A 114,285-nucleotide genomic window follows, 5' to 3' on the forward strand; every position below is an offset into this window, starting at 1 on the left:
TGACATTTTTTTCATTTAATGTTTTTCTCAGGATGGGCCGACTTCATTTATTTAATGGCTATGTGAGCTTATCGCATTGATATGGATTCTTCCCACGAGATCGAGAGAGCAAGATGTGCCTCCGGATAATGGATCGTGGATACCATCCATCTAAAATTCCCCCCAATTTATTGTTTATTTTTAAAAAATAATTATATACTATATGAGATTTGGGCCCTTACCTTAGCTGGAGCCCAACCTCAAAGTCAATGCCGTGGGGCCCACATACGCTGGTGGCTGTGGGGCCCTGTTCATATCCCGCGGATGATTTTGTATGATATCTTCTTCATCTCGTCTGTCCATGCTCAATAAAACAGATCCTGATCTGCAGTTCATATGGAACTGATGCAGGTTGCATTCATAGTTCCATCGAGCCGTTAGTCTGACACAAGCGAGAAAAATCTCCTCCGTAATAGCTTTCCGAGTGCATCATCGGCAACAGGGGTAAGATCCATCCTTGTTCACTAGATCTTAAATCGGTTCGATACAGAACCGCCGAGGAGAAGCGAATTCATTCACCAAAGCCCATTTTACATATACTGGACATATACATTGACATTCGTTTGGCCCTTCCCTCTTGCTATTTACCTTCCCTTTGATCCTCCTCCTACTAGTGGTAATAACATACTGCCTTGACTCCGCTCTGCTATACTAACTTTACGTATGAGTAAACTCCTGACAAACATCTCCTTTCCAACTACTTTAACTAGATCACCGCAAAATTACAGATAGCATATCATGCCGACTTCGATAGTCGAAGCGTGGGGCACGCTCGAGGCATAAGTGGGAGCCCTGCAGTTCCGCCTAAGAAAATCGTACACGACATTGATCGCAACCCTTTTGATCAATCCCGAACCCTGTTTCGCTTTCACATAGGAGTGGCCCAGAATGTAAGCCATCCCGGCTTCCCGAGCCTCCATTAGCTCCCTCAGCTCCTCCATCGAGTCTTTATCCATCTTCGGGCTCTCCGGGACGACAAACCTCACCCTCTTCTTCTGCTGCTGTGGCATTTCCATCTGTGTTATTTCCTTTCCAACATCATTTTCCTCGCTAATGTGGACGCCCTCCATGTTGGTCGAACAAGTACCGACGACCTTCATATCCCCGTAATCCTTATTGATTGCACTTACAGTCCCCCCGCTCTCAGAGCGTATGAACTCTGCTATGCTGCACACAAGGTCCCTCTCAAACTCCACGTCGTCCCTGTGGAAGTCCCTGTAACCATACCGCACAATGCATCGGTAGATCCTGCATTCCCTGGGCCCAATCCGTCCCACAAGGAACCGTTCCTCAGGTCCCACGTGAGGGACTGGGACAGACTTCACACAGAGGAAGACAAGGACCTGGTGAAATGCGGGGAGGTTGGTCACAAAGTGGGAGAAAATTGCAGGGATCCCCGTCACGAGGTCTGTGTGGATAAGCCCGATTCCACGGACCCGAACAATGCCTAAGCTTGGACTTAGGCTGAGTAGCCAGTTGATGGAGACCTTGTTTTGGATATCATACTCATACTTCTTAAGGGTGCCAAAGTGCCAAACGTACATTACAAGGAGGAAGATGAAGGAGAGGGCAACCGGCACCCAAGCTCCCTCGAGGAACTTGATTAGGGATGCCAAGAAGTAGAGGGCCTCGACTGTCCCGAACAAGAGCACGAAGGCAACTGCAAAGAGGACATTACGGTGCCAGCAGAGGACAATCACAAGGGACATCAAGCAGGTCGTTACCAGCATGACTGTTATAACAGCCAAACCTGCCATTCAAAAGAGAATGTTTATAGCAACAAAAAAAAGGCATCTCCCGAAAAGTAGACACTAAACCAGCAGAGTAATGAACGTAATGGTTGAGAAAAAAAATTCATCAAGGCTACAAGTTTAAGAGATCCATTCAATTAGACTCCAACATATTCTAAGTAGTCGGGGAAAAGATGAAACTCCAAAGTATTCATTTTAGAAAAACCCAGAAGTTCACATCTTCATAAAGTTCCTAGTTACATTTTGATAAAAGAGTCCTCACTGACAATCAGAAGCAAAATACTCACACCCTTTCTATAATCAACCTGACAGAGAATGACAAGATGAATGTCATACCTGCTGCATTTCCCATTCGCTTTGTGTCTCTAAAACCAATTGTGACTGCCAAGCACAAGAGCATCAAGATCCAGTTTATCTCCGGGATGTAAATCTGGCCGTGGAATTTGGATGACGTGTGAACTATTTTCACTCTTGGAAAGCAATCAAGCGCAGAGCACTGCTTAATGATTGAAAATGTCCCAGTAATGATCGCTTGGCTTCCCACAACTGCAGCAAGTATGGCTATTGCCAATACGGGCCATCTTAATTTCTCTGGGATAAAGTCTCACAGTTAGGGAGCTGTAAAAGCAGTCATGTTTTGTAGGTCATAGAGTATCTGTGACAAGGAATAAGGAACTGACCTGGTACAGATACATAAAATCCAATTCGATAATCGTTCTCCACTTCATGATGCATGGAAAGATAGGCTGCCTGGCCCATATATGCAAGAATAAGCGATGGATATACCATAAAGGTGAAAGCAATCTGCAGAAACATAAACATTAGTTAAGTTGATTTTTTAATCACTAAAGAGTATCGTCTCCAAGATAAAGATAAATAAGATCTAGCACAAAGATTAAGAAGCAAAAGAACGCTCTCAGAGAATAGAGATATGAAAGGAAATATCAATATAACATGACAGAGTAGAGACAATAAATTGAAATTTACTAAAAGGAAGAAAATGATCGACCCATGCATTTCTTGTCACCAACAAGAAAGCTTATTAATGCAGTATGCTGGGAGAGAGCACACCACATGTCATTTGAGAGTTTTGTGGCAAGAAATGAGTAGAAATTCATCTGCAACACTTCAAGGTCGCTTTGGATATGGAAGAAACTCTTATCCTTCTAAACGCAGGCCAAGAACAAAAATGTTGCCCTATGCCAAAAACTGTGACCCTGTATTTTTCATTATTATAAAACCAGCTAGCTGTACTCTTGTTTGGAAGCAGCACATATAAAAGGGAATCAACCTTACTTTCTTTTAAAAGATACATAGGGTGCTTTGTTACCTTGATTGAAAGTTGCGAGAAGTGTCCGAGATCAGCAAACATGGCCTCTGAACCTGAAAACAAAAGTTTTACAGGCATATTCAAAATCTCCTCCCATGATTATATAAGGCAACCTCATCATTAGATACCAATACTCACCTGTTATACACAATAAAATCCCACCCAAGGACATCCATCCTCCTCTTTGAGTTTTCTTCAAAAACTTGAACATGTAATAAGGAGATAGTGCTCGGTACACATGAGGATTCCAGTGAATAATGTTGTATAAGCCAATAGAACTGATGCATAACAGCCACGTTGTAACCACAGGTGCGAATAAGAATCCGACCCTGTGGGTGCCATAATGTTGAAGAGCAAACAGGCCAATCAGTATGATGCATGCAACTGGAACTTCTACATCTGCAAATTTTCAAGTTTCAAAATCTAAGCTAAAGACAAGCAACAGAAAACAGAAAATTTGAAAAATAAGAAGGTAAAGTCTACTTGCTACACGAGAAGTTACTGAAAACCATGAAGATACATAGACGGAAGCATTTTAAATTTAGGAACTGACAAATCCCTTACTCAAAATAAAACAGTTATTGCCTTGAAACTTATACAACCCACAATCCGGTCCATTACTTCTGAATATTGAAATGTATTAGATGCAGTTCTCATTAGATTATTAGCTTGGGAAGGTGATCGTGCTCGGACCACTGTTTTCCCTATCAGGGCTCTCTCTTGGGTTAACAGACACATTGATCATTGGGTGGATAATTAATAATCTCTAAGTTTAAACTGTATAATAAAAAGGCTTGTTCCAGGTAGACATCATAACAGAAGGCAAAACTGAGAGGTGCTCCCCGACAATTTTCAGGTAAAGCTTGGACAAATATACATAATCAGCTGAGTTACTGAATACAACAATATACCAAATAGTTAATTCTTCAAGAAATTGCTCAACAATGAAAGACTAATGACAAAAGGCTGGTCAAGACAACAGTTGCTAGTTGTGTGCAGATAAATCTACTGCATGGACAGTCCATAGAGGCTATCAAGCGCCTAAGGAGAATGGACAGAATTTTTTTATTTTTTTTAATTGGAACACTGAAATTGATGTATAAGTCTTAAAATGATACATTTTTCAAAAGACTGGAAATAACTTAAAAAGCTGAAAAGACTTATATGGCTACAGTACACAACAAATACCATCTGATGTCAACAGAGGGCTCCCTAAGAACCCATCTCAGCAGTGGGCCGGTTTCACCAAGCCCCACCCTTACGATATTTAATTAACAGGAAAGTGTGAGGCCTTGTCAAGCCATAATGGTTATCATGAGGAGAATGAGCTTTAGCGTTAGCAGTAAACTCGTGTTGGACAGAATTCAACTCGAAAGTTGAGCAGCCAACTTTGAAAGACTTATTAAAAGGTATGGACTAATGCAACCTTAGAAGCAACAGTGTTGATTTGACTTGCTCAGGAAGCTCCCAAATATTTTTAGTTTGACAAGATCCTGCTCAGATGTTGTCATTGACTCATCTTCAAGTAAAATGCGCTACTCTATTGGCGTCGAATCAATAACCTAAAGAGTGGTGACTTATATGCCAGACTTTGCTAGCTAAAAAAGTTGCACTAAGGACATTACGGAATTTATGTGGACTTGCTGTATTCAACTAAGCAGACCCCACAGCCAATTTACAGAGTACTGTAGCCATATTTATTAAAGAAAGAGAGAGTAAATGAAAACTTTGATATCTTCAGTACCAAACAAACATAAAAATGTCCAAGTTAGCATGCCAACAGAGTCTTTGCAGCCTCAGTTGACAAGTCATATCATGGGCTCCACAAAGGTATACTCTAATCCAAGAGATGGCTAGTGGTGGATGACAACTAGGAAGATATCACTACTGTTTACAACGTTGAACATTTGGTCACTGAAAAAATACTCTTAAAGTTGGACTGTTAGACCATTCTTGTGTACTTTGAAGATATCAGAAAGCAGCTGGTACAATGCTTAAACGTTAAAACAGCTTCCTTAATTCTTTTGACAAGTTAAGCCCCCGTACACAAATGAAAACTTAGCTCTACAAGCTGAGATGTAATTAAACCATTTAATCAATCATTCAGGAAATACCTTCAAGATATGCACAAGAAAAGAAAGCAGAAAGCTCAATTCTTTAAAATACTGAAGAAAGCCACGACAGACCATAATGCACAAGCCAACAGCATATAAAACAAGCTTCATGCGCCAAGAGTAGTAGTTGGAAAAGCTGATGATCTTACATTTGTGATGCTGTCTAGACATTGAGAATTCTAGGCCGGACACCGCAGAAAAAACTGCACCACATAAAAACAATACCATTACCATCACATACCAATTAATCCGCATCTGAGAGATAAACAATTAATTTTGAGTCCAAAGAGAATCATCGATAAAATCCAGCATAGAAACTTATCTTTCTTTTGGCTCTGGTCTGGAGAAATTCCCACATTTCATATCCCACGAGCATATAGTAAAAATTATTTCCATTTTATACATATATCTAGAAAGCGCAAAACACCGGATCAATCATTTAGAAGATCGGAAGATTTAATGATACCCAACAATTGATTCATTCATGTCTTTAGTTTCTGAACATGAATACCATAATTGAAAATGGTAAAGAGGGACACATGTTCGACTGTTTCGCCATCGTTTGCTGTTTCCTCGACATCAATTTCGAAACAGTTCCTCAGGAAACTACAAAAGTTGGAATATTTTCCCCAAATAGGAGAACCCAGTTTTGAACGGACAAGACAACTTGCGAGACCTCCAACTCCAAAACAAATGCAACAGCGGATGAAGATGATGAGATTCCAAAAACAGTACCTGAAATCGCCGGCGTGAGCACACCGTCGCCAATCACCATGCAAGTCCCGATCAAAGCCAGGATCAGCAACAATTTCTGCAGGAACCTGTGCCTCTCTATGCCAGACTTGAGCCTCGTCCCGAAGCTAGTCTTGGGCGACAGGCTCGCGCCCTCCTTCTTGTACTCGGAGAGCTCTTCGTCGGCCACCTGGCAGTTGGGGAGCGAGTTGACCCGGGCGTGTCGGCACAGCAGGGAGTAGAGCGCGAAAGTGCCCCCCTCGCCATTGTCATCCGCCCTGAGCACGATGAACACGTACTTGAGCAGGGGAACCAGAGTGAGGGTCCAGAACACAAACGAGAGCACGCCGTAGATCTCCTCGTTTGTGTCGGAGTGGCGAATGTCCTCCGCGAATGTGCTCTTGTAGACGTACAGCGGCGAGATGCTCAGGTCCCCGTACACCACTCCCAGGCTCTGGTACGCAAGTGTCAGCACAGTCCTCCACGACTCCCTCTGCAACCCAAAAAATAAAATAAAATAAAAAGACCAGTGCAAATCCCGAAACTGAAGCATTTACGCAAATGAACCGGACACGGAACCTAATTTGCGGTTACCTTGGCGTTGTTCCGGCGATTCCCGGTCTCTGGATCCATGGCGGCTCGGCGTCAAGTGCTGGAAGAGACCATACTTGGCGGTAATTGAAGGAGGAATGGGAATCCGCTGCGACTGGTGGCAGTTCGTTGAACAACCATCAATTGGAGAGACGAAACGCCATAGTGGATGGCTTACTTCCTCGCTAACTACGGAAGAGAGAGAAACACGGAGATGGAACGCTTTGCGTGAAGAGAGAGAGAGAGCAGAGGTTCTTCGTCGAAGCTGGGAGCAGAGCTTTTGCTGCTTTTTGAGTCTGCGAGGAAGAAGAAGACTCGAGAGCACTGTGTGATATGCGGACGTGCTTCCATTAGATTTTTCGTATAATATATATAAGTAATTTTCTCTACTTACATGGATGCTCCCGGCGCATGTGATCCCTGAGTTAATTTAATTGTGTTCCAAGGCAAGATCATGTAGATTGATAGCGGGCGGGTGCATGGTCGGATGTCCCCTGATCAGGAGCTGATATTTCATTTCAAAAAGAATATAAATTTACTGTTCGCCCTCAATAAGCAACCGCCCAATTCACTTCAAGCACTTATCATCATTAATTAATCAATGACCGCGTTAATTACGGGAAATTAATTGATTCAGTTTTTTTTTTTATTTTTGATAAGACCACGAATATGAATTGGCATTAATTTACTTGTGGAGACGAACTTTGTTTAAGTTGTACTTTCAGTGAGTTTCAAATTTTTTATAAAGTGGATCATCGGTTTCCCTCCAGTCATGCTTGAGAGGAATCCAAAGACCATCCATGCTTTTTTTTTTGTAGGTTTGTCTATGATGCGCTCCTTTCCTTCGGAACACGGCCTGTAGGAGATACTCGAGTTCTTTTCTATGGAGATTGGGAAGTGAAAGTTCGTCATACGTATCTTAAAGAGAAATCTTGTGCTGATTGTCTAAAGTGTTCATGCTCTAAATAGATGTCCTAACGATTCAGCTAATTTGTTGTTATAAGTTCCATATATACAGTCTTTGCTTGATGTAATTTTATGTAATTTGAATTTAGTTCCGGCTTTATTGATAAGTGAAGTGACGTCCATCCATCTATTCGAGTCATTATTATTCATTAATAAATTTATGGTGATTTTTTTTTTATAAATAAGACTCGTGAATTTAATATAATAAAATAAAAATGATAATAATTAATAAAGTTGCAACATCTTTATTTCCATGAAGTTGCAACTCTTTTTTTTTTTTTTTTTTTTGGGTAGAAGTGTGAGATTCAACTTTGCTTTGTTAGGTAGTAGTTTGAACGTGGGCACTAATCAAAAACACCAACGTAAGGGCTTTGCTAAAAGTCTTGTTTTGGTGCTTTTATCTGCCAGTTTGAAGGGGAAGTACGGCAGAACAAAAACCCGTAGATTGGAATATTCGTGTCGTGGCTATTGATGGTTGTGGCCATACAGAACAATATATAGATGGGGCCCACCTCGATGTAGTGCAAAATACAGTTACATTCGTTAATCCGAGGATGAGCCTCTTGAGGAACTATCTTAGCTTGGTAGACGCTCCATGATCTCGTCAATCGTATTTCTAGTCTTAAGTGTCAAAATTCACATAGATGACATATTGCTTGTGTCAGTTGATAAATCGACTCATCCACGATAGATGTATAATGAATGGCTTTCGATCTAAACAAATTTAAAATAATAATAGAAGTCAAAGACAATATACAGTTTATTTACCATTAGGATGGTTGTCGAACTTCTTGGTCTATTTATACAAAAGCAACTGTATAATTCTTATCTAAATCTAGAAAGAGAAAAAGGTGCCGTGTCGCATAAATTTGTGGAGTTGGATAAGGAATATGCCATCAATTGTCTTACTACATGCTCTTTAACCATAGGAAGAACGAAAGAAAACGTCGACCTTTACTATTTCATACTCGCCCTTCAATCATAATCTTCGACGTTGTCATAAGGATCGCCATCGGGACCAATCGACGCCCTCACGAAGATCAGGAGGAGATGCCGATGATTGCCGAGCATGACTATATCACCACAGAAGAAAGATTAATGTAGCAGTGACTAATCCTGGGTTTTCTATTAATCAATGGCAAAAAGATGGGGGAAAAAGCGGAGGAAAGTAGGTCGGGGGCTTGTCGGTCATAAAGTGTACCACTTTCGCACTAAACTTAATTATAGCCACGCAAATTCTTTTCGACTTAACAAATATTCTCAATTTATCGATTGAAATTAATTTCATTCAAATATTACTTGACCTTACTTATGTGATATTTTCAGCAAGATAATATTAGTTTCGATTAAAGCTTAATTTGTTGTATCCATTAAAAACAAACATAATTTACTGTTAAGTCACGTCCTCGTCGTTACCCCGCACGGTACTCTTTAAGGAAGAAAAAAAACGCGGATCCCATTCGAAGAAGGATTGTCAACAACACAGGGCGGACGAATGGCGTATATTAGTTGACTAAACAAGAGCTACCTTTCCCTAATAACAGGAGTTCCCAAGTTTTGATAGCCTATCAGCATCGCAGTGATGATATGACGACCGAGCATAAGTAAACCTTGGACAACAATTTTTGGAACTGTTCTCATCGGTCCGCTCACGTGTTAGCTTTCTAGATGTTCAAACTTTTAAGACGCTACGTCTGTAAAATCTCATGGCAAGCCCCAAGTACGTACCTGTCTATGTACTTTTGACATCGGCTCGATACCGAAAGTAGAAAATCTATGTAAGCAGTGCTGCGGGGAGTGCGAGTTCTAGCAACAGGGCCATCCCGTCCATCGATCATGTCCGCTTACGCAACCCTCGATTAATACCGCGTGTAATTACTTACAAGATAATCTACTCGTTATGAGTAACTCGTATCAAGTTGTGCCATTTGAGTCCATTACTAGCGTTGGAGCAAACATATAACAAACTTTCAAAATATTAAATATTGAAAATTGGCAAAACGTCCCTTTCTCCTCGATGGCAGATTTGCCTTTTTCTTCCCGATAGACATAGGTACAGATAGATATAGATAAAATAAAATATTAATTCGCCTACCAGTCTTATTTATTTAATCTCAGTAATTTAAAATTTAATTAATCAATGGAAGAAATGGAGAAAAATCGAATTTAATTATATTAGAACAGAAAGAAAGGAAGAAAAACCGGGTGCTTGCTTCGACTTGTACATGGCAGGTGGGCTTCCACGATCTTTAAGAACAAGATGGACCACATATTTTTCTTGACAGTGATACGATAAACTCGATCCGACTCTTGCTGCCTAAGCAACTAATCGATATTGGTTACGACTATGTACAAGTGAAGACCGAAGAGAATCGCGTGTTTTGACGCTGTGAGTGTTATAACAAATGAGGGTTTAACCAATAAGTTTAAATTTATAATTAGGGCGACTAATCACTTCATTGGTATTTTTACGCAATATAAGTCTATCGCTGAAAAAAAATCACTAGGGGCCACGAGCAAAAGGGGCACAGTCCGCTCCAAACCGGCTTCAATAGTAACGAGACAAGGTTCCAAATACGGTCTGTATTTTCAATACGTACGTGAAAGGAAGCAAGATAGCGACTTATGAGAATATATGCACTCGAGCAAGTTGCAAAACTCTCCGGTAAGGACAAGTCGTAAAGTATTGATTCATCTCGTAATGAATGATCGATGGACTCTACGTCGTGCCATTCACGATAGAAGTATCTTGAAGTCATGCAACGTGGAGAGAGTTTCTTGTAATGTTGCACTTAGCATATTCACATGTCAATTTTATAGCGTGGTCGTCCTGCGTCCCTACAACAAGCTGCCACACCTACCAAAACTTTGTTTCGCGCAATTGATCTTCTGAGAAAACAAAAATGCTTACTTCGGAGCCCATGAATCTTTGTGCTGCGAGATTATAGATCGTAACGAGCAATGAGAACCTGAATCTGGCCAAATCGATGTAACAATGCAAGTAGATGATTTATTTTCGGCTTGAATTAATTCGATGGCCAATCGGTTTCCAAAATGCACCCAAATGGCACGGGATTGATACGTTTTTCGCATTTGCAGAGGCCTATTGAAATTAATGGGATCGAACTCAGACCATGTATGTGATCCTGACCTGGAGAATGTTCATGTGAGGCACGCTCATGTTCGCTGGCCCAGCCCTGCAGTTCCGCCGAAGGAATGCGTAGAAGTAGTTTATAACGAGCTTCTTGAAGAACCAGGAGTCCTTCCTCGCCCTCACGTCCCCGTGGGCGAGCAGGTAGGTGAAACCCGAGTCCATTGCTTCTCTCAGGGCAGACAGCTCGTACTCAAGCCCCGGGTCCTCCTCCAAGGATGAGCTCATGATGCTCGGTGGCAGCATGCTGCCCCCTTCTTCAGACACCGAAGTATCTGATTCCTCAAACTGCCTCCCCTGGATGAGCGGGGCCCGGAGGTCGTCAGCCCTGTACCTGGCGGCAGGCCCCAGGTCCATGGATCGCACCGATACACTGTCGAGCTCAAAATCGTGCAGGTCATTCTCAAGGGCGATGTCCTCAGCCTCCATCCTGAGGAATTTCTCAAGGCTCTCAACTAGTAGCTGTTCGAACGCATGGTGGTCCTCCTTCCTCACATCCTTGTACCCATAACGAGCAACACACCGGAACATGTGGTAGTCCTTGGGGCAAGCCCTCCGGAAAAGGAACCGCTCCTCCTGCGGGACCACCGGCACAGGTACGTACTTGATGCAGACAAACACGATTGTGGAGTGGATAGCAGGGAGGCTCAAGAGGAACTGCCCGAAGATCGAGGGAATGCCCTGGACCAGCTCGTTGTAGAGAAGACCAATGCCAGGGACCCTAACTGTCCCAAGGGTGGAGCCCAGCTCAAGCATGAGATCCATGGAGATCTTCTCCCTCACTTCGCTCTGGTACTTGAGCACACTCCCGTAGTTCCAAGTGTACATCACACACAAAAAGGAGAATGCGAACACGAGAGGAAGCCAACCTCCCTGCTTGATTTTTGATAAGATCGCACACAGGTATATGAGCTCCACTGATCCGAATATCAGCGGAAAACATAGTGCTAACGATAAGTTCGTCTGCCATATTAGAAGCATTACGATCGTCACGAGGGCCGTGCTTACTATCATCACCCCAACTTCAGCTATGCCTACAAAAGTGCACAAATAATCGATTTCAGTGGAAAGATGGAAACTGAAGTTCAAATATGGAACGTTATAACCCCAATTTTCAAGTTATTCTAGATATTGAACAGGACCGAGCAAGAGCTTGAGTAGAGTAGATGTTTCTCGAGCTTCACCCGAAGCTGAGCTTGGTCTCATTTGGAAGTCATCAGAGCGAACCAAACCCATTGGATCTGACTTTGAGCAAACTTGAAAGCACGAAATATGATACTTTAAAGAAGCAGAAGGTGAATTATACAACTCGAGTTGAGCTCGAGCCTGCACAACCTCAGCTTAACTCAGGTACACTGCACCTTAGACCAAGCTGAGGAATAAATTTTTAAAAAGAGAGAGAGAGAGAGAGAGGCTAGCTACGGAGAAAAAAGACTAGTAGACGAAGAGAGATGCTTTACCATATGCATTAGCAATATCGGTGGTGCCCTGAAATATGGCAACCACAATCACACACATGACCATCAGGAACCAGTTGATAATGGGAATGTAGATCTGGCCCATAAGCCTCCTTGAGGTGTGAACTATCTTCAGCCTTGGGAAGCACCCAAGAGCCATGGATTGTTTTACGCATGAGAAGGTGGCAGATATCATAGCTTGGCTCGCAATCATGGCTGCGAGTGTGGCTATCACAAAGACAGGCCAGAACAGAGCACCTGCAAATTCTCTTATGTCAATAGAGTTTCAATAATTTTCTGAGGAGCTCAAAAAAGCATACATCCAAAACCAGACTGTTGAAGAAAAAGTGGCCCCTCAATATTGGAATACAGGGGATCCAATCTGGTTTAGAATCGAAAACTTTGCCACTTCTAGACATGAGAGTTGTTGAGTTAAGGAAACTGATTAGGCAGACATCGAAGAATTGAATAAACATATCTTATCAGCTTAACACGTAATGATCGGTTTCTATTTAGAAGCATTACGTGGCACAGAATCGTAGAATATTCTTGGAGCCGATCCTGGGTACTGCATCAGATATGCAGCTTGGCCCATATAAGCCAAGAGGAGGCAGGGGAATACCACACAGCTGAAGGCAACCTATGGAATCACAAAAAGCATATCAGTATGAAGAGTTTTAACATTCATAGGAAAACAACCATATTTCAACTGCATAGATTGCAAAAGAACCTGTATTGCTCGTACAGTAAAATGACCCAAATCAGCAAACATTGCCTCCGCTCCTGAAGTAACATTAGAACATTTGTTATGTTCTTTGATTAAAAATTTTACATCACAAACAGAGATAGAAAATAAGACCAATAGACTGCCAGAAGGAACTCAATCCCATGAGAAACCGAATTACTTGAACAAAATAAATATCTATAAAATTAATTGGTTCCGAACCCATATTACTAGCAACGCTAAATGACCATTGTTTTTGTTTTCATTGTTTCAAGAGGGGAAAAAAAATGGAGATGTTTGTATACCTGTAATGCAGAGAACACAGCCACCGAGGGCAGACCATGCTAAACCACTATTCTTTTTGAAGAAGTAGTATATGTAAGCAGGATTCACTGCCCTTAAGACAGTAATATCGTGCTTAATGAGATTGTACAATCCAATGGATCCGAGGCAAAAGAACCATAGGGCAAGGATCGGGGCAAACAGGAAACCGACTTTCCCAGTCCCGAACCGCTGTATGCTGAATAGGCCAAGGAGGATAACAATTGAGACAATGACCACAGCATCTGTAGACAGATCTTTTTAGAATGTCATGGACAATGTTGTCACTCACCGTTCGAGAAAAGCATTAAAAGAGCAGAGACCTGAAAACACTTAACTTAGAAGTGCATAAAGTAGACAGGAGTTCGTTTCATTTTGGGAAACAGACAAAGGCATGTTGCACTATAAAGCATTTGTGAGGTTCAATAGAATGCCCTTTCTTTTCTTTGTTCATTTCTCAAGACGCAAAAATTGAAAACTCCAGAAATGAGAATATTTAATTATGTAAACAATTAGAAAAAGAAACCCAAGATATTGCAGCAATCATCCTTTTGTCAACAAGATTAACACCCTCATTCATTTTCCACAAAAGTTCAGTGATAAGAAGCCTCTACTGGTATATTAAAACATGAAGATGCAGAAGAGGATACCCACTTGTGCCAAATCCTTCTAATTCACCCTGCAGCCCACTCACAGCTGACATCACTGCAATTCAAAAGAATACAAGTAAAGCTTAACACCGGCTATACCTTTTCTTTTTCCCTCTAGTTTCTTTACAATATGTTTAGACTCAACATGTCAGAGTAATGAGGTCCTCAAAGACTAGTTGCATGTTGCTGGTTCAGTACATAATATGGTAAAGATATCAAGACCACAAAGGCATATAGATATAAACAAGTACGATGATACCTGAAATTGCTGGGGTAAGAATACCGTCTCCTATTATCATTGATGTTCCCATGAGAACCAGCAGCAAGAGGGTAGTCTTCAACGAGGATCTCCTCTCAAGAGTTTCTTTGATATTGAGAGCCCTCTCCAGTTCTGGTGTAGGCAATTTGAGTCTATAACTCGAGATAAGCTCATCAGCAGGCTGACGATTAGGAAGAACACTAATGTCTGCATATCTGCAAATCAACGAGTACAGAGCAAACGTTCCTCCTAGAAGGAAAAACTTGAACTTATCAAATTAAGTGGAATGGCCACGTATTAGCAAATGAATGTCTTCTTTTCTTCTATGGATCCTGATCTCGTTCTTGTCATGATTTTCAACGGAAGTTTTTGGCCATAGGGAACACATAATAGAGTGCTGACTACAGACAACTCATATAGGAACATAAAGAAGGAAATAGAGCTAAATGAAAAGACTGCATAAACTGGACAGAAACTTTATCATGTCCCCAAAAGCAGATGGAAATCCCACTAGTAAATCCCACTACACCAAAAAATTACGGCCCTTATCCAACAAAGTGGAAGATTAACCTTGCAAGATCCATTTCCACCATTAGCTTCTTTGTTCCTCTCCCTCCAAGTTAACCAAAAAATAAGAAAAATTGTATCCAGCAGATTCTAGGATTCTCTGACCGAAGTAATTTTGAAGAAACATTTTCCTTGTGGTATTTGTTGCTTAAAATGGACATCTCAGAGCATGAATCAATATTTCTTCATAAATACTGAAAAGTGAAAGAAAATAGTAGTTTTTGCAACATAGATGGAACCCTGACCAAGTATAATGTTGAAATACTAAGGCAGTTGAACACTCCATACCTTCCCCATTATCGTTGGCTTTCAACACCACGAAGACGTATTTTGCTAGAGGAATAAGGGCAATTGTGTACATGACAAGTGAGAGAGCTCCAAGGACATCTACGTCTGACTCGATTGGGACCCTGCTAAACACATCACTGAATACGTATAAAGGGCTGGTGCCCATGTCACCGTATACTACGCCCAGTGTTTGAAATGCTAAAGCAAGAGTCTGCCATGTTGAAGTGTCCTGATTAAAATGCAATGGAGTTTTAGTAAGAAGTAATCCCTATAAGCTTTGATAGAATGGAAATTGGGTAAGGTAAGAAAAATCTAATTGCCAATTCAAATGTCACAAGAGCTTTTACAACAATTCATTGATGATCACAGTACTTCACCTGTTGATTGACATGGATTTGCATATTACTCCCATGATGAAAATAGTCATCACTAAAACCATATTCCCAACAGATTAAATGAATTCACACAACCTAACTGAGAATCAGCTGGGACAGGGCGATTTTCAAGCTGCAGACCATACAGAGTAAATGAAAGCTTGAATAGATGAACCAAACTACCATTGGTAGAGTCTCGATAGCCTGATAGCATTTTATTACCAACTAAAGCTTCAAACTTCATTCGAGTCTAATATGGTATCCCATGACTTCATACGAAGCACCAACTTAAACCCACCTTCTAAAAGAAATCAAGACTCGAATAGACTCAATCGGGCAGACAAAGTCGCTGAAACTCCGGACAAACACTGCATCCCTGATGAAATGGCAAGTAGGTTTCTCTCAATTGCAGCAAATGTTCAAGCTTTCCTTTCCTTTTTTCCCCCCTCTACTTTTTGGATAAGCAAATATCCAACCTTTACCGGCAAACAAAAATAGAAGCAAGATCTAATGCTGATAAGTCAACTACCTTGGAGCGGTGACGACGAGCGCCTTCAATCTCCATCGCCTCGACGTCAAAGGAGTCAACCCGTCTGGGGTTCTTCACGAGCCTCCTCCTCAGGTAACCGTACCCATCTCCTCTGTCTGCCTCACCGCCGCCCCCTCCACCGTCGATCACCGGCCAGGAAGGAGCCGCTGACTCCGAGGAGTCCTCCACTTCACTCCCATCGACCCACCTCGACTCTCCTCCCCCGCTCAAGCTCACACTCGTGCTGGCCTCCTCAATCCCGTCTCCTCCTCCTCCTTCCTCCATTTCCTTCGAGGAGGTCCCCTCCTCTCTCGCGGTGGTTCAGCTACAGAGGGGTCTGCAGGAGTAACCGGATGCGGAGACAAGACGGGGGAAGGAAAGGATGGTGGGTTATGGAGAAAAAGGGCAAGGCAGCACGGTTCCTGCCTCATGGACGCTCATCTTCAACGCAGCTGACCTCAACGGAGGTTGTCGGAGGGAAGACCGAGCTTTATCGCCCCATCATATGAAATTTACGAGATTATCGAAGGGGAAAAAAAAAAAAGAGCAAAACCAATAAAAGATTAAACAAATGAGTTTTTCCGCGCTATCTTTTGCTTTTTCGGAAGATATGAATTATGGAGAAGAAGATGACATCTCGACTTGGTTTTAGCTCATTGGTTCGCGTGCATAGCCAGTGGACCAGTAATGGAACAGCCGTTCCATACCGTGTATTATTTTCATATAAAAATTTGGAAAACAAAAATATTTTTCTTTTCGGTTTAATAATTAATGAGCTGATTAGAATACCCGACTAATTCTCAAGACGCTCATGGTTCCGAAAGACATGAAAGTCACCTTGATAGCATAACTGTCCCAACGGTAACAATGTACTTGGCAGGGTCTCCGCTGTCCCCAATGGGCTGTCTCTCTTCGAACTTAGGTTGCTCAAACTGATGTTCCGTCATCTTCTGTTGCCGATTTCTATGCGCTATCGCTCCCCACCAGGATTCTTCATGTCATATAAGATGGGCGAACAAATTAGAAATTAGAATCATTTGATCCGTGTTAGGCCAATACTCTTACATAATAGAAGTCAAATCGACCGGTGAAGAACCTTTCTATTGAGCCTTTCACTGCCCTTTCTTTTGAAATCATGATTCTTGCCGAGGACAAGAAGAAATCAGAATTCTCTTCCTACCGTCGATCAAGCGATAGAAAAACACTGTTCATATAAGGAGGCCGTTTCCGCCCTGAGGATTGCCAGGTGAGTGTTTAATGACATAGGAGAAGACCATCCCAGATCGAAACATTGCCAGGTGAGAAATTAGGTATCAGTTTTTCTCGGCCAAGTGCTTTGTAATATTCTTGCCATAAATGTAATTAACCAAGACATCTTGCGATGGCATATATCCCTCAGTTTACTCTTTCTTAAGGAAAATAACATAGACCGAACAAATTTCCTGTCATTTTCATTATTACAAAAAATATCAAGTTATATTTCGTTTGTTTATCATTATTATTAAATTAAGCATAATTGCCCAAAAAAATATGAATATTATTATTTTATTTGATCATGAATTTTTTTATTTGACAAATAATATCAACAACTTTGATTTTCTTCCCACGTTTATTATCAATCATATTTTTTGTTCAAATTTGCTAACGTGACGGAGAAGGGGGTGAAAAGTGCCTGCCGACCACCCACCCCCAATTTGGGGGAACCCAGTCGGCTGGTAGATGGCACATCAGGTAGAAATCAAAGAGGAATCACGGTTGCTCTAACTCAAGCTCCATTTGTATTACATGGCTAATAATATCATCTAGTTGGGTCTTCCAGCAATGCCATCAAAGTCTTTCAGTGTCGAAAGAAAAGGACTCGCGGTCCAACGAAAAGGATAAACTAAGAATGCCCTAACAACTATGAAAAAGCTTATAGAATTATAAAGATCCGAATCTCGCGTAATTCCACGGGATCCCTATGCGACTCGAACCGATGCTTTCCTCAAGGATTGGGCCTTGGAACACCCTCTGAGCTCAAACCCACTCGAGAGATCTCCTCAGACATTCCCTCACTTGGTTTTGGAATCAATCACCTTCTTGGCAAAAGACGGCAAACAGAAAGCCGCAGAATGAATCTAGAAATCATGAAGAAAAGAGAGGACGAGGGTTATGTTAGATGAACAAACTATAGCATGAATGCGCGATCCAATAAGTTATGGATGATGAAATGCAATAACAGACCTCTCTGTTGTAGAACCTCAAAGGACGCTTCGATTTGCTGAGATTCTCATCAGAGTCTATCGGGTTGATTGGGTGCTTGAAATCCACAGCAGGCCCCTCCGTCGAGCAGAGCATGAAGCCAATCACCCCACTGGGGACAGTAAAACGAGAATTGATGAATTTGCCAAGCAACACAAATAGTTTTCATTTAAATGCACATAATATTCAGGAGGTTCCTGCCAAGTACTCCATGAGATTACTTCAGAGCTTATTCACACAATTAATCGTGTGGGGTACCATATAACGAGTGTGAACAATTCAGATCAACTTCAACTAAAATGATTTCCTTTGTACCAGATTTGTGTATCTCTTGGTAATTTAAATAAAAAGAACATTGAAATGACTCCAAAACTACTCCAAGAAGAAGAAATGAATGCCTCGAGTATTGAGAGGAAGATCATGCCTGGGATAAGTAGGAACAGTCGTCCATGCATAATTGACAGAGCCCTTAAAGACCTGGCGGCAATTTGCAACAATATCCTCAATGATGTGCATGTGGAGCCATATACTTTCTGCCTGAGTACACACGACTCCTCCCGGGCGGAGGGCCTTCGCTACAGACCCGAAGAACGGCTTCTCGAACAGCTCCTGTGCTGGACCTGGGCTCGAAACAGAAATGACCTGTCAACTATATAGCTCATCAAATAAGCCCACTATATAATTATAAAATATCAGTACCTATTGGATCGGATGAATCCACTATGATTGCATCATAAGTTCCCTCAGGAACAGCTTTCAAAAATGCAACTCCTGAAAATGAAGTGGGCATATTAAGAAATGGGTCATGGAAAGGATTATCAGGAAAAGATTAGGTAGGAGCAGATTATACCATCACCAATCTTGAGATTCACACGGGGATCCTGAAAACCAACTGCAATCTCGGGGAAGAATTGTTTAGAGACCTAAAATAAGCCAAATTTCCATAGTGAGAGTCTGAGTTGAGAGTAAATGAGGGAGACCTCGCATTCCTAAATAAATTAAAGCAGCACAGAGTCCAACAAAAGTAAAACACTCTGTAATCGACCTTGCACATGCTTCATGAAACTGCTCTTATCGTTAACAACCCACAATTTATGTTCTTACTGGTGGGGAAACGCAAACAAGAATGCTAGTGCTAATGCTTACATCAACCACCATGGCATCAATTTCACAGATATCGATCTGTTCAACTGAAGTATGGCGAGCCACTTCACGAAGTACGCCACCGTCTCCTCCGCCAATAACCAATACCTGGAGAAGCGTACAGATGTTAGATGATTTTAGATGGCCTACTATAAGTATTTACTTGTTCAAAAGTCCAGTGCTAGGAAATTGCGAGAGAAACTCAATTTTGATTATCTTCCCAATCAGTATCGGTTCAAGCTGTTCAAATTTTAAACTTTAATGCCTTCGGCTAAATCTTAGCACAAGCATGTACTTTCTATTTGCCCATTTCTATGTTTTGGGACAGCTCATTCTCCATTCTAAACTACTTTACTGAAACCTGTCATTAAATATCACATTTTAATATGTGATTAAAGAAATGCTTGTGCATGAAAATTTCTTCAGTCCACTCATTGACAGTCTAAATCTACGTTAGCCTATCGAGTTCTCAACGAGGAATAGGCTTTGGAAGGCCCACCCCTCCACATTTTACTTAGAACATGCCATAATAAGGAAAAGAAAAACTTGATCGTCAGAGCACAGATATTGTATACGAAGCATAGAATTAAATTTCTGATAATTTCAACCTAACAACTCCAATGGCGCTAGTCCATAGATGAATCTATCGTCTAATTCTCTTTGCATAGTGATGAAATACCTTCTTCGGACTCGGAATTGAGCAGAGGGGAAGATGAGTGATCATTTCTTGGTATGCACACTCATCTCTCTCAGTGATCTGAATAACCCCATCCAAGACTAGGACTTTGCCATATGTTGACGACTGGAGAAGGACAAAAATCGCACGAGTTAGAGACAAACGATAGGACCCGAGATACTGATATGTGGAAGAAAGCAATGACAAAATGCTTGCCGAGCTCCAAACCTGAAAGACCATGACATCTTGGAAGTCAGATTTCCCCTGGAATAAAATCTTTTCCACCTTTAAGGAATGAGCTTCTCCTGCATATACCAGCACCTTTGTTTTAACAAGTGAAACCAGAGGAAATAAGAAAGAGGACATCACAATCATGAAAGATATTTCACGGACAATATCCATACGACAAGACAAAGGAACCTCTCCCGACAAAATACATAATGTAAACATGTTTCACCAACAAAAACATAATTTTGTTATACTGGATAAGGATATTGCCATTGGAGGGGGAACTGTGCGCCAGATATAAAATAAGGGCAGACTCATTGTGCAACAAAATCTAAGCAAAAACTCGGACTACGGCCCCGTATTTTACCCAGAAGAATCCAAGCAAAACCGAAATAGAAGATGTGAAATCACAAACAGACCAGGAAGAATTCCCAGAAAATCAAATCAGTTCACAAAGCAGATCAAAGGGGTAAGAGATCTGAAATTTCACACAGCGATCACCACAGAACAATCAAAATGACCAAAAAGTCGATGTCTTCTGGCCGCAGGGACATTTAGATAAAACAAAAGTCACACCGCCCATCATTCAAGAAACCATTTTCAGCTGCTGAAAACCCACGACCGAACGAAAATCAGAGTGGCATGATTCTTCAGCTGAGAAACGTTAACACTCGTGATCTAAACTAACGAAAGATATCAAGGAAATTCGAAACCAGGACGAATCAAAACACAATACTTTGTTGCTAAAGAGAGGTCATAACAGCACAGAAAACACCATTCCTGTGACTCTTCAGCCACGTAAATGAAACACCCAGAATCTAAAATCCAACAGCAGATTGAGTCCAGGCGACAAGAAAACTGACCGGGCCACATTGGGCTAATCTCGGAGAACCACCCGGGGATGACAGCCGAAATGCAGTTCGGCTCTTTGCCGGCGCCATCCACTTCCATGGTGGCGGCGGCGCCATCCGCCTCTTCTTCTCTGGGCCTCTTCACGGGCAAATCCGCCGCAACGACGCCGCTCTCCTCCGCCATGGATGTCGAGAAACAGAGCTGTCGCGTGCTGCCAAGAAAACCTAATGATGGGAGCAATGAGAGAGAGGGTCAGGGCCACCGGATAAAAATCCGGGCTTTGGAGGGGTTTATATACATGCACACACGTATTTAACTTTCATTTTAATTTTATTATTGATGATTCTGATGTCCCCGATTTCTCTCTCCCTATCTATGTATACACTATACACACACGTATATGTCCTATGTATATATATATATATATATAGAGAGAGAGAGAGAGAGAAAAAAAAAAAAAAAAGGGACATCTGAATTAATAATAAAATTAAAATAAAGTTGAAAAGTGAAAAAAAAAAAAAAAAAAAGATCTCACATGACAGGAAGGAATCTGCTTAATAAAGACGCGCTTTTGTGTTTGTGGGATGTGTCTTTCTGCTCTTGGAGAAACATTTGAATAAGGTGACGTGAAAAAGAATTAATATCACCACTAAAAATAATAAAAGAACTTATTAAGTCGGAAGCCGATGATGATTTTATATGTTATTAGAATATGTCACATGAGTTAATCATAAATAGAAGTCTTTTGAGATTATTTTTTTGGGTAAATAATGGCTTTCGAGATTTTCTTCATTAGTCATTAAGTGCATTTATGGACCAGTCCAAAATTATTTTTCAAGTTCTTTGCTAGTCATTAATAAGTGCTTTTATGAACAGTCCAAAAAACCCCTAATTAAGTGATATTTTAGGAACTTTTAAATTAGCCATTAGGTGCGCTTGCCAACAGTCTAAATGTATATTCTTTTTTTCGTATAAATTGGTGGAGCTTATAGAATTAAGACGGCAAAATATTATGATGCGTTTGATTAAAGAGTTAAAGTAATTTTGATTTTTATTTTGATTTTGATTGTGAAAAATAACAAATGAGATGAGATTATAAATTTGACTTGGGAAACGTGTGTTTTTATTGTGTAGTGTGTTGAGTTGAAGTTAAAGTTAAAATTTTTTACTTGAGAAATATGTATTTTTGTTGTGTAGTGTGTTTAGTTAAAATTAAAATTTTTTAACTCTCAATCCAAACGGACCTTAATGACTTAAGTCACTGTGTTAGGGGCATGGAGTCGTTGATTTTGTGAAGGAGTTTTCTCATTGGATGCCATAAAAAATGCGATTAATTGCACTATATAACCTATAGATATATTCCAACCTTAATTTTTTTCTTAAGATATCCTAACGTTAATAGTTTGGTTTCAAATATATCCCGTCATAAAACTCCTATCCATTTTTTACGGAATGCTAACGTGACCCGTTACATGGAGAGTGTGTGGGTTTCAAATCTATCCCAACCTTTTAATTTTTTTTCGTTTTTATCCGAACCTTTTTATTTTTTCTCAATCTTTTCATAATTTCTCAAATTTATCCCAATATGTTGGGATAATATTGAGAAAATCGTAAAAGATTGTGATAAAAATTGAAAAAAAAAAACAAAAAAGGTTGGAATAAATGTTAGCAGTTCCGTTAAAAATGGATGGAAGTTTTGTGGTATGATTGATTTGAAATCAAACTATTAACGTTAGAATATTCGGGAAAAAAATTAAGATTGTGATAGATCTAATATTAAGTGTCAATATTAAGCTATATGGTACAATTTTTCCTAAAAAGTATTGGCATATGCGTTGACGGTCGATGTGACAAATGCCTACAGCATGTAATGTTCATGTCAGATTCTCTAAAACTCGTTTTGTAAAAGCTGATTATAATTATATGAAGAAAGCGAAGAAGGCAATTACTAATACTAGGAACATATTTATACATTCTAGTATTTTTGGAATTTTTGAAATATAATATGAACAACAATTTTTCTCTTTTAATTCTTGAAACTTTTTTTCTTTTCTACACGCGCGCTCGGACCGATAGTCAATTGAACTTGGAGAGTAGAAAATGTATGGAAAGAACATATCTGCTCGAGAGATTCCTCGAACAACTTACATATTTAGTATAATTTGACATCTTAAGTTACAAACTCAAACAACTTATATATTAGTGGATGGATTAATTAAAGCAGAGCGGAAAAGATTCCTCGGCTAGTGAGCGCTTAACAATAATAATAAATTTATAAAGTCTAGGGATATGGGATGTTTTTCTCAAACAAAGTACAATTAAAAATAATGGGGCTCTCTTTCCCGTGAAAATGATAGGGTTCTTGATTAGGGTTTGGCATGGGGACACCCTTTTAAATATTCTCTAGGAGCGTTATTTTTTATGGTAAAATATATTTTATTAATCTTTGTCAGAGAAAAGGTCGGAGAAGATATCTGTTTTTGGGAGAAATTACAATGAAAACCCCTGAACCCTAAAATTACCTCCGGGAATTTTTTTTTAAGACAATCATTTCCATACTGAACTTATTATATAAAAGGATAATATTACCACGCTGTCCAATTAATTTCATCCTAATTAACAGATTGGACAAAATGAAAATTACAAATGTACGGAAATTATAGTCGTGTATAGGATTAACCGCATACTTATCCTTGACTACTAACCAATGCAAATTGACTTCATAGTGGAAGAAATTCCGCTTAACTACTATTTGAAAGCTAAATTTAGCGATTATAAGCAAAATATATATGATTTTAGTTAGACCTTTTAGGCCCGGTTTGGATTCAAGAACAAAAAATTTTAACTTTAACTTTAACTTTAACTCAACACACTACATAACAAAAATACACATTTCTCAAGTCAAAAATTTTAACTTTAAGTTTAACTCAACATACTACACAACAAAAACATACGTTTCCCAAGTTAAATTTATAATCACATCTCATTTGTCATTTTCCACAATCAAAATCAAAATCAAAATCAAAGTTACTTTAATTTTGAATCCAAACGCACCCTTAACGTTGTTAGGTCAATGCACGTAAGTTCAAATTGGCCTCTTTACGATGACCGACTGACCATCGGAGCAAATCCAAACTAATCACGTGCGGTAAGAGTTTTTGTATGAATTGTCAATGGTGAGTATAAGAATAGTGCAAATATACGTAATAGGGTTGATCTAGTTGTTAAAGATTGTGAGTTTTTTGTAAAAATTCTACGAGTCACCCCATAAATCATGTAAAAGAATTCTCTATATTGGACCACATGCACAACTTGTCTGACAGAACCACGTGTCCCGTGAGATTGCAGGATGTTCACGAGGATTAAGGACAAAGTCCAAAATCCATTTTTATTAAAAAAATGCAAATACAGAAAAAAAATTAAGCATAATGCAACTTTATAATTTCATACGTGTATATATAAGGCCATTAACCTTGATGGAAATTTGGATGGTATGGTGAACATCGTTCTTAATGAAATCTTAGTGGGTAGATTTTCTCAAAATAAATTTTAGTGGTCAGTTGTCCCGATCCCATGGTTTCGGGGGGTTCATGGAAATTTTGCCTTTTCCATTAATATCTTTGCTGCGGTCTTATGGCCCTTTTTTTTTTTTTTTTGCTTTCCATCACCTTTTTTGTTGTTTTATAGAAGATAAAATATTAATTAACGTCTTTATCCCAAAAAAAAGAAAAGAGTTTTAGGCCCGTTTGGATTTAGAGTTAGCTGATTTTAACTTTAACTCAACACACTACACAACAAAAATATACATTTCCCAATTCAAAAATTTTAACTTTAACTTTAACTCAACACACTACACAACAAAAACACACGTTTCCCAAGTCAAATTTATAATCACATCTCATTTATCCCTTTCCACAATCAAAATCAAAATCAAAATCAAAGTAATTTTAACTCTTAATCCAAACTGCCCCTTAATAGTCGTATACCTGATATAGTTATAGAAAACGGTAGTACATGTCCTTTTTCTCAGTTCAGCTTACTGATTTCTACATGTTGAGAAAGTATTTTTAGTCAAAATCATCTCATCAACGTAGAAAATGTCATTAATATTTTATAACAGAACGCGACTGCTAAAAATTAGTCAAGATCGAACTTCCTTTGGCAACTATGAAGATCTTATGTTCACCAACGCTCTTTATACATTTTCTCTTATGTTTCTTGATAAAGGAGCGATGTAAATTTATCGTAGATTATCAATTTGGATGGATAGATGTGATGAAGTAAAAAATTGTCTGCTCAATTTGGTCCTTGTTGTTCCAGACGATTTGTCATAATTTCGCAGAAGGGTCGGGGCAACTTATGGAAAGACCCCGATGACACTTGTGCCTGTGGCAACCCAACAATGGATAATCTATATCTACATACAATCAGTCATTTGATCCGTATGTAGCGCGGACGGTCACATTTGTGTTTTTAATTAATTGATTTAAATTAAAACATTGAGGATAGTTTCAATACTTAGTAATCTGTCGAGTGCAACTAAAGTATGCAAAATTTATTTATATATATATAGGAGATTATAATAAAATATAGAAATGAGGACATTCCGTTTATTCAAGGGAAATAATAAGAAAAAGAAAAACTGGAGTTAGCCCAACTTGATTGGGTTTTGTGAATAATTAAGCGAAGACATTCGCCCGATAGAATGAAGATGAAAACTTAGCATATTAGCATGCAATCTGCGCATTGCATGGACATTAATATTTTTTTATTTATAATTATTCTTTCGTAAAATGAATTTATAAGTAAAAGAAATAGAGTTCTATAATTCTATTATGATATAACGTGTTACGTAAAATGCGATAGTTCAAGGCCGAAGTCTTTGGTATTTACGTATACCTAGAGATTGCTCATGGAATTAGAGGAAACTAATGCAACTTAGACCTCTTATGTTTCCTTATGTTAGTTGTGAAGTTGGCTCTGGCACAACAGTCTCATTTTGACATGATACTTGGCTTCCAGTCGGTCCTTTAATCAAATTTTGATGCAGAGGACTTCAATGCTTCCCTTCTCTTGGTGAGCATGTAAATGTTAGCGCTGTTCTAACGGAAGGCCATTGGCATTGGCTGAGGAGCTCTGACCCACAAGCTTCTTTGATCCGAGACACGCCCGCTAATCTCGAACCTTCCAACCAGGATAGAGTTTTATGGTCTCTTCACAAATCAGGACAATATTCTCTTGCTAATGCCTGGAAGTGTTTAAGACCAAGCGGTCCAAGAATTGAATGGAGCAATGCAATTTGGTTTGATGGGCACTTTCCTCGTTCTTCTTTTATTAGTTGGCTCTGTATACATAACAGATTAGCGACGGAGGATCGTCTTTTCAAATGGGGGATTCAGCTTGAAGCAACCGAATGTGATTTCTGTCATATGCAGTGGGAGACTCGCGACCACCTCTTTTTTTATTGTTCAGTCACCCAAGGAATTTTGAAAAGTTTGTTGGCTCGAATCGGCCTACACCGAACACAAGTATGCTGGAGTACGGAATTTCTTTGGATATCCTCTCTTCGAGGCAAGAAACTTGATGTGATTTGCCTAAAGTTACTTTGGACACGCTACATTTATAGCATATGGCGAGAGAGGAATGCTAGAATCTATCAAGGACAAACCTCATCTACAGCGGCTATGGTTCGAAAGATCTTTGCAGACGTAAAAGCAAAGTTATGTGCGCTCTCCCGATTCTCTCACAAAATTGTAAATTTTGTCCTAGTCCATCACATGTTTTACCCTCCTGATAGTGTAATAGTTAATCAATTTTCTTTTGGGGTGTAGACTGGGAGTTCTTTGATGTTGTTGATGCTGTACAGGGCAAATGGTCTCTTGATGTAAATCTTTTAATTAATGAAAGTCTCTACCATTTATTCAAAAAAAAATGCGAGAGTTCAATGAAATGACATGAAAGTGTATGAATAAAAAAAATCTATCAATAATTAAAAGTAAGCTTCCACAATGCCATTGACATTGCTAGTTTTATTTGTAATATTAATGATTTTAGTAATTTATTAAAATTAAATATCCACAATTATATATAATTTTTATAATTTAAGTAATTTATTATTTTTAATTAAAAATTATTTTAGTAATTTACTATAAATATTAATATGTCAATTTGTCAAGGGTTTAATTTGTATTTTATTAGTGCGTTGACGTGCAGAGAAAAGGAAAATTTCACAATTATACATAATTTTTCAATAACATTAGTGAATTATTATTTTTATAAAATAATTATTTATAGTTTAGTAATATGTCGATGTGTCGAGAGTTGAATTTGTTTTATTAATAAGTTGATGCGTCAGAAAAGTCTCAAATGCCACACAGTTGACACACGGCGCCCAGAGGTTAATACCCGGCGAAATTTGATGAATCGATATGTCAGCCATATGGGAAACCTCGAGTATCACTTGTCAAGTATATGAGAAGCCTTGAATGGCATGTGACGGAACCCGATGAAGGGTTCCCACCATTCTAAATGCGATAAATGACATGTTCTTATCGGGGTGTATTACCTATGAACTCCACAAGTTTTTCAGTTACAGAAGTCCAAAAGACGTATATGTTTATCTATATCTATACTATTATATAAAATCAAAAGTTGGACTTCGACCTCACTTTCTCCGTCCTAAATTACCCTTATCATTACATCTTCAATCAATACATATCATGAAATTAAGGTTATAATGGTAAATTAATAACAGAAAACAAATCCTATTTTCACTCTCTCCCACTTTTCGAACACCTTGTTTCCCTATTCCTCTTCCCGTCCAGCACCCCCGGGGCCCCAACCCACTGTCACTTTTTTTTTTTTTTGGGTTTCCTTTTCTTCATTATCTTCTCGGAAAAACACTGTATGAATGGAGAACTGCTCGCTTAAAAACTCAAATTCGGCCTAACGGAGAATCGAAATCTTATTTATTTAATTATATGTATTATTACATACATTTGTACTTCAAATAAATAAACTAATCAATATTTTCCACATGAAGCACAAGTCGTGGTCGATATATTTTAATTTTAAAACATCTTTTCTTTTTTTGTTGTTCGCGCGTAACACATATTCATTTGTCTAGTTTCTATCATAAAGGGAGAAGGATCTTTTCATGTAACTTTTGTTTTCCGAAATTGTCTATATAATTTAATTAATAAAAACCATAAACTTGAGGATTAAATGATAAATTTCATAATTTTAATTACTAATAACTCCTAACTCACTTCAATGCAGCTCTTTTTTAATATAATGTATATATATATATATATATATTGCTGTTTGACTATGTAAATGTATCATCCAAAAGAAAAAAAAACCATAAATCTTCCAAACGAGAAATCTCTGTGTTTGGATGCGAATATGCCGATTCGGAAATAGAAGAAAGCCGACATATATGGACTTGTCAACATAGATATTTTAATATTTATTAGTGATATTCGTGATTTACAAGATAATTTTATACCTTGTATTTATACCAGCCATCTCATTTTTGTTTGCCCTCTTGACACTTACCATTCCTTCTACGTACTTCATAGAAAACAACTTCTTTTAAAAAGACAGAAATACTTCTTCCCAGCCTGACTCTAAGTTGCCGCTGGAATCAACTCCGAGAGTTATCACATATTTAGCAATAAGGACAGCGTATTCGCGCTGCGTGCGGAAACAACACCTAAGAAATATTAAAAAGTGAAGTGGGTATATGGACAACTTATCTTAGCATAAGAAAATCCTGCAAAAAAAGAAAAGCAAAAAATAGAAATTATCGAACGTGAAGATCGCAGTTAAAATTGATGAGGGAGAGAAAATGGGGAAGAAAAAATAGGGAAGAGGGAGTGGGTGGCAAAAAATTTATGGGTAGTTATATAGTAAAATTATTATCATGACTCTGATTTAATGGTTCTTTTTTTTTTTGGGGTTACACAATGGTTCTTGTTAATTATACTACGTAAGGGCAATTTTAACAGTGGGAAGTGAAATGAAAGGATTCTTAGTGCTCTATAATAGTAAAGGTAAAAGACTTCTTTTTCTAATACGAACATAAGAAAAATTACTGCGCTTTAGTGTGAATATGACTCTAGTTGAAATCACATATAAATAAAAGAAATATAACTTACTCACGTCAAATAAATTGTGATGATATATATGGGATTAATTCTCTCCTCAAGAAGACATAAACGGCATATTCACTTCATGATCGTGTATATGCGACAATGATATGGTGGTCGATGGAAAAACGAATTTCTAACCCAACCTACTATATATATATATATTTTTTATAAGTACCGCAATATATTCTCGAGCATTGTAATATTGTATATTCCTTAATTCCAATTTTCATTGTTTATCGTGAATTTGTGAAGTGCAAATCATGGAAAAGGCGCGCGGCTTTATACTAAGTATAACGAGATCAGCTCTATAATGTATTCTAGCATATGCGGTTAAATGCAAGATTTTGGATGTACATTACTTGTGAATTTACCGATTGTTATTTAATCAATTAACCAAACAAAACTTTCACCAAAAAAAAAAACCCAACAAACAATTATAAATTAATATAAGGTTTTTATTTTAATTTTGCTAGGTATTGCCCATTACCCCTGCAGGTGACACGGGAACCTAGTGTGCATGCAAAAAAAAAAAAAAGGTATGGATAAGAATCTATACAATGGCCAAAAAGGTAACAACAAAGAGAGAATAAATAAATAAAAAGTTGATGCCTGTAATTGTGCGTTCAAAGTAATAAGGGGGTCCAATATCCCTACATTTACACGTAATATATATATATATATATATAATCGAGATTGTGGCTGAAAATAAAAGCTGTCGATATCTCGATGAGCATCAGATGCCTATGAAATTATCATGGCGATGAAAATATGTATATGTAAGATCACATATCAAATCAAATTATTCATCGCGGAGAAGAAAGAGGAATGAGATCATTCTGTAATTTAATTCTTTTTTCATTAGATGTACTAATTACCTGTCGATTCAATTCAGCTAATTAATCCTTCTTAATCGGAATGATCGTGATCAATTCTTGAATCATAATGGGGTAAGAATCTTTTGAATGTTATGAATTCGCACATCGACGCTGATTGTGATATATCATCTTTAGGTCTGTTTGTTTTGGGAGTTAAAATCACTTTGATTTTAATTTTAACTTTAACTCGACACACTACACAACAAAAATATACATTTCCTAAGTCAAAAATTTTAATTTTAACTTTAACTCAACACACTACATAATTATTTGTCATTTTTCCACAATTAAAATCAAAATTACTTTTAATTCTGAAACCAAACGCACCATTATATTCTAAAGTCAATTTCATAAAATAAAGTTGTATATTATAGTGGGGAAATGTAATCAACTGGTCAAATGTGAACCTAACGTAACAATCCATAATGTTTTCGGCAAGCATGAAAATGAAATAAATATAACGAAACTTTATTATAAAGTCCCTCGTGGGGCGGTTTGTTCTCATCTCTCCTTAGACGAAATCTATGACTTTTGCTATCACTCCTTAGCTTATTTCCACCATCTTGGCACGCACAAAAAGAAAAGATAGGCAACGTAAATCCCTCGGCATTGGGCAATTTTCGCGTCTCGCTTGGGACAATTCAAAGGGAGTCTCCGGATCGATGATGATGAATTGATGGGTCCAACCGAGCCGTCCCAAGGCGGGAATCAAAAACTTTCCTTCAGCGTCCTCCTCTCTGCCCCGCGCCCCTACATGCACGAGCAATGTTTTCTAAAGTCGGAGGTTTCATGTTTTATTGTCCACCACGTCCATAATCATCCATGTTTGTAGGGCCCTGCCTCCAATTGATATATATATAGGATCGATCATTTCCCATTCCTTTTTCTTTTTTTGCTTTTATACTTCCGTGTCGTTCGTTTTCTTGGAGCACAGGAACTTTAACAACAGCATACGTGTCGTTGTGCTGTGGGTGCATGGCTTCCCAACACGTTGACGTTCTAGCTAGTTAAGTTAAAGCTGCATTCAGCCCCCAATCATGCTTTCATGGACTTTTGGAGTATCAAATCATAGCCTGATATTTTAGTGATCAGACGCGGCTCGTTAGGGAAATGGAGCTCGTCCAGTGGCATTACCATCAGTCTGAAATACAGAGATTTTAATTTTGGTTTTCACTATTTTTTTCCGGCTTATACCCGATTACAATAAAATAAAAATCTTAATAACTAATAAAAGAGGACGGGTCATTCACCACGATAATCAAATTTAAAACCTCTTAATAAATCAAACGAGAAAGTGTGCTACTGCAGTACACATTCTTTTTTGAATCTCACAAGCTGCTTTTCGGGAAGACAGAAAATGGGGCAAGGGCCCAAGAAAAGAATATAAATTAAGATACACAACAGCCAAGTATGGAAATCCTAATGATATCGATAAATAATAGTGCTTCTAAACTAGTTAGCGACATTTGATAATAATGAGAATTTAAGGACAATTGCAGAGAACTCCACGTCAATCAATCTGCACACGAATCACCTTCCCCATATGTAAGAGTCACCTTGATTTTTAGTGTCAAGCAGTCGCAATATTCAATATTTCCAAACGAAAATAAAGGAAAACAACCTCTGAAAAATGGAGAAAAGAAAAGATGGGGATGACCTGGTAAAAGGACGACTGGCAAACCGCTAGATAAGGCACAGTTGGCAAGTTGTCAGCGAAGTTTCCTAGATAGTAGGGGTTCGAAATGCACTGGGAGCTTTACATGATCATGGGATCCGATGTTCGAGCGAGAATTATTTTCATCTAATAGGCCGTAGTCACCTCGTGATTTCATCATAAAAACGACGGGCCAGGGTTGCTTTTTCCAAGGAGCTGCAATCTTATTAAGCCCAGTGTCGGCCCATGACGGGATCAATAGTATATGATGTTTTGGGCCTGATTTGGATCAATTCAAGCATTGGAATGGGCGTGTCTTTATTAAAGCCCACATGGCCCAACTCTAAGAGGCTTTCTTTCAGTCGGTTAATGTTCAGGCGGAGCTCCGGCTGTATATTTCTCCTCCATCGACGGCCGACGCCGATCCCCGCCCTATCTGCAATCTTCCCACGCTGCTTCTTCGAAGAACTCTGATTATCCGCCCGATATCTTGCTTGAGTTAGGGTTTCGGAACTCTATCTGTACCTCTCCCAACTGTCCTCCAGAAGGTTTCAGCCCGAGCTCATCTGATAGGCATGGTGAGTTCTTCGGTTTCTTGGCACTTAGAATTTGAGCTGAATATTCCGTTTGCCTGCATGTAGAGAGGTCTTGTCCTGCAATCTTGGTGGAATACATTGTAATTTATTGTTGCTATCCCGGCAGTATCTTTGAGCATAGATTTAGCTCGTGCCATTAACTGATGTTGATAACCCGAAGGGATTCATTAGGGTTTATGTTGAAATCTTGTCTGCCACCTTTAGTAGGATTCAGGGCCTTGTTCATGATGGTCAGGCTTGTAGTAATCTGTATGATTTTTGCCAAAACGATGAACTGTTTCTTGTACAAGAATCACTTAACGATGGATAGTTCTAGAACGGCATCAGTCTTCTCATGGCTACTGCTACTCTTGCTCTGTAGCTGTACTTTTATGCTCATGTTCTCTTCTGTGGTTTTCAGGCGGCTCTCGCTGATTCTTTCCTCGCGGACCTCGATGAGTTGTCTGACAACGAAGCTGATATTATTGTAAGTGTGTTTAAAAACTCTTCTTTAAGTTTCGACAGATCCTTGTTTGAAATGGTTGTGTTGGTCGAGCCACGTGACCTGTCATCTGATATCTGTGGCAATTTTTATCATACCATGGGCATGGCAACTTGTGTTGATTAGCCTCTTTCTCCAACTGAACGTTTAATCTGTTCTCTTATCCCTCCTTTTGCTCCCCAGGAAGAAGAGGGTGGCGATGATGCGCGGATGGAAGAAGATATTGATGGGGACCTTGCGGACATAGAGGCCCTTAATTATGATGACCTGGACAGTGTTTCTAAATTGCAGAAGTCGCAGAGGTATAACGACATAATGCAGGTTCGTCCCTTTCTTATTCACTATTGTTTACTATGGCATGCCTTGGTTTTGTCCTGGCGAAGGTTGCGTGTTAGTTTATCTGCTCTAGTTAGAGATTTATTGGTCATCTTTTCATATTTTGCGCTAGTGGATTCCCCTTTGTTACACCGTGCATGACATGCTGTTAACGTACAACTGCTCATGACAGCTCTTTCTCAATTGTATATTTTGGCAGTTCAAACTTTATGTTCACGGGATGCTTTTATAAATTCAATTGTTTTTAGCTGTCTGAGTACACATCATCTAATGCAGTTGTTGTTTTATGGTTATTGAATTGCAGAAAGTGGAAGATGCACTCCAGAAAGGATCTGATATATCAATGCAAGGGATAGTTCTGGAAGATGATCCAGAATACCAGCTTATTGTGGAATGCAATGCCCTTTCAGTTGATATCGAGAATGAGATTATTATAATTCACAACTTTATCCGTGATAAGTACAGATTGAAGTTCCCAGAGCTTGAGTCACTCGTTCTCCATCCGATAGACTATGCTCGAGTTGTTAAGAGGATAGGAAATGAGATGGACTTGACGCTTGTTGATTTGGAAGGGCTTTTACCCGCAGCTACGATCATGGTTGTCTCTGTCACAGCATCCACCACGAGTGGGAAGCCCCTCCCTGAAGAGGTCCTTAACAAGACAATTGAAGCGTGTGATCGTGCCCTCGTCCTGGACTCAGCAAAAAAGAAAGTCCTGGATTTTGTAGAGAGTAGAATGGGTTATATCGCTCCAAATCTTTCTGCCATTGTTGGGAGTGCTGTTGCTGCAAAACTCATGGGCACAGCTGGTGGCCTCTCTGCCTTGGCTAAGATGCCTGCTTGTAACGTCCAGCTTCTCGGTGCAAAGAAGAAAACTCTAGCAGGTTTTTCTACAGCAACCTCTCAGCTCCGCGTGGGTTATATTGAGCAAACGGAGGTGTTCCAATCCACCCCTCCTCTTTTGAGGATGCGAGCCTGCAGACTCTTGGCCGCAAAATCGACGCTTGCAGCACGTGTAGATTCTACAAGAGGAGATCCATCAGGAAATACTGGAAGAGCATTCAGAGAAGAGATTAGGAAAAAAATTGAGAAGTGGCAGGAACCTCCTCCAGCAAAGCAACCTAAGCCACTTCCAGTTCCCGATTCTGAGCCTAAGAAAAAGAGAGGTGGCCGTCGGCTTAGGAAGATGAAGGAGAGGTGGGTTCCTTCTTTTCCTTGGTTTGGTTCAACCTGCCTTTGTTAATATTTGTAAGTATGTTTTGTAATGTTTGCATTGACATTGCAGGTACGCTGTGACAGATGCGAGGAAGCTGGCCAATAGGATGCAATTTGGCATACCCGAAGAGAGTTCTTTAGGTAAGTGGATTGTGTCCAGAATTTTAAATATAATGAATGCAGATAATTCTCGATATGTGCTCCCATTTGCTTTATCTGCATTTTTAGGCTTTTGGGGATGCAGTGCATTGCTTACTTTGGATTGCATCTTCCTTTGTCCCTAGGGGATGGTCTTGGGGAAGGGTATGGGATGCTTGGTCAGGCTGGAAGTGGGAAGCTGCGGGTATCAATGGCTCAGAGCAAACTCGCCGCAAAAGTTGCTAAGAAGTACGGCTTCTTCCTTCTACTTTATATGTTTCAGCTGGTTATACTTTATTCTTTCTTTCCAAAGGACACTGATCTAAGTCCTAATAGCTCCAATCATTCTGTCCTCCTGTTTCTCACGAGTTACTCAATTAATGATTTCAGGTTTAAGGAAAGAAACTATGGAAGCAGCGGTGCTACCTCTGGGCTGACATCAAGCTTGGCATTTACACCTGTGCAGGTTAATTCTTCTCTTATTTTATATTTATCTTCGCCATCAAAAGCAAGTTTCCCCCTGGTTCACATCTTAACCACTTCTCGCCTCGCGAACGATCTATCTTACTAGGAGCAGTAACCTTGCTTATTGTACAAATGGGCCTTTTTTTTTTCCGATGAGTCAAATAGGCCAATTTAAGTTATGTGGAGAATGAGCTATTCCCCCCCCCCCCCCCCCCCCCCCCCCCCTATAAATCTAATTGTTTTGATCTTGCTGGCCAATAATAAGAAATTGTTTTGATGTCTCCGACTTTCAAGGTGTGTCATGATATCTATGACACTCGTGTGTTTGATTTTACAAATCAAGCTCTTATGCACGACGCTCTCCAGTCTTGTCAACTTGGATGGCTAATTTGTTGCTTCCCTGCAGGGGATTGAGCTTACAAATCCACAGGCACATGCTAACCAGCTAGGGAGTGGAACCCAAAGCACGTACTTTTCGGAAACAGGAACGTTCTCAAAAATCAAGCGCATCTGAGGAGTCTACGCGGACTCTTTACTGTTCACTACAACATTGACTTAAAGAGCCATTAGGGGACTCCTTTGTATATTAGTTGGTATGGTGTTACTGTGCTGATGGAAGTTTTGGCTCAGCCCAGCTTCTTGTCGGAGGGCTGAAATCTCAATATATTTGGTTCAACTGCCAAGTACCCAGCTCATTGTGTTCTCGTGATGCTGTTTTCTTCACGCTGTGGAAAATCGAAGAATTCATTAGTGTGTGCATAGAAGCAAACATAAGGGCATAGGTTTTGATGGGGAACGGGATACCTATTCCATACGTAATAGGTATTCCGATGTTTGGTTCAAGGGAATACAAAATAGCTATTCCGGGTCTTCATAGTTATCCGGATTGCATCCGGAATACGTGTGGCTCCCATGAATGTCCGGAATGGGTATTCTCCATCCGGAAATGATGTGAAAACCCAAAAACACCCTCAACTTTCCTGACTTATTACAATCACATGCCATCTTGCAAAAATCCTCGATTTTCGCCGTCCACACCGTCGCTCGTCCTCGACGAATCTCCCCACGAACTCATGGCTCGCAAGCCAGAGGTCTTGACGAACCTCTGCACGAATCTACGGCTCGCAAGTCAGAGGTCTCGACAAACCTTGGCACTTGCCGTCGCACGATCATTGACCACGAACCCACCGCTCCATCGAACGAACCTCCGCACGAGCTAGAGATCTCGACGAACCCAAGTTTTTTGTCTCTATGAACCCAAGCTCTCGAGCTTGGGTTTGTTGAGATCGAGGGCTCGCGACCCTCGGGCTTGGTTTGCGAGCCTAACGCAAACTCGCCGTGGGGCTCGTGAGCCCTAGATGGCTTGGGGGCCTGGTTCTGGAGCCAGAGCCAGCTCCCCGTAGCTATGGGGATATGGGTACTGTTCATCTTCTTACAGTGATCGGCCTTTTAAAAAAAAATTAATTTAATATATTATTTCATATTTGAGGGGTACATATGTCTTTTTCATTTGTTTATGATATATTCCCGATTTTCGTCATTTTTCTATTCCATCCAACCAAATGAAATGAATTTTATGGGAATTTCTATTATATTCCCTATCTATTCTATTTCTTGTCTATTTCATTCAAACGAACTACACATAGCCTAAGAGTTTTATGGATGGATTAAATTCACTGTGTTGGGTTGCGTAGTAATCAAGGTTCCCTGGTGACGGGGAATGCATACAGAACGAATGGAGCAACATCCAAAATCGATTTCTGCGATGATGTCTCATTCCATTCCTTTTCCATCTCATTGTATCAACAATGGAGTACTGTATGCATAAAATGCGACCATGGATCGATGATTTGTGGATTTGCTCGGCTTTCACGTTTTCCCGCTATTCCTTAGAACTTATTTTCCAAGCAAATTTCTTTGTAACGCAGATTACCTTCGCAAAAACATTACAACTATTCACCAATTGACAAGCAGAAACAACTAATATTCCTTTAATTTGCTGAATATTTAATCCACATTATAGGAACATATAATAATAATAATAATAATATCGGTATTATTATTACCTAGCGAAAATAAAAAAAATACTACAATTATGACAAAATTATGGTCGCACGTTTCAACATTACAGTCGCTGTCGGCGCTGGCGATCTTCAAGCCCACGAGGCTTCCCATACTCCCCGCGCCACGTGTCGCACTCCAGCCGTTTGTCGTACTTTCTTCTGAACTCTCCACGAACCCGCTTCCCTTCCCTGCAAGGGCTGTCGCGCAGCCGCGTGTCCCCTGGAGCTGTAGCTGTCGCAAGATCCAATCCCCAAGTAGCAGTCAAATAGGAGCCCTCCACGTGTCCCATTATCCCTAGTTGTCCCCTAGCCTATCTATCTATCTATATATATGTAGAAGCCCCCCAAGAAACAGCTAAAAAGGGCAAACCACACGAAAAGCCAAACAACAAAAAGTCATCCTTCAGCTTTTGAAACTCCACACACTTCACCACATTTCCTCCGTTCCATGATCCACAAGTTTAGTTCCGGTTCTGGCCGCCGGATCTTAACCTACCCGGCGGTTCACCCCTGCGAGTCCATCTCCCCTCTCGCCCTCCTCGCGTCCCTCATCGAACTCGGGAACTCGATCTGCTCTTACAAGTCCAGGCCCTTCTCCAGCAACCGACGCAACGCACTTGATACGTTGCGCAATGTCGGGAACCTCCTCGTGTTCCTCGAGGAGATTGACCCGTCTGACCTGCCAGATTCGGCCCTCCTTGGGCTATCGGAGCTCCACCTCGCCTTCCAGAAGATTCGCTACCTGGTCGAGGACTGCACCTGGGACGGGTCCCACCTGTGGATGCTGATGAAGGCAGAGCGGGTGGCAAACCAGTTCCGGACGTTGAACCGGTCAATGGCAATTGCCCTTGATGTCCTACCTCTCGAGTTGATCCAAGTGCCTGGAGAGGTCAAGCAGCTTGTGAAATTATTCGCGAGGCAATCCCGAAAGGTACAGTTTGAGGTTGATCGTCGCGATCGAGAGGTAATCTCTGATATGAATTCGATCTTGGGTGAGTTCGATGGCGGGGCGGTCCTCAGAAGGCATGTTCTGATTCGGGTTCTAAAGTATATCGGTGTCACAAGCTGGAGTGAGTGCAATGGCGAGGTTAGATTTTTGGATTCAGAAATTGGGTTTGAAACCTCGAGAGAAGAGAAGAGGGCTAAGGAAATAGTGCTCTTGAGTAGCTTGATCGGGTTTATGAGTTATTGTAGATGTGTTTGCTTCGATCTTGTAGATCATGAAGCAAGTCGACCGTCTGATGCACAATGCTGTAGTGCCACTGGTAAGATTTTTGGTAACATCAGCTCCGATGATTTTCGGTGCCCGATCTCTCTTGAGTTCATGGTGGATCCCGTGACAACTGTGACAGGCCACACCTATGATAGATCATCTATTCTGAAATGGTTCCGTGCTGGAAATCCGATTTGCCCCAAGACTGGCAAGAGGCTCACAAGCAAGGAGCTGATCCCGAATCTCACGATGAGGAGACTTATCGAACAGTATTGTGCCGAGAATGGGATCCCCATTCCCGAATCTGCAGGTTGCAAGAAGAACCGCGATATTACGGGAACAGCCATTCCTGGGAGCCGAGCAGCTGAGGGTGCCATGAAATTGGCTGCTCGATATCTTGCCGGAGAGCTGAAAGGCGGGACTCTCAGTGAGAGGAACAAAGCTGCTTACGAGATTCGGCTTCTTGCAAAATCGAGCATATTCAATCGGTCTTGCTTAACAGAAGCCGGAACTATTCCTCATTTGTTGTGTCTCCTATCTCCTGACGATGCAACAGCCGAAGAAAATGCTATTGCGGCTCTTTTGAACCTCTCGAAGCACTCGAGGAGCAAAGCAATTATAGTCGAGAACGGGGGATTGAAGCCCATCATCGAAGTTTTGAAGAAGGGTCTCAAATTCGAGTCTCGGCAATATGCGGCTGCCACTATTTTTTACCTTGCTTCAGTCGAGGAGTACAGGAAATTGATTGGGGAAATTCCCGGAACCATCCCAATTTTAGTGGAGATGGTGAGAGACGGGACGCATCGAGGCAAGAAGAACGCTTTGGTTGCTATGTTCGGGCTGCTGATGGACAAAACCAACCACAAGAGGGTTCTTTTGGCGGGATTAGTCCCATTGCTAGTCGAGCTCTTGAAGTCATGCGATAGAGAAGATCTATTCGTTGATTCTTTGGCCATTTTATCAAGCCTTGCTGAGAGAAGGGAGGGAGCTGTGGCAATTTTACAAGCTGGGACTACGCATACAGTTATGGAGATACTCAAGACCTGCACTTCGAGGACGGGGAAGGAGTACTGCATTGCCTTGCTGCTCTCTCTCTACATCAATGGAGGGCAAGAAGCTATTGCTGACTTGGTGAGGAGCTCGTCTCTAATGGAGTCTCTGTACTCTCTGCTCAGCGAAGGGACATCCCGTGCGTGCAAGAAGGCCAGTTCTCTTATAAAGCTCCTGCAAGAGTTCTACGAGAAGAGCTCCTGCGGTTCTCTGTCTCCTATACTCTGGCAAGAACAATTCGTCCATGCATGGTAACTAATAACCAAGTTTTTGAAAGGGTATTAGTTCATCCAATGTTTCTTTTCCTTTGCATTATAAATTGTATATAGGACTCTGGTGTTTGTTTTGGTTCGGGTTAGCTTGGTTTTTGAAAGAGCTAATCAGTTGTATCCGTACGGCTTCTATTTTTTGTGCACGAAGCTGTTTGTAAACGTATCTCATTCTTTTGGAAGTGTAAAGAAGAATCAATAAGATTGTATTACAGTTCTCTTAATACATCGAAATAATTCAAATTCCATTTTGTATGGTGTTACGCGTGGTACAAAGCACGGGAAATGTTTGGAAAGGATCCATCGTACTGCATTGGATGGTTTCTCCCTATGCCTGTATCTTTCTTTCTAATGTTAATTCTGTAATGCCTTACCGAACAGTGACCTTGCGTGTAATCACTGACCAGTAAATTAACATAATTTTGTTATATGCATTCCTAAGAATCTGCATCCTGATGTTTCATTTGCCTTCGACTTCTGGTGATTTTACAGCTGAACTAGATATGTTGAGGGCCTTCTCTAGCTCCGAAACTACTCGCTTCATTGAAGGCCTTTGCTGCTTAAGCCCCGTGCAAGAAAGTGCGAGCTTGAGTACGGCCTCAAACGCCTCTTCCAAGTATTCGCCCTTGAGTTTGGGATCGGCAAATTCTGCTATGTTTCCTCCCTTTGTTAGGACCTTTGCCTGAAATATTAGATTTACAGATTGTTATAGTAAATAAATCGCTTCGCCTTGATATGAAATTGAACTTATGTACCGACTGGAGCAAAAGTGCTCTCAAGGAGTCGGAATACAACTTGATGAAGGGCTTATTGGCTAGTACCATGCGATTAAGCGGCATTGGTTTTGCTAAATTCAGGTTTATGACTCTTTTCCCCGAGAGAAGCTGTAAAAGAACAATCCCAAAACTGTAAACATCTCCCGATGCATTTACATGGTGGTTTCTTCTGTATTCGGGATCAACATAGCCGAACGTCCCCCTAACTTCAGAGCTGACGAATGACTGGCCTGCATCGATTACTTTGGACAACCCAAAATCTGAGAGCTTTGCTTGAAGGTTTTCACTGATGAGAATGTTTGTTGGCTGCAAACAAGATTGCAAAGCAAATCCACCAATAGCTCATCAGAGGACTGGTGAGAAAGCGAGAAGATCTGCATAATAAAAGAAAAGAGAAGCCGAAATAGTATTTTACTACTTTGATATCGCGATGAATAATGCAACCATCTGGATAGGTGTGGAGAAACCAGAGACCCTGTGCACAGTCGATTGCTATCTCTAGCCTTTGGATCCATGAGAGCGACTTATCCTTACCTGCAAAATTTGCACCCTCTCTTCTATTACTTAACCACTTCTAGGTGTTTACATTATTGATGGTACAGAATTTTTCGTACCGAAGAGCCAATCTGAGAGGCTCCCGTTGTGGCATAACTCGTACACCAGGAAACACTCGTCCTCTTTCTCGCAATATCCCAGCAGAGCCACCAGGTTCGGGTGTCGAACATCTGATAGGCTCGTGATTTCCCTCACAAACGTGTCCATATACCCGTCACTTGTTATGTGTTTTACCGCCACATGTTGACCGTCCGAGAGAACTCCTTTAAAGACTTTTCCTATAGCATGACGTTACCAAATGGAAAACCTTGAGATTTTTCCGGCTGGTTAAACTTCAGAGATCGAATAATATGAACAGGTTGTAGTTAATGCTTTTACCTGCTATGCCTTGCCCGATGAAGTTTGATGGGTGGAAATTGTTTGTGGCAGAATAGACTTCGTTTATCCTTATCCTGAGACCACTCCCATCCTCAAATATCAGATTATTCGCCGCTGTAACTGGTCGAAGATGTAGCAGACCAATCAGACACGAGATCTTGAACGATGATTATTAGAGATCAGTAAAAATATAAGTACCATCTTTTCCTCTTGGAAGACTTGTTTTTGAAGGCTTATCGTTTACTTGTCCCTTAGATATGCTTCTTTTGGGATTTTTCACCGTCTTTCTACAGAGGATCGAGAATGCTATGAGCAGAATCACAGTAATCCCGATCAGCCCCCCGATCAGAATCCACTTCCCTGCAATCATTGGACGAAGAATGTACTGTAACGGGACATGTAAAAAGGCAGACCGGAGAAATACTTGAATGACTGATTCCAGGTGTTGAGATTATTACCGGTCTTTGATTTACGTTGGCGGTTCCCCGGTTTGCCTTGATCATCTTCTCAATTGGGACATTGTATAAGATAAACAATTACGAGAGAAACATTGGAAAATCTCAATGTATATATTCAGGGATAAACATCAGAAAATTCGGAAAAATTTCCTGGAAGATATGCTAAACAAACCGATTCTTGGTCTTACCTATTGGGAGTACCTGCTTATCTCCGAGGCACTTGTGCACTTCACCGGCCCACCTCGTATCACCAAACCTTTTGCTCATCAGTGTGACCAAAACTGCAAACCTACATAACTCCGCCTGACCTGATCCCGGCTCAACCCCATTTTCCGGTGTTATTCCCATCTCTTTCCACGTTGTCAAACATGAGCTGCAAGTTTGATTATCCTTGTCCCTGGAGCCGAGAAGTCTGCAGCTTCCCGTTAATTTCCTCAAGCTGTCTCCTAGGCGATGATCGACATCCTTAACCATATAGTCAGAGCAGGCACCAGCCCCACTAGTCAGCTTCTCGATCCCACATTCTAAACCATCCTTGTCTGCAGACTTTATAGAAACCAAGCAATCCTTCTGTTCTGTCGAGTTAAGGAATATTAGCCCTGTCAGATTCGCCCGCTGCCCCAGCGCATACAAGTAGTGACTGAAGACCGTCCCGCAGCAGCCCGGGTTTATAAATCCTCCCCAAGTCGAGTCTTCGCAACTTTGGTTGTTAGTCGGAGTTAGTCGAACGGTGAGGATGCATTTATCAACTGGAGCTTGAGAATTCACAGAGTTTAGGCTCGCAAAGAAAGCAGCGAAGGTAATCATGAACAGGGCTCGTCCGATGCTCCGAGTCTCGGGAAACACTCGGAAGCATCGCGTAGCCATTACAAGACGATGATGCAGTGACATATCAGGAGAGCTTCATATATAACATTGAAGCTCTGACATGGAGATTCCGGCTGGAAAGTTTCTGAAAGATGAGAGCTTTGGAATCATCAACGCTTTGATCAAAGCCTATGAATGTCATACAAATGTCCCAGAATGTAAAGACAAATTCTAATAATGTGCATACCCCCCAAAAAAAAAAGAAGAGGAAAAAGGGTATTAACTTCTCATTGTTGGAACTAATAGGACTTGACAAGCTGCCCATAAGGCAAATGGCTGTAAATCTCTTGCTTTGACATATGATTTTGTCACGTAGGAAGAATTGTTCAGCTTCACTCAATTCCTCCAAGATGTCAAATCTTTATTTTATGTTAAGGTAGGGGAAAGTACAGCGATGCCCTCTGTGTTTGCTCTGAAGTTCCATTTGTAGAGCTTATGCGATGGCATCGACATCGCTAAGGTCATGCATGATGATGCGGTGCTTAAGATCGGGATATGTGTCTCACTAGGTGCCAGATCGATGGTTATATGAGTAAAATCACGTATATGATAAAATGGAGTTTAGTTCAGTGATATTTGTTCATCGATTTGGCATCAACGGGCTCTGCGCACGCTTCTCACCAGCAGTAAGACTACCATGCCCCTATACATAGAATGAGAATCTACCACTATGATATATTTGTCTGTTTCCCAAAGATTTGTATTATGTACTTTGGAATGTCCAAATCATACTGTCAATTTTATTCATATATTGAGGAATGGGATGAATAATTTAAGAGGGGATCTTTTCAATGTGATTTGCTTTTATAAATATTAAATAGAAAAGCGTACTGCCGGAATATGCAAACTAAGGGCACAAGAATTGTAATGTAAGCTTCTGCTGGTATGGATCATCTAGATGAAAGGACAAATGGAGAGGATAGCATTAACGTTAACATTTATCTTTGAATCCATAGCTAGGATACTTAAAACCTCGTGGAAATGCGGCACGGATATTCGTAGTTCGAGGAGATTTCACTTATTCGATTTCATGGCAGGATCTTCTTTGAATTCTTTTTTGCAGCTAAATCGATCTGTTTATAGGCATAAGAATAAGTAGCTCGATGAGCAACTACGAAGAAGATGGAATTTTACGGAGACATTCACGTATTATTATTCGACTAGTTGGAAAAAAAAAATGATTATGATTAAGAAGGAGAAGATATAGAAAAGACTGACTAGATATGAAAAACTGCATCGGTTTTAACTATGACGAGGTAGTTATCGGTCTTTCCCTTTGTCTTGCATCAGTCGCCATGTTTAGAGCGAACGTGATTCACGTGGAGCCTCGTGGGCCTGCACCTAAAACGGAAAACGACGACGTTTCTTCCAGCTCGCAGGTGGCAAAACGCGACCGCCACGTCAGCAGCGATCTCCGACCATCACCAACCACTCAGCGGGTGCCGATCCCATCTTGATACGGCAAGCGACATTATAATCTTTAGCTCAATCTCTCAGATCCCGGCCAGTCCCGACCCGAACCCGAATCCGGCCTCAGCCTCCTCCGGCCCAATGGGGACCGAAACGGCCGACACCGAGTCGACGCACCTCCTCCCTGCCTCCGGCGGCCGCCCCCCGAAGGTCCCCGCCGACAGATTCCACTTCGCCTACACCATCTTCTTCACTCTCGGCCTCGGCTTCCTACTCCCGTGGAACGCCTTCATCACCGCCGTCGACTACTTCACCTACCTCTACCCGGAGGCCAGCGTCGACCGCGTGTTCGCCGTCGTCTACATGCTCGTCGCCCTCTTCTGCCTCCTCCTGATCATCCTTTACTCCCACAAGTCCGATGCCTACTTCAGGATCAACCTGGGTCTCTCACTCTTCGTGGTGGCCCTCCTTGTCGTCCCAGTCATGGACGCGGTGTACATCAAGGGCCGGGTCGGGCTATACGACGGGTTCGACGTGACCACGGCGGCCGTCGCGCTGTCGGGACTCGCGGATGCCCTTGTTCAGGGTGGCATAATTGGGTCGGCCGGCGAGATGCCTGAGAGGTACATGCAGGCCGTCGTTGCCGGAACAGCTGCTTCAGGTTGGTTGCTTCACTATTTCTTCTTCAATTTTCCAATTTACTGCATCTTCTGGATTTAGGGTTTACTGTAGTTGGCAAATTTAAGCTTCAATTTCAATCCTTTTTCTACCATTGTTACAGAGAAACTATCCTAGGACGGTCATTTGGCTGAGTTGTCCGGTGAATTATGTGAAGTAGGACAACAATTGTCGAGATTGGATTATCGGGGACAATTGGATCGGTTCAATGTGTGATGTGGATGTTCCATTTTCCGGAATTTCATATTTTGATAATATGTGGTTCGAATTCGAGCTCGAATGAATAGCATTTGCAATAGTACTCTAGCGAGGGGGATTCTTCATTTGCTTCTCGCGTGTGAGATTAGTTCAAGGAATTTGTTTCTGTAAATTTACAGCTTAATCAGATTATAGTTTTATCGGGACAGAGCTTGGAGTTGGATGAAAGTGTTTTGAGGATTTTCCTGTATTCCCAAACTTGAAGTGCTGATGAAATCGGGATTGTAGCTTTCTTTGAGCTTTGCAATTCTTTTGGATCGCGACGATATGGGTAGTTTGGTATGTTGAACAAATTTTCAGCTTTCTTCTATATGAGTTCTGAATTGTCTGCAAACTGTTCAATGCAGGAGTCCTCATTTCATTTTTAAGGATCGTTACAAAGGCTGCATACTCTCAAGATGCGACGGGGTTGAGAAAAAGCGCGATCCTCTACTTTGCCGTTAGCATCGTGATAATGGCCATATGCATCGTCTTCTACAATGTGGCTCACAGGCTTCCGGTCATAAAGTACTACAAGGACCTGAAAGTCCAAGCGGTGAACGAGGAGAAAGAGCTGAATGGTCCCCTCACCGGGTCTCTGTGGAGATCTTCTCTGCTGAACACCGTGGGGAAGGTCAAGTGGTACGGGTTTGGGATCATTCTCATCTACATTGTGACATTGTCGATATTCCCAGGATACATCACGGAGGACGTTCACTCTGAGCTTCTCAAGGACTGGTATGCAGTACTCCTCATCACGGGCTACAATGTGTTTGATCTCGTGGGCAAGTCTTTGACTGCATTTTACCTCCTCGAGAATGCTAAGATTGCGATCTGGGGCTGTGTGGCGAGGCTGTTGTTCTTCCCGCTCTTCTACGGGTGTCTGCACGGTCCCACATTCTTTAGAACTGAAATCCCTGTAATGATCTTGACCTGCCTCCTGGGGCTGACCAACGGGTACTTGACGAGCGTACTGATGATTATGGCCCCAAAGGTTGTCCCGCTGCAGCATGCTGAGACTGCCGGGATTGTGATCGTGCTGTTCCTGATCATCGGACTTGCGGCAGGTTCGGTTGTAGCTTGGTTTTGGGTCATCTGATCGGGGACAGTCAAGTAGTATCAGAACTCCCACAGCACCTACTCCCGCAACCAGGATCTGGGGGGATATTTATACTCAAATTCTGTAAATTGACGCAAACTGATGGATCGGAGTATTTCCTCATCTTCCTTGGATCCCAAGGGTGTCGTATTGATCTTTCTATCAATGGAAAAGTGGAAAAATATTTTCTTTCCTTGGATATCTTTTAACTTTTTCGTTCCAACTTTAATTAACTTATATATCGCATCGCTGCTAGAAGGAATAGATGCTGCTTGATGGAATAGATGCTGCCCGGGCGCGAAGGAACAAAAGGGGAAATGGAGTCGAGTCATTTTATAAATCGATGACATTCCAAATGGAATTCAATGATGTACAGTCTGTGTTCCGTCGTACCAGATAGAACTATGCGAATGCGAGATCTACGATGTCGATATATACTGTTATCAGACCCAGTAAGATTCGTTACCCTGAAATGAATGCATCGATTCACCTATGACAGTCAAAATTTGCCGTGCCTATTTGCCGTCATGGCACGATACCAGCACCACGTCCTTGAGGGGATGCCGTGCCCGAGATGAAATGACGAATTTGCCCGACAATCTCTCATTTCTTCACAGTTTTGCCACTCACTGTCATCTCTCTCTATCTGACATGCTTTGCATTTTCATCGCTTTCCATAGAAGAGTTGGGGGGGGCGCAGAAGGAGGAGACGAGAGAGAACGAAGGCTCCAAAGAAGAAAAGGTTGGATTTTTGATCATTAGGGCCTCGTCAGTTGATGCGAGTCCAAAGCGGCGTCTCGGCCTCTCTCTGCGCTACCGTACATAAACCTCGCCCCCGCATTGGTCGCATGGGGGAAGTGGAGCGAGGCGACAAGGAGGAGCAGCCGCTCCGCCTCGACTGGTCCGCGCTCTTGCCCGACTCCGACGATCCGCCGCCGGAGCTTATCGTCAGCGGCAGGGGGGACCAGGGCCAGGGTGGTTGCTCAGCTCCCGTGGACCCCGATCAGTGCGCCTTTGCTGAAATCCAGGGGCTATCGGACCAGAAGCTCGAGGAGTCCATCGCCAGTAAGACCAAGACGCTGCAAACCATAGGCTGTAAGCTGCATGATGGAGGTTCGAAGCTCCGCGGTATGCTTGAGCGCCTCCTCGAGGAGAAGGAGCGCAGGAAGCTCCGTCGGAATGGCGAGGTTGTTGTGGCTCTGCGTGGATTTATTTCCAGCAAAGTTTGATTTTTTTTGTGTGTTATTTTTCCTTCTCGTTTCACAGCGGATACTAGGCTAAGGTTTTGGTTTCGCGGCATTGATGAATAAATGAGTTGGAATTGCTGTCATTAGGGCTTGCTAGTGTTTCTGTTCCTTGTCGCGGGAAAACGTTCTTCGTTTTCTTATGTCATGATTGATAAACTGTTGAAAGTTTTCCGAATTCGAGGACTTTGTCTCTGTTGGACTTGCGAGTTTAATATACAAGATGGCTTGGAATCCTCATCCCCCTGTAATCCTACTTGATGGGAATGCATCTGCGTGATGATTAAGTTCCCGGAATCGCGGGATTTAGCTGCAGGTTGTAACTTCTGTTTTAATGAAGCAGACACCAACCCCCTTAGCATGTGTGAAACCCCTGGGGTATGCAATCCGCACCGCCCACGTGTACTAGGTAAAAACTTGTCCAGTGGGCTATGTGTGTAGCCGTTTTCTACTTTTAGTGGGAACGGAGCCTTGACTTAGCAAGTTCTTATCACGGCTAGCTGAGGGAGGTGCATGCTATGGCCGCCACTGCGAATCCCTTAGGATCCACTTATGCTGCATGCAACCGTGTTCTTGAATTAATTTGCCTTATCTTGCCTTGTTTCTATGTGAAGCTTATGGTGGGGCTTTCCTATGTTTAAAGTATAGTATTTGAGCTCTTTTATTTGCTTTCCATTTGCAGGATGTTGATGAATGCGTGAGAATCACGACAGCTACAAGTGGTAAGATTTTTTGTTATTTGCTGTCATAAAACTATTTTATTTATTCTTTCTGGTATATCATACTAAAAGATTGAAAATATCATGTCAATGTGGCCTTTATGATGCTGGCTCGGCACAGATCACTCTTGACGGCAGAACCTATCGTTGCTATGTGCTATTCAGTGGGAGTTCTAATCTTATTCTTGATGTTTAAGCACGCATGTCTTAAATTGACCCTGAACACAAAGTAAAGGAATTAGAAATTTTTTGCAGGTCCTTCTGATGGCTTCAGGGAGGACACTACACCATCAGAAAAACAATCTTCCTTTTCCAGGCTATTTACTCAATCTTTGGATGAAAATGTACGGTACTATATTGATCTCCAGAGTGGATGTAATCAGTAGTGTGCCTTCTATATTTAATGTTTCTTAACAGAATGCTTGTAGGATAGGTGATGTTGATAAAGCACCACTCAGCTTCAATCATGGGGACTGGCGCAGAAAGAAATGTAAAAGAAAGCTCTCACCAGTGGGTCGGAGAAAGCCTAGTTTATCATCAAGAAAGCGACCTTTTCAATCTCCAAGAGAAATTTCTCTCGACAGAAAGCAGCATTCCTTGGATGGTGGTCGAAGGGGAAGGGCTCGCTTCTCTTCTAATAATTTCTATGGTGAATTATTTTCTCATCGCCTTGCGAAAAGGTAGTTTATTCTTCTCTTTGATGGAAACTTCCTTTCCTCTTTATTTCTTGTTGGTTTGCATGTAAGGTCACATTAGTCCATCCATTAGCAGCTATCTAGGGTTACCTTGTGGCATTACATATCTGTCTTACATTCCTGTTTTTCTTCTCTCTCTTGATTGAATATTAGATAGGATCCTTCCATTAAAAATAGACAAAGGGATGCAAATCATGTACAAGCATGATATTGAAAGATAAGTCGAAATGTGGTTGTTTCAAAAGCAAGCTAGGAATTATCATATCTCTGAGATTAATAGAAAAATAAAAGTCCCATGTGCTCACCAGAAATTTGCATTTCTAATCCAACATCTATGAACACGGCTTCTATATGCAGTTCCCTCGGCAGCCTCTCTGTTTCTCTCACTTGCAATTGTCCAAAAAATGAAAGGGGGAATGATTTCATTCTCCTCTTCTCTGTTACAATGCAAAGCCCGTTCTAGGCTAAACTCTTGGCCTGTTATTCCTGCTGTTATCAAGTAAATCCATATAGCAGAAAGTTGCGAACAAATCTCTGAACTTCCATCTTAAGTGTAAGTGGCGTTTTACTGGGCGTGCTTCGACTGTGTCTCCGGGGCACAGTTGAATGCAGATATCATGAACGCGAGGTGCAGGATACCAGGCCGAGAAGGTGGTTCTAGCCAAACTTAAATAGTAGCTGTTCCTCGTCAGTCAAGCCAGCTGTTGTGGTTTGGTTGGTTGTGATCCTTGGGTTCTGTCTCAATTTAGGGAATGTCTGTCTTCTCTTGCTGCTATCGGTTATCGGCTACTAGCTGGTGTGGTTGTTCTTCGACCTTGTAATAGTTTCTGTGTTTTGGATATATGGCAGCTGGCCTTTGTACAAACTTGGGTCGACATTATTTTGGGTTCGACTTACAATCAATTGATGGTGAGCAATGATGTTAGAGGGGCAAATTTATTGACTTAATATTAGTGATATCTGTTACTTGTTTATCTCATTGCACTTTTGTATTTCATCCTGCAGTTGGTGATCTAATAATTTGTTGCACCTCATTCAAGTTGGAAATTTTCGACATTCCTCTACCTATCTGTCCTTGCATTTAATTTTTTTAGGTATACTGTAGGTTGGAGTTTTTGTTCCATTCTACTAAGCCTTGACAGCGTATTGTCCATTGTATCGTGACTTGCATAATTGCACAATGGATGTGCTTATAAGTGCCTAGACCAAAATAAACAATATGTGTAGTTTTCAGTGTGAGAATAAATGAGTTGGTACCTGCAATCCTCTTATATGTTACGTGAAGCCAAAATTAATTGATGAGAGACATGAATATTCATATGGTTTATTTAAATTTACATCTCATGGAACTCCTGGCATGAAAGCTATACTCATATTGTTTTCGTGATTTCTTTTTTGTAGGAAAAATGACATGCGTGCTCTACCTTTTAATGATTCGACGCCTAAGAAGGTAGGTACATTTGTTAGTTGTCTTGGTTCCTTTACTTTCCTTTTCTTTCCCTTTCTATGGCTTGTCATGTCGATACATGTGAAATTGCTGTATCTATAAATATTTGCTGTACTTGCACATAAATCTCATTTCAACTGATTGTGAACAATTGCAAGACTTTCATGCTAGAGTGGTGCTGCTCAGAGTTCAAATGTTGGGTCTGGAAACCATTCACCATTATGTGCTACCTGATCGCCTGCACTACCTTTTATTATGCTTCTTTCTTGATTGTTGATTTGGGGGATTCTCAAAACAGGAGCTGACAGTTGTTCTTGATGATGAAGAGGAATGTCATCTTATAGAAACGGCTGAGCAGGCAGGCGAAATTGCTGAATGGTGATTAGAGAACTTTCATCGCAGATTGCTTTTTCAGTTTTACTAAATCCGTACGAGTTTGGTTTTAACAATGATTCCCTTGGGTATTTTTGTTTCAGCATGGAAGAAACTAAGATCTACTACCCATCAAGGTAAGATGATATAGAATGAGTGTCATGTGGAGAAGTTTTTCTACTTAAAGACTTATAGCATCTTCCACTTGTCTGTTCCATTCCTGCAGAGATGATCCAGGCTCTGTTGAAATATGTTCTGCAGACTTAGACTGCCTTAAACCTGAAGGCTATCTCACTTCGACTATTATGAATTTTTACATCCTGTAAGTATTGTCCGAGAGTTACAAAGCATACTTCTTTTCTGAAGATGTAATGAATTGCATATCTTAGTGCATGTTCATTTTCTAATGTTTTCTACATGTAACGTAATATGGTTCGACTTTGTAGATATCTACAGCTTCAAGCATCACAGTCAAGTAGGGGAATAAACGATTATCTCTTTTTCAACACATACTTCTACAAGAAGCTCCAAGAGGCTGTATCGTGCAAGGTGCCTGCTTCTGTTCATATATTTTCCTAAAATATGCATCATACCTTGTACATATAATTGGAGTATGTGGTATATATATCAGAGTATTTAAGCTTGTGCTAGTTTGAGTCACTCATTTGAGAAAGTACTGCTTCTCTGAGACAGATCATGGTTGCAATCTGGATTATTCTGTTCAGGATGTGATTAGCTTCTTGTTGCTATTTCTCCTGTAAGTTACCTTATCATTTCGTGTGTAGGAAAATGTGAGAGATGCATCTTTTGCCAGGCTTAGGAGGTGGTGGAAGGGTGTGAATATATTTCAGAAGGCATATGTTCTTATACCGATACATGATGAGTAAGTATTGCTTGATGCTATTTTGCAATGAAGCTTAAGACATCTATCTATAGCTTAACGTTGTTATCAAAACCATTGCTATGCTAGATCATTGCTTGAGGGATAGTGCTTTATTAAAATGACTTTAAAATTCTGTTTATATCCCCTTTGCACTGATTGTTGTTCGAGATATTCCTTTTACTTGTCTTGATGAAGTTCTTTTGGATGCATGGCTAAAATATACAAGATTAATAGATAATGATGTGGGTTATCTCTCGAATTATTTCTCTCATGTGTCTGATTTGTTTAGGCTACACTGGAGCTTGGCAATTATATGTGTACCAGATAAGGAGGACAGATCAGGACCGATATTACTTCATCTAGATTCTCTACAACTTCATCGAAGTAAATCTATTTTTGACAACATTAGAAGGTTAGTTGAAGATCCTATGCAAACTGGAGAATATATAGATATTCCGGAGCCTCTTGAATTTTATAAGGATTTACCTTTAATGGGGATGCTCCTAAAAAGATGCCTTCTTAAGTTGCAAATGGCTTACCTACAGATTTTTGGTAGAAGAATGGAATCATCTAAAGCAAGAAGTTACTCCTTCAGATCTCCTTATAGCAGATGAGGTTTGGGAAAGGCTCCCTCGTCAAATTTCAGACAAGAAGATTATGGTATGTATCTAGAACAATCACGAGTTAACTTTTGTCTCGAATCTTTGTTTGTCAATCAGATCCACTTGCAAGATTGAGATTGCTATTGATGCCGTAGGAACTTTTGCTGCAATTTATCAACCGTCCTGTTTTTATTTCAAATTCTGCACATCCCTATGCTAACCGATACCATTGTTTATCCTCTTGCTAGTCTATTCGAAAAACTATGCCGCAGCTTACATGTTGTAACTCTTGATCGATGTCTCTTTAAACAGCATTCGCAAGTTTCTGAAGATGAGAAAACACTTGATGTCATCCCTGGCCTGTTATTTTGGTATAGGAGAGCAATTTTTAGTCATGCGAGATATGAAGGATTTCTGCTTTATGGGAAAGGAATCACCTTGGTGTTTTGTCAGTTACGCAAGGTGACATGGCCAACTCCCAGTCGAATGTCAAGTGAAATATAGATTCAGATTCTCTGGGCTCCAATAAAATAAATAAATAAATAAATAATAATGTGCTGGAATACGATATTAGCAAGTGCACTCTACTCTAGTAGGTTTATGACAACCTAATTATTTCCAAACCGAAACTTGTGTGAGTATTTGATCAATTTATTGGCTGAAATGTGTCTAGTTCTTAGGTCATGTTTGAACTCCAATGAGATTAAAGTATAAAGCTTGCATTAGAATATATGGGGATTAGAGGATAAAGCCTCTATAAGAGTTTATGGGGATTAAAATTAGACCAGAACCTTCAGCTGAATGGTTAATTTCCCCAACTGCTGGGGCAATCCCTCGGGCTCTACCGCTATTTTTGTTTGCGTCATTCAGATTCTGAATGGAACCTTTTGCTAATGGAAGCATTGACATGTGTTAGGTGCCTCAACAAAAAAATGATTATGATTGCGGTCTCTTTGTGCTGTATTTCATGGAGCGTTTCATTGAAGAGGCCCCGGAGAGGCTAAAGAAGAATGATTTAGCTATGGTATGCCACCCTGGCCCTTAAACTGTTAACAATTCTATTATATTATCATTGATCTTTGAGCTTTTATTCAAGTGCTCCAGTTGATGGGTATAATTTTCTCCTTTTATTGGGTCTGGTCGTGTGCTTCTTTCCAGTTTGGGAAGCAGTGGTTCAAGCCAGAAGAGGCCTCTAGCTTGAGAGTGAAGATCCGTAAATTGCTCTTGGAGGAACTTGAGAAAGCTAAAGGGTGTCCCGATACTCCCGAATCTTCTCCACGTTCAGGGAGTAGTCCTTCTGGATTACATGGAGATGATCGAAGACTGACTCCCAAATCTTCTCCACATTCAGGGAGTAATTCTTCCGGATATCTGGAGATGATTGAAGACTGATTGCATAGTGTAATTGATTGATTGGCGATTCTGCCATGTACAGAGCTAACGAAATTGATCCAGAGCCATACGAGTCTTCCATTCATTGGACTAAGAGAAAGCCAACTGTACAGGTAACGTAGGATCAGTTTTGTATAGCTTTTTAGATTTGAACCTGCAAATAACCCAAGGGAAGGGGTTCCCTCTAATGGCGTAAATTACAAACCCGACTGGTCCAACTTTTCTGTTGTTTATTGGCCGTGGGATAAGCCCCTTTTGGATTGTGTTGAATGGCTACAGTGAGAAGTGAAATGCTGCTGGACGGTTGAGGAAACACACTATTTTGAGGCAAATATTTAGAAGAATATGGCTTTTATATACTGCTGGTTCTGATCATCAGGATGGAGCTCGGACATGCCGATATTTGCTCTTACCGTGAATGTGGTCTTATGCTACGACTTACCTGAGGTCGAGAGAATATCGAGCTTAATACAGGGTGTTACTTGAGCATGAATTTAGAATAATGACGGTTACCATTCATCAAAGAGACTCAACGATTATAATGAATTTAGAATAATTATTTATCATGAACTTACAATCTGTTTTTTGGACATTTGATTCTGGTTATACGATTAATTAGGGTTCGGAGAATTTCTCAACTGTATGTACTCGTACTTTTTTTTCAAAATAAGTTGTACTCTTACTCACTTAGATTCCTTTCGTTGGCGTTTACCTGAATTACGGCCGGCAAGTATTTTAGATCACCCGACGTTTCTTTTTCTCAGGGGTTGAGTGCACTTGTGGCTTTATACCAAAAGTCTTAAGTTGAAAGTTCTCAAAGGCTTCAGATACTGCCCCAACCTGGTGACGTAGCAAGAACAGTTATTAGATCAAAGGAATTAACTGTAGGCGAAACACATCGGCACGTCGCTCTTAATACCAGTTCGGGTTTCTTCGAGTACACTCTTACGATCATATCCTGGTAAAATGCAGGCAGGAGGTGACTGATGCGATCGTCCTGTATCGTGAATTTCTCGTCACTCTCATAGTCCTGACAAAATCCAAAAAACCCGTCACCTCTCAATGTGGGTTAATCCAAAACTAAATGAGAAAAACTGGCGAACCAATGCAAGCGAGAGGCGATGAGTAGGAGTACTGTAAGTACCATGAAAAAGTTGATGCTGGACATGCGGGACATGAAAGAAAAAGAGATCATTATCAGGTTGCAGTCCAACTTAGAGCAGCACCAAGTTATATTCAGCAAACAGTAATGATTCACCAAAAATGCAAATAGTAATAACTTGGAATTGGCATTTACGTATTTTGGAGTGAAGTACCTCTCGAGCGGGTTATTTCTTCCCCGAGTCAAATCTATCTTGACATTGCTCACAGCCACATCTTCTTCTCTCAGTGCAATGCCGCCAGACCTCTAGGAGATTGTTGCAGGCGAAAAGATCGTTAGTGTGCTGCAGGAGCAAATAATAATAGCAGCAGCAAATGCACAGTATTTTCAACCTGAGAACAAACAATATCTTGAGGAGTGATGGCCTTGAAGTGGTCAAGTGAGTCCTTTGGAACAGAGAACTCATTGCAGAACTGCAGAAAAAAGAAAAACCAATACATGTTAACATTAATGTACCAATCAGGTCTTCGGAATCTGTTGGTTGAAAATGCTTGTGGGTTATCCACATATCTAGGTACCCTGTACAAGTCTCTTCTCCTGATGCGCCGTATCAAATCTCTTGATTCCTTCAACTCATGGTCTGAAGATGTTTCAATGGTTTTCATGATCGAGTCATCTAACTGCATTTTTAAGAATTTTTAGGAAACTGGATAGTTTCAACTTCACAAACACCGAAGTAACAGACGAGAGAAAATTGAACTGTAAGCCTTACAAAACCTTCCAAAATTCAGCTGGTTCTTGAATTGAGGATGAAATCTTAAGGAATTTGTCCGCCTCTGTAAGAGCATCCACAAGCATGAGGTCTATAGCCTGACTCGGTCGATATTTCATACCCATAAGAGTTTAAAACTGCAAGTTTGCTTAAAAGTAACACTTGCATACAACCAGAACTTAGGGTTAGACAGATAATCTTATTTTGGCACCTTTACTTTTGCATGGGTGTAGACTGTCCGATGCAAATCAGCGCGAGTAGAGAATAACTTGTGGATGGTGAGATCTGAGAACATATCAGAGACTTTACACAAGCACCTTAGAAGAAAGTCTGTGAAAAAGAAATTAGATAATACAATACTCACTGTCCTTGGCACGGTAGCATATCTCATCACCAATAACTCGCATAGATTCCATTAGCCTGTAAGATAAACATGATTACACCCTTATAGATTATCTAACCAGTCCCATTTTACTCAGCCAATAGATGACAGCATACGTACTTGATTCTATTTTAAAGTTAAGAAAACGAAAATTCATCACTGTGAACTAAGCAGGTAAAATCTCTGGTTCTGGAAGCATAACTCTCTTCAAATGCTTTGAAAGCCACTTTATGCAATACACTCAATGACATGCAGTAACCCATCAACTTACACAAGATATCCACCCATACCTCCGGAACTGAAAATTACAGCCCATACCACAGGCGCGAGTGTCCCGAACAATGTAATCAAACCTGCATGCGTAATATATCACATAAATATTGAGAGTCTGATTTAAAAAGAGAGATGGTGAGAAAAAAAAGTGTTGAAAATGAACTGCACATCTGCTGACTTACTTGTCGACATCAATCCCATTTCTTCCATTTGCAACTATATCATACAAGAACTTTTTGTCCTTCACACACTACATAGCAGAAGATAAGAACCATCCAGGTGCTAAGATTACTCAAGCCAAATTATTCCCCGAGGAATTAAAATGAGGTCACAAGCCAAAACAGAGAAGAAAAATCTTGACTCACTGTATGTGAGAGATGTTTGGAAGGAAAAATCATCTCCTGTCAAGAGAGGAAATGTGCCAAAACATCAGCAAGCTCCGTGTACAAAATCAGAATTTAATTCAAGTGCTATGAGAACACTTTTTTCTTTCCGTTCCCTTTTCAACCCTCTCTCTCTTTTAAGGTTTAACTGGAAAGAAGTTAATACTGAAGAACAGGATGCTACTAAGCACACAATAAAATATATTTATCGCAATAGAAAGCCCCTAGCACATGCATGCTTCACTGCGTAGTGCATATATACTATTGGAATGGCTAAATGGAACCTTTAAAAGTGCCTTCCAAACCAAAAAGGTCAAAACAAATGAACATGGGATTGAAAATACAACCTTTACTTTCTTAAGGCGTTGTGAATCAACATCAATGTTGTGCTCATCAACTATGTAATCTATCATTCTCACAGACATATCTTCATGCGACCTGGAATATAATCAGAAGCACTGTTTACTTAAAAGGAATAACTTGTTGAACACCAAAGGCTTGATGTAACTCAAAAAATTTATCCAGAAAGGAAACAACCTGATAATGGAAACAGGAAAGAAAACTAACCTCATCAAAAGAGTAATGAGTTTAAACATAATAGCAAAATTTAAGATATGTGCACTGACTTGCAAATCACAGTAGTATAAATCGAAGTTCATGCTGTGCTAGTTCTGAATGCAAAACAGGAGAAAAGGAAAGAGGAAAGTGATTGAAAGCACATATGAACTGAAAATTTGAATGGCAACGCGAAGCTGAAAACTCTCTTACTAGTAGAAATTAATTGATATTCAAAACAGAGAAGCGCTGGCACTAGCGGGTGTGGATTAGACAGATGCAATAAAATAATAACACTATATCCTTCACGTTGGCATTAATTATGATCTCTGTGAACACCTAGAAAAGTACTTAGGGGACTCCTCACTGATGTAGTTCAAGTTTAACAGAGTACTGATATGGCTACATGACATATTCTATCATATAAATCTGTCAAACCAACAAGTCCTGCAAACATATGTGGTTGATATTTAACATGAGGAAGGAGTTAAAAGCCTCTCCAATTTCAAGGTGCTTGAGCAAACAACTCCCTCGTTTTAGTATTAACTACAACTGAAAATCAAAAGATATCTATATTCCATTCGATTGAAAGACAGTTATCTTGAGATATTATTGCCATATATATTTTCATAATTAGTGCTTCAGTGGAATTTTCAAACAAATTGGAATGTTGTATCATCTTAACTTCCTTATGCTATCCTCTGTGATTGGTGTTCATCTGCTAAAAGGAGTAGAGAATTACCAATTAGATCCATGAAGAATTTGGGGAAGTATTGCCTTTTCAAACAAGTGGCTAAATGGCCCATGGCCTACATCATGCAGTAGTCCTAGATAGACAAAGCAACTGATGATATGACAGAGACAGATTTTAATCAAGTATGCTTCAGTAATGACTAAAGTCAAATACCAGCAAGTTTTACAGTCTCCATGTCAAAGCGGTCTATACCAAGTTCCAAACCCTGCAATATAAATGTCCATGGAATTGTTACTATGCACTGGATCGGCCACCTCATTATCTAATTATGAGAACTTCGCAATCCTACTTGACAAGCTTTGATGGCATGAACAGCTTCTCCAGCTAGCCAATACACCCCCAGTGAATGCTCAAACCGAGAATGTGACGCTCCAGGGTAGACCATGTGAACTAGTCCTGGGTACAAGCGCGAGTTTGTCGAAGTTTCATGCATTGTCATCTCACCTTCTAAAAAATAGAACTTTTGCTACTTGACAAGACACTGCCATCTTACCTTCTAAAAATGCAAAACATTGACAAAGTGCCGCATATGATATAACAGCTAGTAAAGGACATCGAAGTTTCATGCATTGTCATCTCACCTTCTAAAAAATAGAACCTTTGCTACTTGACAAGACACTGCCATCTCACCTTCTAAAAATGCAAAACATTGACAAAGTGCCGCATATGATATATAAACTAGTTCTACTTCTACATATATATTCTTGCTTCAAACTCACCGAGTTGCTTTAGATCACGAAGCCTGCAAAAACGTGCAGAATGAATAAGCAGATAACTATCGTACAATTGAATAGGTAAAAAAGATTATCTTTGTACCGATTAAAACTTGCCTCTGAAACTGTTCTGTGTCGATGAACTTCAGCGAAAGCTGCATCGAGAAGAAAGGACTTTTCACTATTTAATTCAATTTCTGATTTAATAAATTCAAGTGTTATAGACGACTTCATGATGATCACAAGCAGTATGATCCATTCCGCGGCCTCATAAAGAGAAGCAATATGATTCACCTCCATGAGTGAAAAAGGCACAGAGTATTAATGGTGCAAAAATAGGAAATAAATCAACCAAGTACTGGCCATACACCGAACTTATCACTATGAAATGACAGGTAGACGAAGATGCCTAAAAGAGAAACAAATGACGAACAGATCGATTGAATTATTTGTAGACAAACTCAAAGTCGAAGTAGAGCCGATCATCGCATGAACAAAAGAGGAGGGAAAATGATCGAAATCACAGGCCTGCCAGACTCTACATCTGTCCTATTTCAAGCGTTATACGTGCTGCATATCCACTGCTCAATTTCGCACTCCATCGAACAATAATCGTTTATCCCGGAAGGGAAGGTGAAGGTGTCGGGAAGTTACGGGATCAAGGTAGATGTTGCCATGGACGTTGTCGTAGACTTGCTTGGAGGACCGCCTGTCCACAAAGGACGCAGAGGAGAAGCTCCACTGCTCATCATCGTTCGTGCACGCTCCCATTGCTTCCCCGGCGGGAGGAGGCGATGGAACGGAGATCGCTTCAGATTCTCAAAACAGAGTTCTTCCGGACAGAGAGAAAGAGACGAGGGAGAGAGGCTTTATTCCATTTCCACGGAAGCGGGGAAGATATGTGATTGTGAGGTGCCGCCAAAAAGCAGATTCCGTTTTATTTGCGCTGTCATCCTCTTACTTCTTCTTTTTTCTTCTTCAAGTGACTCCTTGAATTTATTAAATGTCCGAATTGTGCCCACAACTTTCAAACAATTAAGACGAAGGCTACAATCTCGGCTATATTATGCATTCAGAGTCATTTTCAGGTTGTTACTTACTATTACCATTGGCTGTATCTTACCTAAATATGCTAACGTCCTCGTATAAGTCAAAGCTAGGCGTGATTACCAGATCTCGGATTCAAAGGAACTCAAGTATCCACCAGATCCTGAATTCGTAATCTCTTAGAACCATCGGAGTGCATTTGGCGTAATTACCCCGTTTCGTGCATCACTAGGGGTTGACGAGGCCCCGGAGATAAATTTGGTGAAGACTGAACACCCCAAATTAACAAAAAAAAAGAGTCAAAGCTGCAATCGATCTTCGCTTAACAGGTGAACAAGGAAAGAAATCTCGTCGGACCCAACACAGACTTCGATCATTTCTACCACTAGACCAACTTATTTATAATTGTCCTCTTAACCCCTCTCGTGTAACTATCAATTGACTAATGTTCCCAATACGAGTTCCTACTGATTGATATAAAAAAAATTGTCGATACAGCAGGGTAGCTGTTTATGGCGGTCCATGCAAACTGTTGATATGAAAGAGTAGCAATATTTGAGATAAACTAAGATTCATGCAATATTTCCCCTTTCCCTTCTGAAAAGATCCCGAGAAGGGGCAAATTGATACAACGGACAAACTTCAAGGCCAGGTTTGCAATTTTCCATTCAAAGAGGATCCATTCCTCCAACACTTGATTCTCTCTCAAACAGTTGAACTTCCGTCACCTTTGGTAGCCTCTCATTGACTTCTCAGTTACCAGCAGCTGGTCTAACATTGAAAGGCGTACGGTTGGCCAAGAGACGGCTCGATGATCGAATAATTGGTGCACAAGCTAATACCAAATAGAAAATGCATTACAAAATTGTCCTCCCCAATCCATTTTGTCGTCCCCCAACGAGCTCAAAACCGGTTTCGTAGTAATTATTATTACTGGCAACCTCCAAAAGTTCAAAAAGCAATGCAACAAAACGAACCATCTCTCTGCCAAAAGAAAAAAAAAAGGCTTATAGTTGGCTCTTTTGTATTTGAGCTAGGGAATCAACGAATCATCTGCTTGCCGATAATGAAGCCACAAAGCGTACCACAAATTCCGAGGGCCATGCTATAGAGGCGTAGCAAATCCTGAAACCATAAGGTGGAAACATCAGTAACAATGCTTTAAGAATTAAGATATCTGCGACTCACAAGCCAAGAATTTGTGATATGATGTCCCGAGGAATCATAAGGCATCGATAGTAAGCACAAAAGCCAACTGTGAGAAAACTTGAGAATTGGCAGACAAGCATCTCCAAATTTATATGTGCATAAACCCTAAGCAGAATCCCAATTTTGCAATCAACTAGTCAGTAGAGGTATAATCAACTTAAACGTTTGCCTGAATGTTGAAACATTATTTACTCAAGTTAATGTTTTGTATATCTTCCTTTTCCAGATGCGCTTATTCTTGGGTTTCATCACTAGCAATTTAGAAGGAAACAATCATTAATACTTGCTTCCTTCTCCTTCTATGGTGGGGGCAGGCAGCTAATTACAATTATCACTCAAGGTCTCATTTAGCCTTCCAGAAAGTATCATCAGATATGCCAGGGACCAACTGTTGAAACAAAAACTTCAATTTGACATTTCTTAAGCAGGACCAGTCCTTAACAGAGCATCACAAAACCTTGAGCTCAAAGTAACAATATCCAAGATTGTGAATGAAGTAATATGCGAGAAACAATATCATGTAGAAACAACCCGGAACATTTCAAGAAGTTCCATAAAAGTTTGTTACAACATGTTGACATTGAACAGTAAGTTTTACAGAAGTAAATTTCATGCACAGTGATTCTAGATTTGAATCCTATCCCTAGTTTTCAAGAGACAAATTGCCATGATTCACTTCTACAATTGTTTAAGTTTACTGGGGGCACTGCTTAGTACCCTTTCCATGACAAGAATTTATTGTAACATTAGAACACAACTGTCTAAACAAAATCTGCCCAAAGAATTATGCCAGCCAACCGTTGCAAGTTTAGTATCTGGCTCAACTGTAATATTCCTTACAAAGAATTATGGATCACTTACTTTATCAAAGGAAATTTGAACTAGTTCCAGGCATTCGTGTTGCTACCCTTACTCATATAATCTACTCTCAATGTGTTCATTTATTTCATCAACCAAGGACTTGGAGATTCTAATTTCTAATTACCATTTCATTAGAAAATTCAGTCTTTGCGTGCTTCTTTTCAGATTAAACATGCAACCTAGAGGCGTGATATCTCACAAAATGATCACAGGGACAAAGTACAGATTCGTGGAATAGTGATAGAAAAGAAATGCTCAGGTATCTGTAAAAGGTAATGTGCCTGCAGTAGGCAAATATGTTGAGACAATGCGAGTCTGTCAGATCATCTCAAGGATATATACGTCCCGTAACGAAAATCATAGATTGGCAAAAATCAAGCAGTCAAAGTAGAAACTCTTTTTTTTTTCCACAAAAGTTCTCACTAATGATCATAAGTATTGGGTAATTCCTTAAGTACCTTCAGATAGACAGCCCCAGCTGTGACTGCTCAGAGAGAGCAACGAAGTGAACAGAGCAGAGGCTGTAACACTGTGCAGTGGTATCATCGTCAGCACCCCGCCCAACTCAACCGGCAGCCTACAGACAAACAAACACAATCACATCATCGATTGTCATCCAACTAATACTTACTCAGACGTATGGAAAGAGAGACTAATCACGCAAATGGAACCTAACATCCACCAAAAGAGATGAACTATGCACTAAACTGTGGAGCATATAAAATTCCAAGAATGGGGATTTCGAGCTTTCTCTCAGCATTGAGGAAGTATTTGCAAAGGAAACCATCAAGGGGCTCCGGCCCAGAAGTTGAAAACCTACTAAAATCTCAGTTTAAAACTGCAGACCTCGAGAGGGTGAGCTGGGGAGTGAAGAGCCGCGAAGAAGAAGACCCGGGCTTGGCATCAGAGAGCCCTCTCAGCTTCGAAGCCACCGGCGAAGAAGGAGAGGGAGGTGAGCGCGTTAGTAGGGTTCTTGCGGAGGCCGAAGAGAACTGCAGCGTTCTCCTTGCGCAGTTGGCCGCCATTATCGATCTCTTCCAGCTGCTGTCCTACCGCGAGCCAAATTCAATCATGGAGTCTCCCCGGAGACGAAGAAAGGGTTGCTTACTGGACCGGGCTAGTGTGGCCAGAGAAGCCCAAGTTCTTTTGGCCCAGGCCCACTGTCCATTTACTGGTCCATGAGAAATCCATATGTATCTCTCTATATCTATATATATATATATATATATATATATATATATTACTAATTTACTTGGGTGCATCATAAATACTTTAAAGAAAATTAAAAATATAGAAAAACAAAATTTAAAAATAAATATTCTAATTAATAATTTTTACTAATTACAATTAATGTATCTAAATCTCCTACTCATAAAATTTACTTGGGCGCATAATAAATTTGATTGGATTCATAATAAACGATTTAAAGAAAATTTAAAAATATGGAAAAATAAAATTTAAAAATAAATGTACTAGTTAATATTTTATAATAAATACAATTAAATGTACCTAAATCTCTTACTAAATACAATTAAGAGAAAATTTTTGTTGTAGTTTCTTAATTATATATAAGCGATAAATGTATATAAGCAATTAATTTAACGTGACATTATAAAAATTGAGCCTAACTTATAGAAATTGATGTAAAATTTTGATATTCTCACTAAAATTAATTAAGTATATATATAATTTATCATAAAAATTAAACATATACATGTACGAGCATATTGAAATGAAATTAAATAATTTTATAAGACATAATAAGAACGTTATTTATAAAATTATAGTTGAACTATTCAAAAGCATTCATGCAACTTTATTACAAATTATTTCTGAAAATTGATTGTTGAGAATTTTTATTTTTAATAATAATAATGATACTAATAAGTAAGTTAATATCTTAAACTGTGATAATTATTATCCGTACAAAATATAAATATATGAACACAAACCCGTGGAACACATGAGATTAAACACTAAAGTATAAATTAGTAAAATTAACTTGAAGTGCAATAAATGCCCTTCAATTAATGCTTTTCAAAAAGTATAAAAATATAAATATTATTTTAAAATGATAAAAATAATATAATTTAAAATGTTGAATAAAAATAATATAATTTGGAGTACTAACAAAAAATATAATACTTTTTTTACAAAATTAAGAAAATGAATTATTATTTAATGAAAGTTTTAAAATTTTACAATCCCTTCAATTAATGTTTTTGAAAAAGTATAAAAAGATAAATATTATTTTAAAATGGGATATTGAGAAAAGAGAACATGGGAAGAGACGCATTAGGGAAGAGGACACATGGGGGAGACGCGGTTTCTTCCTTTTACTCACGCAGGCACGGGCCTTCATTCTCTCTTCGGGAGCTGCTCATGAACGCGGCATTGTCTCTTCTATCCCATCGACCATGCAAGAACCAAATAAATGTTGTATACATCCGATTTTGATTGAACTTAAATTAGTCGAACTTATTAAATTTTGAAAAGTCGAGTGTTGCAAACGGAAAAGAAAGAAATTTACCCAAAAAAAAATCTCATTTAATTCACTTCTACGTATGAATGACTTTGTTATGATCATGGTTGTTAGAATCGTGATTCGAATCGTAGAATCTTACGATTTTACGATTCAATGGGTGGCTAGCGATTCCGATTCCATAGCATGAATCGGGAAGGTAGAATCATAATTGAATCGCGATTCGAATCGCAGAATCGTAGAATCGAACCGATTCTACGATTCTAGTTTCAACCCAAAATTGTATGCCCCCTCTCTCTCCCTTCTCATCTCTCTCATTGTGCGACAATATTGCTCATTGGTTCTCTTATTCTATGAAAATTTTGAAACTTCTCTTATGACTGTAAGTGATATGCACCTGAAAAGTTTTTCGAACTGCTTTGAATTGGGTTCTGGCCGGTTCCTGATTGCCGTTTGGTTTGAGATGACTTAGGCTGGAATTTTTTTCAACCTTTTTAGGTGTAGAGAAAGATGATTTTAAGAAGGGACAGACTAAGAAAAGTTAGAGAGGAAAAGCAGCTTCGCCTACAGGATCCGTGACCACGGTACTATATCAATTTTCATTGGGAATTATTATAGCGGGAGCTTCTCTTGTGAAAACTAAGCACCATCAGATTTTGATGAATGAAATAGGAAGCATTAAGATTTATCATTTGATGTTTACCTCTACTATTTCTGACATAAGATTTGGTATATATCTGTATATGTTATTTTTTTAATTGCAGGTAGAATCTTACGATTCCGATTCGATTCTACGATTCACGATTTCACAACCGTCGACCGATTCTAGGTAGAATTGTGATTTTGACAACCTTGGTTATGATACTGGAGTCATAAGTCAAAATGCTAGCCTTGATTTGTTGATTAGGTTCTTCTAACGTTAATGTTGAAATTCGAAGCATGTGGAACGAGATGATGTCCAAAAGTCCGATCATTTGGATCTGTGTGATTGATTGTTCTCAAACGATCGGATTCTCCTACGAGAACAAATGCGAGAAAGATAAGATCCCGTGGACCCAAATTAGCTTAGTGCGTTGAAATTAGCCTTCTATTATTTAAACTCATTGATAACAGTAATGATTTAATATAATATTGATAGTCACTACAAATAAATCAACGAGTCCAACGGTTCTTTTTTTTGGGAGAATTAATTAATCAACCCATTACACGTAATATGATATTCTAATTCTTGATTATGCTCTAACTACTTTGTTAGTGAACAAAACAATGAGACCAATGTGATGATTTGACCCTTTACCAAATTCCGAGGAAATTATTAAAAAAATACGAAACTGTGGGTTGCAGTGCATTTTTTTTTTCTCGCAAACCTTGATGATTAATTCATAACATGTAAAATTACATGACAAGAGTATAAGGTGAAAATATTCAAGAAACGAAAATTACAAGATCAGAATTAATCAGAACCTCCCAGACATATTATACAGAAGAAACTGAGGTAAAAAGCAAGGGTAATAGCTATTAGAGATTCCGATCAAAATCCTCTGCCATCACACAGGGATCCCCGTTAAACTAAGGAAGGGTCCTCAAGGTATATATCCATGTAGAACTTAGCTATCTGTTATCGAGATTCTATAGAGTTCTCGCTATCAGAGCAAAGCAAGGGATCATGAGTTGTACTCGTGTGCCAGGGACCCTTCACAAAATGGTTCCACCAAGTAAAATCAAAGCTGAAGGCTTGGGAGGGCTATTTATCAATCTGGCAAGCCGGGGAAGACACCAGGTTGCCAACCAATACGGTGGCCGGGGAAGGCAGTTGATCAAGCCGACGGGTCAAACCAAAACCATTAAGAAACTTCGATCGGTATAAACTAATGACCACATCAATAGTCAAACCGAGAATAGCTTATCAGTCTCTGTCGGTAGATACCACCAGTGATCGTGTCGAGGAAGACGTTAGGCCGCTAAACAAACTAGCTCCTGCTACTCCACTCAGTAATAGGACGAACACAAACAACCAGGGAAGGATCGAAGAGCCCCGAGCTAACACACCAGAAAACCAAAAACAGTCCAATCACTAGAGCAGAATAAAGTAGCAGTGGTCCAAATCTAATTGAATGAACTATTTCTTAACGCAAAGGGGGAGAAGAGGCACTGATGGTGGAGCAGTAAGTCGAAGATGAAGAAGCCGCCCCATTTTATCCGGTATCCAAATGGAGAAGAGAAGAGAGGCTATTCGGAATAGAAAGGACCTGCAAGGGGTCGGATCGGTGCTATCGGGTCCAGTCGAGTGGGTTAGGCCAGTCGGGTCCAAGCAAATAGGAGGTAAGCTTGCACAGTCAAGGCATCTGCCACTGCAATCGACGACCACGAGTCAGAGAGGGAGAAGGGACGACCATCGGAGGGGAGCGGACAACAAATTCCAACACGCCACACCCGATAAAGAACAGAGATGATCTGGAGGATGGCCATTATGACCTACCGGATGCCTTCCAACACCATCTTCGCCTCAGAAATGGAGCTATTGACAACCCGTGATGAGGCCAAGGCAAGGCAACGAATGGGACTGAGGAGCCCGCCATGGAAGCCGACGTGGAAAAGCCCTCTAAAAGATCTTCAATTGGAGTTGAGGACCGAGACCCGCCATTGCTAAGGTCGCACGCCATAGGTGGAGCATGGTGACCTTTGTGAAGGAGCATCTGGACCCGCAACTAATTCAGTTTACGACTAACACGTCGAACCTACCACGTCATCATGTCTGAGGAATAGGAAGAGTGAGGGGGAGAAAGGAAAAGAGAGAAAGCCACCGGGAACAAAGACAACCGGGAGATAGAGGGCAACCCAAGCTTCCCAATCTCGATGGCGGTGGCACCGGACGCGCCTGGCCGGAGCCGGACGCGTCGGTGAAGTGGCCTTGGCTAGGGTTTTTGTTTTTAGAGGACGAAGAGATAAGGAGAGGACGATGTGCGTTGCAATGCATTTAGTGTACTATGTTTCATGTGAGTAAATATTATCCATTGTGTGGGAGTTCAAAATTCACATAATTTAATTTATGATAAAATTAATATTCGATAATAGGTTGAGAATATTTTGTAATCTTATTGAAAAAACGACAGCAAAGACAACATTACTTCATAGGATATGGCAAGTGAGTCATTAGTTATTATAATCTAACTTATTTTTTTAATTGAAATGCAAGTGTGAAAATGTGAATACGGGCAGTTTGTGGGACAAGTGAGAGTGATTATGCCTCTGTCTCATATTCAGCACTTGGGATGCCCTTCTCTTTAAGGGTAAGGAGACCCACTAAGTTCAACTGCCCCCGATCGGTGAAATTGACCAAATGCCTGAAATTTGGTGAAGATTGATGGAAAGAGAAATTGACAGAAAATAAACAGATCGATTGAGAATTGTTCATAGGGAGATCTATTGACTGTTGAGCCGACAAAGTCCCATGTTGGATTCTTTGCTAATTATTTTATCTTGGCCTTTATTGGATTCAATTGGGGAAAAAGGCAAGTTCTAGACACAGCCCTCAAAGCATCCAATTTTGCAGTTCTGTTTACGAAATTTCAATTTAATTCCTGGCCCAGCTTTTGTCCTGAAAAGCCTAAAAATCTGCAATTTCAGCAGTAAACATGCATCATTTTATGCCTGTCGTACGATATAGTTGACAAACTTTGATTATGTAAGCAGATATATCACCTGCAATGGAAAGTGCAAAACCGACTGAAGGTATTTTGTGGACAGGTTAAACCTAATGACCGAACATAGATGAGTATCATAAGCAGGACCGAGGACATTGACTTAACCCGAAAAGAAAATTGTATGAACTTTCTTTTTTTCTTTTTAAATTCTGCTTCAAAGTGAGAGAATAAAGTGGCTCTTATTTTAGAATGCCAAGAGAACAAAAGGAGAAGCAGCCCATGCATTTTATGACACAAACCCCCTCTTAGAAGCTATATGGTGATGCAAAATGGATGTGGCTCGATTTTGTATCATTCTATATGCATCGCAAGTAATTAGTGCAATTTGTTAGGACAAGTGAACTGATCTACAAAATATGAATATGTTCATGACTTAAGAAGTTCGTGCCGTCTCGGGTTTTCTTGCATTTCTTTTTTCGACCTTTGATTGAACATCTATCTTCGATTGAAAGTGTTCAAGCCGTAAGGACTTCCGTTATGGTCATGGGGACCGGCAGCCGAACGGCGTTGATGCAATTCACTTATTATTATTATTTTTTTCTTTCTATATAATATTTTTTAAAATAAAATAAATTTTTGCAGATAGTGAACACAAAAGGGCAATTGTCCAATACCCACCATAACAACTGTCTCGTGACCTCCAAACCAAATATTATGAAGGCCCCCTAGCAGGCTTTGGCTGGTCCCTGGACCACCCCCCCCACATTTCAACCACAAGTTCTTTTCCCTTCCCCCTTTTTTTTACCTTTCATGAGTTCTTCGACAAATTTTATCAGAAACGCAGTATTCGAATCGATTCAATTACAGCTTATGGCTACCGATCCAAAAGAAACTCCATTACAGTTGATGCATTCTGTCTGTTCAGATGAGATCCGCGTTTAACAATTTTTACGGGGCGCGAGAAGTCATCCGACCTCCATTCCATTTGTTGTCTTGTGAGGGTCCCTTGATTTCATTTAATAAATATCACGTCCTCAGCTTCCATGCCACGAGATGGACAAAAAGCACGCAGAACAAAGAACACATGCATCATAGTACGCACTCCCACAGCAGCCTGTTCTTCACAGTTTGAGAAGTTTGGAGTTAGTAGCATCTCTCATTATCCACATCCGGGCTCCAATCATTTCGGAACCCATCGAATATGCCCTCACAGACCCAAAAAGAAGGGGGAAAAAAAAAGAAGAAGAGTTTATGCACATACCGAGATAGGAAAATCGATAGACGAGTCATATTTCATCCTTAATAGAACTGATTGTATTATTTCCAATGAGTCGATTACAACTATAACATTATGTAGCTATTCGCCGATTGAGTTTCTACCACTAGGATAGGATGAGATTGTAGAATCTAGTGGAGAGCGCCTGCCTTGTCCATTGCTGCATTGAACTATTGAATATTACACCCCTTCCGCATTATAACCCTTTCTTTATGATGTAAAATAAAGAACATAATCGAAAACCTATAAAAAGGAAACTAATGGAAAATAGAAGGGAAAAAAAAAAAAACATAGTTTACTTGGTGGTAGAGTAAAAGATCAACAGTCAAATCGAGACAGGGGTCAAGCCAACGGCTAAGCTTTCTTAGCCATGGGCTCGAACCCATATCTGGGAATCAATCGGCTCGTGCCCAGGTCATGTCACTCTCAAAGATCCAGTGACAGACCTCGATCTTGCCAGGCCCGTATCCAAGTGCTAGGAATGCCCCATGGGTCGGGCTCCACGCAGATGTGTCAATGTGACATATCGCAACCCCATGGTTAATCTTAGCCTTCGAGTTCGGGTCTAGGATATCCGCCTGGTAGACCCGAACCTTAGGGACCGAATGGCAGTAGTAAAGCAGATAAGGATACAAGCTCTGGTGGCACGATACGGACTCGGTCACTTTCCCGCCGTTGATCCCCGAGACCTGCCCAATCAGGATCTCCTTGCCGGACCCCGCCACATTATCCGTGGTCCGGACAACCACGTTCCGTCCCAACACAGATGTCGCAAAGTCGACCATATCCTCGATGGAACCAACGCAGCGCTTCGTTTCACCACTGCTCGGGGCTCGCTCACACTCATTGAGGGCAGCCACGATCAACGACTCCATCGAGGAGTTGTCAGCTGCGTGGAATGTCCGCTTCAGCTCAGCGAGCTTAGAGGACGAGAAGGGCAATTTGGACAAGATAGACCGGGGCAGAAACGACCTCTTCGGCATCTTATCTCTAATGTCGGGCATCGGCATGAGAATGCCTTTCTTCAGCATGCTCTCCCGGAAGAATTTGCCCGGCTCAACCCACCTATTTACCCGACTGCCACTGCCCTTCGCCGCCTCTGCGGCGGCAGCCTGGGCCTCGCTCCGGCTTGTGTATCTGGCGAACGACACCTCGGACTTCTTCGCGTAGTCCTTGAACGTGTTGTTGACACCGTAGATCTTGAAACCGATCGACTGCCCCTGAGCTCCCTGGCCATAGAGGGAGAACTTGTCGGTCCCCTCATTGAAGGACTTGCCGTAATTGGCGAAATTGACCTTCGCCGAGTTCGAGTTCTTGGCGTAAGACTGGAAGCTGTCGTCCCCGACATTGGACTGATCGCGGTAGTTGGCGAAGTTCTCGACGGCCCCGTTGCCCCCGTCGCCGTAGCTCCTGAAGGTGTTCTCCGGCACGTTGCCATTGACGCCGTAGTTGGTGAACGAGTCATTGGCGCCGTTGGCCCCCTGGCCGTAGCCGGAGAAGTCCGACCCAATCACGTTCGAGTCGGTAGCGTAGTTCTTGAACTCGTTCGGCGAGCCGTTCTCGTTCCGGCCATAGCTGGAGAACTTCTCGCCGCCGGAGTTGGTACTGTCGGTGTAGCTGGAGAACTTATGGCCCCTCCCGTTGCCCTCCGCCCCGTAATTGTTGAAGCCGAGATTCGGCACATTGACCTGAAAATCAATTCACATTCACCTCCAATCGCATCAAAATCGAAGCTTGAAATCCAGATATCAGTACCCATTTTCGATTCATCAGAAAATTTTCCGGCCGACGACCCACCTCTCTGTTGTAGTTCTTGAATTCGCCCGTGCCACCAGTGGCTCCAACGCCGTAGCTGTTGAAGCTCTGGTCCACCACATTGCCCTCAGGGCCGTAGCTGTCGAACTTGTCGTTGTGGCCGGCGGCGTTGCGGCTGTACCGCCGGAAGGAGTCAACGGGAATGTTCTCGCCCTCGGAGTACTTCTTGAACATGTCTACCGCGCCGAGCCGGTCGGTCCCGTAGTTGCTGAAGTTCCGGTTGGAGTAGCCGGTGAAGTCGGAGTCCTTGTCGTGCTTCTCGAGGCTGGGGGCGAGGTCTGGGAAGCAGAGGAGGCCGGCAGCGGCGCAGAAGGATGGCAAATGGGCGGAAAGTGCGTTCCTGGAGGCGAGCTTCGAGAAAGCGGCGGCGTCCACGGCATTTAAAGGGGAAGCCTTGGACAAGAGGAAGGAAGGCTTGGGGGCATTGCTGCTGATCTGCTTGTTCCAGTAGCGGATCAGTGAGGCCCTCGGCGAGAACGGGTTGGTGTCACCGGCGAGGGAGTCCCCTGAGCTGCCTCCGGCGGCGAAAGCCACCTGCATTGCCAAAACAAGAACAGTACAATGAGCTTGTCAGGTGGTAAGTGCATTGGAAGGATAAGCAAGAAGAAGAAGAAGGGAAGATTTACAGTGAGAGAGCAGAGGAAGAGGAAGAGGGAGCTCATGAGGTATGGATTGTCTGAACTGAAGCAAAAATGGTGAGGAGGGAGAGAGAGAGAGAGAGAGAGAAGAATGTTGGTGGCTGAGCTGAGCTGTGTCTGAACCTCTTAATTTATAGGACCCAACAAAACCAAACAAGGCCCGGAGAGAGAAAGAGAGATGGTTGAGCTGGGCATTTTTAATGCCATTGCCAAGCATTGTGTTGTGACAATCAATCAATAGGGGCTCTGCTGAAAATCATGTTCAAATATAAATGTTAGTATGGTCGCGAATGGTTCACTATAACAAGAACGCGAAGTTCGGATTCCTCGTCAGCTATGCTAAGTGCTCTTGCAGTGTCATTGTCGCCATCGTTATCGGTCCATATATATATAGACTGTCCACTTTTGGTCGCTGGTATAATTCTGATAGGACTTCGATTACTTTGTTCAGTATATCGGATCGTACATCAAATTCAATGCAAGCTCGGATCATTCAGTGTGCATCTCATCTGATAGTTCCATCGAGTGAGCACTTTCGACACGGTGATATCATGGGACCCTTAATACATGTAAGAAAACTAGAACATCCCCTATCATTTTCATGATGCATTGAACCTCCTAGGTTGCATTTTCGATTCCCTAAAATGAATCTCATCCTGGAAGGCTAAAGCATGAATGCGTGCAGCGAGAGATACTCAAAAGTAATGAGGCGAACTTGTAGATTGACAAGGAAAAGGAGTGATTGCTACCCATTTTGGCTGTGGTTCTACATAAGCTTTTCGACTGCTAGAACTAGAGGTGATCGGTTATGAGTACCTTGTACTTTTCACGATATCCAGACCTTATCTTGTAAGGAATAAGTTTCAAGATTTTGAAACCGGACCTACCCTGTTGAATCTTGGAATCGAAACCTACCCGGAACCTGTATTATACCACAGATTCCGAGTATCCCGTTGGAACTTGCAATTTTTTTTTCTTTCGCTAAATAAAATAAAAAATGTCACATACATAATTAGTAATCATACCAAATAGAATATCAAAAAAATTTAGATTAATCTACAACAAAAAAAAAATATGTCTCATCAATCCAATGACAAAATTAAATATCCATAATACGATCTCACACAACAAAGTGCATCTATTTTGATTTATTAGAGAAGACAATAACTTTACTCATTTCTCTTTATTTTTTAAAATAAATAATCGGTTTCGGGGACCCTGTGGGCAGGAACCGAAACCGGAACCGGAACCGGAACCGGAACCGATTTTCACCGATTATTGATTTTAATACCCGGAACCTACCATATTTTCAATACGAACTACTCGGACCCTATCCATGCACACCTCTAACTAGAACAACACAAAAATTGACATTTTCGATATGATATTTAGTAATTATATTTGAATAGGGCTCATATGGCTATCATATTATGTTATTTCCATGCCGATAATGCGAAATTAAATAAACATTGAATGATTTCTCAAAAAAAAAAAACATCGAATGATTATCTTTTACGAAAAGAAAATATCTTATTAGTAGAGATAGATGGATCAAATTATCATTTGAGAAAATGAGTGTAGTATAGTGGTATGCGCCTTTATTGGTAACCAACAAGTTTTAGATTTGATACTAATCAGTAAAAATATTTATATCAATTTATCCAGTTTTTTATTTTTGTATTAGGCTAATGAACCTTCTCTGTATTGGAAAAATTTGTAACTTCTCTAATGATTTAAGAAAAAAATAGTAGTGCCCTCTATACTAGGGTATGTATGCTTACATTGTATTACTATTGTAAAAATCGTCTGAACGTACATTAATGGCGCGATGCGCGGTGAGATTATGAGAGTGGGAAATCTTACTTCGGATGGAGAGCACTAGTTAGAAGTATCATACAAGTCAGGATGTCAGTACAAATATTTGATTTTTCTCAGAAAAAGGGGATTTTCCTCCTTATAAATTTGAGAGCTTTATCCGGATAAATTCAATTCCCAACGGAACGTTGTACGCAATAAAAAGTGCCTTAGCGTGGTAGGATTTTATAGGATCAAAAGGCCCCTAATGAAGCCATGAATTGGTCACGGCTGAATATAAAAATGACAAAAAGCCGTAAATTGATAAGACGTGCTGATGTTTTGCATGGATAAAATATTAGAAAAGTGTAGATGTAAGAATAGGAACACGTCATGTGAATATAAATTTCCACAATATTATATAATACATATATCTATATATATATATGTAGGCCAATCAGTTAATTTTATTTTTATATTCATTAAATAATTACACTGATGTCGTACAAACTGAAATTGTTGCATCACTTCTTTTATGTGAACTAACTGAGCTAGAGGGTCTCCAATTATTCCTTAGATATGAATATAGCTAGCTTAATAATCCAATCCCAGAAACCCATAAGTGATTTATATATAGACAGCCCCCGCCAAGCCGACGTACACTAATTATAAGATCACTTTGCTAGCTAAGGTCCCCTGAAATCGACCTTGACAAATCTGAATTCAAGATTATTATAATGTACCTATAACCGTGCTGTTTTATGATGTCTATGAGAAGAATATCGTGGTTCTCGTCACACGAGGCTTCACTATAGGCTGAGTGGAAGTCCTATAACCAGCATCAATGAAATAATTTCTATGTATAATAGAAAATTTCATTAAGGCATTTCAACTTTTTGATTACTTATTATGTATGTAAAATTGTGAATGCTCATATATATATATATATATATATAGTTACACTTTCTAGAGATCATCAATGAGATTTGTCTTGATAAACTGGGTTGCTTAAGTTATGGTTTTTTTTTTGGGATGAACTATTTAAGTTATAGCTAGTATGAGTAATCTTATAAAACAAGTCCAATTCCCCAACTCCAACCTACCTCAATAAACATCATCTCCATAATTTTATTTATTTGCATTGAATAATACATAGTTGATAGGACTCAATCCATCATATAATAAATACACATAGAACAATACATATATGATGATAAATTGATTTCAACCTGAGCACCAAAAGAGACAGAAAATTCCACGATAATAATCTTGAAAAAGAGAAGAATGAAAAAAATGGCAATCGTCTTCTTGTTTTTGGGGAAAGAAAAGTAGGAGATGAAAAGAAAGTTATGAAGAAAAAATAACATGCCTACCGAAAAAAATAATAATAATAATATGAACGGATAGAGTATTATGTAGCGACACATACTCTTGTCAATAATCAAAAGATTTTACTTTCGATTTTTGTATCTGTATATTAATAAGAAGTACCAAAAAATCCTACCACTGATGAAAATGAAATACAAAAACTTCTCGATTTCAGACGAATACATGTGTCACTGAACTAAACTTCCGACTCTCCATAAGGGACTTTTTTTTTTTTAAGGGACAACTACAACAGTAACGCACTGAGGTGTGGTAGGCGCCCACATTGCCGCGTTTCCCATCCAAATGGCAGTTTCTGATTGGCTCATTCGTCTCTTTTCAGATAAATTTTGACGCGTGAGCCGCTAATACATTGGAGATTTTGTTCTTTTACGTAATATGTTTTATCTTCTTTTATAATTTTATATATTTATTGGGGAATTTCTTTATCAGAATCTTTTCGTGACTCTGTCCGTCGCTATTGCCTGCCATCCATTCCATGCATTATTCTTAGGCGATTTGATGATGAATGATTAACAAACAATCCCACGAACAAAAAACACTTGCCATTTCTTCCCCCTTTTTCAATCCTCTGCTGCCACAGTAACCAGCTCGTGACAGTGGCATTCCCCCGTAATTACCCCTCACATCTAGGAGTATTTTCAATTGCTCAGCTTTGTCTCCACATATATATAAATAATATGAATGTGTATGGACTTTGGACAATTTAATTCTATATGTATACCCAAGAACACCAATAAAAGATTGGATGTTGAAGATGTTCCATATGCATAAATGTAGGCACATGGACGTACGTAGTTCTCAAGTGATGAGTTGCGAATTCTGGTTGAAACCGTTGAAAGAAACGCGACATTGTCTTCATTTGGGGGAGGAACTGAGGACACGTTGTTCGGTTTGGTGCATTATTCGTACCAAGTACCCTCATATTTTTTCCCCATCAACTGATGTTTGATATGCAATGAAATGGAAAGAGCAATAAATTTGACGGTGTGATTGAAAGGAACTTTTTTTTTTTTTTTACGAGGAAAGTTCGTGAGCGTAGTGTAACGAAATAAAAATCTTAATAGCTAACAAATGGACATGTGTAATCCCATCATGTATCGAATTTGAAACCTCTTAATTACCGGATGAGAGCGTGCATTACTACACTACATCCTCTTTTGCTTGAAATGAACTTTTTTGCATATACAGCTTCCCTCGTTTTATCAATCTCCTATGCTGTCACTCGGAGTATGATCATCAACGCTGCTAGGATAAGGTGAACTCACATGAGGTAGCTTCCTCATTCGGGATTATAATTATGAATCAATGCACGTTAATTAGTCCATTTCAATTTGTTCCTTGCCATTTCGTTAGATTTACTCTTACCGGCTTCTATGTTCCACGCTTTATATATATATATATATATATATATATATATATATATTACATATATATATATATATTGGGGGATGGTAGAAGAGGCCCATAAGCCTAAGTACAAGATAATAAAAATCTAAATAAAAGAATTCGAGTAATTTTGTCGGTGAAAGTCGAATTTAAAATCTCATTTTTTAGACGAGAGTATGTGCCACTGCACAACGCATTCTACTTCGTATTCCTAGTGGCTTTAGATGTTAAGGGTGCAAGGAAATTTCATCCAATGTAGTAAAAAACAATATATTATGCACCCTGTTGAATGACTACATATTAGGTAATCTAAGCGATGCTTGCAACCATTATGTATCCTCTCCCTAATTATTTCTTTCTTTTTTCGGTAATTATGACCATAGCTAGATAATTTGCATTGGGACTGACCCCAATATGTATATATGGTCTCATGATGCAATTAATCATATGCAACATTATTGTGTTCGGTTTGTTGGACATTAAACTTGCATGTGCATGCATTATTATTTGTGATCAGATTACACGATTAATGAACACCTTTAGTTCAAAAAACTGAACTAAGAGAAAAAGAATTTTGTTATATTAGTATGACTCTTGATTCGAACAAAAAAAAAAGTTTAAATTTGACTCTCACCAATAAAAAATTATCTGTACTTTTTTTTTACTGGATGAAATTATCTGTACTCAGTTCTTTAGTTTCCCTTCTCCTTTTTCTTTTTAGGTTAATGGACCCTATTTGTGAAAGAAAAAAGATAAATACTATCTTGATTACCGTCACATGCTTTTAATTAGGCTACAAAAGCATTTCAGCAGGAAGAAGGGAAAAAAAAAACGTTACAAAGGCAATTGAATAGCTGAGCTGCACAGGCAAGACCTCCTTTTGTTTCCTTTTTTTTTTTTTTTAATCCTTCTATGGCATCTCTCTTCACAATATTTGAGATCTTATGTTTGTAGTGTGAACCGGTGATTACTGCTTTTCCTTACAGCTGTATATGTCTCTTCGTATTTACGCAGTTGGTATGTATAGATGCCATGACTTCAGGACAATTTCGCACTCCATTTATTCGTGTTGTTATGCATACATATTATACAATCAACAACATCACACGCTTTAAGTTAATTTTACGGTAAAGTAAGCACGACCATTCACATTCAACGCACGTGATCTCGTACTAGCTAGCTAGCATACTAAAACATTGACGTTTAAGCACTCCTCCAATTATCATGTTCTAACTTGAACACAACGAAGAGAGATATATATGTGTGTGTGTACATACATAAAATACTAATCGTACAACTTTTCTTGATCTTTCCCTTCTCTTTTTTATTCTTTTTGGTTCATTATGAAAGAGACAATAGACCAGACATGCTCGCATACGCATATTGAATGAAATGAGGAATGTCCTAGACATGTCAAATAATCAGCCAGTCTCGTGCGAACGGCAGTGATCATGATATATATATATATCTTTGGACCCCGAATCGTGATGAGTGGTCCGTGTTCATCCATCCCTTTGCTTATGCCTCACTCCAATCCCCGGCACATGCACGCACAAGACAGCAAGAAGAACTGGAACTGGGGGCAGTTCAACTCATCAAAGTGGCAAATGGGGCGGTCCAATTTTATATATTAGGTATCGTATTGATTAACTAGGCATGCAACGCAAAGATAATTAAGTTTGTGATAGCATATATATATATATATATATATATATATATGGACATCCTTGCATGGATCTATGTGTTGAGCGACGCAATGGTTGAGCGACTGATCGATCTGTGAAAGGAAACAAGAAAGGATGACAAACCATGGACAGAATGACGATCGATAAATCCACTTGAACACCGGATTGTAATGCAATTTCTCTTTTGACTTTAGCTAAGAAGAAAATATGGTGCGAGTGTTACTTATTCATTTGTCTGAGTAATAATCTATCGGAATATTTTAGAATGAAAAATTAGTCACGATTAGTCTCACAACTTGTCACTTTTATACTTTCTAGAAATTAGTTCTTACTCATCCAAATGAATAATCCTCACTTGTATTTTCTCTTAATTTGGAGAGTAATAGATACATTTATTATTCATTTGGAAAGAAAATAATATTAACAAAAGAAAAGCCACGTAAAATAACCGATAGATTCGAATGCGCTGGTGATTTCTCAAGTAATAAATACATCGAGTCACTAGCTTTTCTGACATAAACTCCACTCTCCAGACTCAAGAGGATTTTATCCAGTTCATCTTATCCAAAAAAAAAAGACGACCAATTGACAGTATAAAACAATTAGATCCATTAAATTTTGTGTAAAGATATATCTTTTCTTTTCCTCCATTATTTGGGGGGATAAAATATAATAAAATAAAATAAATATTAACTCCCCGATATTTTATTTGGTACTTGCATAAATTTAATTTCTCTCAGTGATACCCTTACCGAAAAAAAAAAAAAAATATATATATATATATATATATTCTCTCAGTGATACGCTTTTCTATCGTTAAGAGAGGAGATGAGCGATTTTCAAAGCCGCGTTGAATTGAATCTCTGTCTCTTGCCAAATCGAACGTGGCATCTCTGACCATTCTTGGGCCTCTAGCTATACAGTTTTTTTTTTTTTTGATCTGCCCAGTATTCAAAAGTCTCGTGAGAGCTCTCATTAATTCAAATTCGAACATAATTGGTCGACTATAGGATAAAACTCTCTCAATCATATATTTTTTACATTCACATTATTCGAACTCACTTTGATGCCGAATCATCTAGAACCAATCCACGGGATTTGGGAAGTGCTCCTATCCCCCCTCTTTATTACCCCCTCCATGCACAATCAATTCCCCCTACGAGTTCTCATTCTCTCCCACGCGATGCCCGTTCCGGTCTAAAAAGTACAACATTAATTGGCTACTCATCAGCTCATACCAAACTAAAAAGTGCAGTTTTGCACGGCCCTGATATTCAATTCGAGCCGAATGGGATATCAACAAGGCCTTGGAAAGTCCCTGGCGGGAAGAAATATAAACCGCCCGGCCGATACATGAGCTCAGCATAACTTAATTCGTCTATCGGACGATGAACTCTCTCCATCTTGGAGATTCCGCGGCGTGGTTCTGATCATCTGTCGGTTGCGATCTTGTCTAAAAGAACTTTGCTCGAGATTTGTATAATCACAAAAAGTTGAGGTATTGGAAGCAGGATCAAGGATATGCATATTTACCTAGTGCTAACTCTAACTAGGAACCACGAATATTACTCCTCTAATTTCATTTAACTTTACCAACGCCATGACAAAACATCCTTTTTTTCCTTTGGAGGAACATGCTGGCTTCAAGAAGGGGCAAATGTCTATTAAAGAAACGCACAAATTAACATATCTCAGTGACAATTTTTGCAGCAGTCAATGGTATAGATGTCGGCAAAACCTATGCATTAATTTAATTAAACGATCCCCGTCGCTCTCGTAATTTGTCGAGCCTTTTGGTCCACCATTTTATTTCACATTTGTGATTAATTATATGCTGTTAAACCCTAACTAGTGATACGGACACCAAGTAAATAAAAAATAAATTAAATTAAATTAAATTTGGTGTGTGTTTGCAGTCCTCTAGGTACAAAGAATCAAAGACCCACACAGAGATTTATGAACACACAGAGTTTTAATTTATGAAGCTCAATCCAGAGCAGCCCCCACATGTGCTATAGATAATGTAGATACTGAATCCATCTCCACTTGATGACCTCTTCCATGGATCGCATGAAAACATATATTAAATATGTACATATATATATATATATATTATGTGAGACTGCTAAGCCTTTTCAGCTTGTTGATCAAAACTAATCTTCACATTAGCCATTGACTTGGTCATGTCATGAGGTGCTTTCATCGAATTTTGATCCCTGTAAAGTCTGTTCACACGAAGCGCGTACTACACCTCGTGATTCAATCTCTCTCTCTCTCTTTTTAATCGAAATTAGGTTGATCCTGATCTGTAATCTCTCTGTTCAATAAGTGAAAACTTGCAGAATATAGGAAGAGATTCGAAGGAAAAATAAAACAAAAGAGAAAAAAAAATGTGGAAGAAGAAGACAGACAGACTCATGGTCTCTGAAGCAGTTCTGACCCTTGTCTTTCATTAGTGATTAAATCTGTCCCAGTTAGAGAATCATATTTTATATAATTACCTGCAGAAGTACAACATGATGAGTGGACTAATATATGGTTGATTAACAAAACTTAAGAAGAAAATGCTTTGTAACTTAATCATCTAACCAATTATTACGAAGAATCAGTGGTATTGTCAACCTCTTTGTTGTCAATTTCGATTAAAGAAGAAATGTAACTTTCTGTTTTCGACCAAAAATCACACAGTCATTTCGACCGTTGTACATACTGCCATTTCGATCTTGCAAAAGGGCATGTATGTTCTGAGGTAATTCATGATGAGAAGTTTTGGTTTTCTAGAAAGATTCTAAGGACCAATGCCGCAATAGTAGCCGGTGTGTGTATATATTATATACTCGCACACACATGGTGATGATTATAATTTGTAGCAGAGTATCTCAGTGAGGTGGTCATGTTCTTTTTTTCTTCTTTTTTTTGGTTCTTTTATATATAAACACAAAATAGGAAAAATAAAAGGGAAAAAAAAATGATGCCAATTTGAAAGTAAGAGATTCCCACTTTCTCTGCACCAAATTTCTGCTTTTGAAAGCATGTTACAATGCAGGCATCAATAAAAGGAAAAGTGTGTATGTTTTCAGAACTTTATCGGATTCTAATATAAAGCAATAGCTACTGCAGAACGGATATACAAACTTCCTTTCGTAGTCTATTGTAGAGTTAAGAGGAAAGTCCATCGAAACCACTTAGTTGAAGCCGGACTTGCTTCGAGATCAGGACAATTATCCATTCAATGAAGTTTCATTTAGAATTATATGAGATTAAGGTCCTGCAAGTTGTGATAATTTGTCAAATGGAAAGCTTGATCTCATTCATAGTTTTAGCGTCGAAACAATCTTCCCGAGGATTCAAACATCATAAATTGATGGTAAAACGAATTCATGAATCCAACACGAGCCTAATGGCTTGTATTTTCGGATAAGTGGCATATGTATGTTGTTTACTACATATACAAAGGGTTGCCATAGACCAAGAACTCCTGCTGCAAGCTGCCTCGGCTTGTTGTATATGTAGGATAGCTTCCAATCTTATGCTTGAAAATTGCAGCGCTAAGCTTATGAGTTCAACCACACAATGCAATTATGATTCGCCGAAGAATAGAGGTAACATAAGAACATTTCTTTCGAGCAGAATGCAGTGCGGATACATGGGGTAGGTGAAGGACGATCGATGATCACTTCAAGACCGCATTCCTAGAGGTGGACCGGACCCGGTCTTACTCTCATTGCCACTACACTTATAATTAGAAAAGAGGACCCAACAGAATCATACCTTAAAAGACAGAATATGAAGCAACTTTACAAAAGTTAGCTTCGTAATGGAACTACAGAAAGTTGAGTGGCATCGATCCACTTGCTTATGAAGAAACACATATTGTAGTGCCCCTTTATGTAATGATCATGAATACACATTATCCATATTTGCAGCTTTTGTTCATCAAGCAAGTCACTATTCCCTGTTTCCTTCTTTGTTCTTACATCAACATGACGTCGAGTGATCGTAATCGCTGATTCTTCTGCTTCCACAGACCTCCTCCGATTAAAATATCTTTCTATGTGATATACATACAAACATACACGCATACATAATACGCATATCTTCCTTCCAGCCAGTGGTTTGGTGGTTTCATTTTCAAATTGTTTCATTCGGACATGTGGCATGGCCCTCGCCAGTGTTTGAAGAACATTTATGTAATCCCGGCCCCAAGTGGCCTCATTATAAGATAAGCTCCAAGAAATGAAATACTGCACATTCATTTTGGTTTCATATAATGGCAAGTAGATATTAGGTGGCTGTAAGAATATATATTCGTAGTCTTTTGTTTCATCCAGGTCGAGAAGGTTTAGCATCATGACTTGCAGTCTTACACAATGAACTATTTTAGTTTCGAACTTACTCCAACCACGACTTGACAGAGGCAGCTGGCCCATTAAAGCTCCTTTGGCAGCTCAATCTTGAGACTCGAGATATCGAGTATGTTCTGTCCTCAACTAGCATCTTTGTTGGTTCTCAATGGCCAATTAAGTTATGGGAATGATATGGGAAAACAACTCATCGAGGCCCATTCAGGCATGATGGTGCCTGGTGCTACAACGTCGAGACGCTCCAATTCAAGAATTATGAATTGCTGGTCGCTATTCCATAATTATATCAGGACCCAACCTTATCCGGTATCATAATTCCTTGCTTTGGCATGTGAGCGTATAAAGGACTAATAGGAGCCATTAAAGCGCCGAGGCACCGAAGAATATGATTCATAGTGTTTCTTTTTCGGCAACTTTCCATCATAAAGAGATATGACTCTTCTTTTTGCAATCAACTTTGTCCTTGAAAGTTGCAAAAGGGAAGCATTTGAGCATTCTTATCGCCTCTTTACAATTGATTGACTAAGCTCACCGTCACCGACAATATAATCTTCGAGCTATCCTATCCCAGATCACACTGGAAATCTTCAGTTTTGGTCCAAACCGAGCACATTCTGGGATTTCCACATGTTTCCATATGTTGAATAACGGAACATGATCCGCAAGAAAGTACGTAAATCCTCATATCATGAGCTGCTTTGTCTCGTAACGACTCGAAAGAGGACGACACGAATATCGTGGCATTGTTGACTTAGTGCTCAATCAGAGAGACGGCTGTGCGGGCAAGATTCCCGAACGAGATGGGTAGAAAGAGAGCATGACAGAATTGAGCCAAAGACCACATGTTAACTCTTTGCCCTGTTGTGCCATAGAAGGAAATTTTCTTCATGATCAGGCAAACAGGACGTATGAATTATTAGATCAGGTTAGAGTAAGCGAAGTGACTGATAAGACAATGCAGATAAGAAACTGAAAGCGAGTTAAAAACTACACTCGCTGTCACCCGAGTTGATTGGTTATTACGTTGTTCCCGCGGCACTTGAGGTTGTAATAACTTACATCAGCAGATTCTGTTCTGTTGCATGAAGTTACATGTTATGGACAGCAAGAAAAATCTGGGAATGAGCGGAGCGATATTCGTCTTTGACACTTGTGCTATGGAAGGGGACTTCATCCGAATACATTTGCTAGTAACGACACCCTTGACTCAATACATTCATCAAATCAGGAAGTCATCACAACAGGCAAAAGAAGATTCATCCCAGCTCAAGCCAATGAAGAGTAAACTAGTCATCTTACCCACGCGTGTATATGGTCTGTATTCAATACATGAATAGTTTGTCTACAAGAGGATAGAATATGCAGAAAAATGTGCCTCCAAAAGTAACTCTTTCACTGAGCTTCCATACAAGCATCATCACAGCATTTAAACATTGCAGTTCAGACAGTGGTCCCAAAACAGCCTTAAGCTTGATCTCCTATGTATGCAATGAAATCATCTCAACCGATCTAAAGTCTTGCGAATTTGGCACGGGATACATGGTACAACATGAATATAGAAGAGATTTCCCCATAAAAATATCGTAAACTTTTAACTATCTCACCTTTGACTCAGACAGGAGTGAATTGTTCTCCTAGTGATTGTGGGAGTTGTTTCTCCGGCAGAACACCGTCACCAGAAGTATAAAAGCGGCTACTCAATGCTATATATAAGATAGAATATTGAACAAACAGTATAAGTATACCTCACTGTTCACAATAGCTGTTGTCAGTGACACAGGCATCAAAGACAGAAAACAACGTTATAAAGAGAGTCAGAGAGGAACAGGTTTTAAAAACAGAATAGTGAGTTATAGCAACTGAAACATGATTAAGGTTTGAAACAATGAAATCGGACTTGCGGTAATCGGAGTAGTTTTACTTGGACTTGCGGTAATCGGAGTAGCAACTGAAACACAAATCTGCTGATCCTCACACTACTCCGATTACCGCGAGTCCAAGTAACACAAATCGATGCCAAAGCAGCCAATCGGGCTACATTCAGCAACTAACACAAACCTCGAAAGAGAACCTGTGCGAATTAACGCAGCCAAACTCAACCATAACCATTGCTTCGATCTTTTATTTTTTCTCTCAGCCTCTGCCGGAAAACTATCAACAAAAACAACCTCAATTTGGCCAACGAAAATAACCTATTGGCAGCGTAATCAGATGATCAACATAAAGGTGGAGAAGGGAAGTTCTAATGCTAGCTCTGAACTGCAGGTCTCACGGAAATTATTGAAGAATCAGTATCCCCGAGCACGAGCCGTCATCGAACCCAGAAGCAAGGAGCCTGCCACGCAGCTCATCTCGAGGCTGACTCACGCCCGCAGATTGAGAAGCAGCATTATTTGATGAAAACATTAAAAAGAGGTTACAAACAAATATGGCTCAGCAAAAAGCCACCCGTTTGAAGAACATGAATCATAATATAGCTGTTTATTGCCTCGAGTCTTGACTATGCACATTGCAAATACAGACCAAAGTAAAGATGAATCTGATTCTGTTTCTGCCAGTAGGAATCAACCTGGGGTTGAAAGTGAATTGATTGAGCTTCCTAATGTGAGAGAGACTCGAGAAAGCAGACATAGGAATGTGTATAGTCAAGACTCGAGGCTATAAACAGCTATGTTCTTCAAACGGATGGCTTTTTACTGAGCCATATTTGTTTGTAAGTGAAAATTTTCTCTTATATTTGTATGAACATTAGATAGGGCAATGGGTTTGACTGGTAGCGAGCGAACAACTTTACATTCCAAGAACCAGAAGACTTACCGATATTATGTATAGATAGGTTATGTAAGAACTCTTTGGTAAGAGGTGAGGGGAGTCATGTAAGAACTACTAGTCTACTACAAGGACCCTGTGATGCTCACTGTACCACCTATGGGTTTCTCTTTCACGGGCCAAACCAAAAACTTTAGCATGGACAAATCCTTCTATGTCCACTAAATTCTCTGGCCTATAAATGAAAATACAATTTTTCTATGGATTTTACAATCTTTCGTAAATTTTCAGTCACGACAGGAAAAGAGGAAAAAAAAATAAAAAAAGGCACGAAAATCCTACCACGGAGATCCTCTTGGTTCTGAAGGAGGAGGATAATCTTTAGGACAATTTTCCTATGTTTTTCTTTAAACAGATACTTTTATTTTATAAATACTAAAGGGCAAAAAATTCAAAGTGCATGTCTCATCAATTTACAGCCATCACCATCGTCTTAAGATCCCACTTAAAATATAATCTAACGGATGAGCTGCAGAAAATATAAAGGGAGAAAATTAAATTAAACTAAGGAAACATTCATAACTCAAGACCAAAAACCTTCCCTTCCTGGGAATCTGACATTTGTCTGCACCAACAAAAAGGAGAGGGTAGATTTCTTTTTGCTACTGACAACTTTCCCAGTTTGAAGGTCACAAATGTATAAAGGTCGCCCTAGATGGTACCGAAGGAGAGTCTATTCAACCACGTTCACTGTCTCGAATTCGATCAGTGATAGATTGCAGTCTTCCTTCACGGTGAAGCTGGCAGGCTCGGTGGCTTCGATGCGGCCCCACCTGTCCACGGCAAGCCTCATTGATCCTCTGTACATCTCGATCTTAGCATTGCGCAAGATCACAGTGCTACCCTCCTTCATCATGTCCACTGAAAAGCAAGGAAAACATACTAAGAGAAAATTTTGGAGGTCCCTCAATAAGATAAGCTTTTCTATAAAAAGAACATCAAGGAAGCTTGACTTCAATTGACATGGTATCTAAGAAAAAAGAAAAAGAGAATCTTAACATGACTAAAAAGAACTTCCTTTACAAAATATGAAAGGAGGGGGGGGGGGGGGGGGGGGGGGGTGTGGTGTGGGAGTGCCTTTAGAACCTATGTTGCACGCTTTAGAATGCACATATAAAAGAACACGATATCCTATGAAACTGAAAAGAATATTATCCTCAACAAGAGACTGTAGAATTTAATGTGGACGTAGCAGAAAACAAGAGGGGAAAAACAAAATTTACCTTGATCATTCCTAGCAACAAAAACAATTATTCCTGTCTCATCACCCACCAAGGATTCAGCAGTCCGTGCTTGACGACCCTTCGGTGCTACCATTTTCGTATCAACAACTTTGACAGTAAGGGTGAGCCCAGAGTCAAGTGGGCGAAGTTCACAAACTTTCTTGACCAAGGGCTTCTTGAGCTCTTTTGATGATTCAGCCATTTTAGCTTTCTGATAAACAACAGTAAGCTGCTCAGTTAGGAGAAGCAAAAGAGGACAGAGAAAAATAATATCCTTCCACCAATTCCAAGCAGCACTGAATTAATTGATACCGGGATCAACACGAAAGAAGGAAAAGAGGAAAATTTGACTTAGAACTCTGAGGATACAGAACAATACGTTCACCACTCAAGGAAATTTATAAGAATAGAAGAAAATCCTAGACGGTTATAGAGATACAAAGAATCCTATCCAAAATCTATATGATTCTATATTCAAAATTCAAGCTGATAACTAACCTATCCATAAGGTACTTTAGAATCTAAACCAAATAACTGAATAAAATCTAATTCTATTCTTCTAGGGTAATATCTCCAAATCTAAACCAAATAATTGAATAAAATCTAATCCTACTCTTCTAGAGTAATATGTCCACCAAATCTTCTCGATTTTCGTTAGCCTTGGCTGAACCTATGCATTATGGCACATGCTACGGCATCATTAATTCTCAAAAACCAAGGAAACTACCCCCAGTTTACTCTTGTGAGTCATTGGACAAGTATTCATATTCAGGTGGAAAAAAAGACAATTATGAACAATTGGTAATCTGACAAAGCAAAAAGGGCATTATAAAAGAATTTATTTTTCTAGAGCTATGGCCTTCAATATCATAGAGACTGCCGAAGAAGACGGAGGGCACCGTCGAAAAATTACTAATCTTAGCGGTTACAAGCAGCATCTTCACTTTAATTGAGTTTCAGTTGCCCAAACGGTGATGGACATAGTACCAAAATTAATGACGATGCTGCATAAATAAGCGGTCAAAAGAAGCAATATGTTCTGCATTGATTAGGGGGTGCATCTTGCACTGCAGAAAGTGCACGCCGCAAGTTCAAGTGAGCAATCATGTTTCTTAAACATATCCCCATACCTTCAACTAAACGAAACGGAAGTTTAGGATTTCACCAAACCAACATGCAAAAGGAGATCTCAGAACACTTTCTAGACCAATTTTGTTCCGTGAAATAAACACATCATACGCTATAAGAAGTCGAAACTCTTTTCGACAGTTTAATATGTAATGATCGAAACAAAACCCATCAAAAGTCAACTGAAGCGTGATATGTAGACAAAAGGGCACAGAAATCCTCTACGTTCTTCCAAAAAGTTAATATTTTTTACGAGAATGAGATCCAAGCACCAGTTCCATGGAAATGACCATGCAGAGCAATTAAACCGCCAAGCCCAAACTAATGTAGGTATTCGAACAAACAATTGACAACCGATTGGGTAGAACGACGAAAATTCAACGAGCCGATCAAAGCAAAAATCGTTGCTTTATCTTGGCAATCATCAATCACAACGATTCAATGATCATTCTGCGAGTTCAATCGGACAGCAACCAAACCAGAAACCAGACTTCACGGCATCCGATCCGTCAAACCGACAACTTCGATTAACAGCCACAGCCCCAAAGATTCAACCGACTCCCATCAAAAATTAAGGTCAAACCCTAGCTCGGGAACCAACACACTGATTCCAATTGCATAGCGAAAAGAGATCTCACCTGGGCTGAGCAATGCAGAGGCAGGCGGACGTATCAGCTTTTCGACGGCACCGTGTTTGCAGAGATCCGTCCCCGCGCGACGGGTCCGATGGGTCTTTATAGAGAAGCCCAATCGTGATCTGCACCGTCCAGTCCGCTGAACGGCGATGGATTTTCAGCCGTCCGATGAGAAACGTAAGTCACTAGCCTACGGTTAAAATTGTTTTTTTTACCATTCGAGTCGTGTCCCAAATTTTTTGACCAAAAGATAAGGATTGGAGTGACCTAGCCACCTAGGTCACCTGAAAATCAGATTTTTGTGATTTTTTTTTCACACTGAAAATAAATAAATAAATCTATTTTTTATGGGTTTTTCTTCTGATCGAAATTTTAATTATTTATAACTGTTCATATTTTCATTCTTCTATAGTCATAGAGATCTGTCTTTTCCATCACTTCGACATGCATAAAAAAAATATGGTGACGTTTCATTTTTTACAGCATTTCTTAAAGGCGACGTTATATTTAGAAAGTAATTCTCAATAAAGTTTGTAAATTATGCGTGTTATATATGCCTTATATGAATAGATATCCCTAATAAACAACAAAAAAAACTTTCTAATGACTTTATAAATTACTTTCATATTGAAAAGGCTCATTAAAAAATATAATAAGTTTCTTTATTAGATCGCGCTTTACTAGTTCTTCTCTCGTAGTTTACGCCTGCATATACTTAATGCAGAAGGTTAATGCTTATCGTATTTATACAGTCATGTTTGCCATAGTTTATGTACAAATTTTTCTAACAATTTTCTAATTTTGTGTGATGGCATTAGTAATTGGATATAAAGGGCTTTTGATATTGTCTTATTTTTGAAAGGGTTAATCACCCAAAAAAAATCTAAATTCAAAAGTTACCAATATAATTAGTATTTAAATATATATATACACAAATTCTATGTCTCCTATAATTATATAGAGTACTAAATTCCTTTCTTTTTTTTGCGGAAACTATATTATTATCTTTTTTTTCGATATACAGAAGCCCGACATGTCCTAATTAATCGATTTAAATTGGATCGACTCACTAAATGGTTAAACTCTCCAAATTAAAGATGTCTTCATTCACAAGATTCGAACTCGATATTTTTTTTTTCCGATGAAACAATCCTGATAGCTTATTTAAGGAAAATAGAAAAAAAAAGTGGAAAAGAAATGAGGGAAAATAGAATTAAAAAAAAAATAGAAGAGCAGAGTAACGGTAAGTATAAAAGGGGGGCAGCAAGGAAAGAGATAAGCCGCGAAGAGCAGAGGAGACAGTTGGGTGGTGAGTAACAGAGGCCGATGATGTTCGCGTCCACAGCTTCTCCTACACCTCACCTCCTTCCCTCTCTCTCCTCACCGCTCGCCCCCCACCACCGCCATCTCTCTACCCTCAGCTCCCCTTTCACTTCGGTCCCCATTTCCCCGGCCCACGGAAGGAGAATCCTCCCGTCGAGCGTACGGGCAACGCCGGGTCGTGTCACTCCCTTAAGGGTCTCCGCGAGCTCGCAGGCTGCAGCTGCCGAGGCTTCTGCCGTGTCTTCCGTTCCGGCTGAGATGAAGGCGTGGGTCTACGGAGAGTACGGCGGCGTCGACGTGCTGAAGTTTGATCCGAAGGTCCCCGTACCAGAGGTGAAGGAGGACCAGGTCCTGATCAAAGTCGTTGCAGCCGCGCTTAATCCAGTTGATGCCAAGAGGCGGCAGGGCAAGTTCAAGGCGACTGACTCTCCACTCCCGGTAATCTCTCTCGTCGATGCGTTGGATAGGATTGGTTGGCTTCCGAGTGTTTGCTTTCCATTTCCAGTTCCTTTGTGCTGAGGAGGAATGTGATCCGAATGAGACTTCTTTGGATTGAGATTCGAAGCAAAAACTGCATTGTAGAGTAAACGAATGCTTAAGTTGAGAGAGAGTTGTGAGATTTTGAGGAGCCGGAGCGGGTTAACCTTGTTAGATATGGCGTGTGGTTTATTTATTCACAGGAGTGGGATTGAGAGGACTGGTAGAGCTGATTGTTTCATGTCGTCTGTAGTTCGGTAACTGTGTTTGAAACTTCGGAAGAGTTAGATGAAGGTTTGGCTTATGATATATTACTCCGCTTGATGCGTGGGGTAGAATGACGAAACGATTACTGTGGATGGAGATAAGCATCCGTGGAGACTTTGGCTAGGCATATCATTATTGCATATAAATGTTAATTTCCGTAAAATTGAATTGTGATAACATGTTGTTATGGGGTGAGCAGCGATAGCTATGTGCATTGATGTGAATATTAGAGAAAGAAGGATCGAGAAGAAGTTGCTAAGTTATTTCATATTATACTATTATCGGCTTATTTCTACATCCATTTGGAAGTGCTGTTCTCAGTATTGCGGTGTGTGTTCGCTACTGTCAATACTGTTACATGGTATCTGCAAAACTGGTACATTCCTTATTCAGTGGATTCGGATATCGCGTTGAGAAAGAACATCTTGTGCATATTGATTCTTCGCACTAGTTACATTCTGAGGTTTAACTCTCCGTCCAAACCCTTTCCAGTTTATCATATTCCAGATCATTCTTTGTGCAGACTGTTCCAGGCTACGATGTCGCTGGAGTTGTGGTCAAGGTCGGGAGTCAAGTAAAGGAGCTGAAGGAGGGGGACGAAGTTTATGGGGACATCAATGAGAAGGCCTTGGAAGGGCCCAAGCAGTTCGGCTCTTTAGCTGAGTACACCGCTGTGGAAGAGAAGCTGATTGCTCTGAAGCCAAAGAACATCGATTTTGTTCAGGCTGCTGGACTTCCTCTTGCGATTGAGACTGCTTATGAGGGCCTCGAGAGGACAGGGTTCTCTGCTGGTAAATCGATTCTCATCTTAAATGGCTCTGGTGGAGTAGGAAGTCTGGTCATTCAGGTATATACCCTGAAGTCGTACTCGTTAAAGCTCTTACGGGCAGTAACTGAAGCCCTGATGCTCTTTCTTCTGTTATAAGAAACGAAATTTGTATATTTGTCAGTCCTAGCTTTAGTTGTCATATCTCTGGATGCTTTTAGTGTTGCTAATTGAGCAATGCTGAGGTTTTTATCGAGTATCTGATACCTTTGTTATCTGAGACAGCTCGCGAAGCATGTCTTTGGGGCATCAAGAGTGGCTGCAACTTCTGGCCCCCGGAATTTGGAACTTTTGAAGAGCTTGGGTGCCGATTTGGCTATTGATTACACCAAAGAGAACTTCGAAGATCTGCCGGAGAAATTTGATGTCGTGTATGATGCGATTGGTAAGTTTTGATTGCCATCACTTAATCCTTGCTTGAACAAGAACCCGCACAGTTACTTTGAGTGCTCTCACAGTTGATTTTTGTGATTTGATTCCAATTAGAACCTGAAGATCCATCCAGCAATTCGACTATTCGAATACATGGTTCCCTCAAACTTTTTCCGTAATTCACCCATATAGAAATTGCAATACTTGGACTGCCAGACATAGTCCACGACGATATTCGAATTGTGCTTGTCAATGTGGTAGTTGTTCCCTAATCTTCAATTATGTATTCCAGGGCAATGCGACCGGGCAGTAAAGGCTGTGAAAGAAGGGGGAAGTGTCGTGGCCTTGACTGGGGCAGTTGTGCCCCCGGGTTTTAGATTTGTGGTGACTTCAAACGGAGAGGTTTTGAAGAAGTTGAACCCGTACTTGGAGAGCGGCAAAGTGAAGCCCGTAGTGGACCCGAAGGGACCGTTCTCCTTTGCTCAGGTCGCGGAGGCTTTTGCTTACATCGAGACCAACAGAGCCACCGGGAAGGTAGTTATACATCCCATTCCATGAGAACGATCAAGGCCTGATCTGAAGTTTTTTGAAGGAATTGTCGACCATTTTGTTCTATGAGTAATGGTGTAAGTATTAGCTCACAGAAGGAAGAACCACCGTCACCGATGTAATTAAAACCTTGACTCGATCCACCGGAATCCATCAGTAGAGAGTCCTGCATTTGCCTTCTGCAGAGAACAAAGTTAATACAGTGATTATTTTTTAGAAGAGACCCTCGTGAGGCCCATTTTTAACCCTTCAGTGCCATTGGATCATCGAGAGACCACGCCGATCCATTGGATCGTGATGGACCACGACTATCCTGCTCATGGATCGTCAAGAGACATAAATGAAGATGATGGAAAAGATAAACACTACAAGATGCGATCAATTTTGGTCAAGATAAACACGTTTCTTTCGAGTTTTCACACGTAAGGTCACTTCCATTCCAAAGCAATGAGAAGGCCACACAGCGGATTAGTTATTGATGTCAAGTTGGAACAGTAATCAATTCCATTCCAAAATGTTCCTCTTCTGTCTATTCGTATCCGTATCGATATCGATTATATCGGTTTCCATATGGTTTGGCAGTAGAATGTAGAGAATTGACACTATGCAATAAATGTTGAATTTGGCACACTGATATGGACTCGCAAGAAAGGGTGCACTGTGGCATTGAATTGCACCCACAATTTAGTCTTGGAGGAGAGCGAAGGGAATGGCCGATTGCTCTCAACCACATATTATTCTTTGTCAATAATGTCCATTCTCTAGATCGATAACATATAAATAAATCATGCAATGAATTATGTACTGACACACGCTTACGAAGCCGGTCATGTGTCCCTATCGATCCATGCCCTCCTGCCTGTCTGCCTCTATTCTTCCCTACCAAAATTTTATCCTTTTTCACGTATACCAGCGATGAACTGATCGAAAAGATGCTATGCCATTTGGCTAGCTAGCTAGCTAGCTATTCTCCTCTTCAACATAATCTCCATCGGTCGAAAAATGTTGCCTTTTTCATACGCCGTACAATTGCTGTCAAACTTGCAGTTGCAAACGACTCTGTCTCGAGCTTTTAGGATCGTCAAGGATGTCATGATCTTCGAGAGGAGAAAAGAATGAAGTACTATTTCCAATTGCACTTAGCAATAAATACTATCAATTTGCTCATCAGACACACAGGCAACCATATCATATTACTATTACACCACTTGAGTGATTCTTACCTGTGATTGCTGCATCCAAACTTCACATGCAAAAAATGAAAAAGATAATAAAACTGAATCCATCAAATAACAAAGAAACATTCAAAAGGAGAAACGAGGAACGTTATAAGGAGTCTAGTGCAGTAACATCACCTTTGATTTAGAATGTTATAAGAGGTTGAATCGATCATGAAATATTCTTTATCTATTACATGAATTAACCATCGCCTTATTGTGGGACTCTGCATATGGGGTTCAAAATATTGAACCTTCATGAGTAGAACTAAATCAACATCTAAAACGAGAATTAGTCTCAATTAATAAAGGAGACACGCCGTGGTCCCGTCGGACAAAATAAACGGAGGACTAATGATATGGTTCGATGCACCAGCAATAATATATCCTCGTGGGACCCACTCTTTTCCAGCTCGCATGCATGCATGAATGAGTGGTAGATTATTGATATGATGCAGTCCAATAGGGAAAGAGTCTGGCATGTTCATGTGAGATGAGATCGGCTCCTCTCGTCCACAAAACCTCAACGCCTATAATAATTGATTAATTAAATCGGGCCTATATGATTTATCTATTACATCAACCTCAGTGGGGAAGGGGTTGCCAGGTGGAGACACCTGATTGGCTGGTTGATTTCTTTTGCAGGCCCCACGCGAGGCATCTCCTTGCCTTGCCCTATTTCAGCTATAGCAGACTTATCCAATTAACGTGACTGTCGTCCAATTTGTTGGGTACCGAGGTTTACTTATTCCTAATTCCATGGTCTCATCAAAATGTTCCTTTTGCAATTAGAATTTGACGGGTGCCGAGCAGATCCGGCAAACACCGAAGCTCTATGAAACACGACTCGATCTTTTTCACGCTCTTACCTAGGATGAGATGATGACCTCAGTCCGATCCGATGTGGATATATCGCATGTAGAGTCTCAGAAAGTTGCGCGAGGGAACAGATAATATTAAGGTCGGATGGAGTATAGATTAGAGTCGACGGCGGGGCCCAAGAGTGACATGGCAAGTCGAGGTCCAAGATTTTATGAGGTGGGATTAGTAGGAAGGCTCCTAGCCACTCGATACCCTGAGCACTTGCACATGCTTGAGAGTTCCAATCACTTCATTCCTCAACCCCATTGCTTTCAATTCCTTCTATAAAGCTCAAAACTTCTCTTTTCCCTCTGATCCATAAGGATAGTGGAAAGCAACGGACCCAGAGGTGAGAATATCCTATCAAGCTTTACTCCATATTTTCTTTTGGACGAGACCATGAGGTGTAGGCTGAGAATGCCTGCTCGGGAGTCGGGTTGGCTCGGGCCACGAGGTGCTTTTTTATGTTTTTGGTATCATGTGGTTTTGAATAGATCCTTACGGGCCATTAGCAATGACGAGATCATACCTTGTTAAATGGCGAGTAGTGATGATGCATGTGATGATATGTTGATTTTTTTTTTTGGTCTAACTGGGAATGAATCCTGCCGGGTACTCCATGCGGAACATTTAATCACGGATCTCGATCCTGTTCTGTTAGACTAAATGAACCGGTGAGCTAGATCATGTCGGAATCGTCTTGAATTTGGCCCCGGCCAGAGTATCCGAAGTCCTTGATCGAGGTTATTTCTTTGTGTTTGTTCTCGAATACATAGGTTTGTTGTTGTTTGTGGAAGTACTCGAATATGAAATTGAGCTGCTTCAGCTTCGATACTTCTACTGGTATACAATCGACTTAAGCAGAGTTCGGTAGCATTGCTTGTCGCGGAGCTCTGTCTGCTTTGTTCTTGAGGGCTTTTACTGCAGTAGGCACCATATTTGAATGTCGAGAAGAGAAACCGTGTGCTGTTGTTGGCTGTAGAAATTCTCGTTTGGTCAGTAATTACTTGTTCGAAGATTGCAGTGTCTGGATTTCTGATATTGCTACTGATCTGGGCCTTAACTCTTAGATTTATGCTTCATATTATTTGCTTAAAGAACAGTCAATTGCACGATCGAGCTCAAGTTGTTGGAGTCGGAACCTATAGAGTCGTGTTGGATGATCGTTCGGGGAAGGGGATCCGGCTCTCAGTGTTCAACTCATATTTGTCCTGAATATTTAAGAAAACCATGACTGCTCCTATCATGAGCAATGATAGACTCTCCATTGCCATGGAGAGAACTGGGCAATGGTAATAAGTCATTCCCTTCGAAACAAAGTATGTATATACACGCCGTTTGGTGCTCATTTCTCCTTTTCTCATGATCAACACGGCCTTTCGATGCAGGGTATTCTCTCAAGAAATTCCTACAGACGTGGTCATTAAAGTAGGCGAGGCCAACTTCTCCCTTCACAAGGTATGGATTTGCTGTAGCTCTGGTTTTTGTCATGCATTCATGACTCATGAGTAGAAAATAGGAACAAAATCAAATATGTTCGAGTTCGCCATTTCCGTTTCTATAAAAACACGAGAAATACGGTCATCAGCGTCTAATCGCGACTTATGTCTTCCGATGAATTCATAAAACTTGTCCATCGTCTTGTCAATTGAGGCAGAGAAGAGGATTCTGAACACACTTCTGAAACCATCTGCAGTTCATGTTAGTGGCAAAGAGCAACTACATAAGAAAACTTGTGATGGAATCGGATGACAAGGACCTCACAAGGATCGACCTCTCAGACATCCCTGGCGGGCCTGAGATATTCGAGAAGGCTGCCAAGTTCTGCTATGGAGTCAACTTTGAGATCACTGTGCACAACGTGGCGGCACTTCGATGTGCCGCTGAGTACCTGCAGATGACAGACCACTACTGCAACAACAATCTTGCTGGTCGCACCGAAGATTTCCTTGCGCAGGTTGCCCTGACGAGCCTTTCCGGGGCCATTGTTGTTCTGAAGTCATGTGAGAATTTGCTTCCCATCACCGAAGAGCTTAAAATCATTCAGAGATGCATCGATGTGGCGAGTTTAAAGGTAAAATTCAACTCTGTTATGTTCTGGCAAAAAGAGAAGAATCTCGACTTTTCCATTTTCCTATTCTTGATATATCAAAATGTCTTCGACCATAAAACATACTGCGAAGTGCAGCCCAATGCGATCTTTTCCTCAGTTTTACGAAACCGATTTGAGTTTAGCCCTCTAATCACTAGCCCATGTTGATTGATAGACGGTTTTCAATATAGGCTTGTCATGAGGCAATTTTTCCTAGTCGATCACCAACAAACTGGTGGACCGAGGAGTTAACTATACTGGACGTGACCTTTTTCGGGAAGATCATAATGGCGATGAAGCAAAGAGGTGCCAAACCCCTTACTCTAGCAAGTGCAATCATCACGTACACTGAGAGAGCACTTCGGGATCTCGTGCGAGACCACTCAGCAAGTGGGATCAAGTCCTCCTTGGAGTTTGAAGACTCCGATGTCGGGGTCCAACAGCGCGACATCCTGGAATCCATTGTTGCCCTCTTGCCTACCGAGAAAGCTGCCTTTCCTATCAACTTTCTCTGCTGCCTTCTTCGCTCGGCGATCTTTCTCAAGGCCACCACAGCCTGCAAGAACGAGCTCGAGAAGAGGATCTCAGTGATTCTTGAGCACGTAACTGTGAATGACCTCCTTGTCCTGTCATTCACCTACGATGGTGAGAGGCTGTTCGAGTTGGATAGTGTGAGGAGGATCATCACAGGGTTCGTGGAGAAGGAGACGAGCATGGCTGTTTTCAACGGCGGTGATTACAGGGAGCTCTGCTCCACTGCTATACAGAGGGTGGCGAAGACCGTGGACGCATATCTCAGTGAGATCGCTGCGTATCCGGACCTCAGCATCTCGAAGTTCAACGGTATAGCAAACGTCATTCCTAAAGGGGCTCGGAAGGTCAATGATGATCTTTACCGAGCTATCGATATCTACTTGAAGGTAAGAGGATTTGCAGTTTAAATTAAGTGAGCCGATTTCTGATGTATGTACACTTGTACGTCACGAAAGACCGGTGCAATGTATTCTGTTTTGATGTTTAAAAGCGTTCACAATGTGGGCGTGGTCGATATATGCAGTCCCACCCGAACCTCGATGAGATCGAGAGGGAGAAGGTATGCAGCGTGATGGACCCGCTGAAGCTTTCCGGCGAAGCTCGGCTCCACGCCTCCCAGAACAAGCGGCTCCCCGTGCAGATAGTCCTCCACGCCCTCTACTATGACCAGCTCAAGCTGAGGAGTGGCGTGGACGACCGGAATAATCCGACCGACGCCCTGACCACGAGGAACCAGTTAAAAGCGGATCGATCCCTCATTAAGGAGAATGAGGAGCTGAGGTCCGAGCTCATGAGGATGAAGATGTACGTAACGGATATGCAGAAGGGCCAGGGGATCGCATCCTCGAGTCATAAGTCATCGGGTTCCAGAAAGCCGACTTTCTTCTCCTCCGTGTCGAAGACCCTTGGGAAGCTGAACCCTTTCCGTCACGGGTCGAAGGACACATCCAATATAGAGGATGCCGTGGACATTACGAAGCCAAGGAGGCGGAGGTTCTCTATCTCATAAACTTTATCTCTCGTTCGATATTATAGTCAAACCAATTAGTTTTTACTTTGCTTTCGAAGGACGGGAGTCATATGTATTGATTGTTTGGTGATCTTGTGATTCGTTTTTGCCTGTTTTGTGAGTAATTTGGCGATTGTTCTTATGGTTGTATCGGAGAATTGAAGTAATTAATTCGTACTTTTAAAACTTAGATATGCAGGCATAACAGTTCATGTCGATGTGAATTTTGTTTGGATTAATTAGGTATACGCGAAATAAATTTCTTATGTTATGGCAACATGTTTTGAAGGTATATGTTACATTTGAATTCCTTCATGCGCACGACGAATGATCTTTTTCTTTTTGCTATCGATAGTGCCTGACGCCGTAGCAATCGATTAGTTCACCGGGCAGTGTATTGTACGATCTGGGACTCGTCAATTATATCTCAGATGTCGATATCCGAGAGAATCGAATCCTAAACTTGATTTACTACTTGTTGTCAACTTACTAGCGGGTCTAATCCCTCGTTGGTCACTACGAATGATCTGCCTTTGACTCATATAAGACTTTGTATAAAATCGAGATTACGCGTAAGCTGGTCCAGACATTATCCTGATTAAAATAAAATGCGTACCTTTCCGTCCAGAAAAAATGAGGGCCCAATTCATGGGGAACCCCCATAAATGTCACTTTGAATTTTAAACCAATTGGGCCCTTTGATGGGATAATAATTGGACCCTTTTCGAAAATGAGAGATTGCTATTTTTCATCCTCACGTTCAACCTGTTGCTTTCTCATTCAATTTATATTCCCATTTCAGTTAGATCTACAATAGGCCCGCAGTTGGAGGAATTTATTGTGTTTATCCAGCTATAAATGTGTGTTCCGAGAGAGCACGACCGGATCCGCCCCGTATGGGATCCCACGTACGTCTCGCGTGAACATGTTGGTTGCACGTCATGTATGATTTATAAATGTTGCATAACTCATATGCAAGTGGACTCCTAAGTCTTCATCGACGGACCTTTCAGCTTTGCATTGAATGTCTGTCCATTATCACAGGATATATTGCATCATTTGAATTCAACGATAATATTGCACTCATGTTCAGTTGATTTGCTTTCCTTGAAACCTAGGTTGATCCATCGAATTTCGACTCTCTATTTCTTAAAATTGGCTTGTTTGTGTCACGTTTGATCACGTTTTATGGATCGAGAGAGCGATCAGGTCGATCGAAAGTCGAATGTGGGCTGTGACCCAGCTCATTAATTGGTATTGTATAAATGCCTTGGCAGTGACAGGGCCCGATGAGGCCCCCATAGTAGATATGGACGGTGAGTGCAATTAAAGTGAAGCCATTTTCATGCAGGCATGCCCTTCTCCTTCACGTCAACCCAAAAGGCCTCTCTCTACCATTAATACAAAACTCAATTTGATACACACACACACACATATATATATATATATATTACAAATTTAATATTTAGTAGTATCCCTTACCTGTAAAATTATATTCCAATGAGTTGGGGACCGAAGCCTAGAAAAGAAAACTAAACAAAATAATCCGGATATGGAAGTCCCAATAATATAAGCAAAGAAGAGATTGCAAATGCTCTCCGGAGGATGATAGAACAAGTGTATGCCTTGAGAAAGCTTCAAAGATTCACGAGCCTGTCAATTTTGCGCAAAAATTGCTCTTTCTAAGTGCGTGGAATACCTGTAAAATTAATTTAATTTGCTCTATTCGTAGATTCGATATTGTTTGCTAAGCTGTTTTATTTATAGGTCATAGGTGCCGACGATAATTGCATTGGCTAATTTATGCATTAAATACTAAAATTTTTAATTACAAAGTCGATTCATGAGCCTATAAATGAAAGGGAAAGAATAATAAAGACGCTCACCGGTGAAAGTACAAATTGGATTTTTTTTTATAATAGAGCATGCATCACTCTGCGCCTTATTTTTCAAATTTATATACAAAATTAATCAAGTTAGATAAAACACGTAAATCATTTAGTATTAAAACATTTATATCGAAAAGGATGCAACCGAGACATATATATCAATCCTGTACAATAATCAAACAATAAATTTCCATCGCGTAGATATATGAGCCAGCCACATGTTGTTAATCGAACAAGTGATCGGTCGATAATGTCTCATTGTTGACAGATATGTAAACCAAGTTTTTGGGTTTTGGTATTTTAGTCTTAACTGTGATGATTAGCTTTTGGGGCTTATCTAGACTAAGTTCTAAGTATTGACTTTTGGTGTTGCTTTCTCATTGCTTCACTGCTAAGGTTGAGTTTATATATACTCATATAACCTGTGGCGAAAATGTACAGATCCGAAAAAACAGAATACAAATAGACATATTTTGTCTTCACTAGAAACTCTCAGTCTCAGATCTTGTTTTTGAACTTTTCTCTCTTATTGTCGTGACAAATATAATCAAGGGTCCAACATTTGGTATCAGAGTTTCTTTCAGTGACTGTCAAGGGCTCATTTCCGAAGGTTATTCGACATCAATGGCTTCTGGGTTTAGTGTCGGGTCTATCCAACCTCAGATCCCGAGGTTTGACGGGAAGAATTTTGAGCATTGGAAGATCCAGATGGAGGTACTATTCGGATTTCAGGAGCTGAGTGAGATCATCGAAGATGGGTTCGAGGAGCCAATGGCAACGGCAAATCTGACAGCGGAAGAGCAAAGGACACTAAAGGAAAATCGCAAGAAAGATCGTAAGTCTCTCTTTTACATCTTTCAAGCGGTAGACTCTACTATCTTTGAGAAGGTAGCACATGCGAAAACGGCGAAGGAGGCGTGGGATTCTCTTGTCACGACATACAAAGGAGCTGCAAAGGTCCAAAAAGTTCGACTACAAACCCTACGTCGACAATTTGAGCTTCTTCAAATGGAGAAGTCCGAGTCTATTTCTGAGTATTTCTCGCGGATGTTGACTATTGTCAATCAAATGAAAGCCAACGGTGAGACTATTAGAGATCAACAGATCGTCGAGAAGGTTCTCCGTATATTGACGTTGCAGTTTGAGTACATCGTGACGTCTATTGAGGAGTCTCGAGATCTCTCCACCACGTCAGTTGATGAGTTGATGGGCTCGTTACAAGTTCACGAGCAGCGATTCAACGAGAAGATCAAGATTGTGGAGGAGGCTTTCAAAAGCCAATTGGTTTTGCAGGACAAGAAGAAGGGTTCTTCTAGTCAAAAAAAGGAGAAAGGGAAACAAGATAAGAGTTCTGGGCAGAGAAAGGATAAGTCGCATATTCAGTGTTACAACTGCAAAAGGTTTGGACATTTCAAGTCCGAGTGTCGCAACAAGAAGGCTGGAGGCTCAAATGTACAAGCCAAGATTGCGAGCTCTAGTGGTAGCGGGGACGAGACTGATAAAGCCTTGTTGTTCACGTGTGATGTAGCTGTGGAGAACCAGAAAAATGTCTGGTACTTGGACACAGGGTGCAGTAATCACATGTGTGGTGTGAAGGAGTTATTCTCAAAGCTTGATGGCAGTTTCCGCTCGGAGGTGAAGTTCGGGAACAATTCGAAGGTTCCTATCATGGGAAGGGGACAATTAGCATCAAGGCGAAGGATGGGTCGAATCAATGCATCTCCGACGTGTATTATGTCCCGGGTCTTCGAGAAAACCTCTTGAGCATGGGACAGTTAGCTGAGCGTGGCTATCACGTGGAGATCAAGGATGGCTATTGTACAATTTGGGACAGCAAGTTAGGCTTGATTGCAAAGGTAAAAATGACTCGTAATCGTCTTTTTCCTCTGTACATTAAGTATTCTGCTTCGTGTTTTAATGCCTCTGTTGAAGACTCGTGGTTGTGGCACAAGAGATATGGCCATGTGAATTTCGATAGCTTAAAGCTATTATCGGGCAAGAAAATAGTGCGTGGACTACCTGAGATTTTCCCTCCAAAGGAGATATGTGAGCCATGTGTGGTTGGGAAGAAGAGTAGGGAATCTTTCCCTTCGGGTCAGTCATGGCGAGCTAAGAAGCCATTAGAGTTAGTACACTCCGATCTTTGTGAACCTCTCGGTGAACCATCGAATCAAGGTTACAAGTATTTTGTTACTTTTATTGATGATTATAGTCGGAAAACTTGGGTTTATCTCTTGAAGCAGAAATCTGATACTCTGGAGGCTTTCAAGGAGTTCAAGGCCTATGTGGAGAAAGAAAGTGGTCACCAAATTCGGACTCTCCGAACCGATCGTGGAACAGAGTATTTGGTGGGAGATAATTTCTTCAAGAAAAACGGCATCAAACATCAGCTTACAGCGAGGTATACACCTCAACAAAATGGAGTTGCGGAGAGGAAGAACCGCACCATTGTTGATATGGTTCGTACTATGTTGCGTGCGAAACATTTGCCCAAGCATTTTTGGGCGGAAGCTGTTATTTGTGCTGTGTACTTATTAAACAAATGTCCAACAAAAGGCCTTGAGCAGCTCAAAACCCCAGTGGAGGTGTGGAGCGGTCAAGCACCCTCAGTTAATCATCTTCGTGTGTTTGGGTGTATTGCATATGCCCATGTCCCAGATGAGCTTCGTAAGAAGCTAGATGATAAGAGCGAGAAGTGCATCTTTCTCGGTTATAGTGACGTGACCAAGGGTTACCGGTTGTTTAACCCGGTGACAAAGAAGGTGATTATCAGTCGTGATGTCACATTTGATGAGGATGTCGAATGGAGATGGAGCGCTGAGGAGAAATTTCATTTCATCCTGGACGAGGAAGAATATGTCCCAACTAGTCTAGATGAAGTGTCAGAACCAATGGCAACTTCAACGACTTTAGTTCGAGCTTCTACTGGGGCTAGTGAATTGTCAAGAGAAGAACCAACATCTGGCGAGACAACTTCTGAAGAAAATTCACAGATTAATTCAAATGAAACGTCTTCACGTCCGCAACGACGACAACTTTTACCGGCACGTCTTCAAGATTGTGTCTTGTCTATAGATGATGAGTCATCTGATGAGGAGATGGTTAACTTTGCTCTCTTTGCGGATTGTGATCCAGTGACATTTCAGGAAGCTTCACATGATCAAGGGTGGATTCAAGCCATGGATGATGAGATACGTGCAATCGAGAAGAACGACGCGTGGGAGTTGACTCCTCTTCCAGAAGGCAAGAAGTCCATCGGTGTGAAGTGGGTTTACAAGACGAAATACAAGCCAAATGGGGATGTTGACAGGCTGAAAGCTCGTCTTGTGGTCAAGGGTTACAAGCAAAAACCCGAGATCGACTACTTTGAAGTATTTGCTCCAGTTGCAAGACTAGACACGATTCGTCTAATCATCGCTTTGGCAGCTCAAAGGGGCTGGAAGATACATCAAATGGATGTCAAGTCAGCATTCCTTAATGGAATACTTGACGAAGAAGTGTATGTGGATCAACCGGAAGGCTATGTCAACGAAGGACAAGAAAGCTCGGTGTACAGGTTGAAGAAAGCTCTCTATGGCCTCAAGCAAGCACCAAGGGCATGGTACACCAGAATTGACTCCTATTTCCTTGCTCATAGCTTTGTTCGTTGTCCTTACGAGCATGCTTTATATGTGAAAGTCGGCACAAATGGTGAAATGCTCATTGTCTGCTTATATGTTGATGATCTGACATTTACTGGGAATTGTCAAGACATGATTGATAGCTTCAGGAAGGCCATGACTTGTGAGTTTGAGATGGCAGATATGGGTCTCATGTCTTACTTTCTTGGTCTTGAAGTCACTCAATCGGAGAAGGGCATTTTCGTTTGTCAGCAGAAGTATGCCAAGGATATTCTTGAGCGTTTCAAGATGGCTACTTGCAAGCCAATTCGAACTCCAATGGAGGAGAGGCTGAAGTTGACAAGGGAAGGAAGTGGTGCCGATGTCAATCCCACATACTTCAAGAGGATAGTTGGGAGTCTAAGGTACTTGACTTCTACTAGGCCTGATCTTGTCTATAGTGTTGGGCTGGTGAGTAGACTTATGGAGTCCCCGAAACAATCACACCTACAAGCGGCGAAGAGGATTTTGCGGTATATCAAAGGTACCTTGGATGAAGGTGTATTTTATTCTTCGTCTAATGATTTTCAACTTGTGGGATTCACTGATAGTGATTGGGGAGGTGATGTTGGAGAAAGGAATAGTACTTCTGGTTATGTTTTCTCCTTGGGGAATGGAGCTTTTTCATGGTCCTCGAAGAAGCAGCAGGTGGTGGCCTTATCCACAGCTGAGGCGGAGTACATAGCCGCAGCTTACTGTGCTACTCAAGCAATTTGGCTACGTCAGTTACTCAGGGAGTTACAACTTGAGCAGATAAAGCCAACCGTGATCAAGTGTGACAATAAGTCAGCAATTGCTTTAGCAAAAAATCCCGTGTTTCATGGGAGGAGCAAGCACATCGATATTAAGTATCACTTCATTAGAGCTTTGGTAAAGTCTGGAGAGATTGTGCTTGAGTTTTGCAAGTCTGAAGATCAAGTTGCTGACATGTTCACGAAACCGTTGAAAGCGGACACTCTTTTTAAGCTGAAGAGGATGATTGGTATGGTTAAGAAAAGCTCGGTTTAAGGGAGGCTGTTGACAGATATGTAAACCAAGTTTTTGGGTTTTGGTATTTTAGTCTTAACTGTGATGATTAGCTTTTGGGGCTTATCTAGACTAAGTTCTAAGTATTGACTTTTGGTGTTGCTTTCTCATTACTTCACTGCTAAGGTTGAGTTTATATATACTCATATAACCTGTGGCGAAAATGTACAGATCCGAAAAAACAGAATACAAAAAGACATATTTTGTCTTCACTAGAAACTCTCAGTCTCAGATCTTGTTTTTGAACTTTTCTCTCTTATTGTCGTGACAAATATAATCAAGGGTCCAACACTCATTATCGTTGAATCTGAAATCTGGTTTATGTAGGATGATCATTCCCCTGAAACTTTTTCCAGACATTTGGTTTCGATGAAAACAAACATAAAATCAGTTGGTTTAGTAGCAGCTGGCAGATATATGGTTTTGACTGTGCCGACCCAGTCATGGGAACGAAAAGGCTTGCCTCCTTTTTCCTCATCTCTCTCATCACCAATTTGGGAGAAGGAAACAAGTTAACTGGAAATCAAAAATACGGTTTGATCTCTCCGAACTCGTCTCTCGGGCCGGTGGGCGGCGAAGCTATCGCCAACCATGGGCAAGCTGTTTGGAGGAGCTCAACACCCAGATCTTGGTCGAGCCCTTGACAGCACCTATGAGGGCTTGCGAGCTCGCTAAATAAGGACGATTCTCGGTGGCCCCAGGCTGGCCTCGTTCAGGGCTCATACAGACATTAAGTTGCAATGATGGAGAAGAAAAAGGTTATAATGGCATCAACATTGTTGTACACGGGGGCAAGGCTGTCACAGACCACGAGCTCATCCATAAGCAAGCTGTGTGGAGGAGACATAACTCGACTCGACGACGACACACAATCTTGGTGGAGCCCTCCTCAAGGCTTGTGAGGGTGGGCTCCGCTCGAGCTAGCTGCTAAATTAACGATGATGGGGACTCGCCGCTGGGGCTAGCCTCGTCTGGGCCTTGTACGGACGTTATGTGACAATAGGCTATAGCTGCAAAAAAAGGTGGGGTGAAAAAAGACACAAAAACATAAAAACGGAGCCAAAATTGAAGAATTGCAGATTAATTTACACAGCCTTTGAACTTTTTGCTGGAAACCATTTATTTGGATTTACATTGGATCATATTATCAGCCAACGTAGTCTGACATGCTTCGAAAATTTACATCAGAAATTTGATTGAAATAATTAACTAATCAATCATTACGAAAAAAAAGAAGAAACTGAAAAAAAAAATCTCTTAGAATGGATGGACGTTTCTGGTCATGCCGTTAACGTTAGTGAAGAACCCGAGCCCGACCAAATCCTGCCTGTACGGCAGGTACGACTTCCGTCTATCGCTCTCTTTGGCGGCTCTGTTCCTCACGTAATGCTTCTCGTGCGCCGTCTGCCCCTTTCCCGACGCCGTCGCCGTCTTCCCCTCCTTCCTCGCGGCGGTCCTTACTCCAACTTCCTCGTCCTTCTTGGCATGTTGGACTTTGCCGCCACGGCCGTCGTGCGCCTTGTGCGGGTTCAGGAACACGAACGCGTCTTTCCCGTCGCTGTTGCTCCGGTTGACCAGGTCCCTGAACCGCCACCGCTTCGAGAACCCCGTGGAGTTGCTCTTCCGGCAGCTCTCCGGCGAGGCCGCCTCCTCCACTTTCTTGCCGTTCCAGACGCAGTACGTCTCCTCGTCCACCCCCCGCAGCTCTTCGGGCTCGGCCATCTCGACGAAGAGCTTCCTCAGCGGGGGCCGCGGGTGCGCCGCCTCCCGACCCGTAGACTTCTTTGCTTCATCACGGGAATCACCGAAGAGGAGGCTCCGGTCGAATAGAGGATAGATAGGGCGGATCTGGCCGTCCTGGAAAACGTCGTCAGCGGCGATCGGAGAGCCGTCCGGGTTCACGCAAGCAAATGAAAACTCAAATTCCTCTTCATGGTCGTCTTCTTGTTCGTCATCTTCACGTTGGTGATCTGAAGCAGCCGACTCGAACGAAACGCGTGAACTCTGCTCCGATTCCTCGCCTTCCGACTGTCTCTGTCGTGACCCGTCGTCGGCGCCGTCGATATTGAGCTTGCTGGCGAAATCCTCGCTCACTTCGCCGCAGAATTCATTGTACTCGGTCCGAAATAGGAAGCCGAAACTACTGCTATTATCATGGGACGCCATTGTCATCGTCGCCGTCGTCTTCTTCTTCTTTGATGTGGAATGAAGCGAATGCAGAGATCGTGTGGGAAAACTGTGATGATGTTTGTTGGGGGGGGGGGGGGGAGAGGATTAAATAGGGGCGGTTGGTCGGGTGAGAAAAGTACGAAGACGACTTGTAATCAGAACAAGTATGAACGCTGATTAATAAATTCACGGGAAAATGTTTTTTGTTTTTTTTTTTTTTTTTCTGGGTTGAACTGCAAGCAATTATTTATTTATTAATTTCATTCTCTTTATTGTTATTTATTATTATTATTATTATTATTATTATTATTATTATTGTTTTCGTCGTCGTCGAGGGAAACAATGATAAACCGCGTGATGATGGGCAGACTGAAATGTCTGACGCGTTATTCTTGAAAAATTATATTTGGTCGTTTTATTGGACTTTGATGGTCTGGTCTTGATTTCGCTCTTGTGCATTGCTTCGCTCGATCGATCTTTTTGAGAACTTGCTCGGTTGGACATTGGATGTATTATAACAAACGATAAAGCCGCTTTGCAAAAGCCGTTTAAGAGGAATTCGTGATGAAAAAGTGCATTGAGAGCTAAACATAGATGCCGATTTTTTTTTTTTAAGTGGAAGCAGAATTAAAAAGTAAAAAAATAATAATAAAGAGAATTTGCCAAGCGTTATTTTGCTTGACGGTTTCGTTTGCGTTTAATTTTTTAATGGAATTATTACTCTATTTAACTCTACTTCACTTTAAGAAAATAAAGATAAAATAGATGGAGAATTTTATTAGTAAAAACTTAGTTATAATAATTATTAAGAAAAAAATAAGAGAGATGTTTTATATAAAATTGGACAAAATGATTAAAAAAATGAATAATTAAGATAATTTAATATTAAAAAATTAGTAATAACAATGATTAAGAAAAATTACGTGAGAAAATTTATTATTAAGTTGGAGAAAAATATTAAAAAAAAATAATAATGTTTGTGTTATTGAATTCAAGCAAGAGTAAATAGAGTTGAGTTGAGTAAAATTTTAATTTGAAAAACAATAAAGGATTAAGGATTTGAGAAATGACTGCTCTAATTAGTACTCTCCTTATCAAGCATTGATTACTAGTTTGTCAATGTCGCATTGTATTCGATTGTTGCAAAACTTGGAATTTTCGAGATAATAGTCGATAGTCCCATCTACAATATTAATCGTACATTGGTCGAGTCGTGTTTAGTATATAGTAGTAGATAAAACAGACACTTCATTATTGGTTCAACCATTATTTTTTTTTGGTATGCATGTGTATGTGGTGTCCCTTTTGTAGTTAGAATATAGTCGACCTTCAAGAATAATAACATAACATGTATGTCAGCATATAATTTTCCCTTATTTTGAAATTTTGATAGCAAATTTTTATTTTTTTATATGTGGTGTTCCTTTGTACTTAGAATATAGGGTAGATCTTCAAAAATAATAATATAAACATGTATGTCAGTATATAATCTTCCCCAGTTTTAGATTTTTTGGGTGTAAATTCTGATATTCGAAAATTTAATTGGATTCCGACTAATTCAGTTAAGCCTGATGGACCCACTAAAGTGTAAAACTCTCTCAATATAAATTTTTTACATTCACAATAACTTAAATTTAAGATCTTATTTAAATATAATAATTGTGAAACAGTTTGAATTAAATAAATTATTTTTTTATGGTCATTGTTGTTGTTGACCGTGACTTCTCCATGTAAGCTCTTCCATCAGCTTATCTCGCCATTTTAAACTGAAGACAAAAAAAAAGGCCGCAGGCAATTTGGACACGCGTGGGCAGCCAGGACGCGGTTCGAGTGCACGTGCGGTTTCGCTGACGGGTGCAGGTGGTCTAGAAGATGGCGGGGCATCGAGTTTTTGACCAAAGTAAACTTGTTTTGCAAACTTATTCCCAAACATTTCCTTACAAAATAATTCCCAAACTAGAAAATCGTTATTTTTTTCATCGAATTATTTTTTAATTTTCTAATCTATTTTTTACATATATTCAGATGTGGCATTTAGTTTAGATGAAAAATGTAGCAGGAGGGGGGAGATGTTCTTGTGCTGGTAGTTTAGGGGGATAGATATTATCAAAAGATAGTTCTGGGGCAAAAAAACTCCAATCTTATAATTTAAGAAGGCCATCGTAATTTTTCTCAAAGAACACAAAAACTATGGCTGCCACGTGGCCTTTCAAGTTTAGTTTGGAAATTATTTTTTTGGGAAACCTAGTTTGGGAATAAGATTGTAAAACATGTCTGTCCCGTTTGTTTTCAGGATTAAAATCACAAAAATTTTAACTTTAACTTTAACTTTAACTCAATTCACTACACAACAAAAATATATATTTCCCAAGTCAAAAATTTTAATTTTAACTTTAACTCAATATACTACACAACATTTATTATTTTCTACAATTAAAATCAAAGTTATTTTAACTCTAAAATCAAACCCATCGATATATTTTGATCAAAACTCCGGGATTTCGAAGCCCATCAAGAAGTCAAAAGTCAAAACTCGACGAGGAGGTTGCTGAATCGCTGTCAAGTGATCTCAACCATTGAGATGAGATGAAATGCGACTCATTGGAAAGTCAAAGCTTCTTATTTGACAAGAAAAGTGTCAAAAATGAAAGAATTGGATCAGATAGATGCTTCCTCTACAAGGAAGCCCCGATACCAAAGGCTTCTCAACAAACACTCCAAGAAACTCGCACATGCTAAAATAAAATTCATACATAAATTCTAATCAATTAAAGTTTATTCTAGCTCTCAATAAAAAAAAAATAAAATTGATCCGAGTACTAATTGGTCCATCATTCGGTGTCATTTGTCTTGTAAAGCATTGAAGTTTTTGAGATTCAGCAATATCTCGAAAATTCAGTTCATTCATCGGCCAAAATTACTTGAGTGGGGAAAGGAGCTCGTCTCGTGTTCCCATTTGGGATAGCTCGTGAGTTGTTGCGATATCATTGGTTCATTCGCCGACTTTCAAGCTTCCGAATAATAACTAAAACTGTGAGATATTCAATTGGGATATGAACTCACCATCACAATCACAAACTTTGTGCGGCTAACCAAAAGTCAGCAGTTAAGTTTCACGTCCTTTTTTGAAAGTCAATCACGACGGAGATTAGAGACCTAAACCCCATCGGTATCACTTGATTTCCTTGTCCAATGGTCCCACTAATTCATTAACTTCCCTTTTTTTTTTCCCCAGTTGGTATACGGGAAATCATCCAATCCACGACCATCCTTAACTCATAGAAACGATAAAAGAACACTTAGTGTTGATCCGACGATCTTCAGGGATTAAGGATTGATCCAACTAAGGGATGTAATATAGAATACTTGTTGAAGAAGAAAACAAATCATGTCAATTTCAACAGACCAGTCTTAAGGAGCTGCTCTGTTATCTTTTGTATTAGATGCTGAAGTTGTTACTAGTTACCTGACTTTAGCAAAAACTATATCAAAATGACTTCGCTCCAGCGGAAACGAAGAAGAGTCATAGTACGCATTCTAAAACTCAGTGAAAGCCACGGTTTGTCGCTGATGAATTCGATAAGTGCTCTGTAAAATTGCCTGTATAAGAGACCTGATCTTCCTTCTTCCGTGGTGCAGCCCTTTTATTTGCTCCCCCATTTTCGTGTACTTGACGTGAAGATTCATGAGCTAGCAATCTTTGTCAACGAGTCCTTCAATTTCTTGGGGTAGATATCCTTCTGTCCCTGCAACGAACAATAGCAACGCGGGTAAATTTCAACACGAGAAAGATGTCATAGCCTGACATCCTCTTTCATTTTAGAGTTCAGTACATTCCCTTATCTGAGACCGAGAGATGAGTTGTATTAGTTCGGAGAGAATACATCAAGAAATCCGGGGCGTGTTCCGGATTACAGTACAAATTGCCGATGAGAAAGTACGAGGATGTTTGTCCAGTATATACCTCAAGCCTGAGGACTGTCAGGGCCCTATCCTTCAGTGTTGTTACATTAGCATCGAGAATGATGAGTCCTGAAGAACACAGAGCCTCCATCAATCTCGAAAACCATCCAGCCCTCTTCTCGCACAATAACCTGACCAGAAGAGCTCCTTTCCCGACTTGATTCACCTCAACTTGGACCTGAGAAAGTCATTTCTATAAGAATGATGCATGTAAAACTGGAGCAACAGAAAGTTCTCTCTTCTCACCTCTTTCTTGTATGGGAGGCCCAGATACAAATAATCTCGATCATCCTCGGCGGCAAATGAGTTCTTACTGAACTTATTTTCTCCATTCAACTTCGGAATCTTTGATTCTCTGCTATTCAGTCGGCATTCCTCTTCCTCCATATTCTTCAGTTCGTCCTGGAGGCTTTTCATCTCCCCCTTCAGCTCCTCTATGTAGGCCATTGCATCTATGAGAATCGCAGCCATGTCCATCTACCATAAGACAATGAATCAATCAACTGGTAGCACAACCGATTATAAAGCAATGCGGGCAGCAAATTCATCCTCAGGATAATTGTAGTTATAGAGAGCAAAAAGCTATAACAATGATCGAAACATGCTGAAACAGATAAGAACAAACTTCAGCGAGAAAATGGTGTAATGTAATCGACAAACTTTGGATATCTTCGGGACTATAGCACGTAGTGCGAACAGCTTCTCCTTAAGCCGTGTCCTCCTCCTTTGCTCAGCTAGCAAATTCTTCGAGGGCCCATTCTGTCCTTCTCGGGACCTGCCACCTGCTTCACGGCTGTTACTCTTAATGCCACTGCCTGAGATATTCTGCGGCCTCAAGGAATTCTGGACATCTCTAGATTCGCTACACCCGAAATATGCGATCGGCGTGTTCTCACTTGACAGGTTCGAGCTGCTAGACGAACCCTCATAGATGGAGTTGTTGTGTGGACTAGACTGGATCCTTGGGGCAAGAAACTGGGGTAAATGGACCATACTCGGCGTACAGATTGGAACTGCAGAGTGCTTTGAGTAATTTTCAAGGAACAATCTGTCGAGGCTTGTCATCATGGACTCTTGCTTGGAGAAGAACAGGCACTGGCTCTTGATTATCTCTACGATCTTACGCTCTTCTGCTATCTGAGGATCGAATTTTGAGATTAAAGAAATTCAACAATATCAAATGGAAATCTATCTATCAGAAGCCTTAATACACTCATAACATTTGTTCAAAGTAATTCCTCACATGTTTGGCGTTGAACAGCTCGACAATGCCGCCGGCAACGGGGATCAAGACCCGGGTCCCCCCTGATTCCTGCCGAAAAAATTTTGTTCCCGATTAACAGCATTGTATTACACCTGCTCTTTTGTACGAGCAAATCATTCAACATAAGACTAGATTCTACAACTCTGAACAGTGACCTCGATTCAACAAGAAATATAACTCACAGGCGAAGAGTTTGAATCCGAGGAGACTGCAGGGCTGATCCATCTGTGTTCATCTGATATCACGACTTCTCCATGAAGCCTGGTTCCGATCAAATATCAACCACGTCGGTTGCTGTTTCGGATTTCGAACAAGGGGAATTTACGGAACGAAATGTAGCTTTACCCGGAGTAGAGAGGCATGAGAGAAGGGAGCTGAGAGAGCGCCTCACAGGCTCTGCTCCGCACCAAGTGCTTACAGTACCCGTCCCTGCAGAGCGGAGCTAGGTGTCCGCACGATTCCTTCTTCTCCTCCTTCACATCACCGCACCTAAACCCGCTGCAGCAACATCCAACCCACTCAATGAACCTGCAAAATGATCACACAAATGCTCAAACAATGACCGGACGAGATTCTTATCGGCGCATTGTTGGTGTAATTCGGGACAGTTTCAGTGATCGATTACCTAGACGGGTCATCGCCGAGCTTCCAGACGACGACGTACTCCCACCCCATTGTCTCCACGAAGGGCCTGAGCCACTCCAGAGCTCTGTGCAGAGCTCTCACGTCCATGGCCGCCGTCTCCTCTGCTTGGAGCATAGACGTCTGCTCTGCAAAGGAAGGAACCGCCATTGGCATTGATCGAATCAATTTAGCTTCCTCTTTATAACAGACTCTGAAATCGAAGAAGCACATGGGGCCGGACATAACCAACTCCCCTCTCTCTCTCTCTCTCTCTCTCTCTCTCTCTCTCTCTCTCTCTCTATAAATATATATATGTATCTGCGATCAGTGGGAGATTTGATCTGATAGTTGCAGAAGGTGGCAGTGGCGGTTTTTTTGACCGAGAGCAGAGTTGTGATCATGGTGGGACCAAATCAGGGCCGTTAATCAGATTGATCCGACGGGCGTGGAGGGTACGGGAGAAAAGCTGGGTTTTGTAACTGCATTTTGCAATTATTATCGCCACGCCCTTTCGGGGCATTTGTCTGAATTTTGTTCAATTGGATTATTACTTGAAAGCCAAGTCATTGCCATGTTAAAAATCATCATCCTGCTTAAGGGCATGCAAATCACTAATGCAAATTCAATTCTATTCCCATAGACTTAACGTTTGATGGATCTCGTATGAGGATATTCTGGAAGACTGAACTGTTGCCCGCCACTAAACCTGCGGTCCGGGTGATCGGTCGAGGACATTAATTTGTTAGGCATTCAATCATTGCAGTGCGAGATTAGTTACCTTGTATCATGGCCTGAGGTCGGATGCTTGGTTAAACCCCAGCAGGATTGTCCTACTCCTAAATGGAACGGTATTTCAATGGTGTCCCAAGTAGGACAGTACCGTAGCATGGTCCAAAACCGCAAAGAGAAAACCCCAAACAGAAAGAAAGTGCAAAAAAGGTACGTACAATCATATTGCCTACTTGTTAGTAGTACAGCAAACAACATATTGATCTTTTATTTTCGATTTCAAAAGAGGTGTACACGTTTAGTATATGAAAAAAGGAAAAGAAATAAAGGAGCATTATCGAGAATCAAATCTAAAACACTTAATTTAAGACGAGAATTCATATACTACGATAGTTACATCCTTTGATAGAGGAATGACCATATTCAAGTTAATGGCCTTCGTCTTTTTTATTTATTTAACTTTTTTTGCTCCCCGAATTAGTGGCGTTTGTCATTATACTATGGCGATGATGATATTTTATTTATAGGACAAGCTCCCTTGTGATGTTGGGACTTTTATGAGTTTTATGTACTATCCTGCACTCTCTGCAGCATCTCATTTTCACAGAAGGAATGAATGAATTTTGCCTCAAAAATCAGGCAGGGTTAGAGACTATTTATATCAAGTCTGTGCATCTAATTGACTCGATCGATTATCACGGAAAACTTTTGTCGAGAACAATCTCAGCATTAGCCTATGATAAGGTCGACATGATCCACGGGGAAGATCGTTTTACTATCGGGCAAGCCTCAAAAGAGTCCCTTTTATGGTAATTGTACTATGATTCTTGTATACGGCAATGTTGTGTTGTGGGTAATGGCAGGGGACCATATCCTCCTCGCTGTCTCCAACGGTTCAAGGGGACGTTCCGGTGACCATTACTAAATACTAACATAAACTAGGTACAACCCGTGCTGAAAAATTATTTAATTTATGTAATTTTTTTAATTACCTTCTAGAAAACTTATAATACATTCGTGTATTGATTTAACGTTTCATTTTAATACTTTTAGTATTTATTTATAATTTTTAATATAATAGTAAGGGTTACAATTTTGTTCGTTTCGATTAAATTTATTGATATCCAACCATCCAAGAAACGATAACATTTCAATGCACAATTTTCTTTGTAAGATTTTTTTGACAAAAAGTTCCTTCGTGAGCAAATCTAATTACTCACAAAGAAAAGAATAGGGTTACCGTTTGATCCTGAATACGTGAAATAAATATATTCGGGTAATATTCATTATATGGAAAAAGAAAAAAAAAAGTGCTACATTGCTGCTGTCATTACTCCAAAACCAATATCAAAATAATACGTTAAAAAAGGGATAAAAAGAAAATAGAAAGAGAAAAAGATAGGTTGCTCGAATCATATATGTCCTTCATCTATGGGAAAATTAATGCGAGGAGCGCTTTGATCTCTTTGAGCTTCAATGTCGTCGTCGGCGTTTGTGGCTTTAGTCTCCTCTTTTGAAGGATTGGTCTCGCCCTCTTTCCGCTCTTCATGCTTCGGCTTCTTGATGCACTCCCAATTTATATTCCAGAGTAACATGAAGGCTATTACGAGCGCCACAAATACATATACCCATATCCCTGCCGGCATGGCGGTCGAGTCGGAGCTTTCCTGTGGCGGGGAAGTAGCCACCAAGGTGTTCTGGTCGGCCTTCAACTGCGATGGCTGGGGCCCAACAAATTAAGGACGGAGACGCAACAACTTGTGATTTGACTAACACGGATGTATCCTTATATT

General features: G+C 40.5%; 16 protein-coding genes across 34 annotated transcripts; 6 read left to right on the forward strand and 10 right to left on the reverse strand.

The window, feature by feature from the left end:
- Positions 1-468: 468 nt before the first annotated feature.
- LOC116211154 (potassium transporter 6) lies at positions 469-6,599 on the reverse strand. Its single transcript, XM_031545397.1, has 8 exons — positions 6,561-6,599; positions 5,970-6,459; positions 5,384-5,437; positions 3,259-3,519; positions 3,121-3,173; positions 2,471-2,594; positions 2,127-2,381; positions 469-1,789 (listed from the first exon to the last, which is right to left on the reverse strand). Exons 1-8 carry the CDS (start codon positions 6,597-6,599, stop codon positions 762-764), a joined length of 2,304 nt encoding a protein of 767 aa, XP_031401257.1. The 3' UTR covers positions 469-761.
- Positions 6,600-10,509: 3,910 nt separating this feature from the next.
- On the reverse strand, positions 10,510-16,456 carry LOC116210716 (putative potassium transporter 12). Of its 4 annotated transcripts, XM_031544729.1 has the most exons (10): positions 15,844-16,456; positions 14,941-15,169; positions 14,086-14,334; positions 13,831-13,881; positions 13,469-13,499; positions 13,161-13,375; positions 12,862-12,914; positions 12,657-12,771; positions 12,135-12,389; positions 10,651-11,708 (listed from the first exon to the last, which is right to left on the reverse strand). In XM_031544729.1, exons 1-10 carry the CDS (start codon positions 16,126-16,128, stop codon positions 10,651-10,653), a joined length of 2,541 nt encoding a protein of 846 aa, XP_031400589.1. In that variant the 5' UTR covers positions 16,129-16,456. The 4 variants fall into 4 exon arrangements, with proteins under 4 accessions (XP_031400587.1, XP_031400589.1, XP_031400588.1 ...); XM_031544727.1 differs by lacking the exon at positions 13,469-13,499 and having other exon boundaries at positions 10,510-11,708; positions 13,161-13,433; XM_031544728.1 differs by lacking the exon at positions 13,469-13,499 and having other exon boundaries at positions 13,161-13,421.
- Positions 16,457-17,575: 1,119 nt separating this feature from the next.
- LOC116211595 (spermidine synthase) lies at positions 17,576-21,280 on the reverse strand. The gene is made up of 9 exons (XM_031546044.1): positions 20,995-21,280; positions 20,132-20,208; positions 19,907-20,029; positions 19,231-19,335; positions 18,935-19,007; positions 18,784-18,855; positions 18,509-18,704; positions 18,067-18,196; positions 17,576-17,960 (listed from the first exon to the last, which is right to left on the reverse strand). Exons 1-9 carry the CDS (start codon positions 21,164-21,166, stop codon positions 17,895-17,897), a joined length of 1,014 nt encoding a protein of 337 aa, XP_031401904.1. The 5' UTR covers positions 21,167-21,280; the 3' UTR covers positions 17,576-17,894.
- A 10,766-nt stretch (positions 21,281-32,046) lies between these two features.
- LOC116211771 (U4/U6 small nuclear ribonucleoprotein Prp31 homolog) lies at positions 32,047-35,605 on the forward strand. Of its 2 annotated transcripts, XM_031546285.1 has the most exons (8): positions 32,051-32,243; positions 32,662-32,727; positions 32,926-33,063; positions 33,383-34,275; positions 34,364-34,434; positions 34,578-34,680; positions 34,822-34,897; positions 35,303-35,605. In XM_031546285.1, exons 1-8 carry the CDS (start codon positions 32,241-32,243, stop codon positions 35,408-35,410), a joined length of 1,458 nt encoding a protein of 485 aa, XP_031402145.1. In that variant the 5' UTR covers positions 32,051-32,240; the 3' UTR covers positions 35,411-35,605. The 2 variants fall into 2 exon arrangements, with proteins under 2 accessions (XP_031402146.1, XP_031402145.1); XM_031546286.1 differs by lacking the exons at positions 34,822-34,897; positions 35,303-35,605 and having other exon boundaries at positions 32,047-32,243; positions 34,522-34,653.
- Positions 35,606-37,301: 1,696 nt separating this feature from the next.
- Positions 37,302-39,715, forward strand: LOC116211140 (U-box domain-containing protein 19-like). Its single transcript, XM_031545375.1, has one exon. The coding sequence runs from the start codon at positions 37,408-37,410 to the stop codon at positions 39,475-39,477; it is 2,070 nt and encodes a 689-aa protein (XP_031401235.1). The 5' UTR covers positions 37,302-37,407; the 3' UTR covers positions 39,478-39,715.
- Positions 39,691-42,864, reverse strand: LOC116211141 (probable serine/threonine-protein kinase PIX13). Its single transcript, XM_031545376.1, has 8 exons — positions 41,847-42,864; positions 41,659-41,703; positions 41,399-41,560; positions 41,201-41,320; positions 40,882-41,100; positions 40,686-40,801; positions 40,313-40,573; positions 39,691-40,173 (listed from the first exon to the last, which is right to left on the reverse strand). Exons 1-8 carry the CDS (start codon positions 42,547-42,549, stop codon positions 39,952-39,954), a joined length of 1,848 nt encoding a protein of 615 aa, XP_031401236.1. The 5' UTR covers positions 42,550-42,864; the 3' UTR covers positions 39,691-39,951.
- Positions 42,865-43,938: 1,074 nt separating this feature from the next.
- On the forward strand, positions 43,939-46,142 carry LOC116211715 (equilibrative nucleotide transporter 1). The gene is made up of 2 exons (XM_031546211.1): positions 43,939-44,596; positions 45,219-46,142. Exons 1-2 carry the CDS (start codon positions 44,077-44,079, stop codon positions 45,947-45,949), a joined length of 1,251 nt encoding a protein of 416 aa, XP_031402071.1. The 5' UTR covers positions 43,939-44,076; the 3' UTR covers positions 45,950-46,142.
- Positions 46,143-46,261: 119 nt separating this feature from the next.
- LOC116211712 (ubiquitin-like-specific protease 1D) lies at positions 46,262-53,660 on the forward strand. Of its 5 annotated transcripts, XM_031546202.1 has the most exons (16): positions 46,262-46,401; positions 46,630-47,136; positions 47,876-47,915; positions 48,168-48,256; positions 48,330-48,592; positions 50,009-50,057; positions 50,353-50,432; positions 50,531-50,563; positions 50,653-50,748; positions 50,873-50,975; positions 51,212-51,309; positions 51,599-51,721; positions 51,855-51,969; positions 52,224-52,373; positions 52,828-52,935; positions 53,070-53,660. In XM_031546202.1, exons 2-16 carry the CDS (start codon positions 46,726-46,728, stop codon positions 53,301-53,303), a joined length of 1,992 nt encoding a protein of 663 aa, XP_031402062.1. In that variant the 5' UTR covers positions 46,262-46,401; positions 46,630-46,725; the 3' UTR covers positions 53,304-53,660. The 5 variants fall into 5 exon arrangements, 4 of the variants coding, with proteins under 4 accessions (XP_031402062.1, XP_031402065.1, XP_031402063.1 ...); XM_031546205.1 differs by lacking the exon at positions 46,262-46,401 and having other exon boundaries at positions 46,471-47,136; positions 48,341-48,592; XM_031546204.1 differs by lacking the exons at positions 46,262-46,401; positions 46,630-47,136 and adding an exon at positions 48,034-48,076 and having other exon boundaries at positions 48,341-48,592.
- Positions 53,661-53,839: 179 nt separating this feature from the next.
- Positions 53,840-59,137, reverse strand: LOC116211714 (deoxynucleoside triphosphate triphosphohydrolase SAMHD1 homolog). Of its 5 annotated transcripts, XM_031546206.1 has the most exons (19): positions 58,892-59,132; positions 58,355-58,392; positions 58,244-58,266; positions 57,814-57,920; positions 57,678-57,729; positions 57,513-57,597; positions 56,563-56,653; positions 56,198-56,233; positions 56,015-56,082; positions 55,850-55,912; positions 55,542-55,597; positions 55,389-55,462; positions 55,183-55,275; positions 54,984-55,085; positions 54,798-54,878; positions 54,620-54,711; positions 54,448-54,463; positions 54,223-54,333; positions 53,840-54,143 (listed from the first exon to the last, which is right to left on the reverse strand). In XM_031546206.1, the coding sequence occupies exons 1-19, from the start codon at positions 59,006-59,008 to the stop codon at positions 54,039-54,041; spliced, it is 1,410 nt and encodes a 469-aa protein (XP_031402066.1). In that variant the 5' UTR covers positions 59,009-59,132; the 3' UTR covers positions 53,840-54,038. The 5 variants fall into 5 exon arrangements, 4 of the variants coding, with proteins under 4 accessions (XP_031402066.1, XP_031402067.1, XP_031402069.1 ...); XM_031546207.1 differs by lacking the exon at positions 54,448-54,463 and having other exon boundaries at positions 58,892-59,134; XR_004157723.1 differs by lacking the exons at positions 54,448-54,463; positions 54,798-54,878 and having other exon boundaries at positions 54,120-54,143; positions 54,620-54,797; positions 54,922-55,085; positions 58,892-59,137.
- A 784-nt stretch (positions 59,138-59,921) lies between these two features.
- On the reverse strand, positions 59,922-62,430 carry LOC116209796. 2 transcript variants are annotated; one of them, XM_031543497.1, is made up of 4 exons: positions 62,201-62,430; positions 61,813-61,931; positions 60,370-60,409; positions 59,922-60,268 (listed from the first exon to the last, which is right to left on the reverse strand). In XM_031543497.1, exons 1-3 carry the CDS (start codon positions 62,377-62,379, stop codon positions 60,390-60,392), a joined length of 318 nt encoding a protein of 105 aa, XP_031399357.1. In that variant the 5' UTR covers positions 62,380-62,430; the 3' UTR covers positions 59,922-60,268; positions 60,370-60,389. The 2 variants fall into 2 exon arrangements, with proteins under 2 accessions (XP_031399357.1, XP_031399355.1); XM_031543495.1 differs by having other exon boundaries at positions 59,926-60,409; positions 62,201-62,429.
- A 6,341-nt stretch (positions 62,431-68,771) lies between these two features.
- LOC116211567 (polygalacturonase 1 beta-like protein 3) lies at positions 68,772-71,454 on the reverse strand. Its single transcript, XM_031546014.1, has 3 exons — positions 71,198-71,454; positions 70,554-71,105; positions 68,772-70,444 (listed from the first exon to the last, which is right to left on the reverse strand). The coding sequence occupies exons 1-3, from the start codon at positions 71,231-71,233 to the stop codon at positions 69,152-69,154; spliced, it is 1,881 nt and encodes a 626-aa protein (XP_031401874.1). The 5' UTR covers positions 71,234-71,454; the 3' UTR covers positions 68,772-69,151.
- Positions 71,455-85,046: 13,592 nt separating this feature from the next.
- Positions 85,047-87,800, reverse strand: LOC116211254 (uncharacterized protein At4g28440-like). Its single transcript, XM_031545547.1, has 3 exons — positions 87,646-87,800; positions 85,880-86,090; positions 85,047-85,517 (listed from the first exon to the last, which is right to left on the reverse strand). Exons 2-3 carry the CDS (start codon positions 86,079-86,081, stop codon positions 85,330-85,332), a joined length of 390 nt encoding a protein of 129 aa, XP_031401407.1. The 5' UTR covers positions 86,082-86,090; positions 87,646-87,800; the 3' UTR covers positions 85,047-85,329.
- Positions 87,801-88,909: 1,109 nt separating this feature from the next.
- On the forward strand, positions 88,910-91,677 carry LOC116211253 (2-methylene-furan-3-one reductase-like). The gene is made up of 4 exons (XM_031545546.1): positions 88,910-89,403; positions 90,233-90,556; positions 90,761-90,920; positions 91,200-91,677. Exons 1-4 carry the CDS (start codon positions 88,969-88,971, stop codon positions 91,463-91,465), a joined length of 1,185 nt encoding a protein of 394 aa, XP_031401406.1. The 5' UTR covers positions 88,910-88,968; the 3' UTR covers positions 91,466-91,677.
- A 2,049-nt stretch (positions 91,678-93,726) lies between these two features.
- On the forward strand, positions 93,727-97,446 carry LOC116211252 (root phototropism protein 2-like). 6 transcript variants are annotated; one of them, XM_031545539.1, is made up of 6 exons: positions 93,727-93,883; positions 94,638-94,826; positions 94,923-94,992; positions 95,231-95,608; positions 95,818-96,546; positions 96,684-97,446. In XM_031545539.1, the coding sequence occupies exons 2-6, from the start codon at positions 94,765-94,767 to the stop codon at positions 97,167-97,169; spliced, it is 1,725 nt and encodes a 574-aa protein (XP_031401399.1). In that variant the 5' UTR covers positions 93,727-93,883; positions 94,638-94,764; the 3' UTR covers positions 97,170-97,446. The 6 variants fall into 6 exon arrangements, with proteins under 6 accessions (XP_031401399.1, XP_031401405.1, XP_031401404.1 ...); XM_031545540.1 differs by having other exon boundaries at positions 93,739-93,883; positions 94,633-94,826; XM_031545542.1 differs by lacking the exon at positions 93,727-93,883 and adding an exon at positions 93,909-93,988.
- A 7,554-nt stretch (positions 97,447-105,000) lies between these two features.
- LOC116212261 lies at positions 105,001-105,909 on the reverse strand. Its single transcript, XM_031546825.1, has one exon. It carries the CDS (start codon positions 105,907-105,909, stop codon positions 105,001-105,003), a length of 909 nt encoding a protein of 302 aa, XP_031402685.1.
- A 3,341-nt stretch (positions 105,910-109,250) lies between these two features.
- On the reverse strand, positions 109,251-112,031 carry LOC116211354 (transcription factor bHLH90). Its single transcript, XM_031545700.1, has 8 exons — positions 111,765-112,031; positions 111,485-111,667; positions 111,322-111,400; positions 111,119-111,187; positions 110,536-111,012; positions 110,122-110,352; positions 109,877-110,053; positions 109,251-109,658 (listed from the first exon to the last, which is right to left on the reverse strand). The coding sequence occupies exons 1-8, from the start codon at positions 112,004-112,006 to the stop codon at positions 109,596-109,598; spliced, it is 1,521 nt and encodes a 506-aa protein (XP_031401560.1). The 5' UTR covers positions 112,007-112,031; the 3' UTR covers positions 109,251-109,595.
- Positions 112,032-114,285: the final 2,254 nt, after the last annotated feature.

This window comes from Punica granatum, chromosome 6 (genome assembly GCF_007655135.1).
Source record: "Punica granatum isolate Tunisia-2019 chromosome 6, ASM765513v2, whole genome shotgun sequence".
NCBI lineage: Eukaryota > Viridiplantae > Streptophyta > Magnoliopsida > Myrtales > Lythraceae > Punica > Punica granatum.

What these genes read in the sequence shown, in the direction of transcription:
- LOC116211354 (XM_031545700.1), bottom strand. Translation starts at nt 112,006, where the DNA reads ATGTCCGGCCCCATGTGCTTCTTCGATTTCAGAGTCTGTTATAAAGAG. An exon ending in CTCGGCGATGACCCGTCTAG is followed by an intron (nt 111,668 to 111,764) that starts GTAATCGATCAC and finishes ATCATTTTGCAG; the next exon opens with GTTCATTGAGTGGGTTGGAT. An exon ending in GCCTCCCATACAAGAAAGAG is followed by an intron (nt 110,054 to 110,121) that starts GTGAGAAGAGAG and finishes TGACTTTCTCAG; the next exon opens with GTCCAAGTTGAGGTGAATCA.
- LOC116211771 (XM_031546285.1), top strand. An exon ending in CTTAGGAAGATGAAGGAGAG is followed by an intron (nt 34,276 to 34,363) that starts GTGGGTTCCTTC and finishes TTGACATTGCAG; the next exon opens with GTACGCTGTGACAGATGCGA. An exon ending in TGGCATTTACACCTGTGCAG is followed by an intron (nt 34,898 to 35,302) that starts GTTAATTCTTCT and finishes GCTTCCCTGCAG; the next exon opens with GGGATTGAGCTTACAAATCC.
- LOC116211595 (XM_031546044.1), bottom strand. Translation starts at nt 21,166, where the DNA reads ATGGCGGAGGAGAGCGGCGTCGTTGCGGCGGATTTGCCCGTGAAGAGG. An exon ending in GATTAGCCCAATGTGGCCCG is followed by an intron (nt 20,209 to 20,994) that starts GTCAGTTTTCTT and finishes TGGTATATGCAG; the next exon opens with GAGAAGCTCATTCCTTAAAG. An exon ending in TTGATGCCATGGTGGTTGAT is followed by an intron (nt 19,008 to 19,230) that starts GTAAGCATTAGC and finishes GGCTTATTTTAG; the next exon opens with GTCTCTAAACAATTCTTCCC.
- LOC116211141 (XM_031545376.1), bottom strand. Translation starts at nt 42,549, where the DNA reads ATGTCACTGCATCATCGTCTTGTAATGGCTACGCGATGCTTCCGAGTG. An exon ending in TAAGCAGGTACTCCCAATAG is followed by an intron (nt 41,704 to 41,846) that starts GTAAGACCAAGA and finishes CCAATTGAGAAG; the next exon opens with ATGATCAAGGCAAACCGGGG. An exon ending in CAATGCCGCTTAATCGCATG is followed by an intron (nt 40,174 to 40,312) that starts GTACTAGCCAAT and finishes CTAATATTTCAG; the next exon opens with GCAAAGGTCCTAACAAAGGG.
- LOC116210716 (XM_031544727.1), bottom strand. Translation starts at nt 16,128, where the DNA reads ATGGAGGAAGGAGGAGGAGGAGACGGGATTGAGGAGGCCAGCACGAGT. An exon ending in CTCGTCGTCACCGCTCCAAG is followed by an intron (nt 15,170 to 15,843) that starts GTAGTTGACTTA and finishes CATTTTAATCAG; the next exon opens with GACACTTCAACATGGCAGAC. An exon ending in TCTTACCCCAGCAATTTCAG is followed by an intron (nt 13,882 to 14,085) that starts GTATCATCGTAC and finishes TTTGAATTGCAG; the next exon opens with TGATGTCAGCTGTGAGTGGG.
- LOC116211715 (XM_031546211.1), top strand. Translation starts at nt 44,077, where the DNA reads ATGGGGACCGAAACGGCCGACACCGAGTCGACGCACCTCCTCCCTGCC. An exon ending in TGCCGGAACAGCTGCTTCAG is followed by an intron (nt 44,597 to 45,218) that starts GTTGGTTGCTTC and finishes TGTTCAATGCAG; the next exon opens with GAGTCCTCATTTCATTTTTA.
- LOC116211154 (XM_031545397.1), bottom strand. Translation starts at nt 6,599, where the DNA reads ATGGATCCAGAGACCGGGAATCGCCGGAACAACGCCAAG. An exon ending in GCTCACGCCGGCGATTTCAG is followed by an intron (nt 5,438 to 5,969) that starts GTACTGTTTTTG and finishes TATGTGGTGCAG; the next exon opens with TTTTTTCTGCGGTGTCCGGC. An exon ending in TCTCGCAACTTTCAATCAAG is followed by an intron (nt 2,595 to 3,120) that starts GTAACAAAGCAC and finishes ATGTTTCTGCAG; the next exon opens with ATTGCTTTCACCTTTATGGT.
- LOC116211254 (XM_031545547.1), bottom strand. Translation starts at nt 86,081, where the DNA reads ATGGCTGAATCATCAAAAGAGCTCAAGAAGCCCTTGGTCAAGAAAGTT. An exon ending in TGTTGCTAGGAATGATCAAG is followed by an intron (nt 85,518 to 85,879) that starts GTAAATTTTGTT and finishes CTTGCTTTTCAG; the next exon opens with TGGACATGATGAAGGAGGGT.
- LOC116211253 (XM_031545546.1), top strand. Translation starts at nt 88,969, where the DNA reads ATGATGTTCGCGTCCACAGCTTCTCCTACACCTCACCTCCTTCCCTCT. An exon ending in TAGGAAGTCTGGTCATTCAG is followed by an intron (nt 90,557 to 90,760) that starts GTATATACCCTG and finishes TATCTGAGACAG; the next exon opens with CTCGCGAAGCATGTCTTTGG. An exon ending in TGTCGTGTATGATGCGATTG is followed by an intron (nt 90,921 to 91,199) that starts GTAAGTTTTGAT and finishes TATGTATTCCAG; the next exon opens with GGCAATGCGACCGGGCAGTA.
- LOC116209796 (XM_031543497.1), bottom strand. Translation starts at nt 62,379, where the DNA reads ATGGCGGCCAACTGCGCAAGGAGAACGCTGCAGTTCTCTTCGGCCTCC. An exon ending in CCCCAGCTCACCCTCTCGAG is followed by an intron (nt 61,932 to 62,200) that starts GTCTGCAGTTTT and finishes GTTTGTCTGTAG; the next exon opens with GCTGCCGGTTGAGTTGGGCG. An exon ending in CTGGGGCTGTCTATCTGAAG is followed by an intron (nt 60,410 to 61,812) that starts GTACTTAAGGAA and finishes TTATGGTTTCAG; the next exon opens with GATTTGCTACGCCTCTATAG.
- LOC116212261 (XM_031546825.1), bottom strand. Translation starts at nt 105,909, where the DNA reads ATGGCGTCCCATGATAATAGCAGTAGTTTCGGCTTCCTATTTCGGACC.
- LOC116211714 (XM_031546206.1), bottom strand. Translation starts at nt 59,008, where the DNA reads ATGGGAGCGTGCACGAACGATGATGAGCAGTGGAGCTTCTCCTCTGCG. An exon ending in GACACAGAACAGTTTCAGAG is followed by an intron (nt 58,267 to 58,354) that starts GCAAGTTTTAAT and finishes ACGTTTTTGCAG; the next exon opens with GCTTCGTGATCTAAAGCAAC. An exon ending in ATGCTACCGTGCCAAGGACA is followed by an intron (nt 55,463 to 55,541) that starts GTGAGTATTGTA and finishes ATATGTTCTCAG; the next exon opens with ATCTCACCATCCACAAGTTA.
- LOC116211252 (XM_031545539.1), top strand. Translation starts at nt 94,765, where the DNA reads ATGACTGCTCCTATCATGAGCAATGATAGACTCTCCATTGCCATGGAG. An exon ending in TCGATGTGGCGAGTTTAAAG is followed by an intron (nt 95,609 to 95,817) that starts GTAAAATTCAAC and finishes TTTTCAATATAG; the next exon opens with GCTTGTCATGAGGCAATTTT. An exon ending in CTATCGATATCTACTTGAAG is followed by an intron (nt 96,547 to 96,683) that starts GTAAGAGGATTT and finishes CGATATATGCAG; the next exon opens with TCCCACCCGAACCTCGATGA.
- LOC116211567 (XM_031546014.1), bottom strand. Translation starts at nt 71,233, where the DNA reads ATGAGCTCCCTCTTCCTCTTCCTCTGCTCTCTCACT. An exon ending in TCTTCCTCTGCTCTCTCACT is followed by an intron (nt 71,106 to 71,197) that starts GTAAATCTTCCC and finishes TTGGCAATGCAG; the next exon opens with GTGGCTTTCGCCGCCGGAGG. An exon ending in TCAAGAACTACAACAGAGAG is followed by an intron (nt 70,445 to 70,553) that starts GTGGGTCGTCGG and finishes ATTGATTTTCAG; the next exon opens with GTCAATGTGCCGAATCTCGG.
- LOC116211712 (XM_031546202.1), top strand. Translation starts at nt 46,726, where the DNA reads ATGCGAGTCCAAAGCGGCGTCTCGGCCTCTCTCTGCGCTACCGTACAT. An exon ending in CTTATACCGATACATGATGA is followed by an intron (nt 51,310 to 51,598) that starts GTAAGTATTGCT and finishes TGATTTGTTTAG; the next exon opens with GCTACACTGGAGCTTGGCAA. An exon ending in TTTCAGACAAGAAGATTATG is followed by an intron (nt 51,970 to 52,223) that starts GTATGTATCTAG and finishes CTCTTTAAACAG; the next exon opens with CATTCGCAAGTTTCTGAAGA.
- LOC116211140 (XM_031545375.1), top strand. Translation starts at nt 37,408, where the DNA reads ATGATCCACAAGTTTAGTTCCGGTTCTGGCCGCCGGATCTTAACCTAC.